The sequence below is a fragment of the Chiloscyllium plagiosum genome, unplaced genomic scaffold (genome assembly GCF_037043375.1).
Source record: "Chiloscyllium plagiosum isolate Xiang-an unplaced genomic scaffold, Cpla_swu_hap1 HiC_scaffold_10, whole genome shotgun sequence".
Taxonomy (NCBI): Eukaryota; Metazoa; Chordata; class Chondrichthyes; order Orectolobiformes; family Hemiscylliidae; genus Chiloscyllium; species Chiloscyllium plagiosum.
This window is the reverse complement of record NW_028270148.1, coordinates 13,887,141-14,031,319: the sequence shown is the minus strand read 5'-3', so window position 1 is coordinate 14,031,319 and position 144,179 is coordinate 13,887,141. Positions and strand designations below refer to the sequence as shown.

The window sequence follows — 144,179 nt, the reverse complement described above, 5'->3', positions numbered from 1 at the left end:
GATTCCACTATCCTTGAGACCTCTATCCAACTCTTTCTTAAATGAGTCCAGAGACTGGGCCTCCACTGCCCTCTGGGGCAGAGCATTCCACACAGCCACCACTCTCTGGGTGAAGAAGTTTCTCCTCATCTCTGTCCTAAATGGCCTACCCCGTATTTTTAAGCTGTGTCCTCTGGTTCGGGACTCACCCATCAGCAGAACATGCTTCCTGCCTCCAGAGTGTCCAATCCTTTAATAATCTTATATGTCTCAATCAGATCCCCTCTCAATCTTCTAAACTCAAGGGTATACAAGTCCAGTCGCTCCAGTCTTTCAGCGTAAGGTAATCCCGCCATTCCAGGAATTGACCTCGTGAACCTACGCTGCACTCCCTCAACAGCCAGAATGTCTTTCCTCAAATTTGGAGATCAGAACTGCACACAGTACTCCAGGTGTGGTCTCACCAGGGCCCTGTACAGCTGCAGAAGAACCTCTTTGCTTCTATACTCAATCCCTCTTGTTATGAAGACCAGCATGCTATTAGCCTTCTTCACTACCTGCTGTACCTGCATGCTTACCTTCATTGACTGGTGTACAAGAACACCCAGATCTCTCTGTACTGCCCCTTTACCTAAATTGATTCCATTTAGGTAGTAATCTGCCTTCCTGTTCTTGCCACCAAAGTGGATAACCATACATTTATCCACATTAAACTGCATCTGCCATGCATCTGACCACTCACCTAACTTGTCATGGTTACCCTGTAACATCCTCCTCACATTTCACCCTACCACCCAGCTTAGTATCATCAGCAAATTTGCTAATGTTATTACTAATACCATCTTCTATATCAATAATATATATTGTAAAAAGCTGCGGTCCCAGCATTGATCCCTGCGGTACCCCACTGGTCACTGCCTGCCATTTCAAAATGGAGCCGTTTATCACTACTCTTTGTTTCTTGTCAGCCAACCAACTTTCAATCCAAGTTAGTACTTTGCCCCCAATACCATGTGCCCTAATTTTGCTCACTAACCTCCTATGTGGGATTTTATCAAACGCTTTCTAAAAGTCCAGGTACACTATATCTACTGGATCTCCCTCGTCCATCTTCAGAATTAAATCCTCAAAAAATTCCAGAAGATTAGTCAAGCATGATTTCCCCTTCATAAATCCATGCTGACTCGACCTATCCTGTTACTACTATCCAGATGTGTTGTAATTTCATCCTTTATAATAGACTCAAGCATCTTTCCCACCACTGAAGTCAGACTAACTGGTCTATAATTTCCTGCTTTCTCTCTCCCACCTTTCTTAAAAAGTGGTACAACATTAGCCACCCTCCAATCCGCAGGAACTGATCCCGAATCTATCGAACTCTGGAAAATAATCACCAACGCATCCACGATTTCTCGAGCCACCTCCTTCAGTACCCTGGGATGTAGACCATCAGGCCCCAGGGACTTATCAACCTAACAGTAGAGTACCACTCAAATGGATTTCTTTACCATGGATGTGTTGAGTTTGAAAGTTGTTGGAGTCGTATTTGTACTTCTCTTTATATGAAAGCAGAATCCATGAATTACCTGAAGGCTAAGGAGGATCAAGTTTTGAAAAAAGGTCAAATCATGAGGACCTGTACAAATTTGCAGAATCAGTTTCTCTGCTTCATTTGCATTTTGAAAGAAAAATCCTTAATGGACTGAGCAAACAAGTTTGTCATCTATAGTTCATTTCATTATTGTATGTATTTGCATGACATTCAAAAGATAATTTGAAGATATTTATGCTGTGAGGACTAAAACTGTTTGTCGTAATTAGGACGACTGAGGTAGTTGACAAAAAGGCAATAAAATCCGTCCAAAGGCTGGGAATTTCATGATAAGTAATCCATTATAACTCAGAATATGGGAGCAACAGTGGGCCATTTGGGTCTGCTCTTGATTTTGTTTTTGCAAGGAGGTAATCTGTTGAAGTGTTCACCATTTCCCCAGACCTCCCCCTCTCTGAGGACAAATATTTAGTCCTCAGCAAAGGCCTCACCTTTATTCCTCTATGCTCCCAGATAAATAAATTTGACACACACTGCGACTTTGAACATTTCTTCCTCCGCCTCCAGGCTGACATTTTCAACCAGGACACCCGCCTGCCCATCCACTGAGGACTCCTTCTCCTGCCTCCAACACACCCTATCCACCTGGACACCCTGTGCTGGCCTGTAACCACTCCTTGACCTCTTAATTTCAAACTGTCGCCGTGACATCGACCAGCTCAACCTTCCACCCACTCCAAACTCTCATCCTCACAAAGCACAGCCCTCCACTCCCTCTGCTGCAACGTCACCCTCACCATCAAACCCGCAAACCAGAGTGGTGCAGTTGTAGTCTGGCTCACTAACCTCTACACCACTGAAGCCAGAGATAAACTTGCAGAACCACCTCCGACTGCCCCCTTGATCACGTCCTCACCTCCCATCACCAAACCATCATCTCCCAGACCAAACACAACCTCATCACCTCTGGGGATCTCCCACCCACAGGCTCCAACTTTATTGTCAGTCAACCTCGCACTGCCTGATTCTACTTCCTTCCTAAGATTCACAAATCTGACTGCCCCAGTCGACCCATTGTCTCAGCCGGTGTCTGTCTCACTGAACCCGTCTCTTCCTACCTCGACACCGTCCTGTCCCCCTTAGTCCAGGAAGTCCCCACCTACGTTTATGACACCACCCAAGCCCTTCTCTTCCTCCAGGATTTTCGTTTCCCTGGCCCCCAACGCCTCATCTTCACCGTGGACATCCAGTCCCTGTATACATCGATCGACTATGACGGTACTCTCCAAGCCCTCCATTTCGTCCTCTCATGCTGTCCCAACTAGTACCCTTCCACCCTCATCCGCCTGCTGAACTGGTCGTCCCCCTCAACAACTTCTCCTTCCAATCCTCCCACTTCCTCCAAACCAAAGGGGTAGCCATGGGCATCCACATGGGACCCAGATATGTCTGCCTGTTTGTCAGATATGTGGAACAGTCCATCTTCCACAATTACACCGGCATCAGGCCCCCCCCCCCCCACCTGTTCCTCCGCTACACTGATGATTGTATTGGCGCTGCCTTGTGCTACCACGAGGAGGTTGAACAGTTCATCAACTTTACCAACACCTTCCACTCCGACCTTAAATTCACCTGGACGATTTTGGTACCTCCCTCCTCTTCCTGGACTCTCCAGCACCATCTCCAGCGACCGACTAACCACAGACATCTACTACAAGCCCACAGCTACCTAGACTACACCACCTTCCGCCCTACCTCCTGTACAATGGCCATCCCTTATTGCCAATTTCTCCACCTCTGCCGCCTATGTTCCCAGGATGACCCATTCCACCATAGAATCCCAATTAGCGTACTACTTCCATGATCGCAACTTCCCTTCCCTTCCCACGTGGTTGACGATGCCCTACAGCACATTGCCTCCAACTTCACGCTCCAGAGCCCTTGAACCCCGCCCCTCCTAACGCAACAAGGACAGAACCCTCCCAGTTCTCACCTGTCACCCACCAACCTCTGCATATGTTGCATTATCTTCCGCCACCAAAGATATATTTCCCTCCCTAACCCTATCAGCGTTCCGGAGAGACCATTCTCTCCACGACTCCCTTGTCTGGTCCATGTCCCCCACCAGTCCACGCCCTACTCCTGGCACCTTTCCCTGCCACCGCAGGAAGTGCAAAACCTGCGCCCATACCACTCCCCTCACCTCTGTTCAAGGCCCCACAGGATCCTTCCACATCCATCAGAAATTCACCTGAACCTCTACCAATGTCATGTACTGCATCCGTTGCACCCGGTGTGGTCGTCTCTACATTGGGGAGACAGGACGCCTTCTTGCGGATCGTCCCAGAGAACATCTCTGAGACACCGGCACCGACAAACCCAACGTCCCGTGGCTGAACGCTTCAACTTCCCCTCCCACTCCATCAAGGACATGAAGGTCCTGGGTCACCTCCACCACCAAATCGTTACCACCTGATGCCTGGAGGAAGAATGCCTTATGTTTCTCCTTGGGACCCTGCAACCACACGGGATAAATATAGATTTCAACAGTTGCCTCATTCCCCCGACCTATCACCTTCATCCACCTATCGCTTTCTCAGTTACCGCCCCCCCCCCCCAATTTATCTCTCAGCCCCTGCCCACAAGCCTCATTCCTGATGAAGAGCATATGCCCGAAATGTCGATCCTCCTTCACCTCGATGCTATGCTTTCCCAGCAGCACACTCGGCAGTAATCTGTTGAAGGTAGCAAGTTTCGGAATAAATGATGACGCTTAATGAAGCGTGGAAGGTCATTGTTCAGGTAATTGTACAAATTAAAATTTATTATGAATTTGTTTTTCAGGATGCACACAACTGTATCCCGGAATTGGATGAAGATACTGCAATGTTTGCAGTTTATGATGGACATGGAGGTAGGAGAACATGAGCGCCGGAAGTCATTTTGCTTACACGTTCATTTATTTAAGAGTGTGCTTATGTGAGCATGGGTATCAGTATTTCTTTTTACTCAAAATGGGTTATAATACACATTTGCAAGCCCTGCTCTCCAGTTTCACCTGAAAATTGCAGTTCGTCTTGATTCCCTATCTGCAAGATCACACTAAGTTGATTTGTTATAGTCTGCATTGGTTGATACAAACTTGAAAATGAGTTGTTACTGTGCTTGATGCATAATGACAAGACACTTGCTATGCCATTCTTCCGCTGATGTAATCTCTTGGGGAGACACGAGAAAAGTATAATTTGGAAAATTCCTTTCTGCCTTGCCCAAGTAATTGAAATATGTCCATATTTGTCTGTATTTTTTTTTCTTTTGTCACTTGCTTGCAGCTCTTCAATCAGTAGTGTACCTGGTTAAATACAGTGCATGTCTTGAGAGTGATTCTTCTACCTTCTTCCATCTTATGAATTGGACTAAACTGCCAATGCACATGAATTTTCTGTGATACATAAGTGGGTGTCTTGCACATTGCAAGACACCATCATTTCAAGTTGTTATGTTACAAACTTTTGCTGACAAGCCAATTGACTACTTTAAGCAGTCGTAATGATTTACTGTTTGCTTTATTGAATGTCTGTGTTTGCAAATAAATTTAAAAAGTAACTCATTTTATAGGTAGTTTAAGTGAAGTGGTTTTGTGCTTGATACTTTGTCTCCTGATTGACTGGAATCTTTATAGTTTCAAGTAACTTTCAAAATGGCTTTCTATGACATAGGTTAATATCGTGGGCTCGCTAATTCAGTGTTGTTGGAAGTGGAAAATGTAATGGTTCAGTTTTTTAACATTCAGGTCTTCTGTACAAATAAAATGTTCAGAACTTAAATGCTGAAACCTGGTGGTTTTGATCTGTTTCTAAGCCCATGCATACTCATATCGCTGGTAATTTCTGTGAACTTATTCATCTATCGTTCTAAAAATTGACTGTTAGCTAATTTTGAATATTTTGTAGCTGTAAACATGGAATTCAAAAACTCAGTTGTTTGAGGAGCACCTTTCTCAAAAAAAGGTGCATTTAAGCACTGAATACTCCATTAGAACATCTGAAAGGGTAATTTTCTTTTTCCTTTAAACCGCTGACAAACCATATGGTATCTTCACACATGTCGCAAATTTAAATTTTTAACAAAAAAAAATTTGCCTGCAATGATGGATTCCCCTCTGTAATTATAATCCCACCTGGCTTCATCCTCGTTTTCACACTGGCAAACAGATATTTCTCTACGAAATCTTTGTCTTCATGATAGTGAGTGAACAATCTAATGAATACTTCCTGCTGCTCAATGTTATCAAGATGTAAGCCATTCTGTTGTGTCCTCCTGAAATTGCACTGTGTGTGTGTGTGTGTGTGTGTGTGTGTGTGTATGTGTGTGTGTGTGTGGTGGGAGGGTGGCGAGGCCAATCCTAAATCAGCTTGAAGATGACAAAGATTGACAGTAAGTATATAAGTGGGCTGGTCAGATGGGCAGATCAGTGGCAGATAGAATTTAACCATGGTAAATATGAGATGATGCTCTTTGGAAGAAGGAATGAGTCAAGGGAAATATCCTCATGAATTGGGTGCCTGTCCACAGATCCCTGAAGGTGTAGCGCAAATTAGTGGGATAATTAAGAAGGCAAAAGGGACAGTTGCCTTTATCAGCTATAGATTACAAAAGTATTGAGTTTTATTGGAGCTGCACAGAACTTTGGTTAAGCTGCAACTGGCATACTGTGTGCAGTCCTGGTCACCACACTGGAGGAAGGATATGATTGTGCTGGAGGGGATGCAAAGGAAATTCACCTGGATTTGGCCTGGGATGGAGTGTTTGAGCTATGAAGACCAGCTGGATAAGCTTGGGTTGTTTTCAGAGCAGAGAAGGATGAGGGGCACCTGATTGAGGTGTATAAGATTTGAGGGACATGTACAGGGCAGATAGAAGACAACTGTTCACTTTCAGTTGAAGTGTCAGTAACAAGGGGGCATAATTGTAAACTGAAAGGCAGGATGTTTCGAGGGGATTTGGGGAAAACCATTTCCCAGAGTGTCGTGCCAGACCCTCCATGCCAGAGATGTTGAGATGGGAAACCTTTCAACCTTTAAAAAGTGCTTGGATGAGCACTTGAAATGTCATATTCATGGCTTTGCATCTAATATGGGAAAGTAGGACAAGTATAGATAGTATATTATCAGCAGTATGGACTTTGGGTAGAAGAGCCTCTTCTGTCTGATTCACAATACTCCTGCTTGTGGACCCCACACATACACAGCTGTTTGACTTTGACTTTGGTGTCCTGCTCAGCCAAGCCTGAATTTCAAACCCTACATTTAAGTCCATATTACTTGCTTGGTTGCCAACATTGTTGAAATGTATAGCCATGGTTTTACCATTGCAACTTGATTACTCTGTAGGCAATGGCTTAGTGGTATTATCACTATTAATCCAGAGACCCCAGCAATGTCCTGGGAACCTAAGTTCAAATTCTGCCATGGCTGATGGTGGAATTTGAATTCAATACAAAACAAATTCTGGAATCAAGTCTTAATGATGACCATGAATACATTGTCAATTGTTGGATAAACCCAACTGGTTCACTAATGTCCTTTTAGGGAAGGAAACTGCCATCCTTACCTGGTAATGTGTACCTGTGATTCCAGACCCAGAGCAATGGAGTTGACTCTTAACTGCCCTCTGGGTAATAAATAGTGGCCTGGCTAGTGACTCCCTCATCCCATGACTGAATTTTAAAAAAACTGACTTCCTTAATAATCCAAAATGTCATGATTTGGAGATGCTGGTGTTGGACTAGGGTGTACAAAGTTAAAAAATCACACAACACCAGGTTATGTCATGTTCTTTTCTTCCAACTCTCAACTACTGTGTATTTCCTCAGTCACTGTTGAATTCATGTTTTCAAGGAATAAATTATAAGTTGGTCTGAATTCATGTCCTGAATTTACTTCTTCCAGGTGAAGAAGTGGCACTGTATTGTGCGAAGTACCTGCCTGATGTTATTAAGAACCAACAGGCCTATCGGAATGGAAAATTGCAGAAGGTATGACTTTTGGAGTTGGAATTTATATGGTTGACAGAGCAAAGCATTCATCGATAGACTAGGTCAGATATAAGATAAACCATCTGGGATGCTTGATTTCTGGAAAGTTGGTTTCTCTCAATTTAACTTGATTTTGATGCCAAATTCTAAAAACACAGGTTTTCCACTGACTCTCAGTAAAAAATGCTGAGAGAGAATAACTTGTGGTGCAGATTCTGGGAAAATGAAGCTGGATTTGATACATCTCTGGAACCTGCACAGATACCCTCCCAGAATCATACAGTGTGGAAACAGACCCTTCAGTCTAACACATCCATGCCAACCATATATGCTAAATTAATCTACTTCCATTTGCCAACACTTGGTCCATATCCATCTAAACCCTTCCTATTCATCTACCTATCCAGGTGTCTTTTAAATATTGTAATTGTACCAGCCTCCACTGCTTCCTCTGGCACTTTGTTCATACACACACCAACCTTTGTGAAAAATTTGTCCCTCAGGTCCTTTTTTAAATCTTTCCCCTATGCTCTCCAATTTTAGACTCCCCTATCCTGGGGGAAAAAAACACCTTGGCTCTTCACCTTATCCATGCCTCTTTGTTTTATAAGCATCTACAAGATCACTGTTCAGCCTCCAAAGCTCCAGGGAAAAAGCCCCATGCTATTCAGTCCTTCTCTACACCTCAAACTCTCAGATCCAGGCAACATCCTTTTTTATTTTTGTAAATACTTTTATTGAGAAAAAGGGATTTTAAATTCTTTACAAAATCACTACAAAGCAGTAACCTTATAACAACAATAACAGTAAACAAACTGCTACTTTACTCTACAAACCACTGAGGAGAGAGAGAAAAAAACCTACAAAAACTACAATTAAATAAATAACTAAAAAAAATCTAAATTAAACAAAGTTAAACCAAAGTAAATTAAATTACATTCAGTTAAGTTAACACACTCAGTGCAATCCAACCAAAGCTCCCCACCACCGGGAACATCAGTAGGCATACCGTATTTGTTCGGGACTCTGCCTGCCGGGCACCCCACACCAGCAGACATAGCCCTCATGACCACACAAAGGCACTGACCAATATAGCTGACATGTCTGTGTCTAAATAATTCAGGAAGAGTCGCCATGTTCTGTAAAACAGTTCCGTTTTCTGGTGCACCATACGCTTAAGGAAATCCAGGGGGATGTGCTCCATAAATAATCTACACCTCCCCAAAAGTCCCGGGGGATTCTCTGATACCCAGCTCACTATAATGTTCTTCCTTGCACAGAATGAAAGAATATTAAACAGTTGCTTCCCATGCTTGTCCAAAGAAGTGAGATTTGGCAAGCCCAAAAGGAGGGATACCAGATCCATCTTAATCTCAGTCCCCAAGACCCATTACAAAACGCACTCTATGACACCCAAATATTTTAGTCATAGAGACGTACAGCACAGAAACAGACCTTTTGGTCAAACCCGTCCATCCTAACCTAATCTAGTCCCATTTGCAACATTCTGCCCATATCCGTCTAAACCCTTTCTCTTCATATACCCATCCAGATACCTTTAAGTGCTACATTTGTACCAGCCTTCACCACTTCCTCTGGCAGCTCATTTGATGCATGCACCACCCCCTGCATGAAAAAGTTGCCCCTTGGGTCTCTTTTAAGTCTTTCCACTCTTCCTAAACCTGTGCTCCCTCTAGTTCAGGACTTTTCTACCGCAGGGAAAATACCATGTCTATTTATCCTATCCATGCCCCTCATAATTTTGTAAACCTCTAAGGTCAGCTTCCAATGCTCCAGGTAAAACAGTGTCAGTCTTTCCCAATAGCTCAAATCCTCCAATCCTGGCAACATGCTTGTAAATCTTTTCTGAACACTTTCAAGTTTCACAATATTCTTCCAATAGCAAGGAGATGAGAATTGCACACAATATTCCAAAAGTGGCCTAACCAATGTCCTGTACAGCCACAACCTGGCCTCCCAACTCCTATACTCAATGCTCTGATCAATACAGGAAAGCATACCAAACGCTGTCTTCACTATGCTATCTACCTGCAACTCCACATTCGAGGAACTATGAACCTGCACTCCAAGGTCTCTTTGTTTAGCAACACTCCCTAGGACTTTACAATTAAGTGTATAAGTCCTGCTCTGATTTGCTTTTCCAAAATGCAGCACCTCGCTTTTATCTAAATTAAACTGCATCTGCCACTTCTCAGCCCTTTGGCCCATCTGGTCAAGATCCCGTTATATTCTGCAGTAATATTCACTGTCCATAACACCTCCAATTTTGGTGTCACCTGCAAACTTATTAACTATACATCTTATGCTCACATCCAAACCATTTGTATAAATGACAAAAAGCAGTCGACCCAGCACCAAGCCTTGTGGCACACCACTGGTCACAGGCCTCCAGTCTGAAAAGCCACCGTCTGTCTTCTACCTCTGAGCCAGTTCTGTATCCAAATGGCTCATTCTCCCTGCATTCCTTGAGATCTAACCTCGCTAAACAGTTGGCTATGAGGAACCTTGTCAAATGCCTTATTGAAGTCCGTAAAGATCACGTCCATCGCTTTGCCCTCATCAATCCTCTTTGTTAGTCCTTCAAAAATGAGACATGATTCCCCACGCACAAAGCCATATTGACTATCCCTAATCAGTCCTTGCCTTTCCAAATATATGTAAATTCTGTCCTTCAGGATTCCTTACAACAACTTGCCCACTACTGATGTCAGGGCTCACCAGTCTATAGTTCCCTGGCTTGTCGTTACCACCTTTCTTAAACAGTGGCACCACGTTAGCCAACCTCCAGTCTTCCGGCACCTCACCTGTGACTATCGATGAGACAAATATCTCAGCAAGGAGCCCAGCAATCACTTCCCTGGCTTCTCAGAATTCTAGGGTACACCTGATCAGGTCCTGGGGATTCATCCACTTTTATGCATTTCAATTCATCCAGCACCACCACCTTTATACTACGGACATGTTTCAAAATATCACCAACTATTTCCCCACATTCTGTCTTCCATGTCCTTCTCCACAGTAAAATAAAACATAGTCAAGAAAGAACCGACTGTACTCACTATTGTAGCAGGGTTACACTTAAAATCTATGCACTTATCTGTTCCTGTACTGTGAGCTCTTCCACACAGATTCCTCCAAGGTCAAATGTGAATTTCACTGTTTGTTAATTTTCCCTATATGCCCTCCGTTGTCCAGAGATACATGGATTCAAACAGCAAAGGCAATAACTGTGCAGATTCACTGCTGTGTCAGTTAGGAATGCGGCAGTGTAGGTTTCTTTGTGTCTCTCTCTCCCTCACTGACCATGTGGTCGCTGCCTATTTTTCTGCCTCCTCCTTTTAAACGTGTTGTTGTTTTGATCTTTTTACCCCAAAGTTCCAAAGCAATGCAACATCATATAAAACAGTACATGTTACTCCCAGAATTCAAAGAAATCACCTCCAACACTGAAAATACCTCAAAAAAAGCAGCAGCTCTTACAGCCGCAAGTTTTTCTCCGTCTTCCATCTTGGATTACCCAGAATCATCTTTTGAATCCATTCAAGTTTAACAACATCTTCCCTGTAGCAGGGAGACCGGAATTGAAGGCAGTATTCTAAAAATGGCCTTACCAGCGTCTGTGGAGTCTTAACACGTTGTCCCAATTCCTATACTAAATGCGTTGACCAATGAAGGCCAGTGTGCCAAGTGCCACCTTCACCAACTCCACTTTCAAAGAACTGTGCATTTGCACACCCATGTCTTTTTGTTCAGCAACACTCCCCAGATGAAAGCATTATGCAGGAAGTATCCAATTGTGTTGCATGTGCATTATGACACTTTTTGTGCAAAGGTGTGGGAAGAAGTGGAGTTATTTAAGGATTGGGAATTGACCTCTACAAATTTCTTAAACTCTCAGTTCATGACAAATATCAGGACCTGATTGTAGTAATCTCCATTTAGTTTGTTGACGATAGTTTTGTTTCCCTCCTAGTTTTTGGGGATGCTCTTTGGGTATTTGTCTCAACTTTGATTATGCTGAATGTTAAGAAGGTGGCTGGGTTTACTATCTTTAGGGATTTGGGTTTGACTTTTGGCAAGTTTTAAGTGTCTAAATGTTTGGACCCAGCGTCAAAATGGAAAACCCTTGCATTCCCTGATGTTGAGGGACCTTGTCTTGAATGCAAAGGTTAACTTAATATCTAGTGTGGGTGATAAAGGAATGGATTACCTGAGCAGTCAACTCTTGTGACACAAAGGAGGGGCAAGAAACCAAACTGGTGCAGGTGGGAGTAGTATGTAGCCAGACAATCTAAAAGGGAGGAAATGATACTTTTGAGCAAATGTGAAGGAGCATGGTTTTTTAAGCCTGTAAAGCCATTTGTCCAACATTTTTCAGTTCTGGCAGCTTCTTATTTCTTCCACCAGGTGATGCTGAAGAGCTACGTAAACTCATTAAGGGTGGCCTCAATATGGTTGTCAATTTAAGAAATCTGAATAATTTGCATGTTTTCCCCCTTACTCAGAGTGAAGCACTGTCGTGTTTCAATCCCAAGACCAGTGTTTTTTCTTTTGTAACTTTTTGTCCGAGCATAATTCGGTAATGCTGTAGGAATGTGACACCATTTCATGTCTTGCTTTATAATGCTGCTGTGAAATGTATTGGGATAGTTTGTCACGTAAATGCACTTATAGTTGTATAGTTGCTCTCATGGCAGTTTCCAAAGAACGGGCACGTTGTTTACAAGGTTTTTGTTTCTAATTATTTGGAAGTCAGATTGCAGCTGTAATATTATCTACTCCCAACTTGGAATTATTTAAGGCCTCTGTCATTTGTGGGGGGAAAAAAATTACCTTTGAAAACATTGCTCCATTTTTTGTTACAAGTGATTTTTTTGAAAAACTGCATTCTTCTAGTTAAGAAGTCAACACAGCATTGAAAGATCTTGGATTTATGTGATGCCTTTTACATAATAGCTGATCATTATTATTGACAAAACAGTGATGACTATTATTTCATGATCTATAACATCATCTGTGGGCACACAAACAGCCAAACAGATGAATAACCAATTTATTGTTTGACTGCTATTGGTCTGAGGGTTGGAGTTGGCCCAGATATGAGGGGACTTCTTTGTTTTCAAAATGAAAGGTCGTTACAGTCCACTTTGAGGGATCTTATGAGGCGAACTGCAAGTGCCAGCTTTTATTTCGCTGTGAAATCTAGAGTTGATCTTGAACATCAGCCTTCTAACACAGTAGCAATTAAATCAAATTGATGCTACTTGCTCACTACTATCCTCTGAGTTAACTGTTAATAGTGCACAGGAGTAGTTTGTGTTGAATTTTAGGTTGTTCTTTTTTAAGTGTAATACTCCAAAGAGGTTGCATGAGAAGCAGTTATGGTTTGAGTACAGGTTTTGTGATTTTCCTCTTCCAGTGCAACCCCATGTCCAATTATATTCGCTATTCTTTTTCTTGTGATTAGTATTCAAAACCCCTAATTTAACATTAAGATGGAGCAGCACAGTGGTTAGCACTGCTGCCTCACAGCATCAGGGTCCCAGGTTCAGTTCCAGCCTCTGGCGACTGTCTGTGTGGAGTTTGCACATTCTCCTCGTGTCTGTTCCGGTTTCCTCCCACAGTCCGAAGATGTGCAGGTCAGGTGAATTGGCCATGCTAAATGGCCCATGGTGTTAGGTGCATTAGTCAGAGGGAAGCGGGTCTGGCTGGGTTACTCTTCGGTGGGTCAGTGTGGACTTGGTGGGCCAAAGAGCCTGTTTCCACACTGTAGAGAATCTAATCTAATCTAATTTTTTCTTTACCTTTTTGAATTCAAGGCACTGGAGGATGCCTTTCTGTCCATAGATAGCAAGCTCACAGAGGAGATGGTAATCAAGGAACTTGCCCAGATCGCAGGCCGACCTCAGGAGGATGATGGCGAGAAAGTTGCTGACGAAGATGATGGTAAGCTGAAAGTAATCTGATTTTAAGTGGAGTGGGACCTGATTACACACAATTTAAATTCCACAAAAAGTGATACCCTGTTGCAGTCATCTGCAGGATCTCTTGCTAGCCACTTGCCGTCCTGACTTGGATATGCGTCACCATTTCTTCATTGTAAGTAATCCTGGAACTCCCTCCGTTAGCAGCCGTCTGAGTGCCACTGTTACCACATAGACTACAGTAGTTAATGAAGGCTACTCACCAACACCATTTCATGCAAATTGGAATCAGCAATAAATGTTGATCAGTGCCCACATCCCATAAAACAGATAAGTGGATTGAATTGAGTTCTGTTTACTGGTTGTCAGGGTCCAGAATGCATGAACAATGTAAAGAATTCAGTTTTGGTTGGGTGCCTTGTTATTTGATTTAAAGCAAACCAGTTATTCCCTAGAAATGTACAACTGATTATAATTGTATTTTTATTCTTGTTTTCTACCATGTCATTAATCCTCCCTCACTACTATGCATCTTGTATGTCCCTGTGCAGCCATCTTTATATCCTATTCACAACTTACTATATTTATCCAAGTTTGTCGTCGGCAAATTTATATGGTATCCTAGTCTCAGTAATTTTGTTTTTATTTCATTTATGGGATTTGGGCATTATTGGCTGTGCCAGCATTTATTGCCCATGCGTGATTGCCTGATGGAGAGCTGGTAAACCCATAATGCCATTCGGGAGGAAATTCCAGGATCTTGTGACCCAGTGACCATGAAGGGACGATGATATATATCCAGTCAGGTTGGTGAGTGCCTTGGAGGTGAACCTGCAGTTTGTGGTGTTCCCATGTACCTGCTGCCCTTGTCCTTCTAGCTGGACGTGGTAATGGATTTGAAAGGTTCTGTCTTAGGATCTTTGACTTTCCACAGTGCATCTTGTACACAGTACACCTTGTTGCGATTGAGCAGTGACTGAATGTTTGTGGATGTGTTGCAAATCAATCGGGTTGCTTCGTCCCAGGTAGTGACAAGCTTCTTCAGTGTTGTTGGAGCTAAACCGCACCCAGCCATGTTGAGTATTCTGTCACATTCCTGACTTGTGCCTTGTTGATGGTGGACAGGCTTTAAGGAGTCAGGAGGTGAATTACTTAAGTATTAATAGACTTCAATCTGTTCTTTCAGTCACTGTGGTTAGATAGTCTCTTATTTGAGATGATCATTGTCTGGCATTTGTGGGTATGATAATTCCCCCATTTCAGCCAAAGCCTGGATATTGTCCAATTCTTTTTGCATTTAGACATGGAATGCTTCAGTTTCTGAGGGATTGCATATGGTGCTGAACATTGTGCAATCATCAACATTCCCACGTCTGACTTTATGGTGGAGGAAAGGCCTAGGATGCCACCTGAGGAATTCCTGCAGCTGTGATGACTGGTCTCCAAACGTATCTGTCTTCCTATATGCCAAGTATGACTCCAACCAATAGTTTGCCCCCCGATTCAGATTGATTCTGGTTTTCCTGCAGCTCCTTGATGCCCTACTTGGTTGATGCCCCACTTGATGTCAGGAGCTGTTACTCACTTCCCTTCTGGAATTCAGGTTTTTTGTGTTTGAATCAAGGCTGTAATGAGGTCAGAAGCTAAATGGCCCTGGCGGAACCCAAACTGGACGTCTGTATGCGGGTGCTTCTTGTTGGCCCTGATAATGACATGTTCTATCACTTTACTGATGATCCTAAGTAAATCAGTAAATTTGTCCAGTTTTTTGAATACAGGACATACCTGGGATATTGCATACATTGTTGAGAAGCTGCCAGTGTTTTAGCTGTACTGGAACAGCTTGTCCACTGCTGCAGCTGTTCTGGGGCATAACTCTTCAGTACTGTTGCTGGAGTATTGTCAGGACTCGCAGCTTTTGCAGTATCCAGTGTCTCCAACCATTTCCTAATAACACGTGGAGTGAATCAAGTTAACTAAATAATCATCTGTGATGATGTGGGCTTTTGGAGGAGGCAAGTTTGATCATCCACTGTACTTTCATCTGAAGATTGTTGCGATTATGTTCAGCCTTATCTTTTGCTCTGATGGGGATATTTGTGGAATCGCTCCTCCAGTAAATTGACTGGATGTGGCAGGAGTGCAGAGTTGGTTGTGAAATTGCTTAACACTGTCTATCAGTTGCTGCTTATGCTCGGAGTCGTCTTATTTTGTAATTTCTCCAGATTGTCCATTCATTTTTATATATGTCTGCTTCTGGCATACCTTTCTGCAGTCATCTTTGAACTAGATTGATCCCTGGCTTGTTGCCAGGCCATGACGATTTAGATGTTGGGGTATGATACTGTACTGATGGTCCACAGCACCTCATGATTACCCAGATTTGAGTTGCTAAATCTGGTCAATGTCTGTCCCATTTAGCCCTATGGTAGTGTCACAGAACATGGTGTAAGATACTCAAAGTTTGTGTAAAGAATTGTCGCTCACTTGCCGTTTGCAGTTGTTGTGGGTATGTTCGCCGAGCTGGGAATTTGGTTTGCAAGTGTTTTGTCTCCTTTCTCAGTGACATCCTCAGAGCTGTGGAGCCTCCTGTGAAGCGCCACTTTACTGGTCAGTTGGAATTTATTTAATTTTGTTCCTGCTGTTTCCAGTTGCCGGTTTCAGTTGTTTGTAGCAGTGGTCAAGTTGGGTCTCGGTCAATGTGTTGATTGATGGAGTCCAATCAATAAAAACATTGCTAACCAAATTCCCAGCTCAGCGAACATACCCACAACAAATGTAAGTTATTATCAATGTGAAGCCAGATTTCATCTCCACAAGAAATATGACAATCACTCTTACCAATATTGTCATAGATGCATCTGTGGCAGGCAGATTGGTGAGCATTAGGTTACATATGTATTTTCCTCACATTAATATAGACTGTGTAAATAACTATCCCTGATCTCTGGCATTTGACTTTTAACTGTGTTGCCAACTTGATCCATTTTATTCCATCTCTTTACTGTTAACAAACCAATTCTCTATCTGTAACAATGTTACTCCTGTACTATGAGTTCTCATTTTGTGTAGTATCTTTGTGGCATCTTTTCAGCTGTCTTCTGGAAATCCACATGGACAGGTTACCTTTTTTATGCAGGTTGTTTATTACTTCTGAAAAGACCTATTTGTCACAACTAAATTTGATAGTGAAAGATATCCTACAAATCCACAACACCGGAGAAACTAAAAGAGGTTTTGAAATAGGTATGAACTCGAAATGGAAAAGAACAGGGAAAATTTTATTCATGGATTCCATCAGGCATGAGAATTTTATTAAATAACTTTGTGTATGAATTGTTGTAAAAACTTTTAGGTTTGATCCTTTAGTTAGGAGATATTTCATATGTGGATCAGGTTATGAGTGTACAGGTCTGGTAAAAGCATTCTTTCCCTTTCCAGTATGTTAGTGATAACTCCCTAAAGCTATTTAGTTGGTAAGATACATCCACCCCATAATAGATCAACAAAATTTTTTTTGTTTATTTTTTTCCAGTTGACCATGAGGAGGCTGCACTTTTACACGAAGAGGCTACAATGACAATTGAAGAGTTACTCACTCGATATGGACAACACCAGAACAGTGCCAAACATTCAAAGAGCAAAACTACCCCCACTGTTAAGAAACCTCTGCCTAAAGATGATGAGACAAATAAAACTGAAAAAGAGATTAATGGAGAGTTGGAGAGCAGTGAAGCAGGCATGGGTGAGAAAAAGAGCAAAAATGGAAAATTGGGGGAGACTGTCGGAATCTCCTCAAGTTCTGATTATGGAAGTGAGGAAGCTGGACTGGCAAGTGGAGATAGCATTACTGGATCTGGGTCAGACAAAGAACCTGCCAAAGCCAGCAAAGGCACCTCTGAAGAGGCTGTTGTGTCATCATCCACAGTTGATGCTGGGCCGTCCTGCTCATCATCTGCCAAATCACAGCGAGCAGCTAAATCTGTCTTCTTTGAGGACAGCGAGGATGAATCTGAAGAAGCAGAAGAGGAAGACAGTGAAGAGGTAGCTATTTCATTACCTTTTACAGTTTATTTTGAAGAAGCTGTCATTCTTTGGACCTCAGAAATAAGTGCAAGTGAGGAAGGTGTGAGCTTGAGTTAGGGGTTGAAGCTGTCTTGACTGCCAGTCTGCTCATGAGTATTTAATCCCTGAGATACTAGCAGGTTTGCTCAATGTTGTCCTCGTGTTTTTGGGTTTAAGGTTATGCTGATATGCTACAGCTGCTTTTCCAAGTTGCTGGAGTGCTCATAATTGATGATCTTTCAAAACAGTAGTTTTCCTGAACATTACTAAGTTGGTGTTATGGATGAATAGGTGTCAATTGAGGTTCAATACACAGATGTTTGAGGTGATGCACTTTGGTCATAATATAAAATAGGGGTACAGTTCTAAATAGGGTGCCGGAGTGGTAGAAACTGGGTGTATATGTTCACAAGGTCACTGAAGTTGGCAGGACAGGTGAAGAGAGCAGCTAATAAAACATACAGCTTTATGAATAGGGGCAAGTGCAGGGAGGTGGTGATGAACTTGTATAAGGTAATTTTTTGGACTTGAGAGCATTTTACACAGTTGTGGATGCCACAAACTGTAAGAAAGATATCAGTGCATTGCAGAGACTGCTGAGCAATATACAAGAATGGCGTCAGGAATGAGAAGTTATGAAGATGGATTGCAGAAGTTGGAACTGTTCTACTTGGTGAGAAGAAGGCTGAGAGAAAATCTGATTGAGGTTTTCAAAATCATGAGTAGGCTGTTCAGAGTAAATAGGGCGAAGCTGTTCCTGCTTGTTAAAGGGAAAAAAAGGTATAGATTTAAAGTGATGTGAAAACAATGTAATAGTGATGTAAGATAAAACCTTTTTCACACTGCTTGTAGGTAGGTTATCATTCGTACTGCCTGGAAATGTGGTGGATGCTTTCAGTTAAGGGATTCAAGAGGGCAGTGAATGATTATTTGATTAGAAATGGTGAGTAGGGATGTGGCAAAAGGCAGGTGATTGACACTAGGTAATAGAACCAGTGCATGTGTGATCAGCCAAAACGTGCCAAAGGAGGCGATAACAATTGTGATAAATGCAGTACCTCATTTTACCTGACTTTCAGATTGAGCTGATTAAAAAATACTGGTCAGATTTCTGTACTTGCCACAAATTATTGATTACAAATAACTAGACTATAGCTGCAGATAAACAGACAAACCATTGGTGTGTAACTCTTTAAAAACTAAAAGTCTTATCCCCTTACAACCTCCTTCTTATACAAGCACGCACTCAGGAAAATAAATACAGAAAATTGATTATTGGTCGAGGTAGAAAAGCTGGAAAATCAGTTCAGTTGTCTTTCATTCCTGATTCCTGTGTTGAAATGGTACTTTAGCTAGTCAAGTTGTAGGTGTTTAGTTGACTTTTCTGAATGCTTTGAATCGTTTGTAAGAGACACACAGTGCATGGTTCATTTGTACAAATGTCTGATTTATCAAATGAAAAGTCACAGCTCCGAATAACTGCTACAGAAAAAGTAACCAGTTTTCTGTGAGGTTAAGTGGAGTTTTTTTAACGGCAGAGAACTGGCACCTTATGCAGGGGAGAACAACTGCACACACTTCTGACTTTTTGTCTCTCCCTCTATGTCTCTGTTTCTGTAACTTATTTCCAGTTTCAACCTGCTCAGTTAGCTCAGAACTAATCAGCATCACTTGTCAACAGCCCCTGGGCTCCTGATCATCTGCATATTGCAGGAGCCCATAGTTACACAAAGAGTTCTTTATAGCTGTCAAATTCTTTACTGTGAAATTATCCAGCCATCATGGTAAATCTCTGTATTATTTTAAACAGTTCTTTCTGATTGCAATTCATTTTTGTTAAGTTTAGAAAAAAGTCACTGAACAACTTATTACAGGGTAGTAACTACTCTGTTTTCTATGCTGAGGTCAGACAACCTGATGAAAATATTAACTCAGGATGTTGTAAGTCAAATGGTGCACTATTAAAATATTGTAATCAGTGTTGTGACTTGAGCATCCTCTTTTGTTTTCTTCCTCAGCCCAAATATAATTGAAAACACTAACCTTTGCCCGATTATGGTTCTACTGATGTTTGTTTTTTGCTACACAATCCGAGGGGCGATTCTGCACATATAAACTGCACATGTGCGGAAGGTTACATGGTTCCTTGTTTGCACACCATAAAAGTTATGGGTCTCTTTTTGAGAAGAAGATATGAAAAAAGTTCTCTCGGTGGGTTATTAGTCTTTAGAATTCTATTCCACAGAATGCGGTTATTTCAATATAGTAAAGGTTGAGTTGCGCAGATTTTTGTTTGGCAAGGGAATTGACATTTATGGGAACAAGCAAGGCAGTGATGTGAAAGCTACAATCAGATCAGCTGTGGTGTTACTAAATGAGGAGCAGGTTCAGTGGCCAAATAGCCTATTCCTCTTGCTTATCTTGAATGATTATTGGATGCCTTTGATGAAGGGTTATGGAGAGGCAGACAGGAAAATGGAAAATTCAGGCCACAGCTTAAGCAACCATGATCTTTATTGAAGGACCAAATGGTCTTGAGTCCTGCGTTCAATGCTTTCTTATATATGAACAAATTGGTGTACAGTTGACTGATACCTTTGCTTAATTTGATATTTTATTTGCCCATTTGGTTGAAAATACAATTCATTGCAACCATCCATTTGTTCTAAAGAAACTGCATGCCTTTTGAAGTTGAGTGCAGAGATCATCACACTAAAGCTATGAGGAATGCTATGGTTTGTGAACTGAAGGAAACCTGTCTGAGTTATTGAGCTATCCAATAAGGATGTGCATTGTGTCATACCCCAGACAGTTGCTTCTTTGGCACCAGCTGTTGTTCAGAAGGAAATGTGTATAATGTCACCTTTTGTTGTAAAACTTTGTTATCTCGAAGGTGACTTAAGTGAAATTCTGGGATTTACATATTAATGAACCGAAGCATTCTAAAAGTTGAAAGACTTAACAACAATCCAGGTTTCTTCAATATATCATTCAGTTAGTAAGTTTGCAAATGACACCAAAATTAGCGGTGCAGTGGCCAGCGAAGAGGGTTACCTCAGATTACAACAGGATCTGGTCCAGATGGGCCAATTGGGCTGAGAAGTGGCAGATGGAGTTTAATTCAGATAAATGCGAGGTGCTGCATTTTGGGAAAGCAAATCTTAGCAGGACTTGTACACTTAATGGTAAGGTCCTAGGGAGTGTGGCTGAACAAAGAGACCTTGGAGTGCAGGTTCATAGCTCCTTGAAAGTGGAGTCGCAGGTAGCTAGAACAGTGAAGGCGGCATTTGGTATGCTTTCCTTTATTAGTCAGAATATTGAGTACAGGAGTTGGGAGGTCATGTTGCGGCTATACAGGACATTGGTTAGGCCACTGTTGGAATATTGCTTGCAATTCTGGTCTCCTTCCTATCAGAAAGACGTTGTGAAACTTGAAAAGGTTCAGAAAGATTTACAAGGATGTTGCCAGGGTTGGAGGATTTGAGCTATAGGGAGAGGCTGAACAGGCTGGGGCTGTTTCCCTAGAGTGTCGGAGGTTGAGGGGTGACCTTTATAGAGGTTTACAAAATTACGAGGGGCTTGGATAGGATAAATAGACAATCTTTTCCCTGGGGTTGGGGAGTCCAGAACTAGAGGGCATAGGTTTAGGGTGAGAGGGGCAAGATATAAAAGAGACCTAAGGGGCAACTTTTTCACGTAGAGGGTGGTACGGGTATGGAATGAGCTGCCAGAGAATGTGGTGGAGGCAGGTACAATTGCAACATTTAAGAGGCATTTGTATGGGTATATGAAAGGAGGGGTTTGGAAGGATATGGGCCGGGTGCTGGCAGGTGGGACTAGATTGGGTTGGGATATCTGGTCGGCATGGACAGGTTGGACATCTCTATGACTCTATGACACTGTAATCTTTTGCTATAAGAGTTGTGTCTTATTCACCACAACTCCCTGATGAAGGAGCAGCATTCCGAAAGCTAGTCCTTCCAAATAAACCTTTTGGACTATAACCTGGTCTTGTGATTTTTAACTATGTCCATCCCACTCCAACATCAGCTCCTCCACATCATGGATAACTCGTTGAAGTTCTGAAATTTCTTTTTTTTTTGTAAAAATGCCCTGTGGAGAAAACAAAAAAAAATACAGCAGCGTTTAAACTGAAAGTTATTGAAGTTGCAGAGAAAACAGCTGTAGCAGCAAGAGAATTGTGTTTCAGAGAAACTTGAGTGACTGGAGAAAGATAGCGAACCAACTTCAGACAATGCTGAAATGAAAGTGTGCCAACAGAAGTAAACCAAGCAAGTGGCCACGATTGGAGAAAAACATTGCTAAGTAGGTACTTGAAAATCATCAAAATGGAAGATGTGTTAGTCATGAAGCCATCCAAATCCATGCACGAAAAAATCAAAGAAGGTGGCATTTCTAATTTTAAGACAAGTACTGGATGGTGCACAAGGATCATGAGAAGACATAACCTAGCACTTCAGAGAACTAAGATTGCATAAAAGCTGAACTAAAAAGTTAAGATTAAAAATCACACTTTAACTTTATCCACCCCCATCCAACACTGACACCTCCAAATCGTAAAAGACAAGGTGTTAGTTTGTAATACGAAATCGGCAGAAGAAAGGCTGCAAGTTATTGCACATTGGAAATCTAGATGAAACTCCTCTGACCCTGGACATGTCGGGGACTGTGAACCAAAAAGGAGAAAAAAATCGTATTGTTGAGAACACTGGCCATGAGAAAAGTAAGTTTACTTTTAGTTCTTTATATGGCTGATGGCACTAAGTTAAAACCGATGCCTGTTTTTAAGAGTGAAACTTTACCAAAGGGGAAATTTCCAAAAGAATTTGTCATCCATATGCATCCAGATGGATGAAGGAAGTTTGGAATTTATGACCCTGTTGGACTACATAAGGAAAAGAGTTTAGTCGTCTGGGACCAGTTTAGTCCCATTTAGTGAAGAATGTTGTTGTTAACGTCCAATCACATAATACTGACATCCTCAGTGAACTTACAAGTGTATTGCAACCAATAGATGTTGGTATCAATATGTCATTTAAGGCCATGAGAACGAAGTAACTGGATGTGTGAAGGAGAAAAAATATATGCGAAAGGAGGCAGTATGCGGGCTCCATCGTTGCCACTGATCTGAGAATGGATTGTTGATTTATGGAAGGAAATGAAAGCTGGCGCTATTTCCAAATCAATCAAGAAATGTGGAATTTCAAATGGATTGGGTGGGACAGAGGAAGATCATCTACGGGATGACATGAAGAAGAAGAAACAGATGATGTTCTACCACTAACTACAGATGATGAAAAGGATCCATACGAAGATATCATTCATCCTGATAGTTATGAAATTTTTATTCAGTGGTGAAGATATTGAACAGTGTGATTTTTGCAGTATTTTAGTACCACCTGTATTTGACATCTTTAATTGAAGATGTAACCTGTACCAGTGATTGTGATTTAAAGCTGTACTATATTTCTACTTCATTTGTATGTATAGATAAAAGCTTACAACTGGTAATACATTTTGTTTCTATTGTCTTTATCCGGTAATTACTGTAATTTGCATTTTTTTCTTTGTTTAGAGATTAACTGGACTTCTGCTAATGATATGGTATGAATTTCAGCTCCTCAAAAGTAGTATCCATGTAATAGTTGACCCCATAAATTAACTTCAAAAAGTAGTCTTTTAAAATTTGATTATTACTTGAGTATATACAGTACAAACCAGTCAGGATGTTATGAAGGTTGTGAAATTTATGCGGAGTGACTTGAGAAGCTAGTTCTTTCTTCATTTAAGATGTGACTAAAGGTGACTTGGTAAATGTTTTGAATTATGGTAAGGTAAGTAATTCATTTAATGATATTGGTTGGTAGTATACAGCTTTAATGTTCTTAGGTTTGTGGAATTGTTAACCATAACCAGTTGAATTTGAAATACTGATCTGTTTTGGGTCCCATATGAAAGGAAGAATGTGCTGCCATTTGAGAGGATCTAGAGGCGGTTTACAAGAATGATCCAGAGGATGAAGGGTTTGTCACCTGAACGGTTTAGAATTCTTGGGTCTGTAGCTGATGGACTTTAGAAGGATGGGGGTGGACCTGATTGAAACCGAGAAGCCTGGATAAAGTGTACATAGAGAAAATATTTTCGCTAATAGGAGAGACTACGATTTGAGGACACAGGTTCTGAGTGAAGGAGTGACCCTTCGGAACTGAGGTGAAGGGGAATTCCTACAGCTGGAGTGGGTAGTCTGTGGAACTCATTACTGCAGAAGTCTGTGGAGGACAGTCATTGAGTGTATTTACGACAGATAAGTTGTTGATTGGTAAGGGAATTAAGGGTCACAGGTGGTTGGAGGAAAAGCAGGAGAATGGGGTTGAGAAGCAGACTTGATGGGCCAAATGGCCTTATTCTGCTCCTATGTTATAACTATTGAATCAGTCTCTATGTCGCTTTTTAAAGAGATTGTAGTTACTTATTAGGTAAGATAAATTATAAGCAGGAAATTGAGATTAGAAAGAATTTACGACATGTTCACACAACATGGAAACAGACACTTCAGTCCAACTAGTCCATGCCAAACATAATCCCAAACTAAACTAGTCCCACCTGCCTGCTCCTGGTCCATGTCCCTCCAAACCTTTCCTGTTCATGTTTTTATCCAAATGTCTTTTAAAAATTGTAATTATGCTCACATCAGAAAGTTCATTCCACATGTGAACTACCCTCTGTGTAAAACAAATTTGCCCCTCATTTCTGTTTTAAATCTCTCCCTTCTCTCACCTTAGTGTGCCCCCAGTCTTGTAATTTCCCATCCTAGGGGAAAAAAACTACCATTAACTATAACCCGCATTGCTTTATAAACTTCTATTAAGTCGCCTCTCAATTTCCTACGCTCCAGTAAAACACGTCCCAGCCTTTCTTTATAACTCTAACCTTCCATACCTGGCAACATCTTGCTTAATCTCTTCTGAACCCTCTCCAGCTTAATATCCTTCCTATAACTGGGCAATCAGAATTGGACATAGTATTCCAGAAGAGGCTTCACCAATGTCCTGTACAGGCTCAACATGACTTCCCATCTTCTATAATCGAAGGACTAAGCAATGAAAGCAAGCATACCAAATGCCTTTTTAACTTCAAGGACTTATCTATCTGTACTCCTAGATCCCTCTGTTCTACAATACAACCCAAGGCTCTACCATTAATTGTATAAGCCCAACTATTCCCTGATGAAGGGCTTATGCCCAAAACGTCGATTCTCCTGTTCCTCGGATGCTGCCTGACCTGCTGTGTTTTTCCAGCACCACACTCTCAGCATCTGCAGTCCTCACTTTTCCCTAAGCCCAACTCTTGTTTGTTGTACCAAAACACAGGACCTCATTTATCCAGATTGAACTCCCATCGGCCATTTTTCAACCCATTGATCCAATTGATCATGATCCCTTTGTCATCTTAGAAAACCTTCTTCACTGTCTACTATGCCACCAATTTTGGTGTCATCTGCAAACTTATTAACCATGTCTTCCATGTTCTCATCCAGATCATTTACATAAATGACAAACCATACAGGACCCAGAACCGATCCCTGTGGAACACCATATATGCTGTTTATTAAGACTTAAAAATATAAGAAATAAGAGTGGGCCATTTGGCCCTTTTGAGACTGCTCTGCCATTCAGTATGATCATGGCTGATCATCTTGTCCCAGCTTTCTTCCTATACCCCTTGTACCCTTTAGCCCTAAGCGCTACATCTAACTCTCCTTTTTGAAAGTTTTCAGTGTTTTGGAATCAATGGCCTACTCCATAATCTTGGTATGTGACTCCTGGTTGTGGACTCCCATGTTATTGGGAACATTGTTCTTGCATTTACTATGTGTAATCCTGTAAGAATATTGTAGGTTTTTGAGTACACCACCAACGCACCCACACCCTCCTCTCAACTGGATATTGTTATTGCTGTTGTTTATATTTATATTGCTTAGTAGTTGCAAACCTCAAATCTTTCTGAAATAATTGAAAATGTGTATACTACAATGATGTCTGACTACTGACTACTTACGGGGAGAAAGCAGGGGAATTAGGTTGAGAAATTTGTCAGCCATATTTGAAGGGCAGAGCAGACTTGAAGGACTATATGGCCTAATTTATGCTCCTTTGTCTTATGGACATTGAGAGCTTTTTTTCCTTTTTTAGTAATGTTACAAACAAACGTTTGTTGCTGTTAGAATAACAGCATGAATTCATAAATACAGTTTAACCTGTCACACGTTTTGAATTCAACTGAACCAAATAAATCAGTTTCAAGCTCCTCTCTTGCAATTGAGCATAGAAATCCATGCCAAAACTCCAGTGCACTACCAAGGGATGACTTGACTATTAAACCAAACCCCCGAGCCCAATCTGCTCTCAGTGGGCTTTAAAAAGATTCCTGAGTACTAATTTGAAGAAGAATAGAGTAGTTAGCTCAGCGTCCTAGTGCATCAATAGCCTCAATCAAAAGTACAAATGTTGATTATCTGGAAGGTATCAAGTTGCTGTTTGTATAATCTTGCTGTGTGCAAATTAGCTGTCGCATTTCCTATATTCTTGCGATTGAAGATTACTTTGTAGGCTGTTAAAGTGTTTTGTGATGCCTGCTGATCATTAAAGGTTCAAGTTATATCAAAGTATTTTCTTTTTTAGTATGTATATCTTTAATTTTTATTTAAACATACACAGCTGGATTATTGGTGAATAATTCCTTTACAACTGAGGACGGGCTTCAACTTACCATGTATCTTGTACTTTGTTAAAATTTTCAATGGCAGGATTGCAGTGAAGAGGACGAATACAGCAGTGATGAGGAGGAGGAGGATGAGGAAGAGGAAGAGCAAGATGACAGTGATGAAGCAGAAGAAGAAGATGATATTATGTTGCCAGGAATGGATGGTAAAGAGGAGGTAGGCATGGTCTTAAAGATGCTTAATGTGCACGTCTGAACTTCAGTAGGCTGACTTTCTAGCATTTAAATATGTATTAATAAATTGTTTTATGTTGTGGTATTGTATGGTGACAAAGTAGGACATTTGTTTCCCTGTCACTTGTCATACATCTTGCTGCTTTAGAAGTCATTGGCCTTGCTGAGCATGACACAGTACTACTGATACTGCTGTCTTCAGTGCCTTTGGCCAATGAGTATTTTTTTGCTTTATTTGGAACTATGTTTAAACAAATGATTTTAGCACCAGGGAGGTAATTTGCATTGAGGGCCTCACTACTGTACCAAACCTAATACTAACCTAGCTACATGTTGTGCACTTGCACTTCAGGCAAATCATATGAAATGTATTAAAATGTATTAAATTATTTAATTAACTTATGACGCTGTACAAACATGAAATGTTTTCCTGTCATGAAATGCTGTTGTGCCAAAAGACAAAGAACTGTTGAAAACTCTTTCGTATTTCATTTAAGTGGACCATTCCTAAGTAACATCAAGTTCAGGGCCAGTCATAGAGTCATAGTGCATTTTCATTTGAGATTATTTTCTCATCATGCCCTTGTCATGTTAGTGCAGTAGTATGTGACATTGTAGCATGACATAACTAATTTGGTTGGAGAGTAAAGGACCTTTGTTAAGTACTCTTTACACATGTAAAGCTGCTAACTTAATTGTTTGAAATACTATATCTTCCATCAGATCACACGTTAAGGGCAAGTATACACCAAAACAGGTCTGCCCAGAACATAAGTGCCACTTAATTTACTGTGCAAAGGCAGTTGAAAACTTTGTTTATTGAATCACTTTTGATTCCTAGCCTGGCTCTGACAGCGGCACAACGGCTGTTGTGGCCCTGATCCGTGGGAAGCAACTGATAGTGGCGAATGCTGGAGACTCCCGGTGTGTTGTTTCGGAGAATGGCAAGGCAATTGACATGTCCTATGACCACAAACCAGAAGATGAAGTAGAACTGGCCAGAATCAAGAATGCTGGCGGAAAGGTTACTTTGGATGGGAGAGTCAATGGAGGGTTGAACCTTTCTCGAGCAATAGGTAATCAACTTTGTTTCTCCTGACAGATTTGTTGTTCCAAGCTTTATATTGACTCAAACATTGACTTACTATATAATATCTTGAAAGCCTCTTAGGTTAAACGTACAAACTTAAATTTCTCTTTCTTGTTTCTGTATATCTCCTTGGAATGGAAATTAATTTTTCTGTGCCAGGTTACAGATTTGGAAATAAGGATTTTACTTGCTGCCTGTTGAGCAGTTGACCATTATAATTTTTAACCCACTTTTAAAGCTTTGACTTGAAAGGCAGGCCATCCCATCAAAGATAAAAATTGTCTCAGTCTGTTGAATCATGGCTAACCTTCCATGCATATGAGTAGTTGTGGTTGAGATCCCCAAATATTGGGGCTGGGCAAATGCATCACAAAAGAGGGAAGAACCTTATCAAAATCTCAAACATTAAAAAGCACAACAAAACTCAATGTAACTTGAAATTTCCTGTTCATTTTTTAATTATTTTGCATTATTAGCCCCCCCCCCCAACGCTGCCAGTCTAAAATGGAGTTGAAAGTTATTCTCTTGCTTATGGTATTTTTAAAATTGCGTGCCCTATTTAATAAACTAGGTGCTGAAATGACTCTGTGATCACCTGAATTGATGCATGGCTTTGAGTTTGTTCATTAAAGAAACACTGATTTTTTCTAATCAGCATGGAGAATTTGCCTCTTGGCTGTCAATCTTTATTTCTGGAACTTGTGCATTAGAGACCTGTATTTCCAGCATGTTAAAATCTTTCTAATTCAAGGCTTGTTAGATGGTTTGTAATTAGTGACACTGATGCTTGTGAGAAAGTGTCTCCTCCTAATAGGAACATCAAGTGATTTTAATGTATGCTGGGCCTGAAATCCTGTCTCCAAAATTAACAAGTGTTGTTTACTGAAGTGTTGCTTTGTGACTGTTGTTACAGGTGATCATTTCTACAAGAGGAATAAGAACCTTCCTCCAGAGGAACAGATGATCTCGGCCCTACCTGACCTCAAAGTGTTGACATTAAATGAAGACCATGATTTCATGGTAATTGCATGTGACGGTATATGGTAAGTAATTATTAGATTTGAGTTTATGAAGTTCTCTCATTTGTTGGAACTAATGAGAGGAGCTGAAGTGTAAAATCCTCTAAAGCAGACTTTGACAAAGCTTTTGGTCACTCCTAGTATATCTTCTGTCTCAAAAGCTTTGAATGTCTTGGGGCATTCTGCTATAGTAAAGATGCTTTATAATTGCATTTTGCTGAGATTTACTCAGCATATTCTCATCACCAAATTACTTCCTTCTACTGATGTGGCATTGCCCAACTTCACTCCAGTGCAAACTTAGTGCCTGTAATCCTTTACACACTTTTGCCACTCAAGTCTTTACAATAACTCATCTTCTGTCTTCACAAGCCTTCACTAGATCTCTTTCTTCATATTTAAGTTTAAAATATTTATCTTGGACTAAATTCCTCCATGACCACCTAGGTCATTCTACACTATCAACTCTATGACCTTGTTCAAATTTATTTATTTTTATTGGCAGTAGAGCCTTCAGTCAGATCTCTTAGTTGTTGGTATACGCTTCTCTTGACCTCTTCACCTCTCCATAGTTGTTTGTTTTAAGTTTTGAATGAACAACTGAAAGAAGATACAAGCAGAGAATGCTGGAGAAACTCAACAGGTGTGGCAGCATCTGTGGAAAGAGAAATAGTTAACGTTTCAAGTCTAGTACATTGTCTTTCTCTTCACAAATGCTGCCAGACCTCCTGAGTTTCTCCAGTATTCTGTTTAAAATTTCCAGCATCTACAGTGTTTTGCCTTTAATTGAAATATAATGCCACTACTACAGATCACAATTCTGTTATGTGCAATGAGGCTATGCCTACCTCGAGATTATTGAATTGCTACGTCCCTTGCTGGCAGAAACAAAAATTTACCTAATTCTTCTGTCTGCATGATAAATAAAGTTAGCATTATTCAATGCATTATATATTGGAATGTTCCACCAACTTCCACAGACATCCCACACCTCTGATGAATAAGTGCTTCCAGCCTGTGGCTGTATCAAAGTTCAATGTTATTTGAACACTGTCATGGCTATCGATGAGATTTAGTTGGCCAATGACTAGCTTAGGGCCATCACACCTGAAGGCAGCTAATGCTTTTGATCTATAGTCACTTCTTGAGCTATTGTGGGGTGATGGTAATATCTGTACATCTGAACCAGAAGACCCACATTCAAGTCCTGCTTGCTCCAGAGCTGTGTAATAACATGCCTGAACAGGTCTGATTAGAAAAATCTATAACAGTATACAAGATTGGATCTTCTGGTGCAGTGGTAGTGATTTGGCAAGTCTGTTCAAGTTCTACATGCTCCAGCAGTGTGTAAGACAACAGCTTTGCATGGGATGATTAGAAAATATCTGTGATTTTTTTTTTAGTGATTCTTATTCAACTGTATGTTTTTTGTTTGAAATTTACTTTGGTAGTTATTCCAATTAATTACTGACAGCACTCAACTGTCCAAGTCAATATTGCTTCCATTAAGTAGTGTATGTGCTGGATAACAATATTTATTGCATTTCAATACTTTGCTTTTTCTAAACTTGCAATAATAACGATGTCATTACTAATTGTTATTAGGAGCAAGGCTGTGATCCAACGGGTAATCGCAATAGCTATTAGTAGCACATAAATGGATTTAATCATAAATCAGTTCTGATCAACCAGTGGGTAGAGTCATATTGATCTTAATCTCCTTTGATTCAACAAAGTCCATACTGAATTAATTGATTTGGGTTTGTGTCACAATTAACTCCATACGGAAAAGAGCAGAAGTTTTAAGATTCTTGGCTGCTGTCCAATGGCCCTGCTGCAAAATGAAAATTGAATGAACCTATTATTTGCTTTGACCCTGTTCATGATCGGATTTCCGCTTTGCTTAATTATTTGTGGAAGTTAGACCCTTTAAAATTAAGCACAAATCTTGGCCAACACTCCAGTACAATATGGCAAGGAAAGATGGTCCGTGACTTACAAATATCCAACTTATGAAAGCTCATACTTGTGAATGAGATATGCTACTATTTTAGGGATCCGGCACGCGAACGTTTGATCGTACTTACAAACTGATATTTTATACAATGCTGCACTGTGTACTGACATGCATACAGATCGATTTGCGAATATACTTGGGAACAGAGTTCATAACCCATGGACTGCCTGTACCATGTTAACATTAGTGCCAGTCGTCAAGTGAGAGTTTCGATCTTAACTGTCTGTTAAGTTGGACTTTCAAGTTCTTCTACATCTTTTTTGCTAAATAGAAGGAAAAGTAATTCTGGTATCCTGTCAAACTCCATTCCTGCTACCAACACTCTGAGCTTCCATTTGCTAAATTCTATATGCCACAGCCAAAATAATGCACCTAAAGAAATAATCAATGAGAGTCTACACGTGCAGCTAAATTCTGATAGCTTCTGGTCCTCTTGGATCTGAGGACCAATCTTTATAAAGATTATGTTGCATATGAGCTTATGTTAGAGTCTTATCAATTTTTGAGAATTTTTTTGTCAGCCTAAAAAATGTCTTTCATGTAGTTTACTGTGAATAAGAAGACATACCAGGTGATCCAGAGCAAGTTTTTACTTGAAAGTTTGTATTTACTGAGTCAGTGAAAACAGACCTTTCCTGTTTTACTTGACGAGCAAATCTGACTTCTTCATTTGGGGTTTCTACATTACTGAGTTACTGATGTAAAATTAGTCAATGTTTTAACTCGTGGATGAACAACTGAAAGCAATGTGCTCTAATCATTTCAACCAGCAACGTTGGGCCCTCTTGTGATACAGTGGTAGTGTACCCACCTCTTGACCAGAGACCTGAGTTCAAGTCCCACTTGCTCCAGAAATGTATAACATCATCTCTGAACAGGTTGATTAGAAAAATAAGTTCACTTTTAAAAAATAGCAATGTTCAATTGATCAGATTTCTGCTAATTTATTAATATTTTCTCACCAAGTTTTGAACCCCAGTTTGGTGTTGAGATATTTCCAGGCACTGAGAGAAAGGGAAATGTTTGCAAAGCTACTTTGAATGCTGCTCATTATATGGAAGTGCACCACACACCAGGCTGTCAAAGTGAAAGATTAGATTGGAGATTAGATTCTTTACTGTGTGGAAGCAGGCCCTTCGGCCTAACAAGTCCACACTGACCCTCCGAAGAGTAACCCACCCAGACCCATTTCACTCTGCCTAATGCACCTAACACTATGAGCAAACTCCACACAGACAGTTGCCAGAGACTGGAATTGATCCTGGGACCCTGGTACTATGAGGCAGCAGTGCTAACCGTGCCGCTGATATTAGTATTTGAGTACCAAATAACACATTCAACTGTGAAACAAGATTGCTATTTTGACTTTAGAATAAAGAAATGTTGTGTGATTCTCACTACCAAATTTACCAGCAGATACTGGTCTGCACAGGATTTTGTTTGAATTTTTAAAATCTAAAGTGGAGCTGAGGCGAATCACCCAAGTCAGACTTTTCTACAGCTTCAGCATGCTGTACTATATTTTCTTCCCGTCTTCCCATTTGCTGGCTTCCAACATTCCTTGAAGCAGAGCAAGCATACTCTTGAAATCTCAAAATGATTTACACAAACAGAAGGGTCAAACAAACCCATTCTCTTCTCCTTACTTTTAGGAAACCTGGTTGACTTGGAACACTTTTCTAATGACTCCTCTTGAATCAGTATTTCTCAAAAGAAAGCAAGACTGACTATCTTAATCTATCTTCTATTTAACATTCAGCCACCCAGAATTATTGTACAGTGTTTTGCTTTCCAAACAATGGTTACCTGATTTGGGAGGGATTCTAGAAATGGGTCTTGCATCTTCAGTCATTCGTCTTTCTTTTCAGGAATGTAATGAGCAGCCAGGAAGTAGTAGATTTCATCAGTGAACGCATCAACAAAACAGATGAGAATGGAGACTTGAGGTTGCTGTCTTCCATATCTGAAGAGGTAGGTACAGCTGTCATGATTGTGAAGGAAAAGGGCATTCAACAAATCTTGCCAGGGGGAATATCATTCACTCTTGCTCTTGCTCACTCTCTGCACCCCCAGAATCCTTTTCCCCTGAGCTGTTTAAAATGATCTATTATTTGTCACAAGGAAACAGTAAGTCCTGGCAAAGTTGAGCTTCACGTATGCATTTAATAAAGGAACTTGAAATTCAAAAAGATTGCTCTTCTTGTAGAGAAGTGTACGTGTGAACCAGACTCTCAACAGGAGACTAATTAATTCCTTTTGTAGAAAAGCTGAACACATATTTGATCATAGGATTTAAGGTTAGTTAAATAATTCAAAATGAGCAATTATTCCATGAAGTATGGTTTCTGAATTGCTATGTTTGAAGGGTGTCTGGAAGGCAACAGCTGAGGATAGAACGTAGGGCATTGAATATTTTTGAGTCCACAGTTTTCCAAGGAATTTGTTTTCTGCTTGATCCTCTGTCTCTCAACTTGTGTTATTATGGACTAGGCCAGACCACTCAAAATATTCTTAAGCAGGCAGCCCAGACTAAAACTTTGCAATTTGTTTTGGTAAGTGTACAGTGAAAATTACCCAGATTAAGTTAGTGAGGTTGACTACTAGGTTTAAAACAGACAAAAAAGAATTATTCACACAATTACACAATGAAACATGAAAAACATAATAAAGAACCCCTACAGATCTCAGTCTATCCAAACTAGACTTAAGTATGCTGTTCCGAATATACGCAACTGTCCCATTAAGCAAACCCACTTAGAAACCAGTATAAAGGGTCAGATGCTTACAAGTTGAAGTTAGAAGGGCAGAAGAGACTGTTTGTTTCCACACAGCTCACTGTTGAACTCCCTTACAGTTCTGGACTGAAATAAACTGCTCAGTGCAGCTAGAGAGCTGACCACTCCCCTTTGTTTATACAGGTCACTTCTGAAACATGACCACTTTAGCCTGAAGTCTCATCTGCTTTACATATAAACAAAAAGGCCTCTCCATCCCTTTAATCTCTGTACCAAACCAGACTAATCGGAACTGAGAGTGGTTTATTATCCTTCTGAAAGAAAACCAAGGTCATAGTAACCTTGAAAAAAGGAACAAGCTTTGTGACACTGTTTTCCTCCTTTTGAGATGCTCCTTAAACTCTGCTGCTTTAACCAAGTCTTTTGACTTTATTGTAATGTTCCCTTTGTCATTTGAAGTCAAATTTTGTTTTAACTTGTTCTTGGGGTAAATTACTATGCTTGAGACACAATTTAAATGCAGGCTGTCCTTGCACCAAACCAATATGAAGAGCCAAACATTCTTTGTTTTTTAAATAGCATGGGTTGATGGTAGGATATGTATTCAAAACTAGGAGCCATAAATATAGCTTCACTAATCATAGATCCAGCAAGAAATTCAATAGAAATATCCTTACACAGAATGTGGCATATTATGTAGAATGTTCAACATTTTGATTAAATTTCATTCTAATTGCTGATCTCTTTAGCTGCTTTGAGCTTAGGACATGACAGGAAGAGCGAAGGGTGATATGACCACTCAAGCATACTCTGCCTTCAATTAAATTAGGCTTGATCTTTGACTTTAGATCCACTTTTTTACTAAGTTTCCCAAATTCTATTGCTATGAATCTTGAATCTACTCAAAAATTGAACATTGACTGCTTTGGGTTGAGATTGCTAAAAATTCTCAATCCTTAAAGTAACTTCTTAATCCACTCCTAAGGGCAGCTCCCCTATGCTGAGACTATGGCCTTTTAGTTCTAGACTTTTCAATCACAGGTATCACAAGCTTGTAATCTATCTAGCCCCTCCTCCTCCTCCTCCTCTAAGAGTTTTATGTATTTCAATGCAATCTCCGCTCGTTCAAATGAGCATTAAAATGCATTAAAAGTTAAAAAGGATTCATGACTAAAGATGAAGATAGTGATGTAGTAGGATAATTACAGTTTTGTTCTCTGTAGGAGATCTTTAATTTTGGTTTTCTATATACCGTCTTCGTGTACTGTAGCCATTCTTTACCTTTTTTTTTTGTTTATAGCTCTTAGATCAGTGTTTGGCACCTGACACATCAGGAGATGGTACTGGATGTGACAATATGACTTGTATTATCATCTCTTTTAAACCACGGCCCGTGAAAATCCAGGCTGACTGCAGCAAGCGAAAACGTCCTGACTCAACAGATGATGAAAAAGAAAATGGGAAGAAGGCGAGAAACGAATAACATGGCACACCCAAGGAAATGGTTGGGGAAGGGGTTGTTTGGAATCAACTGAGGCCTGACATTATTGTGTAATTAATGAACCTTGAGATCTTTTTTTTAAAAAAAATACAGCAAACAATTGCTGGAAATTATATAAAAATAAATCTGAAGTATTGTACAATGTAGCCTTAGTTTACACCCTAGGTTACCATGTGTGTGAAGCACACGTCCTTTAGCAGCAGTCAATCCAGGAAACCTACATTGTAGCACGCCGGCACTTGGAGACTAAAAGAAGTGGCTATCTATTGAGTTTGTTGTTGTAAGGGGATTTTGATGTCTGGAAAGATCCATTCCTTTTTTCTCATGGGGGTTTTTGATACAGGAAGTACTTTGTTTCACTCCACAAAGAAACCAAATTAAATAATTCTTAAATTTTGCAGGAATCAGAAATGAGGACATTTTTCAAAAATAACTTTTTTTTTAAAAAGAAAGGAGTTTGGGGTGATTAAATATGCAGCAACACTGAGGTTTACTTCAAAAGTGAGCTGTTACATTGAATGCCATTTGTCTCTGCTTGAAGATGGAAAATATCATTTTTGTTCCAGCAATCCTTTTGTGTTGAGATGAGGTGGAAAAATATTTGGGGCTTTGGAATTTTCTTCGATGTTTCAATTTTTAAAAGCAAAAATCAAGAGAACATTAACATTTTTGAGCGATATGTATTTGTAAACATTACGGCAATGTTGGACTTCAAAGGGATTTCGGTTTCCTTTTCAATTCCTTTGTATACCGGCATTCACTCGAAATGACTCAGTATCGCCATAGATATCAAAAAGATGAAGTCGAGAAGCTGCACTGCCCTGTGAATGCTACATCAGAGAGGAACTTTCAACCACTTTTATATATTAAAAGAAAACAATTTTTAATTTTTTTACAGCCTTTTTTTTTTGTTGCACTGGACATATCATGTAAACAAAGTGACCTTCTTTGAGAATCATGCCATCCTTTTGGTGTTTCACCATTTGATTTTGTCGACTGCATTTCACATATGTAAATAATACCTGCCTTGTTAGCATGGGTCTCTTTCAATTCATTGGGTTTGTGTGGAATGTGTTTTGAAATATTATTTGCTCATACGTATTTCACGCCTTAAAGACAATGTGAAAATCCAGATGGGACATCATTTCCCTTTTTAAAAGATCATGGGAATCATTTCTCCCTCTCTTAAAAGGTCGTGAATGTGCAAACTTGCTTCATCTTGATCATGTTGGCGAGCCACTGAAGTTGAGTTGAAGCATGAACTGATCCCAATTTCAACTACCATGGCTATTTTTGCGGAGTAGTTCTGTCTGTGACACATTCACAGTAGGGACCCACCCTTTGACTTGACTTGTTTAATTAATGTTGACGTACCCTTTGGCTAAAGAGAAATCTAGCATCCCCATAAATTATTTGTAATATAAAGCAGTCTATTGGTAACATCATTTTCATGGAAAAATATTTTTATCCAAGTAAAGCTTTGTGATTCATAAATTGACTATAATTTTGCTTTATGAATGATCTTGGCACAGACAGTTCTGCTCAGTTAGATGCAAGATCCAGAATGTGATATCCTAATGTGTTAAGTACTATGTTACTTCAGTAATCCCTCTTGACAAGAATTTGATCTGTTTTTGCCTGAAAGATCCATTGCACTATTCGCAAATGAACAAATATTTTCTTTGGTCTTGACCAACATCTAAATCACTGCTAACATCTTTGATACCTTGTTTATCTCATCACAGTTTGTGGGATCTTGCTGTGCATAACTGACCTCATTTGGCCTACATTCTAACAGTGAACAACTTTATTGAAGCAGTTTGCCATGGCCTGAGGTTTGTAACAAGCAGAATAATTGAACGATCTTTAGAATGAACACTTGTGATGTGACTTAAATTCAGTCCAATTTCAGTAAAAGTGCACTTTCCAATCTAAAACCAATGCTAGATATGTCAAGGTTGTTTAAGGAACCTGGAAATTCTTTTTTCTCAGATTTAAGACCTTCCTAGTTTTTAGTTACAAATAACATCATTACATCTTTGGGTGAGTTTTTTGTTGTTTGTGCGAAATGAGTTTTACAACAAGGCTAGAATTTGTCTCCTATCCCTAATGGCCTTGAGAGGGTGTAAGTGACCTATGTCCTTGAACCACTGCCGTCTATGTGATATATATGTACGCTCAGTGCTATTACAAAGGGTTTGGCCCAGTGGCAGTTAAGGAATGGCAATAAGGTTCAAAGTCAGCATAGTTTGAGGCTTTGAATGCAACTTGAAGGTGCTAATGCTTCTGAAAATGGGCCCTTGATCATGAGTTTGGAGGCATTGTGAGTTGCTGCAGTGCATTTTTTAAATGAATTCTCAATGAATTCACTGGTTCTCTAGTATGGGTGAATGTTTTAAGGTGGAACAATCAAGTGGGATGCCTTAACATTGATGGTGTTCAGGTCTTCAGTAGTGATTGAATCAGTGTCATGCTCTTGACGCATCTTGTAAGTGATGCATAGGCTTTGGTGAGACAGGAGGCAATTTATTGCAGATTTCCCAGGTCTGAATTGCTCTTGGCTCAATCCAACTCAGTTTCTGGTTAATCGTGCCACCCCCCATCCCCCAATAGTATTTGGTCATGAATGTTACTTGTAACTTAATATAAGTTTGAATAATAACCACATGCAGAAAGGCTTGGACATGGACTGTCTGGAGTTTGAAGATTTGGGATAATTCTGAACATTGTGCAATTATTAGTGAACAGCCTTACAATGGACAGAAAGTCATTGAAACTACTTCAGATACTTGGACCTAGCTCACTATTCTAAGAAACTTCAACAATATCATAATTAGATTTTTTTGGTTACTTTTTGTGGGATGCAGATATCACTGACAAGGCAATTTATGACCCCTCTAAGATGCTGGTGAGCTGCCTCGTTGAGCCACTGCCTTCCATATGATGTGGGCATGTACATTCATAAGGCTTGTTCGGACTTTAACCTAGTGACATTATAAATTCAAGTTCACATAACACTATTTAAATATGTGTCTAGGAAACGGGAATCTAAAAGTCAGAGTCCTAAATACACTGAGGTTCAACTTAAATGATGTCATTTATTTATTTGTTCATTCATTACGTGTTGCTGACTGGCCGGCATTTATTACTCATTCCTAATTGCCCTTGAGAATGTAGTGATGAACTGCTAAATTCCATTTCCTGTAGTTCGACCTAAAATGTCCTTAAGATAATTTCAGGATTTTGACCCAGTGACCATAAGGAACAAGAATATATTTTCAGGTTAGAATGGTGAGTGACTTGGAGGGGAACTAGTAGTGTTCCCAATTTTCTGCTGCCATTGTCCCAAAATCTTTGCCAAGACTTGGAGGTGCAGGTGTTGGACCGGGGTGGACAAAGTTAAAAATCTCACAACACCAGGTAATAGTCCAACAGGTTTATTTGAAAGCACTAGCTTTTGGAGCGCTGCTCCTTCAGGTGGCTACAAAAACCACCTGATGAAGGAGCAGCGCTCAAAAAGCTAGTGCTTCCAAATAAACCTGTTGGACTATAACCTGGTGTTGTGTGATTTTTAGTGTTTGCCAAATATCTGCAGTACAACTTGTAAATATTACACACTGCTGTTACTGAGTGTTGGTGGTGGACGGAGTGGATGCTTGTGGATATGGTGCCCATAAAACAGACTTTGTCTTTGAGTGTTGGAACTACACTCCATCCAGGCAAGCTGGGAGTATTCCATCACACTTCTAACTTGTGCCTTGTAGATATTGGACAGATTATGGGAAGTTAGGATGTGACCTGCCACATTATTCCTAATCTCTGGCCTGCTTTAGGAGCCTCTGTGTTCATATGGTAAGTCCAGTTGAGCTTCTGGTTAATGGTAAACTCTCCCACATGTTAGCAGGGCATTCATAGGTGGCAACACAATGGGATGTCAAGGGGTTGCAGTTACATTGTCTTGCCAGGAAATAACCATTACCCAAACATTTTGTGCAGCATGAATGTTACTTGCCACTTGTCAGCTCAAGCCTGGATGTTGTCTAGATCTTGTTGCATTTGAACATGGTTTTTTTTAGATAACTTAGTGTGGAAACAGGCCCTTCGGCCCAACAAGTCCACACCGACCCTCTGAAGAGCAACCCAACTAGACTCATTCCCCTACACCTAACACTACGGGCAATTTAGCATGGCCAATTCACCTAACCTGCACATTTTTGGACTGTGGGAGGAAACCCACGCGGACACTGGGAGAATGTGCAAACTTCACGCAAAGCACCTGAGGCAGGAATTGAACCCGGGTCTCTGGCGCTGTGAGGCAGCAGTGCTAACCACTGTGCCACCGTGCTGCCCAGACCTTCCATGTCTGAGGAGTCACTAATGTTGTTGAACTTCTGACCTTGTGATGGAGGGCAGGTCATTGATGAAGCAGCTGAAGCTGGTTGGTCCTAGTACTAGTTGGTAAAGGTATTTACCGTCATGCCAATTTTTTTCAGTTGCCTGAGGAAGAAGAGACGTTGGGCCTTAGTAACCAGTGCCTCCCCATGAAGAGTCCAAGAAAACTTGTGGATGACCACTCCCAGGAATTTGACATTCTCCAGTCGTTCCACCTCTGTGCTGTTAATTTATAGAGGGGCATGAGTAACATCCTGCCAAAAGTCAATAATGAGTTTCTTGGTTTTGCTGGCATTTAGAACTAGGTTGTTCTCAGTGCATCATTTTTCCAGGTCTTCTACTTCCTGTCTGTAGTCTGTTTCATTGCCAACATCTAGGCTTGGCAAGTACCATTTGCACTATGTAAGTACTATGATCTGACCATTGCAAAAAGAGACAATCTAACCAATGCCCATTGCCAGTCAATGGTTTTACCAGCACTCAATTCACCACTATCAACATCCTGGGGTTATCATTGACCAGACGCTCAGCTAGACTCACCACGTAAACACAGTGACTGCAAGAGGCTAGGAATACTGTGGCCAGTAATTCACTACTTGACTCCCTGTAGCTTATCCACCATCTACAAGACACACGTCAAGAGAGTGATGGAAGACTCCTCACGTGCCTGGATGACTGTGGCCCTGATAACACTCAAGAAGCTTGATGTTATTTCAGGAAAAGCACCCCGCTTGATTCGCACTACATCCACAAGCATTCACTCACCACCACCAACATTCAGCAGCAGTAAGTGTGTGGTTTCCACAAGATGCAACTTTCAAGCCCATGATGACTTCCATCTCTAAGGACAACGGATATATGGAAATGCCACCATCTTTAAGTTCCTCTCTAAGCCATTCACCATTGTGTGTTGGAAACATATTGTCACTCCTTCACTGTTGCCAGGTCAAAATCCTGGAATTTCCTCCCTAAGCTCACTATTCCACCTTCAGAGCAACTAGGCATAGGCAATAAATGCTAACAATCCAGCAATGCCCACACCCCTCAAATGAATATATAAAAAAATAGCTCTACCACTTGCTGCTTATGCTGTTTGGCATATAAGAGGTCCTGTTTGGTAGCTTAATCAGGTTGACACCTCATTTTTAGATATGCACAGAGCTGGTCCTGGCATGCCTTTCTGCACTGAACTGGGGTTGATCCCTTAGCTTGATGGTAATGGTTGGATGGGGGTATGTCATGAAATGAGGTTGCAGATTGTGCATGAACACAATTCTGTTGCATTTGATGGTCTCCAGCTCCTCATGAATGCCCAGTCTTGAGTTGCTAGAAGTCTGCGTCAGTTGGCACAGTGATAGTGCAACACAACATGATGAGATTCTCAATGTAAACCGGGACTTGGTCTCCATAAGGACCGTGCGGTGATTGCTCTTACCAATACTGACATGGACAGGTGCACCTGCAGCTATCAGATTGGTAAAGGTGAGGCTGAGTATGTCTTTCCCTCTTGCTCATTCCCTCAACCCGTGCTACAAATCAAGTCTAGCTGTTATATCCTTTGGGACCTGACCAGCTCCATCAGTCGATCTGTTGCTGAGCTACCCTTGGTGGTGGATACTGAAATCTCCCACCCAGAGTACATTTAACACCTTTGTCGCCCTCAGAGTTACCTCCAAGTATTTTCAATGTGATGGGGTACTGATTCATCAACCAATAGAGGACAGTGTGTGGCAATCATTAGGAGGTTTCCTTGCCCATGTTTAACCTGAAGCCATGAGACTTCATGGGGTCCAGAGCTGATGTTAAGGACTCCCAACGCAACTCCCTCTGATGGGTTTGTCCTACCAGTTACTAACTCAAAACCAGAATCCCAAATTCTCAGCAAATAAAATGATAAATCCCAGTTTACGTCACAACTTCAGAATACTATCTTTCCAAGGTAAGTAGTGCACGTTTCTAAGATGGAATGCTAAATGTCACCAATGATTAGTACTTTGATGGAATGGAATCTTTTTCTGTGTATGAAAGAAATTGCATCATATTATGGCTCTCTCAGCATGCTGTGTGTATAGGCTACATCATCCTACACAAGGGGGAAGTGTGTTGACAAAGTTTATTGTCCAAGAAGCAGCACTCTCCTAGTCAGGGAAAAAAAAACAAGACGAAGCAGTGTGATCCAGTGACAGCGTTGATACATTGTGAGATCCCTCACAGGTCCCAGTGGATCCTTAGAGGCAGCAACACCAAGAGACTCTGGATCTCCTGCAAGTCGCCTTGTTTCAGATCCAGCGATTACTCCTCGGGTAGACCATTAAGATAAAATGGATCAATTTCCCAGATCCTTCAACCTCACTGATAGGAAATCTCCTTTCTGGATAGCACTTGCGGGGATTACTGAATTCCTTAAAACTGCAAGAAGGCAGCTCACAATCTTAAGAAACATTCGGGGTTGGATAATACCTGACGTCGAACTCCTCCGATTGGGTTGTTCAGAAATGCAAGGAAGTTCGAAACTGAAAACTGTGGTCTGCAAACTGAGCTTTTCATTATCGCAGAGGCAGTAAATGGCCGAACATGTATTGGATTATGAGATGGTGCAGTTTGGTTCTGCTCTCGACTCTCATCATCCCGTGGGCAACGGAGGGGAAAGTTGTAAACTCTTTTCACGAATGCAGCCAGTTTTTCTGTAACGGCGAGGAACCCTTCCTATTTAAGATCATTAAGCCCAAAAGAATCTGCCAGTATTATCGTTCCCAGTTCCACTTCGCCACAGCGTACAGCACAGACCTGCGCATTCCGCTATATTCGGCTTATAGGGCTAAAACAATAAGCTGTGAGAAGGACAGAAGGCCGAATTTTTTTTTCATTGAACCGCAGGTAAGGTGTACTGTCACCACTGAATGTTTCTTCCATAAATCCGGTCGCTAATGGTACACCTTGAGGATGAGGAATGGATCCTCTCGGTATGACGGTCGGTAAGGATTTGCAAAGATAATTTTGGGCTGGGGTCCAAATCCCATCAAGGCTCTTTGGGAATTCAAACTGCTCCTTGTAAAATTCCCAACATTGCCAGAGTGGGATTTTCACAGCTACTTCTCCAAGAAGCAATTTGGGATTTTTATTTTGATGGGGAAAAGGGGGCTTGTTTTAAATTCTTAAATTGCTTTTGTGGGGTTTGTTAGATATGTTATGGTACAAGAGGAGGCCAGTCAGCCCATCTTGCCTGCACTAGCTCCTCAAACGGGTATCATTAGCTGGTGCCAATTTCCCGCCTTTTCTCCATCCCCTTGCACACTTTATTTTATCCAAATAACCACTTCACGTTTGATTTTAAATCCATGCCCTCTGGCTTACAAGCGGAAACAAGTTTCTCCTTACCTACAGTGTCAAGGTTCTGGATCTCCTCTTAGCTTTTTTCTGTCCAAGGAGAGAAGTTCCAACTTCATTAGTCTGTTCCCAAAACTGAAGTTTCTCATCCCTGAAATCATTCTGGTAAATCATTTCTGCACTCTCTCCAACCTGTTTCCATCTACCTATAATGTGACGCCCAGAATTGTACCCCAGCACAATTGTACACAATACCCTAGCTAAAGTCTAACAATTGGCTTCTTTACATTCAACGTCAATGCTCTTGAAATTCTATGCTCCAATTAATGAGGATGGTCTCATCTGGATTACTGTTTTACTGCACATCTCTAGATTACTTAGTTGAAGCACAGCCAATAAATGGGGGTTGATGAAGGGTATGAAGTGGGAATTAACAGGGATTAAGATTCTGATTGTGTCTGTGAGTTTTTTTTTTGTAACAAATGAGGATTGAATTAATGAAGAAAGTCAGGATTGGAACTGACTATTTTCATTGTCCTTTTCAGTTGGATCGACCTGATGGTTCAGATGAGATGAGCATGGAGCAAGGAGTTGAGAACAACCAAGCCCTCAACAGTGATTACAGAAATAAGTCATATGAACGGGGTCACTTGTTTCCATTCTCATTTAACCCTGGCAGTGGTAAGGCCTCATGCACCCTCACCAATGTCGTGCCTATGACACGGCAGTGGAACACCAAATGGTTTCATTTTGCTGAGAAAATAATAAAAAATATGATGTGTCCACCACTTACAACACTGTTTGTGATCACTGGAGCCATCCCATCAGACAAATTCCTTAACGAGCGGGTTAACATACCCAGAGGAGTTTACAGCTATTTCAGCTGCTGCTCAAATGATTCTGATCACAGAAATAAGCCTAAAAAGAAATCACTCAAATCTGGTGGTTACATTCTACAAGAGACAGGAATGACCCTGATTACTCTGAATGAATTGGAAAAACTGTTTGATGAATCCATTGAAGTCAACCCGAAATGGTCTGAAGCTGGAAGAGCTTGAAGAGTTTCTAAAGCCAAAATGGTATGAAAGACTATACAGCCTGGAGCTCAGTAACATCTCAATGACCTTGTTTCATGCTGTGAGCTTTATTATAATGGGTGTCTATCATTGTGTGGCTTTGGTTATTTATGGGGTGTTTGGAGTCATGTGTGGTCTGGGGAATGTTGTTTTGAGAATCATAAGTATGGTTGTGGCTCTCGTCAATCTATTTCTGGCTGTTGCCGTTGGGGTTCTATTGGCAATCCTCGGATTGATTGGTAACATTTGCTCACAAATCGCATTCCTGGTGATCAAGGGGTTCCTGTTCATTGCCAATAGTCTTCTGAGCCTCATCACCAGTGTAGTTGAGTTCCTTCTGATGTCCATCGCCAGCATCCCCACTCACATCATTAATGCACTCAGTCACCTATTCGTATTGCTTTCCTGGGCGAGTTTTAGTCTCCTGAATTTGGCAAGCTTTGTGCTGCCTGTCTTCAGCTCATTGCTCACCTTCCTCATCTCCTTAGTTGGTTTGCTTTCTGGAGCCATTCTTCTGACTGCTCTTTCAACAAACCAGCTCCCAAACATACCTCTCAAAATCATTGAGCACATTAGGACAGCAAACGATAACCATCCTTCTCATAGCAACAAATTCAGATGGCTTTTCCATGCCCTTTCTAGTCTCTGGAATCTGGTATCCAAGTATTGGCCAGCCATCACCAGAATTCCTGTGTTCTGGAAAGTCCTCGTGTCTGGTGTGTTATTTCTCCCTAGCCTGCTTCTAGGAGGTTGGACAATTGCTGTGACGGTCTTGGGGGGCTCGATCTCACTAGTAGTTACGATTATCTTGGGGACCTATGGGACAATATCGACTGTTGTTATGGGACTTAAGTTCTCCATAGCCTTGGGGCTACAGATAATTTGCAACATCGTCCATTTATGTATTACAAGCATAACTTGGATCTTTAGCCTTCTTAACCCCACACATTATTTCTACCTGCTCACCAGCTTTGGAAAGTACAAAACTATTCCACTCGTATATTCTACTCTCACTTTTTTTGGGATAATAATAATTTTATTGGGAATTTTCTCAATTTTGAAGTATTTTCTTCCTAACAGGTTTAGTACAAATAACCCCAACCAATGCAACCAAACTCCCTCAAGCTCTACCGGGTTTTCAAATCTCAATCTCTTCAGTCAAGCTCCTGTCTGGTTTAACACCTCACGGACCATTCTCAATGACCATTTCAGATTTGCTGAGGAATTTTGCAGTCTGCATGTCACTCCCACTCTTTCCAATGTCTGTACCGTTTTCATTGATAATGCCAGGACTCCCATAACCCTCTTAAGAACAGCCTTCTTAAACACTGCCACAGATATCAGAGAAACTAATATGAATAGGTCATTGATCAGGATTAGTTTATTGATTATTATTTTCATCTTAATTATACTGAACTGTGATTCCCTTAAAAATATTGTTACAAACTTTCTTCAAGTAATTTTTTTCACAGGAATTCTCATTATCATTTCTGTAGTGGTAAGGGATATAATTAATCCCACAGAAGGACTAAGATAATTAGTCCAATAATGTAACATTTAATTATACAAGTCTAAATTACAGAGTTTTCATGAATTTCATAGATATAGAAAAACATCGAACATCGAAGAATACAGTGCAGAATTTGGCCCTCGATGTTGCGCCGATCCAAGCCTACACTAGCCCACTATCCTCCATATGCCTATCCAATGCCCGCTTAAATGCCCATAAAGAGGGAGAGTCCACCACTGCTACTGGCAGGGCATTCAATGAACTCACGACTCGCTGAGTAAAGAACCTACGCCTAACATCTGTCCTATACCTACCACCCCTTAATTTAAAGCTATGCCCCCTCGTAATAGCTGACTCCATACGTGGAAAAAGGTTCTCACGCTCAACCCTATCTAAACCCCTAATCATCTTGTACATCTCTATCAAGTCACCCCTAAACCTTCTTTTCTCCAATGAAAACAGCCACAAGTGCCTCAGCCTTTCCTCATACGATCTTCCTACCATACCAGGCAACATCCTGGTAAACCTCCTCTGCACCCGTTCCAGTGCCTCCACATCCTTCCTATAGTATGGCGACCAAAACTGCACACAATATTCCAGATGCGGTCGCACCAGAGTCTTATACAACTGCAACATGACCTCAGGACTCCGGAACTCAATTCCTCTACCAATAAAAGCCAGTATGCCATATGCCTTCTTCACTGCACTATTTACTTGGGTGGCAATTTTCAAAGATCTGTGTACATGGACACCAAGATCCCTCTGCTCATCCACACTACCAAGTATCCAACCATTAGCCCAGTACCCCATCTTTTTGTTACTCTTACCAAAGTGAATCACCTCACACTTAGCTACATTGAACTCCATTTGCCACCTTTCTGCCCAGCTCTGCAGCTTATCTATATCCCGCTGTAACCTGCCACATCCTTCCTCACTGTCAACAACTCCTCCGACTTTCGTATCATCCACAAACTTGCTCACCCAACCTTCTAGACCTTCCTCCAGGTCTTTATAAAAATGACAAACAGCAATGGTCCCAAAACATATCCTTGCGGAACACCGCTAGTAACGGCACTCCAAGATGAATCTTTACCATCAACTACTAGCCTCTGTCTTCTTCCAGCCAGCCAATTCCTAATCCAAATTTCTAACTCACCCTCAATGCCATACCTCCGTATTTTTTGAAGTAGCCTACCATGGGGAACCTTATCAAATGCCTTACTAAAATCCATATACACCACATCTACTGCTTTCCCCTCGTCCACCTCCTTAGTCACCTTCTCAAAGAATTCAATAAGGTTTGTGAGGCACGACCTGCCCTTCACAAAACCATGCTGACTATCCTTGATCACATTATTCCTATCCAGGTGTTCATAAATCCTATCCCTTACAATTCTCTCTAAGACTTTGCCCACAACAGAAGTGAGACTCACCGGCCTATAGTTACTAGGGTTATCCCTACTCCCTTTCTTGAACAAGGGAACCACATTTGCTAGCCTCCAGTCTTCTGGCACTACTCCTGTAGACAGCGAGGACATAAAAATCAAGGCCAATGGCTCTGCAATCTCCTCCCTTGCTTCCCAGAGAATCCTAGGATAAATGCCATCAGGCCCAGGGGACTTATCTATTTTCACCCTTTCCAGAATTTCCAACACCTCTTCCCTACATACCTCAAAGCCATTCATTCTACTTAATGGTGACTCAGTATTCACATCGGCAACAATGTCATGTTCCTGAGTGAATACTGACGAAAAGTATTCATTCAGTGTCTCCCCAATCTCTTCAGCCTCCACATGCAACTTCCCACTACTATCCTTGACTGGACCTATTCCTACCCTAGTCATTCTTTTATTCCTGACATACCTATAGAAAGCCTTAGTGTTTTCCCTAATCCTACCAACTAAGGACCTTTCATGTCCCCTCCTTGCTGCTCTTAGCTCTCTCTTCAGGTCCTTCCTGGCTACCTTATAACTCTCAATCGCCCCAATTGAACCTTCACGCCTCATCTTTACATAGGCCGCCCTCTTCCATTTAACAAGGGATTCCAATTCCTTATTAAACCATGGCTCCCTCACACGGCCCTTTCGTCCCTGCCTGACAGGTACATACTTATCAAGGACACTCAATAGTTGCTCCCTGAACAAGCTCCACATATCAATTACGCCCTTGCCTTGAAGCTACTTTTCCAAGCCACGCATCCTAAGTCATGTCTCACCGCATCATAATTTCCCTGCCCCCAGCTATAACTCTTGCCCTGCAGTGCACACTTATCCCTCTCCATCACTAGAGTAAAAGTCACCGAATTGTGGTCACTGTCTCCAAAGTGCTCACCTATCTCTAATTCTAACACCTGGCCTGGTTCATTACCCAGAACCAAATCCAGTATGGCCTCACCTCTTGTTGGCCTATCTACATATTGTGTCAGGAAACCCTCCTGCACACATTGTACAAACACCGACCCATCTAACGAACTTGAGCTATAGCGTTCCCAATCAATATCAGGAAAGTTAAAGTCCCCCATAACAACCACCCTATTACTTTCACTTTTCTCCTGAATCATCCTCACAATCCTTTCTTCTATGTTTCTAGGACTATTAGAAGGCCTGTAAAAAACTCCTAACAGGGTGACCTCACCTTTCCTGTTCCTAACCTCAGCCCAAACTACCTCAGATGGAGAGTCTTCATCCATCGTAATATGATCTTTGACAAGCAATGCCACACCTCCCCCTCTTTTACCCCCACCTCTGACCCTACTAAAACATTTAAACCCTGGAACCTGCAACAGCCAATCCTGTCCCTGTTCTACCCATGTCTCCGTAATAGCCACAACATCGAAGTCCCAGGTACCAACCCACGCTGCAAGTTCACCTACCTTATTTCGTATACTTCTTGCATTGAAGTATACACACTTCAAGCCACTTTCCTGTATACAGGCACCCTCCTTTGAGATTGATGCCATGTTCCTAACCTCCCTACACTCCAGGTCCTGCACCCTAACGCTGCCATTTGGACCAGTGTGACGTTGGAAAAACTCTCCTCCCTCGAGTTTACCAGCTGAACTGACTTTGTCTCTTTTCTTGTCTATGTTGTGATAAATTAAAGTATTGCAGTGCTTTGAGGGCTGAGATTGAACTGAAAGATTTGTCCTTATATTAGTTGTGCAATGTATAGCTTTTTGACAACTACAATTTCTGTAATAAACTTTAAGATGTACCATGCATGGACCAGAAGCAACTGTTTGATTCAAGCTGCCCTGCTTGGTTAGATGTAGCATTGAAACATGCTAAGCTGGATCTGCATGTATTGAATGCATTTTATTTACATAGAAGGCAAAGCTTGTTTTAATAAAGATTTAATCTTTGGAACCATATGTGGTACAATATTCTACTTTCTTTTAAGAAGCTCATTTTATTTTATCAAATCATGCAAATATTCTTGGAAACTTGATGCATAAAGTAGCACCAAGAGCTTGTTAGTGCGTTTTGAGAAGATATGTAGCTCAAGTTGAGGTCACCCACAAACGAAGCTGCATTAGAACGTTTTTCAATGAGCCACCACACACTGCAGCACAGAGGAACTACACAGAGCAGAGGAAAATCACCTATACAGTGTATTCAAAAAGAATGGGTACCCAATGAACACAGTCTGCCGATTTCTCAGCAACAAACCCCAACAAGCAGACAAAACACATCCAGAAACCCTAGCCACTCTCCTCTACATCAAAGACATCTTAGAAATGACTGCCAGACTACTCAGACCTCTTAGCATTATAGTAGCCCACAAACCCACCAAAAGACTAAAACAGCAACTAATGAACTTGAAAGACCCTATACAGACAACAAACAAAACTAACGTCATTTACAAAATACCTTGCAAGAACTGTGACAAATACTATATTGGACAAACAGGCAGAAACCTAGCCACCAGGATACATGAATATCAACTAGCCTCAAATCAATATGACCCATTCTCACTAGTATCCTTACATACAGATAAGGAAGAATACCACTTAGACTGGGAAATACATTCTTCCTAGGACAAGCCAAGTGGAGACATAGATGAGAATTCCTAGAAGCATGGCATTCCAATGGGAACTCTATCAAAAAACCATTGACTAGGATCCCATTTAACACCCCCTGAGAAAAAGAACAGGAAATGACATCACCAACCCAAGGAATCCTAAACACATAAATAGAAAGTGGGCAATACCATCAATGCTTCATCTGGAGGCTCGCTGATGATGTTACCTGGTATGGTGACGAAACGTCTGAAAATGAACCTTCCAGCTCAGTGAGCAAACCTGCATCCACCAAGAGCTTGTATTTATATTATACCTTTCTCATTCCAAAGCATTCTAAAGTGCTGCATATGAGTACTATCAAACAAATTGATGTAAATCCACATCAAAAGATATTAGGTTAAATGGCCAAAGGCTTGGACAAGGGGGGTAGATTTTAACATGTGCCTTCATAGGTAGGAACAGAGACTGAGATGACAGGGAGAGAATCTGAGCTTAGAGCCCTGGAGCAATTGGAATAGGGAATGTGCAAGAGGCCAGAATTGGAGGAACATAGAGATCTCAGAGACATAGCACTGGAGATGGCTATATGTCTGTGGGAATACCACTACCTGCAAGATCCCCTCTGGGTTGGAGCTCATCCTGACTTGGAAGTATACTTGGCTGTCACTGGGTCCAAATCCTGGAACTCATTCTCTGTAGCACTCAGTCCTTACCCCTATGTGGACTGCAGCAGTACAAGAAAGCAGTTCTCTGCCATCCTCTCATGGATATTTCCCATTACTCAATAAGTGATGAACTTGTAGTGATGCCCAGTTCCTACAAAAGAATTTTTAAAAGGTTAGGGAAGGAAGAAGCCATGGAGGAATTGGGAAACATGGATGAGGATCTAGTGTGCAAGGAATCCTGGCTCCCATTGAAAATGTACAAAAGTGGGAACAGAATATTATCAAAGAATCTCATAAAACCATAAGAAATAGAAACAGGAATAGGCCATTCAGCCCCTCGAGCCCGCTCCGCCATTCAAGAGGATCATGGCTGATCCAACATTCTTCACTGCAGTTCCTTCAATGGTCTCTGTGTTTACTTCAGTTTTCCAGCATCTGCAGTTTGTTGCTGTTGAATTATGATGTCAGTTTTGAATGTTTCAGTTGTCCTCAGCACTTTGGACAAAAGTGAGTCTCAGACATCTACCATCCCTTGTGTGAAACAAATGCTTCCTGATTTGCTGCAGAATTGGCTGACACTAATTTTAAGATCAGACTCCCTTGTTTTGCAAGCTCCCACCCAAGGAAATAGTTTGGCAACCTACCATTCTTTGAAATGACACTTAGATGAGGAACAAAGATCAAGGAAAGAACAAAGAAAATTTACAGCCCAGGAAGAGGCCCTTCGGCCCTCCAAGCCTGAGCCGATCCAAATGTACTGACTAAACCTGTCAGTCAATTCCTAAGCATCTGTATCCCTCTGCTCCCCACCTACTCATGCATCTGTCCAGACGCATCTTAAGTGAACCTACCATGCCTGCCTCTACCACCTCTGCTGGCAATGTGTTCCAACTGCCCACCACCCTCTGTGTGAAGTACTTACCGCGTGTATCCCCCTTAAACTTTCCACCTCTCACCTTGAAAGCATGACCTCTCATTATTGAATCATTCACCCTGGGAAAAAGCTTGTCTCTATCTACCCTGTCTATACCCTTCATGATTTTGTAAACCTCAATCAGGTCCCCCCTCAATCTCCTTTTTTCTAATGAAAATAAACCTAACCTACTCAACCTCTCTTCATAGCTAGCACCTTCCATACCAGGCAACATCCTCGTAAACCTTCTCTGCACCCTCTCCAAAGCGTCCATATCCTTTTGGTAATGTGGCACCCAGAACTGTACACAGTATTCTAAATGCGGCCGAACCAATGTCTTGTACAATTTTACCATGACTTGCCAGCTCTTATACTCAATACCCCATCCAATAAAGGCAAGCTTACTCTATGCCTTTTTGACCACTCTATCCACCTGTGCAGCAATCTTCAGGGTACAATGGACCTGCATTCCCACATCTCTCTGCCCATCAACTTTTCCCAAGGCTCTTCCATTCATTGTATAATTCGCTCTAGAATTAGACTTGCCTAAATGCAACACCTTACATTTGTCTGGATTGAAAGCCATCTGCCACTTTTCTGCCCAACTCTCCAGTCTATGTATATCCTCCTGTATTCTCTGACAGTCCCTTATGCTTTCTGCCACTCCACCAATCTTTGTGTCATCTGCAAACTTGCTGATCATACCAACAGTCCCCTCTTTTAGATCATTTCAGTATATTACAAACAATAGTGGCCCCAATACTGACCCCTGTGGAACACCACCGGTTACCTTTCTCCATTTTGAGAAACTCCCTTCAACTACTACTCTCTGTCTCCTGTTGCTCAACCAGTTCTTTATGCACCTAGCTCGAACACCCTGCACACCATGTGACTTCACTTTCTCCATTAGTCGAACAATGGGGAACCTTATTAAACGCCTTACTAAAGTCCATATATATGACATAGTCCATGTATATGAAGAGGTGAGTTCTTCGCCTGATGTGCCTCAGGTTGTGGCAGTCTCTGTGTCACTTTTGCTGCAGAGAAGGTTTGTTCAGAAACTGCATGATTCACTGGCCTCTGTTTTTCTACCTGTTTTACCTATATGTCCTATCAAATCCTTTCAATATTTTAAACATCTCAATTAGACAAACCTAACTTCCCTGGCTCCAGCAAGTGCATTCTCAGTGAATTCTGGAAGCAGTTATTTGAGAGGCTGCCCCAATGAACCAAATGTTTCATTCCATATTTTTGGGACAAACCTTGAGGTCAGACATATTTTTTATTTCCATTGTTATGGGATGACAACATCACCAGCAAAAATAGCATTTGCTGCCAAGCCCTGATTGACCTCAAACCAAGGGCAGTTAAAGTCAACCCAATTGTTGTGGGACTGGAATCATGTGTAGGCCAGACCAGGTAAGGATGGCAGATTTTCTTCCCTAAAGGATATTGGCAAACCAAGTGGGTTTTGACAACAAACGTTGGTGACAGCCTTCATGGTCAACATTATCAAGCCTAGCTTTCAATTCCAGATTTAGGGGCGCCAATTAAGACTGAGATGAGGAGGAATTTTCTTTCTCTCAAGGGGTTGTAAGTCTTTGAAAGTTCCTGCTGCAGGAGTCCTTCTGTATATTTAAGTCTGAGATAGAAAGATTCTTGAGCAGTCAGAGAATCAAGGGTTATGTGGAAAGGGCAGGATAGTGGATGTGAGGGATGTCAGATCAGTGTGATCCTATTTGAATGGCAGAGTAGCCTTAAGAGGCTGAACAGCCTCCTCCTGTTCCTATTTCTTATTGTCTTATTTATCAACGGAACTGCTGTGATGGGATGTTAAGCTCTTGTTCCTCAGAAGCTTGCATTTCTGAATTACTATTACAGCAGCATTCCTATTATGCCACCATCTCCCCGCTATTTGTAGTTCTGTGGTTTTACTTTAAACTCCCTTTAGTTGCACAGCTATAAATACACCAAGAAAAATGCGATGTCACTTAGCCTGGTGTGAATTAAGGTCCTGCGTCTGTTTTTCTCTGCTGTTCCTGATGTGATTAGCATTCTGGACCCTAGAACACAGGCATGTCTATTTTAAGAATTCCACTCATTCAGCACTTTATATTCCTGACATATTAATTGCCCTGCTAATGGTGTGCAATTATGGCCCAGACAATGATTGCAGACTTTGGGTAAGAGTGGAAAACAGGTGACAATGAGTCAGTAGCCTGCTATGCATTTACTTGAAATAAAAATGGAAATATGTCACAGGCTGACAATTCATTATCATACCTTGCCATTACAACAACTTAGAGTGCCTTTAAAGTGTTAAAATATCTTCATGGGGCTTCACAGGAACCTAATTAAACCAAATTTGCTACTAACTCAGAGGTTAGAAAAGGTGTTTAGAGGTGGTTTTTGGGTGTGAGGAGGACAGCAGGACAGAGAGGTTTAAGGAAGCAAGTTCAAAGCCTAGGGTCAGACAGAACGCTTGGTCACCAGTGACACAGTGATAAAAATCAGGGATACATAAGACATCAGAATTGGATGAATGTAGAGATTTTAGAGAGCTTCAGGACCCGAGGAATGGAGGGGTGGAGACGATGAAATGGAGCGATTTAAACACAAGGATGAGAATTCCAAAATATGATGCCTTTGTTGAAGATGTCGCCAATATCAGGCGTCAGTGTTAAAATGTTCTGTTTCATTTTAGATATTCGTCATTGGCATGTTTCACTTTTTAATCAAATATGGTATGGAGACATCTATTCTTTTATACCCACTGACTACTTGTGCTGCCATTTGAAAAGGAAAAAATATTAGCCCTTCAATCCCTCAAAGATCAAATGAGACTTGGGTGTCTTTATATGTGTTCATTCATGCATGCGTGGGAGATGCACCCATCAAAAATAGGGCAGTCCTTTCCGATTTGCTCCACCACAATGGCATTATATTAATTTTACTAATAACAATTCCAATAAAAGGGTTACACATTTACACACCCTTATCCCTAACCAACAGTGTATTCCGAGTCAGAAGTCACAAACACAGCAGGTTTAGTCCACAACAGGTTTTTTGGAATGCACATGCTTCCAGAGGGTAGCCCCTGCGTCATCTGATGATAGTAATAGTGTAAATATTGGCCAGGACATCAGGAGAACTGCCCTTCTTTTCTTCAAAATTGTCTTGAACATCCAACCTGAGGGAGTCTTGGACTAAAGTCTCAATCAAAAAGGCAGAAGCTCTGATATTGTATACACTCTCTGCTGCCCTAGACTTTGTTCTCAAATCTCTGCAGTGGAACACAAAGGAGGCACAAGTGCTACCAACTGAATTACATTTACTATAAGCTGTGGGAAAGTGTTGAAATTGAGCTCAATGGGTAATGTAAGGTGTCCTTGTGTTTAATTAAGGCTGAGATAGATTCTTGATCAGTAGGGGAATCAAGGGTTATGGGGAGAGGACATGAAAGTAGACATGAAGAATATTGTAGGAATCCAGCAGGTCTGACAGTATCTGTAGAGAGAGAAAATCAAAGGTTAATGTTTCAAGCCCAATCTGACTCATCTTTGGAACTGGTGAGGTGAAAAAGTGATGGGTCTTATGTTGTAGAAAAGGGTGAGGAAGAGCAAGTGGAAAATCAAGAAAGGTTAGATGGTAAGACTATAAGACATAGGAGTGGAAGTAAGGCCATTCAGCCCATCGAGTCCACTCTGCCATTCAATCATAGCTGATGGGCATTTCAACGCCACTTACCCGCACTCTCCCCATATCCCTTAATTCCTTGCAAGATTAAGAATTTGTCAATCTCTGCCTCGAAGACATTTAATGTCCCGGCCTCCACTGCACTCCACGGCAATGAATTCTATCAGCCCACCACTCTTTGGCTGACAAAATGTCTCCTCATTTCCGTTTTAAATTGACCCCCTCTAATTCTAAGGCTGTGCCCACAGGTCCTAGTAACTTCGCCTGATGGAAACAAATTCCCAGCATCCACCCTTTTTAAGCCATGCATTATCTTGTAAGTTTCTTTTAGATCTCCCTTCAACCTTCTAAACTCTAGTGAATACAATCCCAAGATCCTCAGCTGTTCACCGTATGTTAGGCCTACCATTGCAGGGATCATCCATGTGAATTTTTGCTGGACACACTCCAGTGCCAATATGTCCTTCCTGAGGTGTGGGGCCCAAAATTGGACACAATATTTTAAATGTGGCCTAACCAGAGCTTTATAAAGTCTCAGTAGCACATCGCTGCTTTTAAATTCCAACCCTCTTGAGATAAATGCCAACATTACGTTTACTTTCTTAACCATGGACTCAATCTGCAAGTTAATCTTTAGAGAATACTGAACCAGCATCCCCAGACCCCTTTGTACTTTGGCTTAATGAATTTTCAAACCTTTAGAAAATAGTCCATGCCTGTGTTCTTTTTCCCAAAGTGCAAGACCTTGCATTTGCTCACATTTAATTTCATCAGCCATTTCTTGGACCACTCTCCGAAACTGTCTAACTTCATATCATCGGTGAACTTTGCCAGGCTGCCCCCAGTCCCTTCATCCAGATCATTAATATATAAAGTGAACAGCTGTGGCCCCAACACTGAACCCTGCGGGACACCACTTGTCACTAGCTGCCATTCCGAAAAAGAACATTTTATCCCAACTCTCTGCCTTCTGTCAGACAGCCAATTCCGAATCCATGCCAGTAGCTCACCTCGAACACCATGGGCCCTCACCTTACTCAGCAGCCTCCCGTGAGGCACCTTATCAAAGACCTTTTGGAAGTCTAGATAGATAACATCCACAGGGTTTGCCTGGTCTAACCAATTGTTACCTCTTCAATGAATTTTAACAGGTTTGTCAAACATGACCTCCCCTTACTAAATCCATGCTGACTTATTCAAATCTGAGCCTGCACTTCAAAGAATTTAGCAATCTCATCCTTAACAATGGACTGTAGAATGTTACCTACAACTGAGGTCAGGCTAATTGGCCTATAATTTTCCAACTTTTGTCTTGATCCTTTCTTGAACAACGGAATTACAACAGCAATTTTCCAATCATCTGGGACTTTCCCTGACTCCAGTGAGTTTTGAAAGATTACAACCAACGCTTCTGCTATTTCCTCAGCCACCTCCCTCAGAACTCTAGGATGTAGCCCATCCGGGCCAGGAGATTTATCAACTTTTAGACCTTTTAGCTCTTCTAGCACTTTCTCTTTTGTAATGGCTACCATACTCAACTCTGCCCCCTGACTCTCCTAAATTGTTGGGATATTACTCATGTCTTCCACTGTGAAGACTGACACAAAGTATTTCTTAAGTTCTTCAGCTATTTCTTTATCTCTCATCACTAGCCTTCCTGCATCAATTTGGAGCGGCCCAATTTCTACTTTTGACTCTTATTTGTTTCTTGTGTATTGAAAGAATCTTTTGCTATCATTTCTAATATTACTGGTGAACTAACTTTCATATTTGATCCTCTCTATCCTTTTTTCTCTCTCTGTTATTCTCTGATTCTCTGTTTGTTTTTGTAGTCTTCCCGATCTTCTGATTTCCCAGTGCTCTTAGCCACTTTATAGACTCTCTTTTTTTCTATGAAACATTTCCTGACTTTCTTTGTCAGCCATGGCTGTCTAAATCCCTCCCCCCCCCCCCCCCCCAGCCCAGATAATCTTCCTTTTCTTTGGGATGAACCTCTGTACTTCAATTACACCCAGAAACCCCTGCCATTGTTGCTCTACTGTCTTCCCCACTAGGCGCTGCTTTTGGTAAGTGAAGTTAAAGATCACAAAATCAGAGGCAGAAGGAATGGTGATGGTTGCAGAGAAAATACATTATTAGCAATTCGTTAGATAAGCATAACAAGAGATAAGTTCAAATTTGGTTGAGTTACAGATTAGTTATGGTCTTGTTGAATGGCGGAACTAGTTTAAGGGGACAATTGAGCTGTCCTTTGAGCCTATGTTTCACAGTACAGTAGGTGTATGTGCTTACTTGAATCCTTTAAGATGGTCCTGCATTGGTCTCCTCATATGATCTGGTCCAAATTTCATCTCCTCTATTTCCCAAAACATTTGCTCTGGAGCTTTGATTCTCATAGACTTTCAATTTTAATCTCACTGACAGTTAGAAAGCAGGGCCAACTCAGCTCTTGCACTGTCACTTTGTTATTTTATTCTTAGCCTCAAATCTCATGGGCAACACACAAATACTGTCACATTTCCCAAAAATGCTTTTACTGCTCAATGTGCTGTGTGGCTAAACACAAAACTTAATGGTTTATTTACCCTAGGTGTTAAGAAGCAATCCCGGATTACCACTTAGAAATTTCTTATGCTTTTGGTCATCACCTTGCATTCTATGTACTGCTTGTCCATTGAAAGCCCTCTGTAACATGAGTCTATTTTTACCTGTTTTTGTAATGGGTGGAGGGTGCTGCCAAGTTCCACTGGGTCCTGGTGCAGCCAGTGCCAGCCCTGAAAATAAACTTGCTAAATAACAATGTGTTTTAAAACTGTTCACTGCTATGTGGGTAACCTGGTTACCAAGCTTAATTAATCTGGCTGGATTGTTTCTGATTTTTCTGTTGACGGCATAGCATGAGCAGAAGGACATCAACTGACCCCTCAAAAAATTGCCCCATACAATAATGAACGTAATCTTGCAATTAATGATCTTCTCACATTAAAAGCTTTGATGGAAGCTTCTTGTGGCTCAGAGGTTGAGTTCCTACCCCTGAACTGAGACCTAGGTACAAGCCACCTGTTTCCACACATAGAATCCCCACAGTGTGGGGACAAGCCATTTGGCTCAACAAGTCCTCCTGAAAAGTATCCCACCCAGACCCATTCCCCTCTCTTCCATTTTGCATTTCGCCTGACTAATGCACCTAGCCGACACATCCCTGAACACTCTGGGAAACTTAGCATGGTCAATTCTCCTAACCTGCACATCTTTGGACTGTGGGAGGAAACCAGAGCACCCGGAGGAAACCCACACAGACACGGGGAGAACACCCAAACTCCAAACAGTCACCCTGAGGCTGGAATCGAACCCAGGTCCCTGGCACTATGAGACAGCAATGCTAACCACTGAGCCACTGTGCCACCCACTGTAGGGATTCCAGGATAAGGCTTGAGGGGCCAAATAGCCTATTCCTGTTCTTATTTCTTAGCGCCTTATTGCACTGATTTTCCTTGAATAGGACAAAGAGTGGCAGAGGGGGATTGGGCATCCAGGATAGTGGATAGACCCTTCAAGCTGGGGGGAGAATAGTTTGCCCTCCAGAGCAAAGAAGTGGGAGCGTGCAGTTTAAGTGAGAAGGAGGATGCCTCTGATTCCCACTGGAGCGCTGGCTCCTTGGTCTGCATCCAAGGAGGATACTTCCAGGCAGCTAGCCTCAGTCCTGATGCCTCAAGAGCTGGAGGGAACACTCATATACTGACTGGAAAAACAGCCTTTGACAATTGGCTTTAACAGTCCATTGACTCACCTCATTTGGGCTACCAATAACTTAGGAGATGGCTAACCCTTTCACCCTCACATCCTTCCTCTGGGTAAATAGTTCAGGGGACGGGGTGGTGTTGGCGCAAAATGGTTAAACACTTAATATTTTGGATCGATTACCTTTTGTTGGAACTAGAAGATGTGAGAGGTTGACAACTTCTGAGCAAGTATAGAGGAAAGTTAACAACAGGAAGGGTGGAGGGTGACAGTGTTTGTAAGACCTTATGGAAAGTGTGCATTTAATTTGTTGAGTTGAAAATTGTCTCTCATTTTCTCCATTTTATATAGGTTAAAGCAAAACTTCAGTCCAACACATTGAGATCTGGTCCCAAAACTGACTGACCGCGCCCTAACCTGGATTCTCTCTTACACTTCCTACACATTTCAGTGGCTGGAATAAGCAGTTATAATATATGAACCAGCAGTAAACACTATCAGTTTCATTTTGTAAAAGAAATCTGCAGAAAGTCTAGCTTCAGTTTCAATTTTACTCAAGACATCATTTAGGGGAAAAGATTTGGCTCCTATCTTTGTTTCACTTGTTCAGTTTCCAGGAAATGAATGCCCTGCCCCCTCTCAAACTCTCTGTCTTGACTGCACTCTTTTTAAAAAGATCTTTCATGGGATTTGGGCCGAACTGAGACCAGCAGTTATTGCCAATCATAGCCTTTGAGAAGGTGCAGGAGGTAAATTGCCTGATTGAATACTATCAAGTGGTTTTCCATGTCTTTCAGAGGGCAGTTAAGAATCAATCACATTGCTGAGGGCCTGGAGTCACATATAGATCATGGAGTCTGTCAGAGCAGAAAAAGGCCCTTTAGCCCATCAAGTCTGTGCCAGTTTAAAACAAGCACCTAACCATGCGAAGGCCTGATGATCAGTTTTCCTTCCATCAAGAACTTTAATTTTTTTTAAATTAACTGACCTTTCTAAGCAACCTACTCAGGGATATAACTACATACCTTTGGAGCAGGCTGATGTGGGCAGTTAGGAGTTGTGGGATATAGGTGAAGTAATGTTATTTCTGCAAATTATAAGTTCTGATACAGAGTAAATGAATTCACATTAGTCTGTGATTGTTTTCTCAGCTAGGAGCTGAGTTAGCAAAAATGGGAACTACATAGAGGAAGGACTTAGCATGAGATGTGAATACAGAACAATGGTAGAAATACAGGCGCTAGATAAAATGCTGTGAAAAGAGGCCTTTATAAACATCTGTTTCCCACTTGTACAGAGACACAGGAACAAACCCCAATTAAAAAGGCTTAGTGATAAGATGCTGTGAGGGGCAGCGCAGATGGAGGGAGTAGATAATGGTAAGCAAAGGATGGGATGACGTCAAACAACCTTATGGGGGGGGCCAGAGAAAGGCATTTGTCACGGACAAGGCCGGATAAACAGAAGTTGTGAGATCAGTCTTAAGGAAATGAATGATGTAAGCGGAGGATGGGGGCAAACAATGGAATAAGGAAAAAATATGGGGATTCAAACTGTATAAGTTTCGAGAGTTTGTTGGATTTGGTGTGCATTTGTCATTGCCTTACCTGGCATTAGACATGGCACCCACTTGCAAGTGTACAAATAAACGACACTGTTTCAGATTTTTGGTCTCGGGCTGAAATTATTAAAGTGAGTGAGCTTTTGTTTCTCACAGGAGTCAATCACATTGTTGTGGATCTGGAGTCACATGTTGGCCAGACAGTTTCCTTCTCAAAAGGGGATTAGTGAACAAGATGGGTTTTTCCAACAGTTGACAATGGTTTCATGGTCTTCATTAGACTCTAAATTCCAGATTTCATTGAATTCATAATTCCACCATCTGCCATAGCGGGACTCAAACCCGGAACATTGCCTGGGTTTCTAGTCTCGCCATAATATCACTAGGCCATCACTTACCCAATGCAATGTTTCTCAAGAGAAAATACTGGCAGGGAGAGAGGACTCAAAACATTTTGCTATAGCAGGGAGAGATGTAGGCAGCTTCAAAATCCCAACAACTACAGAAAGCTAAGCTAAAACCCTGGTTCTGTGGGAGCCTGACTCGACCCATTCAAGCTGCGTCTATTGTTCCAACTTTTAAAGTAAAACACCCTAAGGCTTCAAAAGCTGTTTACTTTATTGGCTTTGAATAAATAGTTCATAACCTCTGTCTTAAAACCTCCCTTAACAAAAAACCAAGACTAAATACACCTCTTAAAGATATAGAATCATCACATAACCATATTTCCATAATGGCTATGAGATAATATTAATTTACCTTGATTTGTGGTGTCAGTTTGTCTACCTAATCTCAAATGCTTTGCGCATTAAAATACAACGCTTTTAAGTTTGTTCTATTAGTGAGTTTCCCTGCACTATTATGGTGCCATGGTACAATATGATATTCACGTATTTGGTCCCTTCTTGTATTTTCTGGTAACAATCAACCTTATCACTAACCAGCAATCCACTACCTTCATCTTTAACTTTGATATCCTAATTTTCCATGCAACAGGAACTGCCCCACATTTAAAGCCCTATCTATAGCGCTAGTTATGCAATTCACTAGGACTCTGGTCTCAGCATGATTCAAGTGGAGCCCATACCATTGGTACAGCTCCCTCCTACCCTAAAGCTGGTCCCAATGTCCCATGAATTGGAACCTATTTCTCTCACACCAATCTTTGCATCCTAAATTTACGTCTTTAATCTTGACCTATTTGCCTTGATAGGTGCAGCTCCAGCAATGCTCAAGAAGATCCTGGCAGAGTCCAGGACAAAATAACCTGCTTGATTGGAACAACATCCACAATCATCTACATATTAAAGTATCTATTCGAGACAGCACAGGGAATCTCTAATGGACTTGACCTGTAAGCCTCTCTTGGTTCGTCCCGGAGATCATACTCTGTGGTAGTCTGGAATATAAAACTCTTGCAGACAGTTTATTTTAAATTATTACCTTTATTTACCAAAGGCATCAATGTTACACTCTAACATAGATACTGACAAGCCAGACTTGAGCTAAGGTTCTAAAACCATTAGCAGAGTAGCAGCGCCGGCTCTTAACCCGAAGACCTCTCTCAAACTACTCTCCTTATTGTTGCAAACCAGCTGTCTTTATACAGAAATTGGTATTAAAGTTACAAAAACACCACATGTCCTTAATCAGATAAGCAGCAATAAAATGGCAAAAGTTTGCAGAGGAAGAGAAACTCATTGACAGGTCTGAGTATGTTTGACTAATTAAGCTGCATACACATCAAAGTGGGAACCTTGATCAAGCCAGACCAAATGGCCAATTTCATTGGCTAGATAACCTTCCCTTTTAACAGTACATCATAATGAGGGACTAGTCTAAACTATGTGGAAAAGGTCATGAGGTAACCTCACTCAGCTAACATGCAGAGTATCATTGTCCTACAAAAGGCCTTTTTCTTTTAAAATGATCTTGGATTCCCAAAATGCAAATTAAATTCATGACACTCCCAGATCTCGAGCTCGAGGGTACAACACGCAAACATTCAATCCATGATAAACAAGTGTACGCTCAAATCAGACCACAAAGAGTAAACCTTTCCACCAGCTTCTGTCTTCTCTCTCTCTCTCTCTCTTTCTCTTTCTCTCTCTCTCTCACCCTCACCTTCTCTCAGTGTCCCTTGAACCCTTAGGTCCGTGAATGTAATTTACAGAAGAAGGTTTTCTCTCTCTCTCTCACACACACACAAGAACATCTTCCAACTTTCTTACAATGTCTAGCTAGCAATGAAGAAAGGTTGAGTAGGTTAGATTTATTTCCATTAGAAAAAAGAAAATTGAGGGGGGACCTGATTGTGGTTTATAAAATCATGAAGGGTATAGACAGGGTGGATAGGGACAAGTTTTTTTCCCAGGGTGAAGGATTCAATAACGAGGGGTCATGCTTTCAAGGTGAGAGGTGGAAAGTTTAAGGGGGATACACGCAGCAAGTACTTCACACAGAGGGTGGTGGGTGTTTGGAACGCGTTTTGCCAGCAGAGGTGGTTGAGGCAGCCATGGTAGATTCATTTAAGATGCATCTGGATAAATGAATGAGTCGGTGGGGAGTAGAGGGATACAGATGCTTAGGAATTGACCGACAGGTTTAGTCAGTACATTTGGATCAGCTCAGGCTTGGAGGGCTGAAGGGCCTCTTCCTGGGCTGTAACTTTTCTATGTTCTTTGTTCTTTGTATGTCAGCTTTAGCCTTTGTGTTTTCCTAACCTGTAGGGTAATGAGACATTCATCTTCCAGAACAGTCAAGATGAGGGAGCTGAGCCTTATAAATTAAAATCTGCTCAGGATGGTATACATGAAAATGTATCAGAATTGTTCTATTACGTGCATATTCCAATCAGTTTATTAAATTACAAGTTCTTTTCCTATTGAGTATGAGTTTTGTGAAGAGTCTTCAATATAAACCAGAAATATAGTTATCCAACATTCCACTGTGAAATACGTGAGCCTCCAACCCCTGGGGTGAGAAGGAAGTACTGCCACACATTCCACAAGTGAACAAATGTTATGACCTTATTTACATCAATCCATTGACACTAAGAACAGATGTCCTTAACTCTGCTGAACAAATGGGCCCCTCTCCTGGGGTCAAACGCTTTCCAGTATCTCCTTAGCAGATGTGTACGGCTACCAGCTTTCTCATCTGACTGATGCTCAGTGTCAGCAATATGCACTATTAGATTACTTACAGTGTGAAAACAGGCCCTTCGGCCCAACAAGTCCACACCGACCCGCCGAAGCACAACCCACCCATACCCCTATATTTACCCCTTCACCTAACACTACGGGCAATTTAGCATGGCCAATTCACCTGACCTGCACATCTTTGGACTGTGGGAGGAAACCGGAGCACCCGGAGGAAACCCACGCAGACACGGCGAGAATGTGCAAACTCCACACAGTCAGTCACCTGAGGCGGGAATTGAACCCGGGTCTCTGGCGCTGTGAGGCAGCAGTGCTAACCACTGTGCCACCGTGCCGCCTATCTGCAAGATGCATAGTAGAAATTCATCAAAACTCCTCAGACAGCTCCTTCCAAACTCACATCCACTTCCATCTAGAAGGACAAGAGCAGCAGATATATGGGAACACTACCACCTGTAAGTCCCCTTCCAAGCTGCTCACCATCCTGACTTGGAAATATATCACCATTCCTTCACTGTCACTGGGTCAAAATCCTGGAATTCCCTCCCTAAGGGCATTGGGGGGCAACCCTCAGCAGGTGGACTGCAGCAGTTCAAGAAGGCAGCTCATCACCACTTTCTCAAGGGTCAACTAAGGATGGGCAATAAATGCTAACCCAGCCAGCGATGCACTCATTCCCATGAATGAATAAAGAAAAACCCTCCACAAATCAGCTCATGCCTCAGGCAGTACTCTGGATACAGAATCTTAAAGTCATACAGTTATACAGCTTGGAAACATACACTTTGGTCCAAGTCTATCCATACCAACCAAGTTTCCCAACGAGTTTCACTTGCCTGAGTTTGTCTCATATCTCTCCAAACCTTTCCTCTTCATGTACCTGTCCAAATGCCTTTAAAATGTTGTAACTATATCTGCATCTACCACTTCCTCTAGCAGCTCATTCCACGTACAAACCACCCCCTGTGTGAAAAGGTTGCCCCTCAGGTCCCTTTTAAATCTTTCTCCTCTCACCTTAAAGATTTGCCCTCTAGCGTTGAATTCCCCTACCCCGGAGAGAAGACCTTTGCTATTCACCTTGTCTATGTCCCTCATGATTTTATAAATCTCTATAAGGTCAGCCCTCAATCTCCTATGCTCCAGTGAAAGTAGTCCCAGCCTATCCAGCCCATTGTTTTAATTCAAACCCTCCAGACCCAGCAATCTCCTTGTAAATCTTTTCTGAACCCCTTGTAATTTAATAATATCTTTCCTATAGCAGGGCAACCAGAATTGTACACAATATTTTAGAAGAGGCCTCACCAATGTCCTGTACAATTGCAACATGGCGTCCCAACTCCTATACTCAATAGTCTGAGCAATGAAGGCAATAACACTAAATATCTTCTTAATCACTCTGTCTACCTGTAACACAACTTTCAAAGAATTAACTACCTGAACCCCTAAATCTCTCTGTTTGACAACACTACCCAGGGCCCTACTATTAACGGTATAAGTCCTGTCCTTGTTTGTTTTACCAAAATGCAATACCAGGTCTGCCTTTTAATTTAGCCCCCATTTTCTCAGCAGAGCCCCTTTCTACCTATATCGTTGGTACCTATTCATGAACATCAAATGTTCAAAAGATCAATCAATGAGAAACCCAAAAACTTTAGAAAACAATTGGCATTTCATCTAAACTTCTGTGACCTTCTGAGCTGAGCAAATAATAAATGTTAGACTCACTGAGTGCAGTCCCGTTTCCCTATCCTTGTATCAGTCAAAGCAAACGCTCAAGAGACACAGTGTGGCTCTACCTTCCTTACCTTTATTCCGGGCCATGGAGAGAGAGCGATTGTCCATGTACGCAAAGACATGAGTTCTTGATCTTCTCTCGAACAGCAGATTCTCAAGGACTTACAGGGAGCAGCATCCAAATAAGGCAATGTCTATCTTGATTGGGTGACCGTTACAATAGCGAGCATCAACAGTAAAGATTAAGCCATCACAATGGATGTTCCTCACCTCATTAACTGGTATTACACAATGGATGTTCTTTACCTTGTTAACTGGCATTACACAATGGATGCTTTTTACTTCATTAACCCACTACCCTTGCCTTCCAGCACCTGATTGTTTACTGCATGTTCTTATCTGGCCAAAGTCATGCTAGCTGAGCCTTTGTCAAGCAACCCTAAACTTAATTCTTTCCCTATCTGCTTATACCTTCTCATTCCCTCCTTTTATCATTTCATGATAACCACCTGGATGGCACTACAGCTTTCATAAGACTCTGACAGCCAGTATTTAAGCAAGTTATTGACACATAACATACAATAATTATAACATCAACATTACTAATTCATGCAGGAGACAGAATCCCCAGGATCCTCCAATGTGGAAAAAAGTTCACCAGTAAGTTCTTAAATACGCAGTCCTTAGTGAGCACTCCACCCCCTCCAAATCAAATGGAAACGAACCAGTTATGCAAAATCTCCTTCAGTAAAATCCAACCTGAAAACAAAATCCAGTCAGTCTTTCTGCATCACTACATGGAGAAATCTGAATTCTTGGAGAAGGACAGTTAAATACTTAACAAAACTGATGAGACTTCCATCGTTGTGGAGATGCTTCAGATGGAGGATACCAGCACATCTGAGTGTGCAGTGCAGCAGCGGCAGCAGCAGGCTCGCTGAACGCAGCATTCTTTGCTACTTCTGCTCCATCTCTGCGTCAAATTTAACAAAGTCAACTGGCTATTTTGATGTTAGCTTGATCAATGAACTATCATATCTCTTAAATGGTCAAAAGACAAGGTAAAGCTCACATGGTTTAATATCCATAGGAAGCCCACTGACAAAAAGCATGTTCTCTTCATGCTTGTTAGCTCCTTCACTTTTTATGCTCTGACTGGTGAGATGATTGAATCCATTGGATCAGGTTGTGGAAGGGTGGACAGTGGTCCGAAGGTGTGCTTTACCTGTGAATGGAGAAACTCAAGAGAAGATGTTAGCTGCTGAAAGTATCTTTGCACTTCCTCTCTCATTCCTTCCTTGCCAAGATGGGTATCAGTATGAAGACAGTCACACATTTCACGACACTAAATTGTGTCTGCCTATTTCAACATTCTCAGTCGTCTTGAAGTCTGTTCACTATTTATGACATTATTAAGTTTCATACAATCCATAAACTTCTAAATTGTACTGCCTAAACAGTTCAGTCAATTACAAACAACAATCAGTGGTCCTAAAATCAAACCCTCAGGTACCCCATTCAGGTTATTCAAAAATGTTATCCTTTAACAAATTGATATTTGGCTAATGTGAAAGCTGTCAGGAAAAGTATTTTAAAAATCTGGAACAGCAAGAAAACAACAAAATGTTTCCTGTTCTTAAGCCATTTAAGATGTAGTTTCAGTTCAGATTTAAATATTTGTGGGAAACAAATGCAGAATATATTAAAGTATGTTCTCCAAATGAAACTTCCAAAATAAAACAGTCAGAATTACAGTGGCAACTTTGGTAGAGATCAACATGCTCTGAATGTGCAATATGAAGGGGGCCAATGAAGTCTTAACAACAATTGAAAGATCTTAAACAGCTCAGCCTCAAGTTCTAATATTCTCTAAAATCTTAACAAAATATCAAACTTAAAATGCACTCTTTGTGAACACTCTGCATTAAAACACACAGCAGCAGCAAAGATATTAAAATACAATACACTCATCTGGCTAAAGCGTGACCACTGACACAATTGTTTTGTGAAACAGGCATCGTAGAACTTCAAAGAAATCAGGAGCTCGAGGCCCTCAATCAATTTGTTTTATGGTTACATGTTTGATAATTTTAAAAAGGACCTAATGTTCAATATTAATGTAAAAGCAAAACCCGCCCTATTACATTGCCCACAAACTAGATTGAGTTGAGATCCTGATTCAAATAAGGCAAAACAGTTACTTAAAAGGATTTTCTGAACCAGTATTTTAACAAACCAACATATTTAAATATCAAACAGCCTCAGCATGGCACAATTTATATTGAAACTTCCTTTCTCGACCCAAGTATTAGTACAACTTTAATTTCAGCGTTTCTTGCTTTTTTATTGCATCCTCTCGACGAAATTACACTTATCAAAAGAGAAAATCCTTGCAGTGAAACACAAGGTGCCGCAGTCCAATCCATTCTTCCCCCAGAAGAAAGACTTGCCAATGGAGTCCACAGCCCAGAAACCGAGACTCCCACAACAAAACCCCAGATAAAGCTGCCCCGGCAGTCAATGCATTTCACTGTCAGAATCTGAGCCGACCGGCTCCACCTTCTCCCCACTTAAGACCCAGGGGACTTGAACCCCAATTACAACCCTAATTAAGCCCAGGGGACTTGAGCCCCTGTTTGCCAGCACGTTCACAAAACTGTGTCTCTCGACTGAACTAATTACCGTTCAAAGGGAACAGAGAATAGAAAGTACTTGAACGAGGGGACCGTTTCGATACACAGAAATATCTAGAGGCACCAAGGTTTAAAATCTTATTTTGTGGGCCCATCCTCTTGAGATACCGGTATTCCAGGTGATCGCTGACACCATCCAATCATAACTATTCATTTGAACTCCTACCTGGCTTGCCATATACTCGTCTCGGTTTCCCTATCCCCGTTTCAGTCGAAGCAAACACTCAGAGACACAGTATGGCTCTACCTTCATTACCTTTATTCCGAGCCCTAGAAAGAGAGCGATTGCCCTTGAACACTAAAGGCATGAGTTCTTGGTCTTCTCTTGATTCTTAGGGAATTATATTGTCACTTATAGGGAGCAGCATCCAAATAAAGCAACAAGTATATTGATTGGGTGACTGTTACACTCAGTGAGTATCAACAGTAAAGATTAGGCCATCAGGCATTTCTCAATGGATGTCCCTCAGCTCATTAACTGGCATTATACAATGGATGGTCTTTATCTAGTTAACTCACTGTCCTTGCCTCCAGCACCTCATTGTTTACTGTAAGTTCTTATCTTGTCAAAGTCATGCTAACTCAGCCTTTGTCACGCAACCCAAAACTTAACTCTTTCCCTAACTGCTCATAACTTATACACTTTCTCACAGGCAGGATTGAAATGAATTTGTTTCCCTAATAATAAGGGAAGCCTGGTGTCTTCAAGATCGGCAGAAATCCAATGTGAGTTTTCCAAAACATTAGTACAAGAGTTTAAAAAAAAAGCAGCTAAAGCTCAGTTAAAGAATACTTCCCTGACTGTTTCTTTTAAGTAGCAAACTTTAAAAGTTGAAAATTGATTTGAGGGAGTAAGAAAGAATAAATATGATTACATAGGAAAGTTAATTTAAAAATTTATAACAGAAACATGATGCTGTTGCATGTGCAACATTTTCCATTCCCTGCAAACAAGCAGCAGTGTTAACCCTTTCTTCCGACAGTTTGATTGTATTATAAAATCACAACTGTATTCATAAGATTAAAGTATTCAGGGCACTATTAAATTGTTAAGTTATCAAAGTTACATCTATATTGGGATATGTTAACCTCACAATATCAGAAGAAAGTGAAGATTGCAGATGCTGGAGAGTCGAGAGTCATAGAGTCATAGAGTCATAGAGATGTACAGCATGGAAACAGACTCTTCGGTCCGACTTGTCCATGCCGACCAGATATCCCAACCCAATCTAATCCCACCTGCCAGCACCCGGCCCATATCCCTCCAAACCCTTCCTATTCATATACCTATCCAAATGCCTCTTAAATGTTGCAATTGTACCAGCCTCCACCACATCCTCTAGCAGCTCATTCCATACACGTACCACCCTCTGCATGAAAAAGTTGCCACTTTGGTCTCTTTTATATCTTTCCCCTCTCACCCTAAACCTATTCCCTCTAGTTCTGGACTCCCTAACACCAGGGAAAAGACTTTGTCTATTTATCCTATCCATGCCCCTCATAATTTTGTAAACCTCTATAAGGTTGCCCCTCAGCCTCCAACGCTCCAGTGAAACAGCCCCAGCCTGTTCAGCCTCTCCTAATAGCTCAGATCCTCCAACCCTGGCAACATCCTTGTAAATCTTCTCTGAACCCTTTCAAGTTTCACAACGTCTTTCTGATAGGAAGAAGACCAGAATTGCACACAATATTCCAACAGTGGCCTAACCAATGTCCTGTACAGCCGCAACATGACATTCCAATTCCTGTACTCAATACTCTGACCAATAAGGAAAGCATACCAAACGCCTTCTTCACTATCCTATCTACCTGCGACTCCACTTTCAAGGAGCTATGAACCTGCACTCCAAGGTCTCTTTGTTCAGCAACACTCCCTAGGACCTTACCATTAAGTGTATAAGTCCTGCTAAGATTTGCTTTCCCAAAATGCAGCACCTCGCATTTATCTGAATTAAACTCCATCTGCCACTTCTCAGCCCATTGGCCCATCTGGTCCAGATCCTGTTATAATCTGAGGTAACCCTCTTCGCTGTCCACTACACCTCCAATTTTGGTGTCATCTGAAAACTTACAAACTGTACCCCTTATGCTCGCATCCGAATCATTTATGTAAATGACAAAAAGTAGAGGGCCCAGCACTGATCCTTATGGTACTCCACTGGTCACAGGCCTCCAGTCTGAAAAACAATCCTGCACCACCACCCTCTGTCTTTTACCTTTGAGCCAGTTCTGTATCCAAATGGCTAGTTCTCCCTGTATTCCATGAGATCTAACCTTGCTAATCAGTCTCCCATGGGGAACCTTGTCGAACGCCTTACTGAAGTCCATATAGATTGTGCTGGAAAAGCACAGCAGGTCAGGCAGTATCCAAGGAGCAGGAAAATCAACGTTTTTGGCAAAAGCCCTTCATCCGGAATAGAGCAGGTAATTTGTTACATTCTGCAGCAAAGTGCTTCAGAACATGAGATATAGAGGTCATCTTTAACCTGATTGATGTCACTTCTGTTTCTATTATGAAAGCACAATTTAAACCATGAACACTTGTCATTATTGTTTGCAGTATTGGAATTTATATAAAAAATGGATGTGTTGCAATCTCAAGCATTCAAAGAAAAAGGGGTAAACAGATTTTAATTCTCAAAAAGAAAATAGAATAAAAACCTTGTTGGATTCTGTAAATGAAAAAAGAAATTTTGTTTTATGAAGAAATAAATGGAACATTAACAAACAGAATTAAGTCATTAGCATTCAGCCTGAACTTTCAATGTTTTGGAGACATTGTATAAAAGGTCAGCCACAAATTATGAGGCTAATTTTGAGAAAATGACATGTCACCTGAAATGAAGATCAAAACAAATGAAACTTGATAATGAAACAAAGAACTGTGGCTACTGGAAATCTGAAACAAAACCAGGAATTTCTGGAGAAACTCAACAGGTCTGGCAACATCCACAGAGACAAAGCAGAGGTAATGTTTCACGTCCAGTGACACTTCTTCAGAACTAATTGACAATAGTAATAATGATGGTGAATAAGAAGAAAGAAGAAGTCAAAAACGTATGGCATGTTGTTGAACCACCAATGTAAGTTTGTATATGTGAGCTGTGTCACATGAACATATAGAAATGCATTGTTTAATGCGCAGAAAAGCAGGTCTCAGACAGCGCAACTATTTAAAGGACAGTTTGACAGAAACTGATTAATTTGGCCACTAGAATGAGACCACATTTTAAGATCATCAATGGATGCCAACTTCATAGATAAACTGAAATATCGGATGCAATAAGAGTAAAGAGGGATATAGAGTTTGCATACTGTAAGTTGATATATAGGTGAATTAAAGCCCATGCATGAGCTTTTCTTTGAACTATATGTGTTGACAACATGCCAGTAATGTAGAATTTTGTGGGATGATCTTTAGATGGAGAGGGTAAATGATCACATTTTACTGGAAAGGTTTTTACAATTATTCTTGCCACTTGTATAGATAATGCTGATAATTCTAGCAGCTTTACCTGCAATATGTCATCAAGAAACTGAGGAACCCAGCTTGTAATTTGGAAATAACTAGGTTACTGAGCAATAGAATCATGAAGGTCTAACTCGCAGGAAAAGGCCCTTTAGCCCATCAAGTCTATGTTAGTCAATAGCAACCACCTAACTATTCTAATCACATTTTCCAGCCTATAGCCTTGGCACCATAAGTGGATATCTAAATGCATCTTAAACATTTCTGAGGGTTTCTGTTTCTCCCACCCTTACAGGCAGTGAGTTCCAGATTCCCACCACCCCCTAGGTGAAATAGATTTTCCTCACATACCCTTGAAACCTCCCGTCTCTTGCGTTGAATGTATGCCCTTTTTCACTGATCGCTCCACCAAGCTATCATGTCTACACTGCTCATAATTTTATACCTCTCAATCATGGTCCCCCTCAGTCTGCTCTGTCCCCAAGGTTTCCAGCATCTACAGTCATTGTTTTTACCCCAAGGAAACAACCCTAGTCTGTCCAATCTCATTTCATAACTGAAACCCTCCAGGCCAGCCAACATCTTGCTAAAGCTCCTCTGGACCCTCTCCAGTGCTATCATATTCCTCCTATAATCTGGATTCCAGAATTATACACACTACTCTAGCTGTGACCTGACCAACCTTGTGTACCAGTATAACCTCCCTGCTCTTAAACATCATGTCTCAGCTGATAAAGGCAAGTATCCTATATACTTTCTTAATCAATTTATCGACTTGTCCCATGTACACCAAGATCCCCCGATCCTAGAGCTTACCAGGGTTCTTTCATGAGATGTATAAAGTTTCCTTCTTAAGGGGGCAATCTGTAAGTAATCATGTAACTTTATAAATTACCAAGAAATGTAGTGAGTATTATAAAATTAGGTTCTTTTTTCAGCCGTCGAAAGTGAAGCCCTGAGCAGGCAAACAGTGAAGGTCAAAGAGACATGTCTCGAGCACAAACAGACTGAAACAGGACACTGCTCATCTTATTGTGGGGGGAGGGAAGTGCGAGAAGTTTATACCATGAGTCATATGTGAAGCAGCTGTCTAACGGTTGAACAGAATGTGGGAGCAAGCAATGGGCCATAAGATAATTACATAAGCTTTCAACAGAAATAGGAGAGATTACTTGGAATATGTCTTTTGTTAGTGGGCAATTGAATAAGTGATTTGCAAAGCTGCCCAGAAATAAGGCAAATAAATCAATGAGAGAGAGAGAAAGAAAGCAAAACTTTGGAAGGAACAGAGATTCTTGAAGTGGATCAATGTTAAATCTGACCCAACACCTTTGGTTACTCAACAAGACTGAAGGAAACATGAGGAGCTGTCTCTTTTGCTGTGGAGATTGGCCCTGCCCCGAAACGTTGATTCTCCTGCTCCTCGGATGCTGCCTGACCTGCCGTGCTTTTCCAGCACCACACTCCTCGACTCTAATCTCCAGCATCTGTAGTCCTCGCTTTCCCCTAATGGATTTATCTTGCCTGGGATCAATAATCCATTCAGAGGACACTATCACTGTCAGCTTTGGAGATCCTCATCCATTTCTCTAAATTTTATTCTTACAGCAGGGGTTGGTAAGACCAGCATTTGTTGCCTGCCCCTGGAACTCAATGGCTGGCTTGGCCATTTCAGAGGGCAGCTAAAAGTCAATGATCCCGCTGTGGGTCTGGAGTCACGTGTAGGCCAGGCCAGATAAGGATATCAATTTGCTTCCCTAAAGGGCATTTGTGAACCAGGCGGGTTTTTATAACAAACAATGATAGTTTCATGGTTACCAATCACTGGGACTTGCATTATGCTTCAAACGTTGAATTTAGGTGATGCCATATATTTCATGGTTTTATTATGGGGCTCTGGATTATGAGTCCTATGACATTAGCGTTGTACAACCATCTCCCCACAAAAATATGGCTTTGGTTCTCGTTAACCATTTTCACCTGTTTCGGTTTCTATGTCCTCTCTACCTGTAAAGATTATACACCATTTGAAACCTTGCTTCAAAATAAACTCACCACACCATCTTTAAGTCATTCACATTCTCAACCACAAAGTTTGGGTAATCCTTGGTATCCTACATCCTGCAAGTGTCAATATTTAACCACATATACTTGTCAACCAAAAATGTTGTTTTCTCTTTACTTTGAGATTCTTATGAATTGTCCAGTTGCATGCAAAGATGAAGAGCTTCAACATTATTAGTAATTCTACCAAATGATCATTCTTCTTTCACAATTGGAACTTAAGAGCTGGAGCAGGAGCAGGCAATTCAGCCCCTCCAGCCTATTCCCCCATTCAATACAATCATGACTGATCTCATCTCAGCCTGAACTCCACTTTTTGCCCATTCTCCAAAAACCTGCAACCCATTACTAATTAAAAATCTGTTTATATCCTCCTTAAATTAACTCACTGTCCTGGCATCCACCACACTCTGGAGTAATTGACTCCACAGATTCATGAAAGAAGTATTTTCTCCTCATCTCTGTTTTAAATCTGTGACCTTTTATCTTTAAACTATGACCTCTCATTCTAGATTATGCCACATGAGGAAATATCCTTTTGATGTTTACTTTGTCAATGTTAAAAACCACACAACACCAGGTTATAGTCCAACAGGTTTGTTTGGAAGCACCAGCTTTTGGAGCGCTGCTTCTTCGTCAGGTGGTTGTGGAGTACTCCACAATTCCACAACCACCGAATGAAGGAGCAGTGCTCTGAAACCTAGTGCTTCCAAATAAACCTGTTGGACTATAACCTGGTATTGTGTGATTTTTAACGTTGTACACCCCAGTCCAAAACCGGCACCTCCAAATCATGGACTACTTTGTCAATCACCTTTGGCATTACTGGCTGAGAAAACAGAATTGAACACAATGACTAACAAGTCTTAAACTGTCATTGAGTTTCCTGCCTCAGTAAAGTTCTGTTGTGTTCTGTCTCAGGTTATTAAAACTGGATATTGTGCTTTGCAGCAGTGATTGTGACTGTTGCTGCATTTGTGAGTTCCTGGAGCTCAGTTTCATAGTCCCAAAAGATGATAACTACAGATCAGAGATTTGTTACACTCACATTAGATAAATCACAGCTTTCATCTCGAAAAAGCCAAGCAGGAGGTAAGGGGGGAGGTTACTGTATTTTTCATTCTTGAATTTTGCTGAACAAGACCAAATCACAGTGCAATTCCTGCTAAACATTCCAGTCCAGTAGTGTTCATTACTTGCAGAAGGCCTCGAGTGAATCATTTGGCTTATCTTGAATCCTCTCTGGTGACACTTTAACATGGCCAAGACCATGAAGAAGATGTAGACATCTAGAACATCCACCATCCCTCCATCAACTGGCCAGTGAACACTGAAGGTACAATTACTGAGGTTAGCTTTAGTAAAAAGGAAATGTAGAGAGGGTTTGGCTTATTTTTAACATGCAATAGCAAATATTGGTTTCAAGGTTCTGTCTCCCAAGATGAATGTTTGAGACACAAATGACCCAACGTGCTGCAAAATAATCACAGTCAACAGATACCACTGTGTGGTGACAGTTGTCATTCAGTCTGTGCAAACATCAAGGATTTAACACAGCACATTTTGTACTATTAAGAACCTGTTTATTTAACTACATCTGTAATATATCAGGAGGATAGAGTTATCAATACAATTGCCACAAATTTAACAATCATTTCAGAATTAAAATTTTATTAGAGATGTACAACTTATTCATAAAGTTCCGTTGACTCTCTTTACACCAAGCACAATAAATATTGCTCCAAAGAATAATCACATCATACTCAAAACATTAACTCTTGGTACTCTCTCCACAGATGCTGCCAGAAATGTTGAGTTTCCCCATAATTTTCCATTTTATTTCAGATTTTAAGAATTTGCAGTAATTTGCTTTTATTACAGTAATATTTTCCCTCTATATTAGCTGTTAGGCGACTGTCTATCTTTTCTGGAACACTCGAATGTTTAACAAAGATTCTACATCATTCTAATATCTGTACTTTCACTTAAAGACTTGCCTTAATTGCTATCAATTCCTCCACAACATCTTCAGTCTTTTTGTCCATCAATTAAGAATCATTTAAAATTAAAATGTTCTTGAGGTAAACCTGTCTTAATCTCATTACTTATGGGATCATAGAGTGTTTTGACACAGAAGGAGGACATTGAGGACAATGCACTTGTGACACCTTTTGGTAAAAAGGTCTATCCACTTAGTCCCATTTCATGTCTTTCCCCAATATCCTTTATTTTTATGATTACTTTCTTTCAAGAGATACTTTGGATTCTGCTCCAACCATTGATTCTGATGAGAACTGCTTGACCTAACAGGCTTCTGTATATAGAAAACTATTCCTTTATTCTATCTCTTGGATGGTCTGTTGCCCCACTTTATCCTAATAAAAACTCCAGTTTCCCTTAACATTCTATATAATAGCAGCTTCTCATCTCCAGTCTCTCTGTTACCCTCTTCAGAACTCTAACATTCTTCTGGATGCATGGCACCAAAGCTGTTTGGTGGACTTTTAAAAAAATACATTCACAGGATGTGGCCATTGCTGGCTCAACCAGCATTTATTGCCCATTCCTAATAAAGAGTCAATGCCATTGCTGTGGGCTTGGAGTCATATGTTGGCCAGACCAGGTAAGGACGGCAGATTTCCTTTTCTCAAGAGCATCAGTAAACCAAATGGGTTTCTCCTGACAATCGATAATGGTTTCATTGTCATCATTAAACTCACAATTCTATAGTTTTATTCAATATTAAGAACTTGATTTCAAATTCCACATCTGCCAGGGTCTCAGAATATTACATGGGTCTCTGGGTTAATAGTCGAGTGATAATATCACTAGGCCATCAACACTTTGCTTTGTGCTTTCTGTGTTCCCAGTTATAACACTGAGAATCCCTTTGTCTTAGCAATTTCATTATAAATATGTTTTGAAATTCCCTAACTCTCTAATCTCTTCCATCCCTACGTGCCACCATGTCTGTGCTTCTCTAACTCTGCTCTCCTGAGCGTCCCAATCTTAATTATTCCAACATCATAATCAAACCTTCATTAATTGACCTGATGTTATGGAATAGCCTTTCTATTGAACTCTCTCTGTCTATCAGGCTTTCCATCTTTAAGAGATTCAACAAAACTGGCCTGCTTGAGAAGTATTTGGTCATCTATCATAATAGCACCTATCGGTGTCCTATTTTGCTCTTGTGAAGTGCCCTGGGATGTTCTATTATGCTAAACGTGCTATGTAAATATTGGGTGCTTTTGTTGTTTACAATTTTTAATGAACTGGCTTAGCCTCGTTCATTGGATGGAATTTGGTTGGAGGAAACTCTCTGTGGTGGACTGGCCTCTAGATCACAAAATCCAAGTGGTCAAACGCCTTCACTACAAGGATGACTCCAAAAGAGACGTGAAAACTGCGGACGTTGACAGTGACCTTGGAGACAGTTACTGATGGGTGTGATCCCTGGGAGAGAGAGGGGGTGTGTGGGGCGACTGTAAAGGCACTGGAAAAGCTGCAACGAAAAGGCCAAGAGAAGGGCCAGGAGAAGACAGAGACTGAGCAAGCCCAGTCTTCCTCCGCAGCTAAAGTGACAGAGACTGCCATAACAGAACGTGGTTCCTGATCCACACCAGGAGAGGTTTAACACAGAATTGGCCATCACCTTGCAAGTCATCGTCTTATGAGATGGAAGGTTGCCACAGCTACCAATTTGCGGATCTGTTGGAATGAAGGCCATTCACTACTGCATTCCTTTTAAACTTTGATTAGTTATTTCGCTCTCTCTCTAAGGTAACACCTCACATTTATCTGCATTAAGTTTAATTTAATACCCATCTGTCAACTCATTAGCCTCCTTGACAGCATTTTTATTTTTGTGTCAAATGCAGCAAACAAGATTGCTTAGTTCAGTTGACTAAATGTCTGGTTTCCAATGCAGAGTGGATACTGCCAGTGTGGATTCATTTCCTGCACTGGCTGAGGTGAGTGTGCAGGTAACCATGTGTGTGGTGTGGTAGCCCTCAGGCTAAACCACTAATGCCCTCCCTCTCTCACCTGGGATTATGGTGATTTTATTCACTTATAATAACTGGGAATATCAGTGGCTTGACACTGATTGGCGGGGGGGGAGACCATTTCAAAATGAAATACAATACCTCAGTTTTCAATCCTTTAATCAGCTTTTTACTCATACTGTTAATTCCTTTCAATGTCAGCAACATTCAGATTATTTCTCTTTTTTCACCATTTTTCCACCTAAATAATTTGTTCAAAATGTTCTAAAGCAAGGTTCACTTGTGTGGCTTTGGAGTTAGGATATGCACCCAAGTGAAAGGAAAACATTCCATGAATGTATCCATGGAATTATTGAGCCTGTCTTAAGCTGCTAAATTTCTCATCCCTTTAGATTGAACCAAATATGATAAGAAAAACAGAGGGAGAGGCACTAGCAGATCAGATACAGTAAGGCTGAAGATTAATGCATACATAGCAGACCTGTTGGACTATGATCCAGTGTCATTGATTTTTGACTCTGAGGTCGAGTTACCGTTGTCATGTTGGAAACACAATGGACAATTTGTGAATCTCACAAACACCAATGTCATAGTGTCTTAGAGTCATAGAGATGTAAAACATGGAAACCCTTCGGTCCAACTCATCCTAACCTAATCTAGTCCCATTTGCCAGCATTTGGCCCATATCCCTCCAAACCCTTCCTATTCATATACCCATCCAGATGCCTTTTAAATGTTGCAATTGTACTAGCCTCCACCACTTCCTCTGGCAATTCATTCCACACATGCACCACCCTCAGGTCCCTTTTATATCTTTCCCTTCTCACCCTAAACCTTTATAAAACTCAAACAAGTTCCTGAGACATGATATCCCACACACAAAGCCATGTTGACTATCCCTAATCAGTCTTTGCCTTTCGAAATACTTGTAAATCCTGTCCCTCAGGATTCCCTCCAACAACTTGCCCAAAACTGATGTCAGGCTCACCAGTCTATAGTTCCCTGGCTTTTCCTTACTACCTTTCTTAAATAGTGGCACCACATTTGCCAACCTCCAGTCTTCTGGCACCTCACCTGTGACTATCAATGAGACAAATATCTCTGTAAGGGGCCCAGCAATCACTTCCCTAGCTTCCCACAGAGTTCTTGGGTACACTTGACCAGATCACTTTTTCTTTTGTGATGCTGATAAGCACTGGCCAGAACAACGGGTACCTCTGCTCCTTATTTCCCCAATAAATAATGCAATGAAATCTTTTATTTCTATCCAACAAAGTAAACAGTGTCTTGTTTAAAATCCTTTCTGAAAATCACCACCTCCAGCAATGCAGCAGCCCCTCAGTACTACCACTGGAACATCAATCTGGAATTTTGGGCAAAAGATCTGGGCTGGGATATAAAACCAGAACCTTCCCACTGAACTATGGCACAGTCGGTTTTGCTAAAGGGAAGGCAGTTTGATTCAGGATAATTTGAAGTTACTTATTTAAGGCAAGGAAATATTAAACGCGAGCTGGTGTAATGTGTTCCTTATCACAAATGTACAAATTATTTTGTTTGAGTTATGTCAGTTGAGGCATAGATATTGCTGTAATCAAACATTTACACAGCGATTTATAAAAGCAGGAAATTGGAGCTGAAGTGGACCATTTGGCCTGCCTTGAAGAAGTTTTCCTCCTCTCTCTACAAGAATCTCAGGGAGTCCCTCTCCCATTGCAACTCCCAGGTACTCTATGCTACTCTCTCCCCACCCCCACCCTCCTCTAGCTTATCTCTCCACGCTTCAGGCTCTCTGCCTTTATTCCTGATGAAGGGCTTTTGCCCGAAATGTCGATTTTGCTGCTGCTCCTCAGATGCTGCCTGAACTGCTGTGCTCTTCCAGCACCATTGATCCAGCATTTGGCCTGTCAGGTCTGCCCCATCATTCAATATCATCTTGACTGAGCTAGGGCCTCCACTCTATGTTCCTGTCTGCTTTCAACATGCCCTGATTCCATGAGAAACCAAAACTCTTTCTGCCTCAGCTTTAAATGCATCAAATGATGCAGACACTAGAATCATCTGTGTGATCAGGTTACTCACCATCGTGAGTCCCAAACGATGGACTCCTTCCCCTGAGACTGTGCCCCTATTTAATCGAACCCTCGACCAGCAGAAACAATCTCTCACTGGTTATCCTGTCAAGCACCTTCAGAATCTTGTACATTTCAATGAGATCACCTCTCATTCTTCTAAACTCCGGGGAAAATCAACCCAACCTACATAGCCTCTCACCATAGCTCAACCCCCTCATCTCTGAGACCATTCTAGTGGACCTTTGCAGGACCACAGTATGTAAGTGCATCTCTTCTTAAATATGGAGGACAAAACTGCACAAAGCATCCCAGGTGTAGTCTCACCAGTGCTATGTACAATTGTAATGAGTTGTGACATGGCTTCTGACAGAATGACTTCTGACAATTCATATACACAACATCCACCGAACAGCCTTCATCACCACACACATGTAATTTCTGGCAGGAATTCAGTCACTGCAAGTAATTACAATGAAAAAAGATAGCTCCAAAACTAAGCATGTCTTCTAAATATCTACTACTCCTACGTGTTTGATGATACTATGTACAAAAATAAAGTGGTGAAGAATTCACCAACATGACCCCAGTACAGTCACCAAAAAACCCATTTCCTGTATAAATATATACATAGAGAGTGATCACATAGGACAAAGAATCATTTAAAGGCCAAAGATCAGGAAAGTTCATGGTCATCCATTTGGCTAGTCCCTACCTCCAATAAACCCCAGACGCCACTCTGACACATTTCAACCTCCTTTTCTGTAAACATGTAGCCACTTGCATTTGCGACATTATCCCCCCCCCCTCCAGGCACCCTGCTCCAAACAGCCTTTGCCTCGTGTTTGTGATTGCTAATAGTTTGTAACAACAATGCTTGACTCGATTCGTAATCATTTGAGTTAGAATGCTTCATGCGTGTAAGCGCTTACACTTGGTCAATCAAGTTCCTGACATGCGTTAAAATCCATAACTCTGTTTCTGGCTAAAGCTGCTGAAGCCTTGACCCATAGTGATTTTGTTAGTTTGATAATGAAGTGCACAGACAAATGTCCTAATATTTATTTTTGGATGCTGAGTGTTGTCAGCAAGGCCAACATTTATTGCCCAACCCTGCTCTTGGGAAGGTGTGTGTGAGCCTTTAGTTTACAGTCTGTATGGTCAAGCTGCTAGACAGTGCTGTCAGGGAGGGAGTTCTGGGATTTTAATTCAGCGAGGACAAAGGAACTGCATGATGCATATCCAAGAGGGACTTGCAGTGGTCCTTGGATGTGATGGTGTTGCTATGCAATTGCTGCCCCTACTCTTTGCAGCTGCTGGAGATCGTGGGTTCAAGGAGAGCTCAGCTGCCATTTGGAAGACTCAAGCTCCAGGTTGTCCCACTCACATACAGGTAGTGTTTGAATAGTTGGAGCTACTGCACTGGCAGTGCAAATCACAGGATATTAAAACAGATTCTCCAACCGAGATAGTTTTACCTGTTAGAGCACTTGGAAATGTTTGAAAACTTTCTGCACAGGTCTAATCTTACTGAAGCCTATTAATGATCCAAGGTAGATTGTGAGCCTTGAGTCCTTGGTGACAATATTCTGGAATACTGTCAGATCTACCTGGCTCACTATCAGACTGCCAAGCCTCCTACTACTGGTTAGTTCAGCTTCAACTATCCAGCACCAGATGTATCTGACCCAACAGACCCTCGTAGCTTCAGAGCCCCCACTACTCAAACACTATCACAATAGGACAGAAACTAAACATTAATTGGACAACTGACAAGCTGAGATTTTACAAATCATGTTGAAAAGGAAACCACAATATCATAGCACTTTTCAAGAACTTGTGGTTATAAGGGACTTGTTTAGTTCCATTTTCTCCATGCATTGTCCAAATACAGTATCCAACAGTCACTTATTTATAAATCCAATTTCCACAAGTATACTGCCTGAAGAACAAACGATGGTCAAACAGGAAGGACTTCTTCATTTATATTACTAAACTCCCAATAATCTTAATGCCCTAATCAGAGGAATTAGCATCTGAAATACTGAAACATACAGGAACTTTCATGTTTTTAAGATGTTCCAAAGTACTTTTCAGCCAATGAGTGAGTGAATGAGTGAATGAGCGAATGAATGAGTGAATGAATGAATGAATGAATGAATGAATGAATGAGTGAATGAATGAATGAATGAGTGAATGAATGAATGAGCGAATGAATAATGAGTGAATGAATGAGTGAATGAGTGAATGAATGAATGAATGAATGAGCGTGTGTGCTCAATATTGTAATATACATAATGCACTGCAAACGTCCCTAAGTAAGCAAACCAGGCATTATTCAGAAAAAAATTCACTTCTGAGATGTTAGTTAAGCAATAAATATTGACCAGGCAGATTTCTCTTGGGTTTGAGAACTTAGTGAGGGCATGCTTATAGAGATGTTGGAAAGGTTATGAGTTTTAGGAGGACATGTTTGAATAGTTGGGGGTAGAGGGTGGACTGGTTGTAAATGGTGACTCCTGGAAGTTGGGATTGTTGATAAAGAGTGTCTCAATTTGGTATTATGTGAAGATCTAACCTTTCAAACAGCAAAGATTACAGAACTCTGACAAGATATTTGATCATCCTGGCGGACCATGCAATGACACCTGCAGTGTCCGATATAATGCTGGCCACGATACCCAAGAGGTCTTGGGGAACCGTGGCCACTGTGACAATCAGATGCTTGACCATGATGGTCAGGCAGCCGGCACAGTCATGGATAATCCCGAAGGGAACTCTCAAAATGGCCACCATCAGAATTCGGGCAATGTTGATAACAGTTGTGATGAGTCTGGCAAAGGCTGATACCCCATTGGTGACCAAGGAGATCATCCTTCCAATTGGAGCCAAGGCGTTGATGATGGTGGACTCACAGACTTCATCAACCTCTTTGCTGGCTGGTTCCAATGGTGTATCAGCTTGCTGTGTTGCCAGATCATCACCATCAGCTGCTGGGTTCTCTTCAGCTGGTATCGGGAGAGAAATGTCCTCTTGATCTTCTGTGCTAATTGCCAGTTTGGATATCAATGCTTCCACCTCTTTGAAGGTCTCTGCTTCATCATCTTTGGTTGTTCCCCTGCACCTGTCAAAGATCTTGCCCACTCCCAGGATTTTCTGTAACTCCCTCACCATTAGGTGCTCAGCATTTGCTTCTGGCTCCATGTTTTTCATGAATGCAAAAGAAAAGTCGTTATCATATGTTGGTATGTCCATTTCCTCTGATACCACATTGCCACTTAGACAAGGATCATTATTCAGGTCCTGTGCAGAGGTGCAGCAAAGAGCTGACCAGACCAGACCGGGCACTGACACTCTGTTGTTCATTTTATTTTGTGTGGGATTGTCAGCACCTGTCACCACGTACATTGTCCGTTTGGACCGGTGGCATATCTGTGCCAGCCTCCGGACAAAGGATTCAACCTGGTGAAGCCACCTGACATTGGCACCATGACGTTCGGGTACTGCGTTAGTGAGGGTGCATGTACTTGTGGCACTCGTCTTGTCATTCAGTTTGAATGGGTACAGATGGCCTCGGTCATAGTTGTTATCCCGGTAATCGGACTCAACTGCCTGAAAGCGACTGGAAGGCACATTGCATGTCTGCATCTCATTTCCACTAGCAGGGTTGTCGATCTGAAAGCAAGACAAATGCAAGCGTGAGAAACGATCGAGCTTTAGTACAGGTATTTATTTCTTTGATCGACCTTCATCTACCTTTTCAGGTCCACAGCAGTGACTAAACATAGGCAATGCCCTGAAACTCCACCACACCAGGAACCTGGGAGCAATGCGATTCACCTCCAGTTCACATCCTTGTAATTCTTTTCCCCAACAACAAAAGTGTAAGATGTAGGTGCAAAAGTAGGCCATTTAGACCTCCCCTTCTGCTCTGCCAATCAGATCATGCCTGATCTGATAATCCTCAACTCCACGTTCCTGACTTGTCCCTATAACATTTAATTCCCATACAGATTAAAAATCTTGCTATCGCAAACCTGAAGATGCAGACTTGGAAGTCCTCTGCAGTAAAGAATTCCACCAATTCCTATGAATAAAATCAAGCCATTTCTTCAATTTATCTGATTTCTAATTAATTTTTCTACCAATAAAGTATTATTATTAAATGTCTTCATTTATTTTAATTCATTTGCTATTTAAGGCAACACTTTACAATAATAGAGTCACAAAGCATTGAAAAATAGTTAAAGAACAAATTCACATAGTAATAGGCCATTGCTGTTGTTTGCTAAAGGAACACCCTCCGATTTTATTCTCTTCCCTGTTTGTCTCAGTCCTTTTGAAAGCTACAGTTGAATCTACCTTTTACCATTGTCTTATTCCACTTCCTAATCACCCGTTTTTCCTCCTGTCGTCTGTGTCCTCTGGTTCTCAACCTTTCTGCCAATGGGAACAGTATCCCTCTGACTGAACCCCTCATCATTTTAAACATCTCTCTAAAAACACCTCTCAACCTTCTCTTCTTCAAGGAGATCAGCAACAGGGTATCCAACATATCCACATAACTGCAGTACCTTATTCCTTGAATAATTCTTCGAGTCACAGAGTCATAGAGAAGTGCAGCATGGAAACAGACCCTTCGGTCCAACTCATCCATGCCGACCAGAACCCATTTGCCACCATTTTGTCCATATCCCTCTAAACCCTTCCTATTCATATAGGCGGAAGTGGGTACTGCAGATGCTGGAGATCACAGTTAAGATTAGAGTAGTGCTGGAAAAGCACAGCAGGTCAGGCAGCATCTGAGGAGCAGGAAAATCGATGTTTCGGGCAAAAGTCCTTCATCAGGAATGAGAGTGGAAGCCTGGGGGTGTGTGGGGGGGGGGGGGGGGGGGGGGGTGGGTGGAGAGATAAATAGGAGGGGGGGTGGGACTGGGGAGAAGATAGCTGAGAGTGCAATAGTGGATGGAGGTGGGTGTAAAGGTGATAGGCCAGAGAGGAGGGTGGGAAGGAAGATTGACAGATGGGACAGGTTATGAGGATGGTCCTGAGCTGGAAGGTTGGAACTGGGGTAAGGTGGGGGGAGGGGAAATGAGGAAACTGGTGAAATCCACATTGATCTCCTGAGGTTGAAGAGTCCCGAGGCGGAAGATGAGGCTTTCTTCCTCCAGGCATCGGGTGGTGAGGGAGTGGCAGTGGTGGAGGCTCAGGACTTGCATGTTCTCAGCCGAGTGGGAGGGAGAGGTGAAATGACTGGCCATGGGGCAGTGGGGTTGATTGGTGAGGGTGTCCCGGAGATGTTCTCTGAAGCGCTCTGCAAGTAGGTGTCCTGTCTCCCCAGTGTAGAGGAGACTGCATTGGGAGCAACAGATACAATAAATGATATTGGTGGATGTGCAGGTGAAACTTTGATGGATGTGGAAGGCTCCTTTGGAGCCTTAGATGGAGGTGAGGGGGGAGGTGTGGATGCAGGTTTTGCAAATCCTGCTGTGTCAGGGGAAGGTTCCGGGAGGGGAGGGTGGGTTGTTGGGGGGCAGGGACCTGACGAGATAGTCAAGGAGGGAACAGTCTTTGCGGAAAGTGGATAGGGGGTGGGGAGGGAAATATATCCCTGGTGGTGGGGTCCGATTGTTGGTGGCGGAAATGTCGATAGACATTCCAATTCATATACCCATCCAGACGGGTTTTAAATGCTGTAATTGTACCAGCCTCCACCACTTCCTCTGGCAGCTCATTCCATATATACACCACCCTCTGCATAAACAAGTTGCCTTTTAGGTCCCTTCAATATTTTTCCCCTCTCACCTTAAGTCTATGCCCTCTAGTTCTGGTCTCCCCCACCCCAGGGAAAAGACCTTGGCTGTTTATCCTATCCATGCCCCTCGTGATTTTATAAATCTCAAAAAGATCACTCCTCAGCCTCCAATGCTCCAGGGAAAATAGCCACAGCCTATTCAACATCTCCCTATAGCTCAAACCCTCCAACCCTAGCAACATCTTTGTATATCTTCTCTGCACCTTTCCTATATCAGGGAGACCAGAATTGAATGCAGTATTCCAAAAGTGACCCAACCGTAAATCTTTTCAGCACACTTTCTAACGCCTTAATTACCTTTCCTAAATTGTTGTGCCGAGAATTAGATACAATCCTCCAGATGACAGCTAACCAGTGAGTGTTTTAGAAATCTCTTCCCTAATGTCCTAGCTGTTATAATCTACACTTGTATTTTTAAAGCTCAGGATCCTGAATGCCTTCTTATCAGCTTTTTCAACTGGCCTTACCACCTTCAACTGTTTGTACACCTATCTTCCCCAAGTCTCTCTGTTGCTGCACCCCATTAGAATTTTCCATTATCTCTCCTTATTCTTCTGATCACCTCACACTTCTCTGCTTTGGGCTTTGTCTGTCTGGTTCTCTTATTCAACCAATCCATTTGCCTCCTCTCAAAATCTACCGCTAGTAATTTTAAGTTTTTAACCCTGCACAAACTTGGAAATTTACCAGCTATAAACCTAAATTCTGGCCATTAATATAGATGAAGCTGGAATATTTTGGACAGTTGCGGGCCCCTTATCTAAGGAAAGACATAGTGACATCGGAGGCAGTACAGAGAAAGTTCACTTGGCTGATATCAGGCATGGAGTAGGGAGAGGTTGAATGGATCAAATTTTACTCGTTGGAATACAGGGGGATGTAGAGGACTTGACAGGGTAGACGTGGAGAGATTGTGGGAGAGTCTGGGACCACAGGTCATAATCTCAGTGCAAGGGGTCACACATTTAAGACAGAGATGAGGAAGAATTTCTTCTCTCAGAGGGGAGCGAATCTGTGGAATTCTTTATCACAGTGAGCTGCCGAGGCTGAGTCATTATGTATATTCAAGGTCGAGAGAGAGATTATTAATCAGTAAAAGAAACAAGGGTTATAGGAGAAAGGATTTACAGTTACATTTACAGCTAAGGATTATCAGGTCAACCATGATCTCACTGAATGAGGAGCAAACCCGATGGGCTGAATGGCCTACTTCTGCTCCTATGTTGTATAGTCTTAAGAAAAATGGTGGCCTGAGCATCTGGTGCCAAACATCTTAAATCTGATCACCATTTTCCGCTGTCACTGTAAATGATTAAGCTGTATTTACTTCATCTTCATTCATTGTTTTGAACTTTTAAAAAGAAATCTGAACCTATTCGTGTCCTAGAGACCCTGTTTGACCACACTTTTGGATTGAATCAGACTGAAACCTCATACGTGTCTAAATTTTTAATCTGTTTTGAGTACAGTATGAGCAATGCAGCCAAGTGATCAATTGGACCAATTTATGAGGGCGAACAACAAAATATGATATTTGTAATTCAGCCCTCAGCTAATCAGCAATCCCTACACGACTTCATTATTACTCTTGTTTTGTAATGAGCAGGTCACTGAATCAAAACTTAACAACTCGTAGCAGGAGGCTATTCAGCCCCTCCAGCCTGTCCTGCTATTTAATACAATCATGGCTGACTTAATCTCTGCCTCTTTCCTGCACTTTCCACATAACCTTTCAATTCACACCATGGACATCCAGGCCCTATACACCTCCATCCTCCATGGCAATGGCCTCCAAGGCCTCCATTTCTTCCTCTCCCGTGGTCCCCACCAATACCCCTCCACTAACACTCTCATTCGTTTGGCTGAACTGGTCCTCACCCTCAATAATTTCTCCTTTGAATCCTCCCACTTCCTCCAGACAAAATGGGTACCATGGCCACCTACATGGGCCCCAGCTATGCCTGTCTCTTTGTCGGTTTCGTGAAACAGTCCATCTTTCGCAGTTACACCTGCACCACTCCCCACCTATTCCTCCGCTACATTGATGACTGTATCGGCGTCATCTCGTGCTCCCACCAGGAGGTTGAACAGTTCATCAACTTCACCTACACATTCCACCTCGACCTTAAGTTCACCTGGACCATCTCAGTCACCTCCATCTCCTTCCTGGACCTCTCCATCTCTAACAATGGTGACCAACTCAACACTGACATCTTTTACAAACCCACTGACTCCCACAGCTACCTGGATTACACCCCCTCCCACTCTGCCTTCTGTAAAAATGCTATCCCTTATTCCCAATTCCTCCGTCTCCACCACATCTGTTCCCAGGAGGACCAGTTCCACCACAGAACACACCAGATGGTCTCCTCCTTTAAAGACCGCAATTCCTCACCTCCCATGTGGTTGATGATGCCCTCCAGTGTATCTCCTCCACTTTCCACAACTCCGGCCTCAAACCCCACCCCTCCAACCCCAACAAGGACAGAAGCCCCCCCCCCCCGTGTCACCTTCCACCCCACCGACCTCCGCATAAACTGCATCATCCTCCGCCATTTCTGCCACCTACAAAAGGATCCCACCACCAGGGATTTATTTCCCTCCCGCTTTCCATAAGGACCATCCCACCTGCGTCTCCCAGCACCTTCCCCTGCTACTGCAGGAATTGTGAAACCTCTCCCTCACCTCCATCCAAGGCCCCAAAGGAACCTTCCACATCCATCAGAATTTTACTTGCACTTCCACACGTGTCATTTACTGACTCTGTTGCTCCCGATGTGGTCTCCTCTACATTGGGGAGACAGGACGCCTACTTGCACAGCACTTCAGAGAACATGTCTGGGACACTCGCACCAACCAACCCCACTGCCCCATGGCCGAACACTTCAATTCCCCCTCCCAATCCACCAAGGACATGCAGGTCCTGGGCCTCCCCCATTGCCACTCCCTTACCACCCAACACCTGGAAGAAAAACGTCTCATCTTCCACCTCAGGACCCTCCATCCCCATGGTATCAATGTGGATTTCACCAGTTTCCTCATTTCCCCTCCCTCAGCTTACCCCAGTTCCAACCTTCCAATTTGGCACCGCCCTCGTGACCTGTCCCACCTGTCCATCTTCCTTCCCACCTATCTGCTCCACCCTCCCCTCTGACCTATCACCTTTATCCCCCACCTCCATCCACCTATTGCACTGTAGCTTCCTTCCCCCCACCCCCTCCCATTTAGCCACTCTGTGGGCCGCCAGTCTCATTCCTGATGGAAGTGCTTTTGCCTGAAACGTCGATTCTCCTGCTCCTCAGATGCTGCCTGACCTGCTGTGCTTTTCCAGCACCAGTTTCTGGACTCTAATCTCAGCATCTGCAGCCCTCACTTTTGACTAATTAAAAACCTATCTATTTCCTCCTTAAATTTATTCGGTGTCCGGGTATCTACCTCACCCTGGGGGAGTGAGTCCGACCTAAACTGCTCAACCTCTCCTCATAAGACAAGCTCAAAATCGCTGAAATTAAGTAAGTGAACCTTCTCTGAGCTGTCTCCAATGCAATTCCTCAAGTAAGGGGGTCAAAGCTGTACTCTAGACGCGGATGCACTTTAGTCCCCAGAGCTCTTTTACCTGCGGTTCGTAAAACCAGGGGCTGGGTCTGTAGCCCGCACTCTGGCCCATACTGCAGGGGTATCTGTAGGCGGAGTAGACTGGGATCCGCAGCCCGCTGTTGTACAGAGTGGCAAAGTGGTAATGGTTCTTATACCGCTGGCAGATTCTAAACCAGTTTTGACTCTCGGATAGGCGAGGAGGCACCCCACCCTGGAAGAACCAACTGCACTTGTCAAAATCCTGGACCACTTCCCCCTGCACCATCCGAGGCAACAGCAGCAGGAATAAGACCAGGCTCCCTGTCCCCATGGTCAGGCTCCACACAGTTAGACTTCCCTTGTTCTCTCCACCAAGAGCGATGGGTTCGGGTTTCTGCTGAAATCTCAGCAGGAGAGAGAGAGAGAGACACACACGCCCACAAGCTTGTACAGAGGTTTCCTGATCCTTCCTCCTTCCCTGTTGTTACATGCCTCAACCGGTCTCCCTGAGGCAGCTGGACTCGGTAGCCAGGAGCACTCTGCACCACTTCCACCAACTGGTCCTTACTGAATTCCCAACAGGCACGGTCACTGCTGACCCGGCCAGTGCTGTCAACATTTAGTTCAGCTCCTCCCACGAGGAAGCCGCCGAATGCATCACGCGTCCCCCTGCAATTCTGCGATCCCTCTGCGCCTGGTCTCACATTTGGACAGCTCCCACCTCTGCACTGTCAGATGCAGTTAGCCCGGCCTGACGCCCAACTGTGTGTGCACTGCATGTAAAAACTCTGCAATGCGCCGGATGTTATATCATTCAGTGTAACTAGACGCTTGTCAGGGAGAAGCTGTTTGTACTCCAAGGTTCCCTGGGACATGTAGTTTCCTTTTTAAACAATTGTCTTAACACTCATCCATTAAAGCCAACAAAAACAGGAATTGTTGGAAAAACTCAGCAGGTCTGGCATCATCTGTTGAGCGAGAGAGAGAGAGAGAGAGAGAGCAGAGTTAATGTTTCGGGTCGAGTGACCCTTCCTCAGAAGTTGACCCTTCCTCTTTCGGCTTTTATAGAGCTGTTTCTCCTGCCAGCCGCACTGACCTGCATTTACATAGCGCCTTTTGCAGGTGTCAAATGGAGTCTCATTGAAGAAATTCGGCACCCACGAAGCGAACTCTCCCAATTGGCCCTGGGTACTCTCGAGGCTTTATTGTCCGACAAACCCAGCTGCCCAGGAGCATATTTTTAAATTTTTTTTAAAAATCACGCGCTTTTTGAGGCGGCCTCGCTTGTAACTTACTAAAGTGTTGGAGATGGGAGGGAAGAGAATCAGCTGTTTGACTGTGTGGGACTGCTGGAAGCAAGGATTACATCCAAACAGAGTTGGGATCTTCAAGTCACATAATAAAGATGGGTGATCAAGGTCATGGTCAAGGAGGGAGGCTTTTCAGAGGCAGGAGCTCAATGGGTGCTAGAGAAATGGAGAGATTTAGCGTGAGACTCCCAGGATCTTAGGGTTGAGAGAACTTAAGGCACAGTCACCCACTGGGACACCGTGTTTCTGGGCCTGATAGGATGAAGAGTTTTAATGAGGGTGAAAGGAGGACAGGAAAATGGAGAGATGTAAGGGTTAGAGAGGGAAATTCAGAGTGTGAGATCTTGATGATCGAAAGATTGGCAACTGGTAGTGGAATGAAGGGTGTGGAAATGCACAAAGGGTCTGTTTATCCAATGAGCAACCAGAACATTCAGAAAGAGCTGTCTGGGCTGAATCTACAAGAGGCAGTGTGATCTGCACGAAGATGCGTCTGATTCTTTAACTGACAACCCAGGATTCCCTTCCAACACCAACACCCCAAAAACACACAATCAATAGGTAAAGGGCTGTAACAAATCCCACGGTCAACAGCATTGATACAAATCTTATTAATGAATGATGCCCTGTTGGTTGATACAAGAGGGAGTGACTGGGGGTTAAAGAACTCCAGCAGGAAAGGCTGGAAAAAAATAGGCCAGACTGGAGAAAACTAATGCTCTTAATAAACTCCCTCTGTGAGTTTAAATCGACAGATAAACAGTCAGCTAGATAGATAGACAGATAGATATATAGATAGATAGATAGATAGATAGATAGATAGATAGATAGATAGATAGATAGATAGATAGATAGATAGATAGATAGATAGATAGATAGACAGACAGACAGATAGATAGATACATAGATACATAGATAGATACATAGACAGACACAGAGATAGACTGGTATATATTTTAGTTCCCTTCCCTGTATTTGATCTTGTTGCCCAGCTCCTGATGGGTATCACTTGATAATTATTCTTCTAATTAGTAATACAGGTGATTCATAATATAGTTATATATATTGAAACACAAATATAAATAGAATTGCATAGTTACGAACTTTTCAGTACATAAATAATCGCGCATAATACAAACAGTGACTCAGTGGTTAGTGCTGCTGCCTCACAGCACCAGGGTCCTGGGTTCGATTCCCGACTGTCTGGGTGGAGTTTGCACAGTCTCCCAGTGTCTGCGTGGGTTTCCTCTGGGTGCTCCGGTTTCCTCCCACAGTCCAAAGATGTGCAGGTTAGGTGAATTGGCCATGCTAAATTACCTACAGTGGTCGTTGTGTTAGTCAGGGGTAAATATAGGGTAGGGGAATGGGTTTCTCTTCATAGGGGTGGTGTGGACTTGTTGGGCTGAAGGGCCTGTTTCCACATTGTAGGAAATCTAATCAAATCCCACTCCAGCGCAATAACTGCGGCTGACACTCTTGCGTTGTCCTGGGGGAGGTCTGCACCAACAGTGAAGCCACCTTTTGGGGTGCCACAGTGGCTCAGTGGTTAGCACGGCTGCCTCACAGCACCAAAGACCCGGGTCCGATTCCTTGGGCAACTGTCTGTGTGGAGTTTGCACATTCTCCCTGTGTCTACATGGGTTTATTCCGGTTTCCTCCCATAGTCACAAAGATGTGCAGGTCAGGTTACTTGGTCATGCTAAATTGTCAATAGTGTTAGGTGCATTAGTTTAGGGGAATGGGTCTGGGTGGGTTACTCTTCGGAGGGTCGGTATGGACTAGATGGGCCGAAGGGCCTGTTTCCACACTGTTGGGAATCTAATCATCAAATATCAGTCTATTAAATACATGAGATAAAAATGAAAGGTCTACAGTTCTGTACATTTCATGTTAAAGTCTGTGGATGTACGAGTTTAATATAGCAGGAAGTTGAGTTGTCTCATTTTCAGAATGTTGACTTTCCAGTCTAATGCCATCTAGGATTTTCTCCCATGTCATTTTCTGCTGTGCACTGAGGAAATATGTTTTCAATTGCTTTTCTTTCATGAGGTTTGGACAATGCCGGCACTTTTCGCCCATCCCTCATTGTCCCTTTAACTGAATAAGCTTGCTCAGCCATTCCAAAGATGGAAATGTGTTGCTGGAAAAGCGCAGCAGGTCAGGCAGCATCTAGGGAACAGGAGAATCGCCGTTTCGGGCATTAGCCCTTCTTCAGGAAGAGGGCTGAAGAAGGGCTAATGCCCGAAACGTCGATTCTCCTGTTCCCTAGATGCTGCCTGACCTGCTGCGCTTTTCCAGCAACACATTTCCATCTCTGATCTCCAGCATCTGCAGACCTCACTTTCTCCTCAGCCATTCCAAAGGCTAGTGAAGAATGACATTTTGCTATGCGTCTGGAGTCACATGTAGGCCAAACCAGATAAGGAGAGCAGACTTACTTTTCTAAAGGACATGAGACAGCGAGATCTTTTAAAATAACGATGAATGATAATTTTACAGTCACCATGCCTGGCTTGTAGTTCCACATTTATTTACTGAATTCAAATTTCACCAGCGATCACAGTGGCATTTGAACCCATTCTCCCACAACTTTAACCTAGGTCCCGGGATAACTCGCACACTGACATTACCACTATGTCACCAACACATTCAATCCATGATTCAGAGATGCCGGTGTTGGACTGGGGTGTACAAAGTTAAAAATCACACCACACCAGGTTATAGTCCAACGGGTTTAATTGGAAGCACTAGCTTTCAGAGCGACACTCCTTCATCAGGTGATTGTGGAGGGCTCGATCGTAACACACAATTTATAGCAAAAATTTGCAGTGTGATGTAACTGAAATTATACATTGAAAAATTGATTGTCTGTTAAGCCTTTCATCTGTTAGAATACAGTGATAGTTTCACTTCTTTCATGTGTAAATCACAAAACCCTTCGTTGTTCAGTACTTCCGAGGAGCAGAAAAATTATGCTATATTCTTCGTGACCTGCAACACATTCTCAATGAGGATGAGCACCTCACCAAGACCTTCCCCACACCTCCACTACTTGCCTTTAAACAACCGCCAAACCTCAAACAGATCATTGTTCGTAGCAAACTGCCCGACTCTCAGGACAACTCCATACAACCCTGTCATGGTGTACAGTGCAAGACATGTCAGATTGTGGACATAGATACCACTTTTACACATGGGAACACCTCCCACTTTGTACATGGCAGGTACTCATGTGACTCAGCCAACGTTGTCTATCTTATACGTTGCAGACAAGGATGCCCGGAGGCATGGTACATTGGGGAAACCGAGCAAAGGCTATGACAACGGATGAATGGGCACCGCACAACAATCAACAGACAGGAGGGTTCCCTCCCAGTTGGGGAACACTTCAGTGGTCCAGGACATTCAGCCTCGGACCTTCGGGTGACCATCCTCCAAGGTGGACTTCAGGACAGGCAGCAGAGGAAAGTGGCCGAGCAGAGGCTGATAGCTAAGTTCAGTACCCATCAGGAGGGCCTCAACCAGGACCTTGGGTTCATGTCACATTGCAGGTGATCACCATTGCACTACACACACACACACACACACACACACACTCTCACATACACACGGACACAGGTACACACAGACGCGCACACAGATACCCACACACACCCTTATAGATACACACACTCCCACACTCACACATGCACCCCCTCACAGACTTAAGACACTCTGCACTCACTACACACACACACACTTTCTCACACTCACAACCCCCACCCCAGACAGACACACACACACACAGACAGACAAAGACCCACATGCACACATATATTTTGTGGGGTGAATTTGTACTTGCAGAGTTACATTGCACTTTGCTCAAAAACTGAATGCATTCATGTAGAACTCTGAGCTCAAAAACTGCATGAATTTATGTAAAACTCTGTTATCTCACTTTTTAGATTAGAATCAATCTAAACAGAGAACACAGGGGGCTAACACCTTCAACATATTGTCTAGCTATCACCATTGTTAACAGCTAACCCGAGAATGCAACTGTAAAAAAAGGGTTTTGTGATTTACACATGAAAGAAGTGAAACTATCACTGTATTCTAACAGATGAAAGGCTTAACAGACAATCAATTTTTCAATGTATAATTTCAGTTACATCACACTGCAAATTTTTGCTATAAATTGTGTGTTACGATCGAGCCCTCCACTATCACCTGATGAAGGAGCGTCGCTCTGAAAGCTAGTGTGCTTCCAATTAAACCCGTTGGACTATAACCTGGTGTTGTGTGATTTTTAACATTCAATCCAGTTGAGTTTAAGGACACTTCAGAGAAAGGAGAATAATTACTGGCCTTGCCAATTAAAAAAAAATGTAAAAATCAATTTTCACACAGTAATCTGACACAAACAGCAAATGATCACCGAGACAATCTTGATGTTTGTGCCCAAATACTTTGAATAAAAAAAAATCAACCTGCAATCTTCTGACTCTGAACTGGGACTACCACCTACTGAGTCCTGGCTAACAGTTTTGTTTCCGAAAGTACTTCCCACTTTCGTAATCGTCTACAAGGTTTTTGAATATTGTCTCAAAAAGAGAAATGTCTCTGTGAAATGTCTCGCTAAGATTTATGCAAATGTATGTCCAGTTGCTCAAGAAGGTTCAGAACATTGCAAAAGCACTTTACCCAATTACTTTTCACCGTTTCTGAGACCTGCCTCATTCATTCCTCAGAAGTTCATGTCAGGGTATTTCGGGACAAATTGCTCTTGGTTCTAGCGCACTCCAGTGGTGGAATTATGAATTCTCACCCTGAACTGTGGAAAGCAGTTTGGGTCCAAAGCGACCTTCAATTTCTCAGGACTGGCAAATTAGAAAGGAAGGGCTTGCTTTTCTACAGCACCCTTCGTGACTTCAGCATGCTTCACAGAAAAGTGCAGTCACTGTCGCAACTGTGTGAATTGAGGGTTCAAATCCCACTCCAGCGCAATAACCCTCTTGGATTGTCCCGGGGGGAGGTCTGCACCAACAGTGAAGCCACCTTTTGGATGAGATTCGAAACTCAGTTGGATACAAAAGATCCTGTGCCATTGTTTAAAGAAGAGTAGAGGAATTGCCCTGGTATCCCAGTCAACCTTTATCCTTTAAACCATGAGATATGGAGTGTAGTGATAATCCCACAGGGCTAGCAATCCAGAACCCCAGGCTGATTAATGTCTGGATCATAGATCCAATTTCCAGCGTGATTATGTGGTGAGATTTGAATCCTATAACATCTGGAATAAAGAGCTGGCCACATGGTGATCATGTGACCACTGTCAAATGTTGTAAAGATCCATCTGGTTCATTAATGCACTTTCATAGAACAGAGAACATTACAGCGCAGTACAGACCCTTTGGCCCTCGATGTTGGGCCAACCTGTGGAAAAGATCTGAAGTCCAACTGTCCTACAGTATTCCAATAAAGTTGGTGAGTCTATTGCTGTTGCAGGCAGTGCGTTCCACACCCCTACTACTCTCTGAGTAAAGAAATTACCTCTGACATTTGCCCTATATCTATCAGCCCTCAATTTAAAGTGGTGTTCTCTCGTGCTAGCCATCACCATCCAAAGAAAAAGGCGCTCATTGTCCACCCAATCTTGTATGTCTCAATTAAGTCACCTCTCAGCCTTCTTCACTCTAACGAAAACAGCCTCAAGTCCCTCAGCCTTTCCTCATAAGATGTTCCCTCCATACCAGGCACCATCCTGGTAAATCTCCTCTGAACCCTCTCCAAAGCTTCCACATCCTTCCTATAAATGCGATGACCTGAACTGTATGCAATACTCCAAGTGCGGCTGCACCAGAGTTTTGTACAGCTGGAGTATGATCTTGTGGTTCTGGAAGTCAATTCCACTACCAATAAAAGCTAACACATTGTGTGCCTTCTTAACAACCCTATCAACCTGGGTGGCAACTTTAAGGGATCTATGTACATGCACACCGAGATCTCTCTGCTCATCTACACTGCCAAGAATCTTACCATTACTCTTAATTCCCATTGCACCTTCCAAAGTGAATCACCTCACACTTTTCTGCATTAAACTCCATTTGCCATCTTTCAACCCAGCTCTGCAGTTATCTATGTTCCTCTGTAACCTGCAACATTCATCAGCACTATCCACAACTCCACCAACCTTAGTGTCATCCGTAAAATTACTAACCCATCCTTCTATGCCTTCATCTCGGTCATTTATAAAAAAGACAAACAGCAGTAGCCCCAAAACAGATCCTTTCAGTACACCACTAGCAACTGAACTCTGGATGAATGTTTCCCATTAACCATCACCCTCTGTCTTCTTTCAGCTAGCCAACATCTGATCCAAATTGCAAAATCACCCTCAATCCTATGCCTCAGTATTTTGTGCATTAGCCTACCATAAGAACCTTTTCAAACACCTTACTGAAATCCATATACACTACATCAACCACTTTGCCCTCATCCACTTATTTGGTCACCTTCTCAAAGACCTCGATAAGGTTTGTGAGGCATGACCTAGCCTTCACAAAACCACGTTGACTATCCCTAATCAACTTATTCTGCTCTAGATGATTATAAATCCTATCTCTTATAACCTTTTCCAACACATTCAGGTTTTCATGCTGTCATGCCAACAGTCAGCGAAACTAGAGAGCTGATCATCAACTTTAGGAAGCAAGGAGGCAGCCACATCTCTATCTGTATCAATGGAGCTGAGGTGGAGATGGTGGAGAGAGTCAAGGTCCCAGAAGTGACTATCACCAACAGTCTGTCCTTGACGACCTACGTCGATGCAATGGTCAAGAAAACACAACAACGCCTCTTCTTCCTCAGGACATTAAGAAAATTCAGCTTGTCCCTAAGGGTCCTCACCAACTTTTACAGATGCACTGTAGAAAGCATTCTATCTGGATACATCATGGCTTGGTACAGTAACTGCTCTGCCCAGGACTGTATGAAACTACAGGGAGTTGTGAACGCAGTCCAGTTCATCAAGCAAACCAACCTTCCATCCACTGACTCCATCTACACTTCTTTTTGCCATAGAAAAGTAGCCAACATGATCAAAGACCCCTCCCACCCCGGTTATAATCTCCTCCAATTTCTTCCATCGAGGGCATAAGATACAAAGCATGTGCACCAACAGGTTCAAGATTAGTTCTTCCCCGCTGTTCTGAACAGACCTCTCAAAGTTCAAATCTAATGTCAATCTTGCTTTTTGTGCACTGTCTTTGCAGCTGTAACTTTGTATTTCTTGCTCTGTTCAATCACCTTATGGTTGTTGCATGTTATGATCTGTCTGTGCTGCATGCAAAACAAAACTTTCCACTGTACCTAGGTACATGTGACAAGAATAAATCAAATTAGATCAACAGTGTGGGTTCAATTCCTGCACCAGCTGAGGTTACCATGAAGGTAACTCACTGGTCTAGAAACACTAACTTTCTAAAATCTCTCTACATATGGGTCCTGGAGAGTGTTGCTGAACAAAAATACTTTGGAGTGCAGGTTCGTAGTTCCTTAAAAGTAGAGTTGCAGGTAGATAGGATAGAGAAGAAGGCGTTTGGTATGCTTTTCTCTTATTGGTCAGAGAATTGAATATAGGAGTTGAGAGGTCATGTTGCTGCTGAACAGGACATTGGTTAGGCCACTTTTGGAATATTGCATGCAATTCTGGTCTCCTTCCTATAAGAAAGATGTTGTGAAACTTGAAAGGGTTCAGAAAAGATTTACAAGGATGTTGGACGATTTGAGCTACAGGGAGAGGCTGAATAGGCTGGGGATATTTTCCCTGGGCACTGGAGGCTGGTGACTTTACAGAGGTTTTTAAAATCATGAGGGGTGTGGATAGGATAAATAGACAAGGTCTTTTCCCTGGGGTGGAGAATTCCAGAACTAGAGGGCATAGGTTTAAGGTGAGAGGGGAAAGATATAAAGGGGGCCTAAGGGGCATTTGTTCACACAGAGGGTGGTACGTGTATGGAATGAGCTGCCAGAGGAAGTGGTGGAGGCTGGTACAATTACAGTATTTAAAAGGCATCTGGGTGTGTCAATGAGTAGGAAGGATTTAGAGGGATATGGGTCAAATGCTGGCAAATGGGACTAGGTTAGGTCAGGACGAGTTGGACTGAAGGGTCTGTTTAAATGCTGTGCATCTTGATGACTATGACTCTATGTTGCCAGACCAGCCGAGTTTCTCCAGCACCCTGCGTTTTAGCTGGAGCAGGGATGGCTATTGCTTGCTTGGCAGTAATTGAAGGTGAAGTTTAGAGGTGGGTGTTGGGCGGGTTGGGGCAGGGGGGAGTGGTTCTCAGCGTAAGGGAGCGCTGTCACGGGCTTGTTATTTGAGGGCTGGGAAATGGTGAATGAACTGTCAGCGCTTCTCAAAAGCTGGCGAGCTCTGGGGACCTTACGGAAGTAACAGGAGAGGGAAGGGAAGTTTTACTCGGTGCCCCAGAGCAGCCGGAAGCGTCAAAACTCAGCCGCTTTACCAGCGGGGAGAGAGACATCCCATCCTACCGGACCATGGAGATGGGAAGCCTGCTGTTACTGCTGCTCTGGGCACTGCCTCAATCCGGGACGGTGAAGGGGGAAGTGGTCCGGGATTTTAAGGAATGCAGCTGGTTCTTCCAGAACAAGAAACCTCCGCAGGGATTCCCAGTGCGGGGCCGGTTCAGAATCTGCCAGCGGTATAAGAACCATTACCACTTTGCCACTCTGTACAACAGCGGGCTGCGGGTCCCAGTCTACTCCGCCTACAGATACCCCTGCAGTATGGGCCAGAGTGCGGGCTACAGACCCAGCCCCTGGTTCTACGAGCCGCAGGTAAAAGAGCTCCGGGGATGGTCGGTGTCGACTGACTGGCAATAAGTGGGGGAAACTTTAGGACACACAAGTGTCGCTGCACCATTCTGGTTCTGTGTCTGTCTGCTTGTGGCTCCCAAAGTAATCTAACAGGAGCTCAGTTCATGGCTGTGAGCCAAGACTGCAGCCAGACATTCCGATCCGTATCTATGTACATACAGGCTGAGGGAACAACTTCCTGACTCTATATTAAGATTAAGCTGTATAGGGTACTGTGCACAGTTTTGGTCTCCATACTTGAGAGGGGATGTCCTGGCACTGGAGGGGGTGCAGAGGAGGTTCACCAGGTTGATTCCGGGGTTGAGAGGGTTGGCTTATGAGGAGAGATTATACCCATTGGAATTTTAAGAAGAGAGGGGATTTTATAGAAACATGTAGAATCGTGAAGGATGGAAACAGCAAGGTTGTTTCCACTCGGAGAAAGTGAGGACTACAGATGCTGGAGATCAGAGTAGAGAGTGTGTTGCTGGGAAAGCGCAGCAGGTCAGGCAGCATCCGAGGAGCAGGAGAATCGACGTTTCGGGCATAAGTCCTTCATCAGGAAAGTTGTTTCCACTGGCGGGTGAAACTACAACTAGGGAGCATAGCCACAAGAGTTGTGAATCCGTGGAATTCGCTGCCCAGTGGAGCAGTTGAGGCTACCTTGTTGAATGTTTTTAAGGCAAAGATAGATTTTGAACAGTAAAGGAAGTAAGGGTTATGGTGAGCAGGCGGGTAAGTGGAGCTGAGTCCATGTAAAGATCAGCCATGATCTGATTGAATGGTATTGTCCATCTGGTGTTTGAACAAAAGTACTTTACACAGAGGGTGGTAGGTGTATGGAACATGTTGCCAGCAGAGGTAGTAGAGGCAGGCATAGTAGATTCATTTAAGGTGCGGCTGGACAAATACATGAGTATGTGGGAGCAGAGGGATACAGATCCTTTGGAATTGGATTGATAGATTTAGACAGCGCAGGCTTGGACGACCGAAGGGCCTGTTCCTGGGCTGTAAATTTTCTTTGTTCTTTGGTTCAGCAGGCTTGATGGGCCATGTAGCCTACTCCTATTTCTTATGGTAAATACTTTCATCTTCAGGGAATCCCCACAGTGTGGAAACAGGCCATTTGGCCCAACCAGTCCACACTGAAGAGTATCCCACCCAGATCCATTCCCTATTACTTTATATTTCCCCTGACTAATGCACCTAGCCTACACATCCCTGAACACTATGGTCAATTTAGCATGACCAATTCACCTAACCTGCACATCTTTGGATTGTGAGAGAAAACCGGAGCACCCGGAGGAAACTCACACAGACTCAGGGAGAATGTGCAAACTTCACACAGACAGTTACCCAAGTCAAAATCGAACCCGGGTCCCTAGCACTGTGAGGCAGCAGTGCTAACCACTAAGCCACCACGTCGCCTAAATATCTTATGAATATTCTTCATTTTCTTCACTCCTTCTACTGGAAGCTCTGCCTTCAGTGACACTGGCCCTAGACTCTAATTTTGTCACTAAACCTCCCCACCCCCACCTTTAATGCCCCTGCACTCTAAATGTGTCTGCACGCTTAATACTCCTGGTAAACCATCTGGTCTGCACTTCAGGTCTCAGTTTAAAGATAAAGAGTCGATTTTCCTGCTCCTTGGATGCTGCCTGACCTGCTGTGCTTTTCCAGCGCCAATTTAATCTAGATTCTGACCTCCAATATCTGCAGGCCTCACATTTGCTGAGTTGATTTTAACCTTACTGCGAATCCTCTTGCAAGGATGCCGACCTTGAAGAAGTTCTCCTCCTCTCTCTCTACAAGAATCTCAGTGAGTCTCTCTCACACTGCAACTCCCAGGTAATCTCCTCTGCCCTGAAGCTACACTTGGCTACCTTCTCTCCAGCCCCACCCACCTCCCATTTATATCTCCACCCCGGAGGCTCCCTGTCTTCATTCCTTCTGAAGGACTTTTGCCCGAAACATCGATTTTCCTGCTCCTCGGATGCTGCCGGACCTGCTGTGCTTTTCCAGCACCATTCTAATCTTGACTCTGATCTCCAGCATCTGCAGTCCTCACTTTTGCCTAGCACCCATGTAAAACAGATGAGGAAATGTATTTTCATCTCAGGGAGATGAGAGTCTTTGGAATTCCCTTGCTCAACAAAGCAATAGACGCAAAATCACTGAATTGTTTTTAAAGCAGAGCTCGATAGATTCTTGGTTACCAAGGCGATGAAAGATTATCGGAGGTATGCAGGAATGTAGAATTGGGATTGATATCAGACCAGCCATGATCTTACTGAATGGCGAAGCAGGCTAGAAGGGCCGAATGGCCTACCCTTGTTCCTTGTTGGATATTCATATCCTTATTTGGCTTGGTGTCGATCTTTTGGCTGTTAGACCTCCAACAAACACCCATGCTTCAGCTGGTATTCTGTAAATGCAGGTTGTTTTTGTGGTTGCGAGTGGTGGTATTGTCCATCTGGTGCTGTGGGGTGAGAGTGTAGCAGGGAATCCCAAGCCACTGTCCATAGTTGTCGGCTCTGAGACAGAGGGGCTTGAGCAGCATTGGCTATTGCAAGAAACCTGAAAGGGTCATGTGAGAAATGAGATGGGGTCAATCTTGACTTCGAGACCACAGAATCATAGAATTGTTATAGTGCAGAAGGTGGCCACTTGGCCCATCATGCCTGCACTGGTTTTATTAACTAGTGCCAATACCTACCTGTTCCCCACCATACCTCTACATGCCAGATTCCTGTAGTGGGGAGGTAATGGTCTAGTGGCTTTATTGCTAAACTATTAACATAGAGACCCAGGTAAAGTTCTAGATTATCTGGTTTTGAATCCTTCCATGGTAGATGGAGGAATTTGAATTCAACAAAAATCTAGAATGAAGAGTCTTAACGATGACTGTGAAACTGTTGCCGATTGTCAGAAAGACCCATCCAATACACTAACGTCCCTAAGGGAGGGATACCTGCATCCTTATCTGGTCTGCCACAGCAATGCAGTTGACCCTTAACTGCCCTCTGGACAAAAAAAATGCTGACATCCCGTGATTGAATAAAACATGCTACTATCCAAATACTCATCTTGTTGCATTTTCAAACATTGCGATGAGATTCTTGATGAGAGTCTGTGAGCTGCCTATAAATGTGGCCCCATCCCAATTAATATGCTGTTTCCTATCCTACTGCCCACCACTTGGCTTGGCTTGGGCATGATTAGTCAGCTAGTTAGGACAGTCAGGGTTATTATCCTTTCCTCATATTGGAGAGGGGGAGCTTAATCACACAATCTCTACAATGTGGAAGCAGGCCATTCAGCACATTGAGTGAATGCTGATCCTCTGAAGAACATCCCACCTTATCTGCTCCACAACTACCTGATGAAGGAGCAGTGCTGCAAAAGCTAGTGCTTCCAAATTAACCTGTTGGATTATAACATGGTGTTGTGTGATTTTTAACATTGTCCACCCCAGTCCAACACCAGCACCTTCAACTCACCTTATCCCTGTAACTTTGCATTTCCCATGGCTAATCCATCTACCCTGGACACCCATAGCTGGAATCGGACCTGCGTCCCAGGCACTGTGAGGCAACAGTGCTAATCACTGAGTCACCGTGCCACCCACCACTCTCCTGGAATTAGGGAATGATTATGGGAGAGGAAAGTGGCTGAAACATCAGCTATTGCTGTTGCAGGTGGGGAACGATGGTGTATTGTTGTGAGGGAATGAGTAGGCAGTACAGAGGCAGGTTGAGAGTTAGTGGAGTGGGAGAACTGGGTGCATGAGAGCAAGTAAGGGAAGCTTCTGTGTGCAATAGTGAGAGGGGTAAAGCACGAGCCTTGTGAAAAGAGGGTGCAGTAGCAGAGATAGTCAGTAAGATTGCAGAGACGATGGTAGCACTGACCCTGGCAGAACAAAGGCAGGCATTGACCTTATCCTTACACTGCTGGACACTCCTCCAGATAGCTGAGACCACACTGACCAAGGTGGCAACCTCAGACTAGGTTGGCAAGACCTGGTGCCACGGTCTCCTTTGGCCATCCCTGGGGAAGAGGATGTTCCTCGTCTGCATCACCCTATCCACTAGATCTTCCAGGTGCCTGTCTGCAAATTGATACACCAAGTGCCCCTCATCTGTCACATCTGGGGGACCATTCAGGGCATCTGTTTTCAAAGACAGCATTGTCAGGGATCTTGGGTTATCCTGGGGTGGCATGGTGGCTCAGTGGTTAGCACTGCTGCCTCATAGTATCAGGGGCCTGGGTTCGATTCCAGCCTCCAGTGACTGTTTGTGTGGAGTTTACATATTCTCCCTGTGGTTATGTGAATTGGTCATGCTAAATTGCCCGTGGTGTTCAGGGATGTGTAGATTAGGGGTAAGTGTTGGGAATGGGTCTGGGTAGATTGCTTTTTGGAGGGTCAGTGTGGACTTGTTGGGCCAAAGGGCCTGTTTCCACACTGTAGGGATTCTATGATCTGGGCAGTGGCGAATTCTTCTGCTGTGGTAAGTGGGAGACTCAGGGCAGCATCAGCAAGATGTGCACCATTGGGATAAGGTAGTTTGTTAAAGTGGCGGGTTTGGTAAAACAGGGTAAGAAAACCTGCTATGGCTCACAAAGAGAAACTTAAGGAAATCAATGCAATGTGAGAAGATTTAGTCCAGAGTCTGGATTCACATCTCCTCGAGTCACTCTATCCTGACACGAAACCTATGGTGTGTTCCATTTTTCAATTGGTTATGGGATATGAATATAGTATAGGGTTACATTTAACTGCAGGATATGTTACAAAGACACAGGATGCATTATTGCAGTGTTATATGATCTGTCCAACTCTTGCAACATTGTCAGATGAGACCACAATGAGAGGTTTCTTGAATATAATATTTTCTTTACCTTTGCAGTCTGTTAGTATTTTTTATCAGCAATATTCTTTAGCACAATGAGACCAAAAATATTTGAGTGAGCATGGCTGGTAAGGCCTAGATTTATTATCCATTCCAAAGTGCCCTTGAGAAGCCACTGGTTAGCTGCTTTCCTGAACCCCACTGCAGCCTATGAGCTTTAGGTAGACCCATAATGAGGTTAGGGAGGGATTTTGATCTAGCAAAACGAAAGGAACAGCGATATATTTCCATGTCGAGATAGTGTGTGGCTTGGAGGGGAAATTGCAGATGGTGGAATCCGCAAGTATCCGCTGTCCTTGTCCTTTTAGTTGGCAGAGGTCATGGGTTTGGGAAATGCTGTTGAATATTTTGGTCTAAAGCTGAGTTTCCAGTACCATTCGATGTTCCTTGAACAGGGGCAGTCTCAAGGGATCATTTGGTGAATTTGCAATCTTGGATCAGAGATCTGCCTGCAAATTACACTAATTAGGAATTGGGTGTGATTAACAGGTGTTTGGAACAGAAATTATGAATGCAGAGTGGATTAATTTCCTGGACAGCATTCCCAGCAAATGAGAAAGTGTGCAAAGCCACAGCCTGAGATTGAACAGACGATGCAGTGGTTCAGTAGTTAGCATTGCTGCCTCACAGTGCCAGGAACTTGGGTTCGATTCCAGCCTTGGTGTGACTGCCTGTGTGGAGTTTGCACATTCTCTCTGTGTCAGTGTGGGTTTCCTTCAGATGCTGTGGTTTCCTCCTACAGTTCAACAAAATGCAGATTAGGTGGATTGGTCATGCTAAATTGTCCATACTGTCCAAGGATGTTCAGGCTGGTTGGGCTGGCCATTGTAAAAATGTGGGGTGTCAGGGATAGAGTTGTGATTTGGGTGAGATGCTCTTTGGTGGGTTGGTGTGTATTTGCTGGGCTGAATGGCCTCTTTCCACATTGTAGGGATTCTATGTTAAATTGAAACCCTGTCTGTTCTCAATGGCAGACATAAAAGACCACATGCCACTCTTCAAAACAAAAACACTAGGAAGTTATCCTTGATACTTGGGTTGGGAATGGGCTGAACGGCCTACTTCCACACTGTAGGGATTCTGTGATTCAATAAAATGAGTAGAGTTCTTAATCTGTTGTATAAGAACCCGAAGTTGCTGGAAAGGCTCAGTAGGTCTGGCTGCATCTGTGGAGAGAAATCAGAGTTAATGTTTCCAGTTCAGTGCCCCTTCCTCAAAACAGAATGTCCTTTTTCACAAAATTAATTCACAGGATGAGGGCTTCACTGGTTGGGCCAGTATTTATTACTGAAGAAGGGCGCATGCCCGAAACGTCGATTCTCTTGCTCCTTGGATGCTGCCTGACCTGCTGCGCTTTTCCAGCAACACATTTTCAGCCCAGTATTTATTGCCCCATACCTTATTACCCAGGGAGTATGGGTAAGAGTCAATCACACTGCTGGGGGTCACATGTAGGCCAGACCAGGTAAGGATGGCAATTTGTCTCCCTAAAGGGCATTAGTAAAAGCAGATGGTTTTCCCAGGCAAATGAGAATGGATTCATGGTGACAATAGACTTTTAATTCTGGATTCCTTTCTTTAATTGAGTTCAAGCTCCACTAGTAGCCGCAGTGGGATTCATACCCAGGTCCTCAGAACATTATCTGGGTCTGTGCATTAATAGTCCAGTGATACTACCACTCAGCCATCAGTCTCCTGGGAAGTTACTCAGTTTAAATCTCATTAAGACCATGTTGTATTCACCCTGAAGTGAGCTGTTGAGTCACTAAGTTATAACAGCAATCATTCAGGAAGCTGTTTCACCACCAGCTTCTAAGGGTGATGTCCACATTAGTTATATCCCATAAATGCAAATAATATAATACGTTGTCAATGTGTGCACTGGGGCTTAAATAGAAGGACCTTGGGTTAGGCCAACTGACCTTCCTCCATTCTATTAGGTCAACCTTTTCTATTTATTTTGTTATATTATTTTATGGGATATGGATGTCACTGGCAAGGCCAGCATTGTTTATCCTGTGTCCAGTTGAACTTGAGAGCAATTCAGATCAGTATAGTTGTTGACTGCTCAGCTGTGTTGATTCCTGGGGAGGTCAGATCACAGTGAGTGTACAGTAATGTTTTCATTTTTCTAACATGTTGATTTGCATTCATTAAAGATTGATGATCAAAACGCCCCTGGCACGATGAGGAGTAGTAGTGCAGATTTCAGTGAGAGACAGGCGGTGGATGAGGATTACCAGGACTCTGGCTATGACAGGGGTCACCTCTACCCCTTTGCACTGAATGAGAAGGAGAGTGCCACAGCTACCTGTACCCTCACCAACGCAGTCCCTGAGGAACATGCAGCCAATGTTAACTGGTACCAGGAAGCAGAGTCCGTTGCCGAGAAGTTGGCATGGATATGCCACAAGTCTGGCCGGTCAATGTATCTCATGACAGGCGCTGCTAACCCCACAAAGACCAAAATGAAAAACAGGGTGTCAGTCCCTGGCCTGGTCTGGACAGCTCTTTGCTGCACCTACTCACGGGACCAGAATAACGATCCCTGTCTCTACAATAATGCAGGATTAGAGGGGCAGAATGTGCTAAGATACAACAGAGACTTTTCCTTTGCCTTCATGAAGCAAATGAAACCAGAACGGAAAACAACACACGTGACTGTGAGGCAACTGCAGAAGAAACTGCGAGTCAGCCAGCTGTTTGATAACTGCAGGGGGATGAACAAAAATGAGGAAGAGGAAATCTTCAGAGAGGTGGAAGGGTTGATTCAGGGTAAAATCATCAATCCTGCAAACAGAGGAAGTTCCCCGTTGCGACCACTGGGTTATGAAGTATGTGTGGGAATCTTCCAATTCATCCACCACAAGCTCCTGGCTCCTGGCCAATCCGTGGTTCGAGTGGTGTTGGAGATCACAATGGAGATTGCCACAACCATCGCTCCCATCTTCCATGGCATCCTTACCATTGTAGGAGTTCTTGCCATCAATGTGTTTGGCATCCTCATCAACAATAATTCTGGTTACTCTGCCAACCTTAATTGACAATAGGCTTGCCTACCTCTGCCTCACTAAGACATTGCACCTCCTTTAGCAAAGCTGCTGTCGGTGGGGCGCTAATAATGACCAGAAACCTCAGGAATATGATTTTTCTCAGGTGGCACTAATTATTACGTGGTCAGCAAGCCTTTATAGGCCCTCTGAATTTTTAATGCCTTCAAGGGGCAAAACCCTTTGTTAATTCAGAAGGACCAAGTGATGCCAGTGGTGTAAACCACCAGAGTTCCTTTTCACAGTAATACTATAGTTTGATCTTCAGCTAACTACTGACTCAGGGATTTCTGTTCTTGGGCAAACTTTCAAGGAAATTAAAATCCCAGTCCTCCCAACCAGTCCAGGACTCGAGGGTTTTGAGTTGACAAAACTACCAAATTCTAAGGGAATCTTTAGACAATTTGTTTGCTAGCCTTTGTAAGGTGTGAAGAGGTAAGTTTGCCACAGTCCCACTCCCTTATTAAAGAGAGACAACTGATGGTGAGTTTAACCAGGCCAGAGGCAAGGTTGAGAAGATAGAACGTTCATGGTGACTTCAGCCAGTACAATAATTGAACAGACGCTGTTAGCTTTATTACAAACCAACCATCCAGCCAACTGAGCTAACCAAACAGGGTTGGGTGAGGGAATCCAGCTGTCAGGCCAATGAACATCTGATCAAAGGATCGCCACCTTTACCTTCAGTATTAGATTTTTCGCTGTGGACAGATTGCCAGTTTCTATGGAGGGCTTTAGAACATAGAACATAGAACATAGAAAAATACAGCGCAGTACAGGCCCTTTGGCCCTCGATGTTGCGCCGATCCAAGCCCACCTAACCTACACTAGCCCACTATTCTCCATATGCATATCCAATGCCCGTTTAAATGCCCATAAAGAGGGAGAGTCCACCACTTGCTACTGGCATTCCATGAACTCACGACTCGCTGAGTAAAGAATCTACCCCTAACGTCTGTCCTATACCTACCACCCCTTAATTTAAAGCTATGCCCCCTCATAATAGCTGACTCCATACGTGGAAAAAGGTTCTCATGGTCAACCCTATCTAAACCCCTAATCATCTTGTACACCTCTATCAAGTCACCCCTAAATCTTCTTTTCTCCAATGAAAACAGCCCCAAGTGCCTCAGCCTTTCCTCATACAATCTTCCTACCATACCATGCAACATCCTGGTAAACCTCCTCTGCACCCGTTCCAGTGCCTCCACATCCTTCCTATAGTATGGCGACCAAAACTGCACACAATACTCCAGATGCGGCCGCACCAGAGTCTTATACAACTGCAACAAGACCTCAGGACTCCGGAACTCAATTCCCCTACCAATAAAAGCCAGTACGCCATATGCCTTCTTCACCGCACTATTTACCTGAGTGGCAACTTTCAGAGATCTGTGTACATGGACACCAAGATCCCTCTGCTCATCCACACTACCAAGTATCCGACCATTAGCCCAGTACTCCATCTTTTTGTTACTCTTACCAAAGTGAATCACCTCACACTTAGCTACATTGAACTCCATTTGCCACCTTTCTGCCCAGCTCTGCAGCTTATCTATATCCTGCTGTAACCTGACACATCCTTCCTCACTGTCAACAACTCCACCGTATCATCCGCAGACTTGCTCACCCAACCTTCTAGCCCCTCCTCCAGGTCTTTATAAAAATGACAAACAGCAATGGTCCCAAAACAGATCCTTGCGGAACACCACTAGTAACTGCACTCCAAGATGAACCTTTACCATCAACTACTACCCTCTGTCTTCTTCCAGCCAGCCAATTCCTAATCCGAACCTCCAACTCACCCTCAATGTCATACCTCCGTATTTTTTGCAGTAGCCTACCATGGGGAACCTTATCAAACGCCTTACTAAAATCCATATACACCACATCTACCACTATACCCTCATCTACCTCCTTAGTCACCTTCTCAAAGAATTCAATAAGGTTTGTGAGGCACGACCTGCCCTTCACAAAACCATGCTGACTATCCTTGATCACATTATTCCTATCCAGATGTTCATAAATCCTATCCCTTACAATTCTCTCTAAGACTTTGCCCACAACAGAAGTGAGACTCACCAGCCTATAGTTACTAGGGTTATCCCTACTCCCCTTCTTGAACAAGGGAACCACATTTGCTATCCTCAAGTCTTCTGGCACTACTCCTGTAAACAGCGAGGACATAAAAATCAAGGCCAATGGCTCTGCAATCTCCTCCCTTGCTTCCCAGAGAATCCTAGGATAAATGCCATCAGGCCCAGGGGACTTATCTATTTTCACCCTTTCCAGAATTTCCAACACCTCTTCCCTACATACCTCAAAGCCATCCATTCTAATTAATTGTGACTCAGTATTCACATCGGCAACAATGTCCTGTTCCTGAGTGAATACTGACGAAAAGTATTCATTCAGTGTCTCCCCAATCTCTTCAGCCTCCACACGCAACTTCCCACTACTATCCTTGACCTCTTTCCCAATTTAACACCAGGATTGCCATAACTTCTTGTGGCAAGTATTATTGGTAGTGACTATCTGTAAATGTTGAACAAACACCTCTGGACTGAAGTGAATGGTGGTTTTGGCATCTTTGAAGGTACAGCACTGACCCAGTTGTATAGCAATCATTTAGATCTCCTCAGAGGTAATGTTTGACGCGGGCATGTGTTCACTTGCTGTCGTCACTTCTTTCCCACATTTGAGGGATTTCTGTTCTCTGCCAATCTATCTCAGAGATATTCAGTGCTTTGACATTCATCAATGTATTTGTGATGAGAATCATAATTATAGTGGTTTCTCCCAGTTTAACTGTATAGAATGCTGGTATTGTCATGAATATTAAAATGGGAAAGCACCACTTCCTCCAAGCCACTCACTATCCTAACTTGGAAATGTAATACTGTTTCTTCAGTGTCTTTGGGTCAAAACCCCAGAACACTGTCCCAAGCAGAAATATGGATGTTCCTATACCTTAATGACTTCAGCAGTTCAAAAAAAAGAGATTTATCACCTGCTCCAGGGCAAATAGGAGCAACAAATGGGTAACACATCCTTTAAAAGAGCCAAAACAATTGTGTATCGCTAGTGGGAGTAGAGATCTTTAGGTCTTTTAAGGGGAGGTGTTGGTCCTGTGATATTATCTCTGGACTATTAATCCAGAGACCCAGGTAATGTTCTGGTGACCTGGGTTTGAAACCCACCATGGAAAATGATGGAGTTTGAATTCAATAATCTGGAATCAAATCTCTAATGATGACCATGAACCCATTGTCAAGAAAAACTCATCTGGTTCACTAATGCCCTTTAGGGAAGAAACTGCCATCCTTACCTGATCTGACCTACATGTGACTCCAGACTCACACCAAAGTCGTAGACTTTTAACTATCCTCTAGGCAATTAGGGATGGGCATTAAATGCTGGCCTAGTCAGTGACGCCTACATCCTGTGACTGAATGGAAGGAAAAAACCTATCTTGGAAGAATAATCAGAATGGGGCTCATTGCTAGAAAAGATTAAAGGGTGGCCTGATGGAGATCTATAAGAAAGTATTGGACAGTGTCGACACAGAGGTGTTCCCACTTACAGGTGAGACCAGAATTAGGGAGATAATCAGTTTTAAATCCAATAGGGAATTCAGGAAATGTCCTTCGCCCAATGAATGGTCACAGTTTAAGATTCCCAAAGAAAAACTAGAAAAGGTATAGGAAGGAGAAAGGAATACAAAGACATCCACATACAATTGGATGAAGAGGGTGAGAAAGGGCACATGTGAAACATAAACACTAGCATAGACCTAATTGGCCAAATGGCCTAATTATGTGAAGCATTTATTTTACTACATTGGCAACACATGGGTAACACATCCTTTAAAAGAGCCAAAACAATTGTGTATCGCTCGTGGGAGTAGAGATATTGATCTGGATATTGATGGAATCAGCATTTGTTGCCTATATCTGATTGCTTTTGAAAAAGTGGTGGTGAGCTACCCATCTTGAATTGACACAATTCACATGGCACAGGGACACCCACAGTGCTGTTCATGAGGAGGTTCTAGATGACAGTGAATATTGCTTTAAGTCAGCATGGTTTGTGGCTTGGAGGGAACCTGGTGACATTCCCATGCAAGTACTGCCCTTGTCCTTCTTGTAGTCTCCATCTGTGTTCTAATACAAGGAATACAAGGAAATTGCAAGTTCAAATCAGGCCACTTGGCCCATTCAGTTGATACTAGAATTTATTCTTCATGTGAGCTAATCACGCCTCCTCTCCCCATTCCTATATTCCGTCAGCCCAGTCTATGTCACAGAGTTGTAGATGTATACAGCACAGAAACAGGCCCTTCAGCCCAACTCCTCCATGTTGACTTGGTTTCCTAAACTGAACTAGTCCTATTTGCCTGCATTTGGCCCATATCTCTCTAAACCCTTTCTATTCATTACGTGTCTAAATGTCTTTTAAATATTGTAATTGTACCCACCTCTACCATTTCCTCTGGCACCTTATTCCATGTACCTTCAGTGTTGCCCTTTAAATCTCGTCCCTCTCGCCTTACGCCAATACTCTCTAGTTTTAGATTCCCCTACCCTGGGAAAAGATCTTATTATAACCTCCACCTCTTAGGCTCCCAGGAAAAAAATCCCAGAGTATCCAGACTCAGAGACTTATAGCTTCTTTCCTAAACCACAAACACTAGAAATGAATTTTGTATTTGCCGTATTAAAAGTTTTCTGAAGCCCGCTTTGTGGTTGCAGTAGTGTCTCTACTCTGGACCAGGAGGCCTGGGTTCAAGTCCCACCCACTCCAACAGTGTGTAATAACATCTCTGAACAGGTTGGTTAGAAAAATAGATTAAATTTTAAAAAAGTTTCTCTTGCCCTCTCGTCTAAATTTGAAGGCTTTGGAGAGGGTGCAGGGGACATTTACTGAACTGACTCCTGGGATGAGGATTTAGCTGCAGTGTATGCGGTCTACAAAAGTATGAGAGGCATAGGTAAGGTGGATAGTCAGAGGTTTTTTTCCCAGGGTGGAAAGGTCAACTACAAGAGGGCACAGGTTCAAGGTGAGAGGGGGAAGTTTAGGGAAAATGTTCCATCCAGAGTGTGGTTGGGTGTCCGGAACGCACTGCCAGTGGAGGTGGTGGAAGCAGAGATTCAGAAGGAAGAGTTTTGTATCTATAGAGTGAGTAGAATTTAGAATGAGCAGCCTGATAGACCAATGGGTAGCAGATTCCATTTAACCCCCCGAAAGAAAATTAGATAAATACTTGTTGGAGAAATACATTGCAGGGAATTTGGGGCTAACTGGACTGCTTTTTAAAAGGACTGACATGGATCTGATGGGCCAAATGACCTCCTCATGCAGTATTACCCTATGTTTCCATGAAATTTCTAGTCTTCTATTGAAGGACCTTCAATCTAGCTCATCGACTCTCAAGAACAGTCTGTTTATATACCCTGTCATATTCTTTTGCAATGTTAATCAATCTGCCTTTATTGTACCATATGGCGTGTTGTTTTAATGTAAAAAGCTCCAACTTTAGTATCCTTATTTGTATTTTCTCATCATGGACACAACTCTAGTGACATCTCTAAAGTCTCAATATCTTTGTAAAATAGCATGACATCCAAAACCGAACACAACACATTAAATGGAATCTTCATGAGTTTTAATGCAGGCTGCTCACCACCTCTATGTTTTCCTTACTCATTCATTGGGTCTGGGCATCATGGGATAGCAACATTTATTACCCGTCGTAAATGCCCTTCAGAAGGTGGTGGTGTGCTATCTTTCTTGAAATTTTCCAGCCGTGTGATGTATGAATCCCATTTGTTAGATTCATAGAAATGTACAGCAGGGAAACAGACTCTTCAGTGCAACTCGTCCATGCTGACCAGATCATCTGCATTAATCTAGACCCATATCCCTCGAAACTCATCCCATTCATATACCCATCAAGACACCTTTTAAATGTTGTAATTGTGCCAGCCTCCACCACTTCCTCTGGCAGCTCATTCCATACATTCATCACCCTCTGCATGAGGTCTCTTTTATATCTTTCCTCTCTCACCTTAAACCTATGCCCTCCAGTTTTGAACTCCCCTGCCCCAGGGAAAAGATCTTGACTATTCACTCTATCCATGCCCTTTCACAGATTTTACTTCTGTAAGATCACCCCTCAGCCTCCAACACTCCAGGGAAAACAGCCCCAGCCTATTCAGCCTCTCTCTATAGCTCAAACCCTCCGAACCTGGCTAAATCCTTGTAAATCTTTTCTGAACCCTTTCAATTTTCACAACATCCTTCCGATAGGAGCCAGACCAGAATTGCACACAGTATTCCAAAAGTGGCCTAACCAATATCCTGTACAGCCACAACTCCTATACTCAATGCACTGACCAATAAAGGCAAGCGTACCAAACATCTTCTCCAATACCCTATCTACCTACGACACTGCTTTCAAGGAACTGTGAACCTGCACTCCAAGGTCTCTTTGTTTGGTAACACTGTGCAGGACCTTAGTATTAAGTATATAGAAGGGAAGGGTTTTATGCTATAACTTTAGAATTCCATGAACTTCCCTTCCTAACAGCCTTGCATTTCTGACATGTTTCCTGTGGTGTCTTGTGAACCAATAACTCTGAAACTCCCAAATTTCTACGAAGTCCCATGTCTCTGAGCCTGGTTCCATTCTAAGCATCTTTGCTGCTGTTATTTTTTACCAAAATGTATTAATTGGAAATAGGAGCAGGTGTAGACAAAACTGCCCATCACTCCTGCCCCATACAGCAGATCATGGCTGACCTTCTACCTCAATGCCGTATTCCCACATGATTCCCATATCCCTTGGTATCTTTAATCTCTAGAAACGTATTAATCTCTGTCTTCAAGAGCCTCAATGATGGAGTGTCCACAGCTCTCGGGAGTCAAAAATTCCAAACATTCAGTACCCACTGAGTGAAGAAATTCCTTCCTATATTAGCTCTAAATGGTCTGACCCTTATACTGAGACTGTGTCCCCTCAGCCAGATCCTTCAGCCACAGAAACAACCTTTCTGCAAATGAATTTATATCTGCTTCAGTGAGATCAACTCTCATTCTTCTAAACTGTAGTAAATATAATGTTATATTGAATTACTATAGAATACAATTCCATATTATCTATACAATTAATATGATCTACATAGCACACTATGTTATACATGTATGTTATTGAATTCCACCTGCTGCCTTATGGCCAATTTCCCTCATGTGGTATATATGAGGTTGGTCACAAGGCCTGGGCAGATGTTATACCTGCTTCTCGGATGCTGCCTGACTGGCTGTGCTTTTCTAGCACCACACTCTCGACCCTAATCTCCAGCATCTGCAGTCCTCACTTTCACCTAGATGTTACACCTCCTCAACTTAATTGGAACTGTTTCTGCTGGAATTATGCCATTGATGATTCTTTCTTTGGCAGTCTCTCAGAATCAAGGATGACTTGCTTTAAATTGATTTCAATGTGATGCAGTTGGCTCACAATGAACTTATTTCACAAACAGTGTGAAGAGCCGTGTGAACAGAACATCTTGAAAGTGCCAAACATGTCAAAACAAAGCAGCTCATGACAAGGATGTAATGAATCCATCTGTAGCCAGAGCAATGTATTATTGGAAGATTACATTCAAAAGAAATGGATCACAGCTTGAAAAGGACCAAGTCAAAGGTCATAGTGTGATGGTGAAGAGATGTAAGGCCAGCAACACTTGATGGAACCCAATAAAGGTTGTTTAGAACAACTCTTTTCATAACTCTTCTCTGTGTTTAATGTTTTACCTCAAAGACTTTTCTCCAGTCGCCAATTTTTTAACATGTTAAATGGACTCAAGTAGAGTTTATGATTGCGATTAATTGAGTGTGTAAGTGTGTGAGGATGAGTCTGAGGATATGAGAGTGTATGTGTGTGAGGATATGTGCATGTAAATGAGCTGCTGTGGGAATATCATACTCCAATGGTTTTATCTCAAAGGTTTTGAGGAAGAATCTTCCTTGTGAAAAGTTGCTTGAGGAGATTTGATCCACTCAATTAATTACTGCTAATAGTCAAGACTGATCATGTCAAATTTTGTTTCTTGGGATATTGAGCAATATATTAATTTACATTTGCAAGCTCATCTTTATTGAAATATTCCACTGTCAAACAGAATAAGGTTCTTAACTAACTTTAATACTAACATATAAATTAATTTATTTTTCATTGTGATTAAAGTGTACAACAACCAAAAATAAATGCAATAATTTTTGTTCTGATGTCTGTTTCCTGACTTTTGAGTTCTATCTGGATCCTATTCATCATTCGGAATTCTTGGAGGATGTTCCCAATGGCCAGAAAGAGTCCAGAACCAAGGGTTACAGTCCAAGGACATGGGGTAGGCTATTGAGGACTGAGATGAGGAATAATGTCTCCACCTAGAGATGGGTGAGCCTGTGGACCTCTCGGCCACAGAAAACTGTTGAGGCTAAAACATCAAATATTTTCAAGAAGGAGACGGATATAATTCTTTGGGTATAATTCTAAAGGCATCAGGAGGCATGGTGAGAAATCACAAACAGGGGACTGAGTTGGATGATCAGCCATGATCATATTGAATGGTGGAGCAGGTTCGAAGGACTGAATGGCCAACTCCTGCTCCTATTTTCTGTATTTCAACGTTTTTCATTTTATTGTTTTTATTTTCCCTTTTTCAATTGGCATTCCAAAATCCTCACCATTGTAAACTTCACTTCCAGGAATGCTGTTGTCTTTTCTGTTAAACAACAGCTTACATTTCTATGTTGTCCTTCATAGGACTATCATAAAGCAAAGAGTGAAACTGAGCTTCATGAAGAGATATTGGGTCAGGCAACTTGGTCAAGATGTTGATTTTAAGAAACATCTTAAAGGAGGAACATGAGTTGGAGAGCTGGAGAGGTTATAGAGTTGTACAGATGTACAGCATGATAACAGACCCTTCGGTCCAACTCACCCATGCCGACCAGATATCCTAACCTAATCTAGTCCCATTTGCCAGCAATTGGCCCATTTCTGTCTAAATCCTTCCTATTCATATACCCATTCAGACACCTTTTAAATGTTGTAATCATGTGGGAACAGGAGTAGGCCATTCAGCTCCTTGAGCCTGTTCTGCCACTCATTATGATCATGGCTGATCTTTATCCTAACTCCATACACCTGCCTTTGGCCCACATTCCTGATGAAGGGCTTTTGATCAAAATGTCGACTCTTCTGCTCCTCGGATGCTGCCTGACAGGCTGTGCTTTTCCAATATCATACTTTTTAACTCTGATTTCCAGCAACTGCTGTCCTCACTTTCTCCATATGCCTTAATGCCTTTGCTTAACAAAAAATGCATCTATCTCAGATTAAAATTAATAACTGATCCAGAAAATGTTGCCATTTGTGGGAGAGAATTCCAAACCTCTATAACCCTTTGCGTGTAGAAGTTCTTCCTAACATCACTCCTGAACAGTCTGGCCTGAATTTTCAGACTGTGCCCCTAGCTCTAGAGTCCCCAACCAGTGAGAATAGCTTATCTACCCTGTGTTTTCTTATTAATATCTTGAAGACTTCAATCAGCTCACCCCTTAACTTTCCACATTCTAGAGAAAACCGGCCTAATTTGTATAATCTCGCCTCATAACTCTTGACGTCAAGATATTTTTCTTGTAAACTTGCTTTGTCCTTCCTACAAGGCCTTTATAATATTTATAAGTGAATAAATAGCACCTAGGGCCAGGCAACTGAAGACACGGCCACCAATGGTGGAGCAAATAAAGTTAGAGATGTTGGAGAGGTCAAAATTTGAGGAGCACTGAGGTGTTGGAGAATTGTTGTCTAGGAGTAAAAGTTAGTTAGGCCACGAAGGGATTTTGAGACAATCATAGATAGAAGTCTATTCCTACAGTGTGGAAACAGGCCATTTGGCCCATCGAGTCCACATCGACCATCTGACGAGCATCCCAGCCAGACCCACCCTATCCCTGTAACCCTGCATTTCCCATGGCCAATCTACCTAACTTACACATCTTTGGACAAAGATGAAAATTTTAAAATTAAGATGTTGCTTGACCTGGAGCCATTGCAGATCAGTGAGCACAGGGTTAGTAGGGGATATGAACATACAAATCAAGAGCAGGAGTATGCCACTCAGCCACATTGAGTCTGCTCTGCCACTCAATAAGATCGTGACTGATCTGAATTCTCCATGTTCCAGTCTAGGCAAAAGTGAGGACTGCAGATGCTGGAAACCAGAGTTTAGATTAGAGTGGTGCTGGAAAAGCACAGCAGGTCAGGGAGCATTCGAGGAGCAGGAAAATCGACGTTTCGGGCAAAAGCCCTTCATCATGTTCCAGTCTAACCTTGTTAACCTTTCCCCTCTTTTGCTTACTATATTCCACCTCTCCCTTAAAAATCTTTCATAGACTCTGCTGCCACTCCCTTTTCAGGAAGATTTGAGACAAACTGCATGCAATAATTATTTTTCTTATCTCTGCCTTACGGGGTGACACCTTATTTTTAAGTAATACCTGAAATGCTAGGTTCTCCTACATAAACAAACATCCTTTCCACATGTGCTCTGTCAAGACCCCTCAGGATCTTATATGTTTCACTCAATTTATCTCTCCCTCTGCTAAGCTCCAGCTCATGCAAGCTTTTCCTGGCCAACCCTTTCCTTTAAGACAAACTACCCATTCTGGGTAAACTTTCTATGAACTGTTCACAAAATATTTACATCATTCCTTCAATATGGAGACCAATATTGTACACAATGCTTCAGATATTATTTCACCCATGTTGTACAAACTGTAGGATAACCAACAATTGGGAAAAAGTTGTACACTCATTTTCGTTGAGATATAAAAACCCTCTTTATCCCTTGCAGTTGCAGTCCAGATTGTGGGAAGACTTTTGTGTTCCAGTCTGTAGGACAATACAATACTTTTCCAATCCCCTTGCAATAAACAATAATATCTCAGCGATGATCAATGTAAGATTTTGGTTATCAAACATTTTAGGATTTTATGTTCATTAGGACAAAAACTTTGGGATCTCATACTGATCAAACTGTAAGTAAATGTTGCTTGCCTGCTGAGATCAAATGGTTAAATCAATCAGGCTGCTGGAATTTGCAGCTCTCTAAACAGTTCAGGCTTGTCAGTATTGAAAGTATTGACTTAACAGCAAGAGTCAGCTTGCCTGCTTGTACCACACCCTCGTCTCAAAGTCACATGCAAGGCTTATCATTGTTCTCTCCCCAAAATAATAAATGTTAGCACCAGCATATGCAACAAATATACCATTTAATTGAATAGTTTTCTAATAGATTGATTATTTAATCAATAGAGTAAGACAATAAAGAAATAAAATCAGAAATTGCTGGAGAAACTTAGTAAATCTGGTAGCATTTACGAAGAGAGAAGCTGTGTTAATGGATTAAGTCCAGTATGATTCTCCTTTGGAATTGTTTTGAAGATTCTCATACCAACTCTGCTTCTGTCTGCATAGATGCTGCCAGATCTAGTGAGTTTCTCCAGCGCTTTCTGTTTTCTAGCACCTGCCATATTTTCTTTCTATAATATATTTAAGATCTTGCTTGTTCTTTTCGCTAACGTACAAATGAGAAACAACAGTAGGCTACGTGAGCCTTAGAGCTTGCTCTGACATTAAGTAAAATAATGATTTTAATCCTGCATAGCCCTGATAATCTTTCACCCCTGTGGTAATCAAAACTAACTCTTGTTTTAGCATGATGAACACCACTTTGCCCTGGTAGAGATTGAGAAGGCTAATTAGAATTGATAATAAGAATGAGCAGGTTAATGGGAAGATCATATGTACTTCTAATTCATTTATCATCTGGAGATAAAATTAAGTTATAAAATGAATGTGTTTTTCAGTGAGTGAGTTTGCAGATGGGGAGAGAAAGTTAATGACCTCACCCTGACCAATTGATTTAAAAATCACACAAGACCAGACACAGAATTTGTCAGTTGTGCCCTCCACAACCACTTGATGAAGGAGCGGCGCTCCGAAAGCTAGTGCTTCCAATTAAACCTGTTGGACTATAATGTGGTGTTGTGTGATTTTTAACTTTGTGCACCCCGGTCCAACACCGGCACCTCCGAATCCTGACCAATTGAACAATTAATATAAGCCATGTCCAAATTTGGCATAAGGACATTGAGAATGTTGGATAAGTATCGAAAGTCTCAGGAATATCAGGGCATTGCCGTATCATCTATGGTGACATCTCTCCTGAAGACATGGTGCAATCCAGGATGAAGAGAAAGTCTTCAACTGTACAGTTAACACTCAGAGGATCTGTGGACATTGAGGACTGATCCATGCACTGACTTTGATTAAGTATAATTCCCGTTCTTGTTTCATAAATTCCACTTTGATTCACTACAGTTAATAAGTATCTTGAAAGTCAGTTCATTGGGACTTGTGTAAAATGTGAAGTTTGGCTGCAAAGTGATATTGACTAAAGACTTTAGCGGAAGTAAAGTTTACTCGGATTCAAATTCTTATGATAATTCTTGATGTAAGATATGAACCGCAGAGTTTTGGATCAAGTTTACAAAGAACAGAATGGGAAACCAGACAGAGGTGCACTATGGTAATCAAGAAGTAACAAAGCTATGAATTCAATATCAGATGAGCTGAGACAGTGATCAGCCTGAATTGCAATAACAGTATTAGTGCTGGTGTTAACCTAATGTCAGAAATTCAATTTTTGGATCAAATAATGACACGAGAATTACAAATATAATTTACTCTTCATTTTGTTAAAATACCTAAATTCATCCAAGATTTAAATATTGCTTCCAAATCAGGGAGAGATTTGACATATAAGACCATGACTTGCAGGAAAAGAATGGATGGTCACAACACAGCTTCTTAGCTGATACACAGATTTCCTCCTATCTGCTGAATCCTCCCTGTGTGAAGGACAAAGATCGGTGCACCATCTCCTTTCCTACTCATTCGCAACATCTCAGGAATTGTACAGGACAAATTCAATCATGGAATGCTAATGACTATTTTATGTTTGTTTGCATTGAGGAATGGTTAGCTAACAGGAAGCAGAGAGTAGGGATAAATGGACCATTTTTGACTTGCAAGCTGTAACTAGTGGACCAGCACAGTAGCGGGTCCTTAACTATTTGCAACCTATATCAGTGACTTGGAGGAAGGGATCAAATGTATGTACATTTTCAGATAATACAAAGTCAAGTAGGAAAGGCATGTTTTCCAGAAGGCATCTATTCCCCTAATAAGAATAGAAATAAAGTAGCAGGAATAGAAAAACAATTTATCACTTTAATGAAGACAGACTGTGAACTCTATAAAGGATATCCTGGGACATGTTACAAAAGTTCTTACATAGATTTAAGGTGAGGGGGGTAAGTTCAAAGGTGGTGTGAGGGTCATGTTTTTAACACAGAGCATGGTAGGAATGTGGAATGCACTGTCAGGTTGGTGGTGAAGGCAGGTATGACAGGGGTGTTTAAAGGACTTCTGAATAAGCGCATGAATATACTAGGGATGGAAGGATATGGACCAAGTGCAGACAAAAGTGATTTGTTTAGCTTGGCATCACGTTCAGCACAGCATCGTGGGCCAAAGGGCCTGTTCCTGTGCTGTACTAGTTTTATGTTCTATGTATGTTCAAAAAAGTTAGTATGCTGGTGCAGCAAATGATTAAGAAAGTAGATCGAATACTGCAATCCCATGAGGGAATGAAGGGAATGAGGGAATCACAACACTGACAATAATATGTCTTTAGTTCCATAAACTTCAATTTTAGTTCATAACTTTGGCATGTCATTTTAATTTCAGCTGACAGCCTCCTATATGGAACCTTACCCACCTTAGGGAGGTCCATATAAATTATGTTTTAAATTCTTTCTTGGAATGTGGGCATTGCTGGCTGAATGATCATTTATTGCCCATTGATCTGAGGGGCTTGTGAGGCCATTTAAGAGGCATCCATATTGTGGTGGGTCTGTGGTCACATGTAGGCCAGACAAGGTAAGAAAGGCAGATTTCCTTCCCAAAAGGACATGAGTAAGTCAGTTGGTTGTTTTAATAATCAACAATATCATCATAGAATCCCTACAGTGTGGAAACATGCCCTTCGGCCCAACAAGTCCACACCGACCCTCCGAACAGTAATCCATCCAAACCCATTCCCCTACATCTACCCCTGACTAATGTACCTAATCTACTCATCCCCATGGGACAATTTAGCATGGCCAATTCACCTAACCTTTGGCCTGTGGGAGGAAAGCAGAGCATCCAGAGGAAACTCATGCAGACATGCAGATAATGTGCAAACTCCACACAGACAGTCGCCTGTAGTTGGAATTGAACCTGGGTCCCTGGCACTGTGAGGCAGCAGTGTTAACCACTGAGCCACCGTGGCACCCTTATATAGTTGCGATTAAACCAGTTTTTAATTCCAGATTTTTATTGAATTCAAATTTCATCATGGCGGAATTCAAACCCAAGTCCCTAGAATATTAGTCTGGGACTCTAGATTACACAGGCTCCCCTCTCACTGGACCATTTCTATTTTAAAAAAAGATGCCTAATATTTTTGTCACTTTTAAAAAAGATTCAATAAGGTGCATTAAACACAACCTACCCGTCACATCCACATCGCTCTCTAATCAGTGCTCATTTCTTTAAGTGTTCTGTTGTCCTGTTCTTACGATAAACTTCCTCAAAACCAACATTAAACTAACAGAGATATAAGTTCTGTCCTCTCTTTTTTGATGGATTTAAATTTGCAATTTTCTGAACTAAGTGGGCTGTTCCTGAAACAGAATGATATGGAAGGTAGTGACGGAAGTCTGTACTATGTCCTCACCTATATTTTTTATAAAGAAAATTGCTGTGTAGAACCGCTTGAAACCAGAAGGAGAAGAGGGTTTAAAAGTTCATGGTTTTCAAAGGAAAGGCCTATTTTGCAATGGGGTTTAAATAGCATGTTTGTTTCTGCGAACCAGTTTCAGTAACTGAAATTTGGGAAAAGATAAGTTCCGTCTTACACGAAAACCCATCTAAAGTGCAAAAATCAAAATTCTTTGAAAATAAAAGGCGGAAGTGCTGAGAACACATCTGACAGTATCTGTGGAGAGAGTAAAGAGCTCAATTTCCCAGCACAATGCCAATGGAATAGCACACCAAAAGATGTTGCACCTGCCATCTTCCTATCCTCATGTGTATGAGTGACTGGCATCACAGAATTCTTACTGTGCAGAAGGAGGCCATTCAGCCCAGTGTGGTGGACAATTTCCTGCTCAAAGATGGCAGTAAGTTAATTAATTATGCAAACCAGGCAATTTGTTTGAAAGCCACCATAGTCTTAACAAACTATAGGACTGTTGTCCCATTACAGAGAGAGAGAGAACAGGTGGTGGTTTAACCTGAGGGTCACCATTCCTCAGGCAAGAGGAGAGATTGAGAAGGAGAGTCCTTCATGCTAACTTCAGCGGGTGTGGGAATTGAACCCGCATCGTTGGTATCACTTGCCAGCCATTCAGCCAACTGAGCTAACCAACCTCCAGCAATCAGCTCCTTTTTAAGCGGGGTTTCCAAAGAGTGCACAGGACCCCTGGAGTTTTGTGGCCTGTCCAAGGATAAGGAAGCAGTGCATTGGCAGGTGTTCTGGCTCTGAATGAGTGAACAATGGATGAGTTTGCTTGCAACAATAAAGGCTTGGCATTGGCTCTCAGTAACAGCGAAGAAGGTGCCAATATGTTGGAGAATGCCAAGTGGGATGAGGCACTTACATGAATAAAAGTGGAGCTAAATGGCATCACTCTAGCATTATTCCACCTGCCACAATTACCCCTGCCATTTGCTTTCTTCTCTTCACAATGAGTGCCACCCAGAGCCAGCAGTGAGGGTGACCTCTGCCATTGCATCTAAGTGTGGGGACACTGGCAGAGGAGCTGAAGTATGCCCCAACAACTCTCTTCCCCAACCCCTCATCACACCATGAGAGACCTAAGAAGTACTAACAGGCTGGACTTGACCCTCACAGCTCAGCGGAGAAGTTCAAGAGTCTGCAGGTAGTCCATCCCCACATCATCCTCGCACCCACACATGGCTGGCATCCACTGAGTGGTCTGCTGGATCTACTTCTCCATGAAGGTTGTCAGTCTCTCAGTGGACTAAGCCGGGAGGATGTACACCAGAGACACAACCCAGCTGCCCTCCTGCATCTTCCATTCCCTGCTGCATGCCAGCTCCGCCAAATGTTCCCCCACCTCTCACTGCATCCCCTTACAACTCCCCTAGTCTCATGTTACTGAAAACACCAGAGGCCCGTCATCAACCTGGGGCTCAGCTAGGTCTAGACAGCCACAGTGTGAATGGCCTCAGCTGCTATAGCCCCTCTGTTAGCTGTCCAGGCATGTCTGCTCTGTGCCCACTCAGTTATCACCTCAAATCTCCATCAAACAGGTACCGACTGAATATGAATCATAGAATTTCTATAGTATGGAAACAGGCCTTTCGGCCCAACAAGTCCACACTGACCGTCCGAAGAGTAATCCACCCAGATCCATTCTACCTACACTATACTTACTGCTGACAAATGTACTTAATCTAAACATCTCTGGACACTATGGGCAATTTAGCACAGCCAATTTATGCTAACCTGCACATCTTTGGACTGTGGGAGGAAACCCGAGCATCTGGAGGAAACCCATGCAGACACAGGGAGAATGTGCAAACTCCACACAGACCATTGCCTGTGGCTGGACTTGAACACGGGTCCCTGGCGCTGTGACGCAGCAGTGTTAACCATTGAGCCACTGTGCCATCCTCAAATCTGTGATGATGGAGGGTACTAGAGAGGGCAGGTCATGATATGACTGTGCTCCGTCTGCAGTTCCAGCTTCTATCTGTAAGTAGTTACCCTGAATTTGTTGAGTCAGCTGAAATGAGAAGTAACATATGCAACTTGGTGTTTGGAAAGGTCAATCAGTGATGACTTAAGTCTTTTCTGAAGAGATATTTGTGTTTAAGTTCCTTTTCAACTCATCAGAAGATGGACTGAACTGGTGACCATTTGTCAGCAAAACAAAGCACTGTTGATCACAGGGTTATGTTGTGTAGTATTAGTTGATTGGAGGATACCGAAGCTAAAAGGAGCGAGCTAATTTAGCATGCTGGTCTGGAGTCAAGGTTCATTAAAACCAGGAGATAAGCCTCCTTCCAGGGAAAACAAAAAGATGTCCTCATGGGTGAAAGGTCAACTGAGAGTGACACACTTGTGACATTAGCCAGAGTTCAACTGATAGATCACTGAAGACTGGACAGTATTAAGGATTGATCACGCAGGCTGTTTGTATGAAAAATGAGATGTAACTCAGTTTGACAATTAGCTAACTTCTGAACAGAGTCATCTCATCAATGACTGGAGGTCAGGATACACCAGGATGGTCACCTGTTCTGGTCTGATCTTTGGACAAATCCAAGTAAAACAGGTCACTCATGAGTGTAAGCATTTTATGGATAAGATCTTGATATATTACAATTATTGCAGTATTCTTTAGTGTACCTTGCTTCAACAAAGAACAACTGAGTATATTCCATTGTTGGGACTCCTTTGAGATATGGATACCCAGAATAAACCCAACAGACCAGGGAGGTAGGAATAAAAGCCCACACACATCAAAGGCAAAGGGTTTACTGGGACGAGCTGCTCTTGTTTTGACCTGTGTGTAAAGGAAGAGTGATTAGATGTTAATCTGCATTCCATCACATTGTGACTCCTCATGTGGAGACCCATGTGACCAGTGGTGAAGCACCATGCTTTGAGTTCACCAGAGGTTCTTTGTGTCTAACCATGAAGCAAACTCTCTCTCCCAGGGCTTACATTGGCAATGCAATGACTTCCACCTCACAAAGTGAGCTAGGGGGTGCCATCCTCTCTATTGGCACTTTCTTCTGCATTTTGCAGTGTTTTCTTAGAAGCACATTGTTGATTATCAGCTGCAATAAAACACTGTCAGGCATCAGAATTTGGCAATTGAATGCAGCCGTAAGCTGACGTGTGGCCCTGAAGCTGAGGAACAAAGCCAGAACTATTGAACTCCGCAGAGTTATATATGAGGTCCATAATTTCTGAAGTTGAGAAGAGTGAGAGGTGAAACATACATGAAACTTACATGATTCTGAAGGTTCTTGAGATACTGAGAGTTCATTTCTATTGGATGGGGAACCTCTAACATGGGGCATAATTTCAAGCTAGGAGGCTGGTCTACTCCATAAGGTTGTGGATGCTCCATTGTTGAACATATTTAAGATGGGGGAAGACAGATTTTTCTCTCAGGAATCACTAAGAAATAGGATGATTGTGAAATCTTCCTTATATACCTTTGCTGCAAAGGTTTCCCACCATTGGGTATTAAGACGTGGGAGGTGCGATTTCAGTATGATTCCCAGCAGCGTGACCTCCCATCACCATGTGATTGGATACCCATTAATTAATTGGCTGGCTGATCCAGAATGATCTTCTCTGGAATCTTTCCCATGCCTCCTGCGACTCACCCATCGCATTGGCATTGCTCCTGCATCCAATCTCAGTGACTGTCCCAGAAAACCCAATGCCAACGTTTCGGGTCAAAGGCAGTCTGTCAGAGTGTGAGTGAAAGGGGAAAGGAAAGGTTGATGGCACGCTTGAAGCCAGGGGGCATTAGATGATAAAAAATGAAGGGGTGTATTTCTTGAGCTTACACTGAGCTTCAGTGGGGGAACTGGCCTAGGACAGAGAGGTCAGCAAAAGAGCAGGATGTAGAATCAAAATGGCAACTCAATGGAAGCAGTCACCCAGTCTGCAATGGATTTTCACATTGGAATGAAGTATTTCCCTCACCAGGTGAAGGACAAAGGGAATTCTCCTGTAGTTTGGGAGAGAGGGAGAACAAGGGGTAAGAGTAGAAATGTGAGAAATGGGATCCATAAGGTTGACATGATGAGGAAGAGTCCTTTGTTCAAGAAAAACAGACATTTCAGAAACATTGGGTTAGAGGTGGCACTATTTGAGCCATATAAAAAAAGTGGAAAAACCAGAAGAATGGAATGTAGTCCTTACAGGAAACAGTGTGAGGGAATATCATGGAGATCAATGTGCACATCAGTAGGATTTTTAAAGCAATGGACTTACAAAAGAACATTTCACTGCATCATGCCTAGATTAATTGTGAGCAGTTAACAGTTCTTGCACTGAGCAGTAGCACTTTTTGTGTTTTGATAACTTTGAAGTCCTACACTGTCCAGTCAGCTTAAATCTGGGGCAATAATACAGATATTGCAGCTACAAGAGCAGCCAAAGATGAGGAATTCTGTAGCAGGTAACTAGCCTCCTGACTCCCAGATCCTGTCCACCATCTACATGTCAGAAGTGTGATGGAATACTCCTTGCTTGGCTGGATACATGCAGCTCCAACAACATTCAAGGAACTTGACAACATTATGCATCCTCTTTAATGGCATTCCATCCACCACCTTACGTATTTGCTCCCTGCACCACTGACACAGAGTAACAGCAATGTTCACCAACTATAAGAGGTGCTGCAGTAACTCACCAGAATGCTCTCTCTTTCAAACCACTGATCTTCACTGCCTAGAAGGACAGATATATAGGAACACAATGACTTGCAAATTCCCTTTCAAGTTGTCCATCCTCCTGACTTAAGACCATGAGATGGGGAACGAAAGTAGGCCAGTCAGCCAATTGAGTCCGCTCCACCATTCAGCAAGATCGTGCTTAATTAGATAACCCTCAACTCCAGTTTCCTGCCTTTCCCAATAATGTTTGGTTCCCTGACTGATTAAAAAAATCTCTCTCAGCCTCAAATATACTTAATGACCAAGCCTTGACAGCTCTCTGTCGTAAAGAATTCCACAGACCCCTTCCCTTCTGAGAGAAGAAACTCCTCTTCATCTCTCTCTTCAATGTACAACTCTGCTCTGAGATTGTACACTCTGGTTCTAGGTGCTCTTTAGACTTCAAACTACATTGCCATTCCTTCACTGTTACTTGGTCAAAATTATGGAACTCTTCCCAATAGCACTGTGAGATATCCACATTATACTTGCTGCAGTGGTTGAAGAAGGTAGTTCACCCCCAACTTTTCAAGGGCAGTTAGAAGTGGTCAACAAATGTTGGTCTAGCCAGTAACAATCAATACAAGAATTAACTTTTGAATAAGAAAATTTCCAATTTGCTTTGTTAATTAGCTTATCCATTTCCAAATGATGATTTTCCTTGAAATGAGACTTAGGAGTCACAGAGTCATAGAGTTGTACAGCATGGAAACAAACCCTTTGGTCCAACTCGTCCATGCCAACCAGATATCCTAAACTCATCTAGTCCCATCTGCCAGCACTTGGGTCATATCCCTCTAAAACCTTCCTATTCATATACCCATCCAGATGCCTTTTAAATGTTGTAATTGTACCAGCCTCCACCATTTCCTCTGGCAACTTGTTCCATACATGTACAACCCACTGTGTGAAAAGGTTTCCCTATAGGTCCCTTTTATATCTTTCCCCTCTCACCCTATACCTATGCCCTCTAGTTCTGGATTCCCCCACCCCAGGGAAAAGACCTTGTATTTTCGGCTTATCCATGCCCCTCATGATTGTATAAACCTTCATAAGGTCACCCCACAGCCTCTGATGCTCCAGGGAAAACAGCCCCAGCCTATTCAGCCTTTCCCTACCATTCAAATCCTCCAACCTTGGCAACATCCTTGTAAACCTTTTCTGAATCATTTGTTATAGACTAGGCCAGACCAATCAAAACATTCTTAAGCAGGCAAGATTAGATTAGATTACAGTGTGGAAACAGGCCTTTCGGCCCAACAAGTCCACACCGACCCGCCGAAGCGAAACCCACCCATACCCCTACATTTACCCCTTACCTAACACTATGGGCAATTTAGCATGGCCAATTCACCTGACCCTGCACATCTTTTGGATGGTGGGATGAAACCGGAGCACCCGGAGGAAACCCACGCAGACACGGGGAGAACGTGCAAACTCCACACAGTCAGTCGCCTGAGGCGGGAATTGAACCCGGGTCTCTGGCGCTGTTGAGGCAGCAGTGCTAACCACTGTGCCACCGTGCCGCCCGTGCAACCCAGACCATAACTTTGCAATTTGTTTCGCTAAGTGTACCGTGAAAATTACCTGGATTAAGTTAGCTAGGTTGACTACTAGACTTTAAAACAGACAAAAACTAATTCACAAAAATTACACAAAGAACAGAATAAAGAACCCCTACCAAACTCAGTCTATCCAAACTAGACTTAAATATACTGTTCTGAATATACACAACAGTCCCAATAAGCAAACTCCCTTTAAAAACCAGTCTAAATGGAACACATTCTTACAGGCTGAAGTTGAAGGGCAGAAAGAGAGAGAGAATTTCTATACTGCTCACTGTTGAACTCCCAACCAGTTCTGGATTGAACTAAACGGCTCAGCTAGGGAGCTGACCACTCCCCTTTCATTCTACAGGTCATTTCTAAAGCATGACCACTTTGGCCTGAAGTCTCATCTGTTTATATACAAATAAAAGGCCTCTCAAAATCCTTTTCATCTCTGTATTAGACTGATCAGAGCCCGGCCTGGTTTATTACCCCTCTGAATAAAATCAAGGACAGAGTCTCCTTGAGCCAAGGAACAGCTTTTAGGAAAGAAGGATTAGCTTTGTGACACCTGCCCCCTTAAAAAGAGATGAACCATTAATACCAAAAGATGGCTTCATTTTTAACCGTTCAAAACCCGGTTAGTAGTCTAAACACGCTTATACACTACACTAACGATAAACATGCAAACATGTACAACCACATGCAAATTCAGGCCACGGTACACCCACCACCAAACATCTCCGTATCTCATTCAAGTCTTAATAACGTATCGGCAATCACGTTTTCACGACCTGCCTCATGCACAATTGTCAAATTGAATGGCTGCAACAATAAGCTCTATCTAAACAGGCTGGCATTTTTGTCCTTAACTTTTTCCACAAATGTCAATGGGTTATGATCAGTGTAGATGATTGTCTCAGATGCATTGCTGGTAATACAAACACTGAAATGTTGTAAGGCCAACACCAAGCTTAAAGTCTCTTTCTCCACCACTGAATATTTCTGTTGATCAATGTTCAACTTCCTGGAAAAATACCCAATGGGTCTTTCTATTCCCTCATCATCCTCCTGCAGAAGCACCTCACCGACACCTGCATCACTGGCATCGATAGCCACCTTGAAAGACTTTGCGTAATCCAGTGTGGTTAATACTGGGGCAATGGTTAACACAAGTATTAGGCTGTCAAATGCCTTTTGACAGTCCACTGTCCACTGAAACTTCTTGTCCTTTTTTTGACAATTTGGTGAGTGGAGCAGCTACACTGCTAAATATCGGCATAAACTTTCGGTAAAATTCACTCAATCCCAGGATCCGTAGTACTGCTTTGTTTGTCGATGGTGTGGGAAATTCCCCAATTACTTTTGTTTTTGCATCTCACGGGACCATTTGTCCATGTCCAATAACATGGTCCAGGAAAGTGATTTGGGCTTTGGCAAATTCACTTTTAGCTAGGTTTACCACCAAGCCTGCCTTCCGAAGTCGATCAAACAAGTCCGATAAATGCTGTAAATGTTCCTTCCATGAGTGACTAAAAATCACCGGGTCATTAATATACACCACACAGTTGGGTAAACCGGCAATAACCGTATTGGTCAGTCTCTGACATACGGCTGGAACGTTTTCATACCAAATGGCATGACTTTGAACTGATATAGTCCATTTGGCATTACGAAAGCCAAAATTGCCTTCGCGCTCTCCGACAGAGGTACTTGCCAGTATCCTCTGAGCAAGTCCAACTTAGAAATGTAAGTTGGTAAAAATAATGACTGCAGATGCTGGAAACCAGAGTCTAGATTAGAGTGGTGCTGGAGAAGCACAGCAGTTCAGGCAGCATCCGAGGAGCAGTAAAATCGACGTTTCAGGCAAAAGCCCTTCATCAGGAATACAGGCAGAGAGCCTGAAGGGTGGAGAGATAAGTGAGAGGAGGGTGGGGGTGGGGAGAAAGTAACATAGAGTACAGTAGGTGAGTGGGGAAGGAGATGAAGGTGATAGATTAGGGGGAGGGTGGAGTGGATAGGTGGAAAAGAAGATGTAAGTTGCTTGTCCCATTTTCTCGACATAGTCCTCCAACCCTGGAATTGGATATGCATCAGTCTTTGTAATGGCGTTGATTTTGTGATAGTCCACACATAACCATTGGGTACCATCTGACTTTGGCACCATGACTGTGGGTGAGCTCCAGTCACTTCGATTATGTCAACAAGGAGCATGCACTCTAACTCTTTCTGAACCTGTGCCAACTTTAGAGGGTTATGCCTATAAGGATGTTGCTTAATTGGAACATGCACAATTAGGTTAGACCATAAGACGTAGGAGTGGAAGTAAGGCCATTCAGCCCATTGAATCCACTCTGCCATTAAATCATGGCTGATGGACATTTCAACGCCACTTACCCACAATCTCCCCACATCCCTTAATTCCTTGCGAGATGTGTTGGCACATTCATTTAACGTCCCGGCCTCCACTGCACTCCGTGACAATGAATTCCACAGGCCCACCACTCTATGGCTGAAGAAATGTCTCCTCATTTCGGTTTTAAATTGACCCCCTGTAATTCTAAGGCTGTGCCCACGAGTCCTCATATTCCTGGCTGACGGAAACAAATTCCCAGCGTCCACCCTTTCTAAGCCATGGGTTAGTACTTCTCAGTTTATTTCCCATATCTCCCCATGTGATAGTAATAACTCTTTCAGGTCATTTTGATTTTCTTGTGGAAGATAACTCAATAATTTATCACAATTTTTGACAACTTCCTCATTGTCCAATTTGATTTGAGGAATGTCCAATTCAGAATCCTCTGAACTTGGTTCTCCCTTCTGTGCTATAATCATTAATACCTCTCCTCTTGCTTTCCTTCCCTATCAAAATACCTTTTGAGCATGTTCACATGACACACTCTGTGAGATTTCTTCCTGTCTGGGGCACTTATCAAGTAGTTCACCTCATTCAGTTTCATCTCAATTTGATAAGGTCCACTAAACCTTGCTTTTAAAGGCTCATCTGTTACTGGAAGTAACACCAATACCTTATCCCCAATTGCAAAATTGCGAATTTGTGATTCCTTATCCACCTCTTGTTTCATTGTATGCTGTGATACTTCTAAATGCTGTCTAACCAACTCTCCAGCTCTATTTAATCGTTTTCTAAAATTTGACACATAGTCCAAACGGGTGGTCTCTGAATTCTAACTTATTAATTTCTCCTTAATCAGTTTTAACAGTCCTCTTACTTAGAGTCATAGTCATAGAGATGTACTGCATAGAGACAGACCCTTCGGTCCAACCCGTCCATGCCGACCAGATATCCCAACCCAATCTAGTTCCACCTGCCAACTTCATGCCCACAAATTAATTCAAATGGACTGAATTTGGTTGATTTATTCGGAGTATTTCTTATTGCAAAAAGTACAAACAGAACTCCCATATCCCAGTCATCGAGATAATCCTGATCATAAGCCCTCAACATGGTCTTTAGTGTTTGATCCCATCTCTCTCGTGCTCCCAGCGATTCCAGATGGTAAGGAGATTTGAATTGCTTTATTCCCAAGTTATCCATCATCTCCTTGAATAGTTTGGATGTGAAGTTTGACCCTTGATCTAACCGCATCTTTACTGGCAGTCCACATCTAGTAAAATGTTTAAGTAGTTATAGAGTCATAGAGATGTACAGCACAGAAACAAACTTGTCGGTCCAACCCGTCCATGCCGCCGAGATATCCCAACCCAATCTAGACCCACCTGCCAGCATCTGGCCCATATTCTTCCAAACCCTTCCTATTCATAAACCCATCCAGATGCATTTTAAATGATACAATTGTACTAGTCTCCACTACTTCCTCCAGCAGGTCATTCCATACACGTACCACCCTCTGCGTGAAAATGTTGCCCCTTAGGCCTTTTTTATATCTTTTCCCCCTCTCCCTAAACCTATGCCCTCTAGTTCTGGACTCTCTGACCCCAGGAAAAAGACTTTGTCTATTTATCCTATCCATTCCCCTTGTGATTTTATAAACCTCTATAAGGTCACCCCTCAGCCTCCAACGCTCTGAGGAAAACAGCCCCAGCCTATTCAACCTCTCCCTATAGATCAAATCCTTCAACCCTGGCAACATCCTTGTAAATCTTTTCTGAACCCTTTCAAGTTTCACAACATCTTTCCAACAGTGGCCTAACCAATGTCCTGTACAGCCACACCATGACCTCCCAACTCCTGTACTCAATACTCTGATCAATAAAGGAAAGCATACCAAACACCTTCTTCACTATCCTATCTACCTGCAACTCCACTTTGAAGGAATTATGAACCTGCACTCCAAGGTCTCTTTGTTCAGCAACACTCCCTAGGACCTTACCATTAAATGTATAAGCCCTGCTAAGTTTTGCTTTCCCACAATGCAGTACCTCACATTTATCTAAATTAAACTCCATCTGCCACTTCTCAGCCCATTGGCCCATCTGATCAAGACCCCGTTGTAATCTGAGGTAACTTTCTTTCGCTGTCCACTACACCTCCAATTTTGGTGTCATCTGCAAACTTACTAACTATACCTCTTATGCTCACATCCAAATCATTTATATAAATGTTGAAAAATAGTGGACCCAGCACCGATCCTTGTAGCACTCCACTGTGATACTGTGTAATGGTCACAGGCCACCAGTCTGAAAAATAACCCTCCACTACCACCCTCTGTCTTCCACCTTTGAGCCAGTTCTGTATCCAAATGGCTAGTTCTCCCTGTATTCCGTGAGATCTAACTTTGCTAACCAGTGTCTTTTGGGGAACCTTGTCGAATGCCTTACTGACGTCCATGTAAATCATGTCCACCGCTCTGCCCTCATCAATCCCCTTTGTTACTTCCTCAAAAAGCTCAATCAAGATTGTGAGATATGATTTCCAAAACATAAAGTCATGTTGACTATCCCTAATCAGTCCTTGCTTTTCCAAATACACGGACGTCCTGTCCCTCAGGATTCCCTCTAACAACTTGCCCATTACCGATATCAGGCTCACTGGTCTATAGTTCGCTGGCTTGTCTTTACCACCTTTCTTAAACAGTGGCACTATGTTAGCGAACCTCCAGTCTTCCCGGCACCTCACCTGTGACTATCGATGATATAAATATTCTTCTACAACCCTTTTAGCTGTGATGTTGTGTAATGGGATTGCTTCTGAAAATCTAGTCGACTCATCCACTATTGTTAATAAATGCTTATTCCCAATTTGTATTTGAAGTAGGGGATCTACGCAGTCAAACAAGACTCTTGTGAAAGTTCCTCAAATGCATTAAAGGTGCAGGTTTTATTACTGCCTGTGGTTTTCTGATTAGCTGACAAGTATGTCCATCTGGCAAAATTCAACTATGTCCTTGTGTAGTTCAGGCCAGTAAAAATGTCTTTGTATCTTAGCCTGTCTTTTCTTCACCCCTAAACAACTTCCAAGTGGTAGCTCATGTGCTACTTGTAGCACCTCCTTTCTATACCCTACTGGCAAAACAATTTGATGAATCTCTGCTCACTTCTCATCTGCTTAAATGTGTGATGGTCTTCATTTCCTCATTAAGACATCACTTATTAAGTAATAAGACACAGGAATGCATTCACTTTCCTTCTCTATAAATGCCTTTTGATATAACTATTTTAAGTTCTCATCTTTCTGCTGTAATTCAATCAGCTTAGCAGAGCTAAAGATACTTGAATGTTTATCTATTTGCTCTTTCTCTGTTCCACTTATCTGATTGAAAAAAAAGTCTTGGATAAAGTTATGTCAGCTTCCTTATTTGTGCCTTTTGATTCCTCCTGCATCAGCTTGTGCCTCTATGATCTTGTGATCACACAATCAGGGAAAATTACTGGATAAACATTCTTCATATCTTCAGTTGCCTGCGTCCCCACTGGCATTTCAACTAGAGTAGGCAGCACGCCTACTGGTGTATCAGTTATATCATTTGCAAGGACAAATTGTATTCCAGGAGCTGAGAGTTTGTCCAGTACTCCTACCATAAATTCTCCACTTTTCTCGGGACTCTGTGGCCTCACTTTACATTACTGAGCACTTTTTGTCTCACCATGAATTCCTGTTACCAGTACCTTTTTTGGCAATAGTTCCTCAGGAGTGTATATCTCCTCATCCTTCAGCACTATAGACTGAGAAGATCAATATTGTAATCTTCTTACCTATTACTCCTGGTCTATGTGAATAAATTTTACCCTTACATGTATATTTTTTAAGGAGATCTGGCACTTCCTCCTTAAACAACCTCTGATCATCTTGTACACTCTGAGGTAGTTTTAGATTGGATTAGATTCCCCACAGTGTGGAAACAGGCCCTTCGGCCCAACCAGTCCATACCAACTCTCCAAAGAGTAACCCACCCAGACCCAGTTCCCTCTGACTAATCCACCTAACACTATAGGCAATTTAGCATGGCCAATTCACCTGACCTGCACATCTTTGGAGTGTGGGAGGAAACCGGAGCACCCGGAGGAAACCCACGCAGACACGGGGAGAATGTGCAAACTCCACACAGACAGTCACCCAAGGCTGGAATCGAACCTGGGACTGTGAGGCAGCAGTGCTAACCACTGAACCACCGTGCTGTCTAACATCCTTTGTGCTGTTTGTTAATAGTCCAACAAAACTTCCAGGTTTGTCTGGTTTTCCTACATCTAGCTTTCTCCTAGCCCACCAACACTGTGATAACGTGTGGCCCACATTATTAAATGTGAAAACACCGGCGTTTTTTAACTTCTTTGTCCCCCTCAAGATTTCGTTTTTACTCTGCAGTAAGTTATCCTTATGATCTTCACTGAGATTAGATTAGATTAGATTAAATTAGATTAGATTAAATTCCCTACAGTGTGGAAACAGGCCCATCGGCCCAACCAGTCCACACCGGCCCTCCGAAGAGTAACCCACCCAGACCCATTTCCCTCTGACTAATGCACCTAACACTATGGGCAATTTAGATTAGATTAGATTAGATTAGATTACAGTGTGGAAACAGGCCCTTCGGCCCAACAAGTCCACACCGACCCGCCGAAGCGAAACCCACCCATACCCCTACATTTACCCCTTACCTAACACTACGGGCAATTTAGTATGGCCAATTCACCTGACCCTGCACATCTTTGTGATTGTGGGAGGAAACCGGAGCACCCGGAGGAAACCCACGCAGACACGGGGAGAACGTGCAAACTCCACACAGTCAGTCGCCCAAGGCTGGAATCAAACCTGGGACTCTGGTGCTGCGAGGCAGCAGTGCTAACCACTGAGCCACCTTGCCGCCAAACCTGTTAAAGATCAAAATTTCACTGTTTAAACTTCAAATGTCATCTACAAATTGTTCTTTAAACTATGCAGCCCACCATAAATATTGTAATTAAGAGAGGCTATCTGCATATCAGAGAAGCTTGTTTCATTTTCTGTTCTGCCACTAATTCAGAATTGTTTGCAAATAGCTTAGTTTGGGAAGAACAGCTATATAATGAAGATCCCAGAATGGCTCAAGTCCGAGTATATTCCCAGAGCTGTTTAAATTTGCCTCCCCATTAAAATGACGAGAAATGGCACACCGAGACAGAGTGTTGGAAGTTAAGGCATTGATACTAGTTTACATTAAGATTGAAAATCTGATTTTAAATGTCTGGAACTATCTCTCTACACTTTTTAAAAAATTCCATCATGAAATGTGGGCAGTGCTGGCTGGGCCAATGTTAATGCCTATCCAGAGATGCCCAAGATGGTGCTGCCTTGTTTAACCACTGCAATCCACTTTGTTCTACAAAAGAAAACTCTCAAACTTCGGCTCAAGAAGGCTGATGATACTTTTGTACCAAAATAAATATGGAAATTTTGTAAGCAGGATACATATTGTTTAAATAATAACATCTCCTTTATCAGATGTATGAGGAGGAGAATAGAATGCAAGAATAATTTCTCACCACATCCTCAGCCATGTACTTTAAGACTCTATAAAAAGAATTGCATTCAATCAAATTAAGCCTGCCATTAAAAATACAAAATTAATTTCAATCTATTTTACCAAATGTTAATTGTCATTCATATTACATTCCAGAGAAGGACAAAAGCAGAATACATAAAAATTTGAGAATCATGTATTTATCTTAAACGATCTGGCTTTGGTTTCCTTAAAATCTTCTTCTAACACAACACCTGCACATACTACAGAATTAAATAAGACTATACATCATGAGAACTCATTTGTTTCAAGTGGATTTTCTCCTTAGAAACAGATTTGAGCTTTCAAAGCAGTTATCAAAAGGTAAAATCACCACATTAATAACTGAATAAGTTGAGGCTGAGCAGAAAAAAATTTCACACAACAAGGCACATCATGCAGAGAAATCCAAATTCAGGCTCTTTCAGGAACTGATGCATTGCCCTTTGAGGCAATTCTCAGTAAAATGTAATTTCAAATTGGTGGATCTCAATGTTTTCATCGAGAGGTAATGCAGTTAATGGCCCAAACAAAGTTAACAAGGAGATTTTGAGTTATCCATTAATTGCAGTCCATTGCAGATGTATCAGTTAGTAACATCGTAAGATTAAAACCAAATATTGAAATATTAGTTTAATCCAAATTAAAAATCAGAAGATGAACAAAGACAAAGACAATGCTGGTCTTATTTCTGGCCAGCTGTTTAAATGTTAAGTCCTCTCTCCAATGGCAGTCAACACTGGGTCATCTTGAATCTTCATCCGAAAAGCAATATTGAAAATTGGATGTGGGCATCGCAGGCTGAGATAGTATTTATTGTCCATCCTCAACTGCTGTTGATGAGATAGCGAAATGCCTTATTGAACCACTATAGTCCCATATCCACAGTGCCGCTAGAGAGTTCCAGAATTTTAACCCAGCGAATGTAGATTCAGCAATATACAGTCATTCTAAGTCAGGATGGTAGAGGGTATTGAAGGAACTTGAAGATGATGGTGTTCCATGTACCTTATGCTCTCATCTTTCTGGGTGGTACAGGTCATGGGTTTGAAAGATCCTTTCGAAGGAGCCTTTGGTAAATTTCTGCAAAACATTTGCCCAGTATCGTAATGTTGTTAGTCCTGCACTGATTCTGGCAAGTGATTAGCATTCCAACACACGCCTCGCTTATGCCTTGTACAAGCTAGACAGGCTTTGTGGAGCCATGAGGCGAGTTATTGGTTGCTACTGAATTTCCAGCCTCTGACCTTCTTGTAGTTTGTGGTCAGCAGAGATCTTCAGGATGTTGATGAGCCAGTGATCAGAATGCTTTTCATTGACATTGAAATAGCATTTGGAATCGCTAGAAGGTGAAACAAAATGAAATAATGAAAGAAGGTGTTCCCAATGGTAGGGAGAATTCTAATTTACTGCTTCCATCAGGTTCGTCTGCATTACTACCCAGAACCGAACAACATGATATGTTCACTGCTCAACTGTAGTCATTCAAAAATAAAAGCAGCTGCATGATTTTCAAAGCCAAACCAATTTTCATTGTGACGTATGATATTGCCTGTATGTCTTTGAGATCTTTATTGGCCCATGTCAATCTATTGAGAGTTCACTCTTAGTTAATTTGCTCATTATTACCTTCTTTATTTATTACAGGAGCAGCGAGTATGTATACGTGAACCTTGCAATGATCACAACAGGAGAATCCTTCTACTTCAAACTGGAGTCCTCAACTTGAACTGGCAGTAATCAATTATGATATTAGTTCAGGTAACATCATTAAATCAGAGCTTGATAGCAGCCAAAATAAAGAATGCTACAAGAAGTCAACTACAAAGTTAATATATTGCAGGGCTTGATAGATGAGAGCTGTTTATTTCAAATTAGAAGCCGACTGACCTCTTGCTTGGCGCTATTGCATGAGTTGACTTAACGTCCGCTCTGCCATTACAAAATGATGATATAATGCGACTAGCCAGTCGTAGTTAAAAACACATTTGAACACAGCCGAAGTCCTAAACGATGGTGTGTTGATGAGTTCAAGTTCTGACGGAAGTGGTAGAATTTATTCTCAAGAATCATTGTATATCCAACAGCAAAACAGTAGTACAGCACAAATAGTTTTCAGAAAGATACTGCCCATCCAATGCAAATTCGCTCTTTTGACTCCTTGTTAAAGACGTGTTATTTGTTGTTTGTAAAATATTATCTTTGTGGGGTACAAATCATTGTAACATAAGGTATAATCTTGCTGCCTCAGCAGTTTCATCTTGTGCTCCCTTCGGAATCCTCACGCTAATTTAGTCTGAGGCCTGGGAGCTAGCATTGTTTTGACTCTGGTGCCAATAATTCTGTTTACTTTCACTTTGGCTTTCCTCCTTGTTGAATATTTCAATTAGTCACCTAACTCACTGCAGAACTTCTGAAAAGTGGCACTTGAACCATTATTATAGAAATGTCTGTCACTGCTGAATGATGTCGGATTCCTCTTTGTCCATTTGAACTACTCGCAATCTTTGAAAAGGCATTTTGACAAGACCTTTCGCCCAGCAAAATGTTTCCACAGTACAAACAGGGTTTGCAGAAAAATACAGTCTATCCAATATACTGCTTTAGTTGAAAGGGTGAGCACTCGGGCGTTACCTTTATTAATACAAGACCTTACTTCAGGATGACTGCACTCTTTTCACTTAATTTTCCAATCATTGGCTCAAGCTCTTCACAATAAAAACATAGTCATCAACAACTTTCCAGAACCAAAACTAGAAAGAACCTCCTGATGTCCACAAACTCTTCATGTGGGAACTTCTCTTAATTTAATGTTTTTTCTACCATGATTTCTCGTAAATAACCAGATCAACCAGAACTTCTGTTCCATCTGCAGTCTTTCTTCTTTGCTACTTGATTCTATTAAAGAACAGATTAAATTCCTGGTACTTCAGAATGCAATTGCCTTTGCTTTCTGGCTCGTGATGCAATTCTTCTTTCTGCACTTCTCCTTTCATGAGGAACTGCAGCATTTGTAGAAAGGCTAGGAATCAACAAGGAAAATGATGATCGAGAATAAAAACTGGATAAACTGTAAACCATAGCATCAGAGGGACAGGTAATTCAGTATTGCTGTAGCTCCAAGTTGAAGGCAGAGCTCCCCAATGCAGTGGATTGCAAACTGGAATTTGGAGTCACAAGTTCTGAGGCATACCACAGAGTTCCAAATTGACTGAACAGTTCTGGGACAACGTTAAATTTCAAATTTTTCCAAACAGTGGCTGTGCCCAAAATGTCTGACCCTGAAGACAAACAATCATATATGCTTTTTGGGACAGAATAAAATCACAATTTTCTCAATGCTGCAGCCACACCTGCACCCACAAACCTCACACAGCTCCTACAGATCTCACTGAGGAGTCATGCAATTTGAGCCATGAAATGGGGTCTTGGGGGAAAAAAAATTGGGGAACCTCTGGTCTAAGGGAACCTTAATTGCAAAACTACTTTCTTTAAGAAAGCTAGGGTATCACTATCTAAACCTTTTATTATACACTAATAATTGCATGAAATTTCTTTAGCCAGCCTCATATCACCAAAGAATCAAGGACAATACCTGCACTTTTTGAGTTTTCTTCATATCTATTCTGATGGTAAGAGACTCCGTCGTTCTGTTTCGCTCACTCTTTGTACCATGGCGTGACTTTTCCATATCACTAGATTGATGGCTCGATCGCTTGCGAGTGCTGCCACGGTGCTCTTCAGAAGATCTGGAGCGCTTTCTTAATTCCTTTCCTGTTTCTGAACAGTCTCTGGTCACTGACGGTTGAGATCTTGAGCTTACTTCTTTCTTGCATCCATGCTGCAACCTGCTAGAGAAATGCTTAGAAACGGAATATTTTCCTGACACAGAGTGACGCCCCTCTCTTCTGTTCACATCAGTACCTGATTTCCTACTGCTACTGTGAAAACGACTCACCTCTTTGTTACTTGAAGAGCTGTTTGTAAACTCTCTACCTTTGCCTGAATATGCTGGCTCTTTTCCACTGGAAAATATCTTGCGATGTTCAGAAGAAGTATGCATCTCAGGATACCTTGGTGAATGTGCAAACCCACTTTTTACCTGCACAAACTCCTCGCAGTGGCTGCCATCATTATATCGGTCTCTTGGTATCTCTTTAACATGACTGCCTTCTGTGAGGATTTCTCTTTGCCCCAATTTCTATCCCTCATGGACTGAAATTGATTCTGAAAGTAAAAGATGTTTTATGGACCAGCTCATAATCATCAGCCCCTTCAGCTACTAAACTTGCTGTTTTAACTCTCTGCTATTCCACATGAGTTCACACTACTTCAGGCAGTGAATTTTTGAATTCCTCTAAAATAATTACCTCTCTAAGGGCATTGTAGATTTGCTCAATCTTTAAAGCTCTTATTCATCTATCCAAATTACTCTGTTTGATCCTTTCAAACTCAATATAGGTTTGACCAGGGTCCCTCCTTAGATTCCTGAAACGATGTCTATAGGCTTCTGGTACAAGCTCATATGCACTTAAAATGTTTTTCAACTTCCTCATACTCCCCCAGATACTCTGATAGTGGTGCAAATAACTCATTAGCCCTACCTACAAGTTTCATTTGGATCAACAAAACCCATATAGTCACTGGCCACTGCATTTGTTTAGCCGCCTTTTCAAATGAGATGAAAAGGCTTCCACATCCTTCTCATCAAATTTAGGCAATGCTTGAACATACTTAAACAGTTTCTCACTAGGCTTCTGACTACCAGGGGCTTGCTCATCCTCACTCTCTTCCTCACTAATGTTACCTTCAGCCTGTATCTCCAGCCTTTTAAGCTGCCTTTCCATTTTAAGTGTCAGTTTTTAAATTTCAAAAGCTCTCTTTTTTTTCTGTGCTCTCTCTTTCTCTCTCTCTTCTGCTTTCAATCATAACTTAAATTGTTTCATTTCTGCTGCCCTTTCCTTATCTCTTGCCTCTAAATCAAATTGCTTCATTTGCAATTGAATTCTTGCCATCTCTATATATTCTGATGGTTTCTCCAGCAAGTTTAATTGCTGAGCTATTGCTGTAATTATCTCTCCTTTCCTCACAGAAGCAGGCAGTTCCAATCGCAGCCAGTCTGCTAATTCCTGCAACTTGGTCTTATTCATGTTTTGCCAAACTTACAAAGTCACTGCATGCACATCCAGAAAACTTTTGGATACATTGCTATCCCAAGCTTTGTCAACCCAACCAAACCAATACCCGAAATACCGACACTGGCACCTACAACTCGCTGTTTAAAATCCCACAAAGAGCTCCCAATCTGTTACGGACTAGGCCAGACCCTCAAAACATTCTTAAGCAGGCAGCCCAGACCATAACTTTGCAATTTATTTTGCTAAGTGTATAGTGAAAATTACCCAGATTAAGTTTGCTAGGTTGACTACTAGATTTTAAAACAGACGAAAATTTATTCACAAAATTACACAAAGAAACACGAAGAACAGAATAAAGAATCCCAACAGAATTTAATCTCTCCAAACTAGACTTAATTATGCTTTTTCAAATATACACAACAGTCTCAATAAGCAAACTTCCTTTAAAAACCAACATAAACAGAATACGTGCTTACAGGTTGAAGTTGAAGGGCAAAAAGAGAGAGGGGGAGAGAGCTCACTGCTGAACTCCTCACCAGTTCAGGACTGAACTAAACTGTTCAGCTAGAGAGCTGACCACTCCCCTTTCATTATACCGGTCACTTCTAAAACATGACCACTTTGGCCTGAAGTCTCATCCATTTACATATAAACAAAAGGCCTCTCAAAATCCTTTTCACTTCTGTGTAAAATCAGACCGATCGGAGCTCTGGTTTATTGCCCCGCTGAAAAAAATCAAGGACAAAGTATCCTTGAGTCAAACAACAGCTTTTAGAAAAAAAAGGGACTAGCTTTGTGACACCTTTCAAATGTCACAACATCTTGCAAAAGCAAGGAGACCAGAATTGCACACAATATTCCAACAGTGGCTTAATCAATGTCCTGTACAGTTGCATCATGACTTGCCAAAATAGTTTTCTTCTAAGATTCAATCATGAGAAAATAACCAGGTTCCTGTTCCTGGTAGAACACTGGTTTACTGAAACTGACTCTATCACATTTGAATCCAATTATAAATATCCTCAGTTGGATTGAATTGAATGGAATAACCTTTATAGTCATGTGCACTTGAATGCGTGCAGTTAAAAGCCTGTAATGTTGCCAATTTGACACCATGTTAGGTACAGGGTATAGATACTTTTAATGTTTGTTACAGAATTGAAACAGTAAAAAAATCTAGCAAAGGAATACAAATTTTTAATAAGAGCTCAAATTATAGTCCTTCTTGACCGAGCCTGTGCCCACTCGGCTTCATAACATGAGGCCTCGCTGTCTCCACACTCCATGCTCTGGGCGCGGCTTGCCTCCGGGACCCATCTCCCAGGCTGGCCTGGGCTCGGACTGCCTCCCACTCCATGCTCTGGCCAGCGACTCACCTCAGGGACCCATCTCCCAGGCTGGCCTGGGCTCGGACTGCCTCCCACTCCGTGCTCTGGCCAGCGACTCACCTCAGGGACCGGTCTCTCAGGCCAGCCTAGGCTCAGATTGCCTCCTACCCCATTCTCTGGCCAGCGACTCACCTCAGGGACCCATCTCCCAGGCTGGTCTGGGCTCGGATTGCCTCCCGCAGCATGCTCCGGCCAGCAACTCGCCTCCGGGACCCATCTCCCAGGCTGGCCTGGGCTCAGACTGCCTCCCACTCCATGCTCTGGCCAGCGACTCACCTCAGGGACCCGTCTCTCAGGCCAGTCTGGGCTTGGACTGACTCCTGTTTCATTGCTCTGGCCCACGACTCACCTCAGGGACTCATCTCCTGCAACAGCTGGACTTGGACTGACTCGCCTACCGCTCCATGCTCTGGCTAGCCACTCATCTCCATGACACATCTCCCAGGCCAGCCTGGGCTTGGACTTGCCCCCTTCCTCCATTCCCTCCTGATAAATTTAAGAAGTTAAAAGGTGGAGAGGAGGGGAAAGAAAAACTGCAGAAAAGAAAAGAAAAAAGCAAGAAATTGGAAAAGGAACTAGTGAAGCAGAGGAACTGCGGCTAGAACATCCTACTCTGCCGCCATCTTGGACTCTGTTAAGCATCCAAATCTTGGATTTCCCAAGTTACTTTCTGTATCGATTTCAAAACATTAACATTGCAAGAACTGTAATAACTGTGTTTAATTATATGGGAGTGGTGAAGATTAATTGGAGTTTCACGAGCACATTTACTGAAACTGTGTTGTGCCTTCTTAGTAGAGGCTAAAGGTTTTTATGTTAAAAAGGTGTCATGTGTTGGTGCAACCTTGATGAGCTGCAGGGCATGTTACTGTGCAGTACTGTTTTTTGTTCCGTGTGCGTAGCGTTTAACTCTATGAATACAAATGAAAAACTAAGTAAATATGGGTTTTAACACTACCCTTCATTGTTTGACTTTCCGAAGAATGAAACCCCAGTATGACTCCATTCCCTATATTCCCCCTAGGCTTGCTAGCTGAAAATAGAATGTGATTTTATCAATTTTGCCAATTATGTCTTAATCTTGTTGTGCTATTCAACTTATCATAAGGAAATTATCACAAAAAAATGATTACTTATCAGTTACCCTCCTGACCTTACACATTAGAGAAACTTCATGAAGTCAGCACTAGTTAGTAAGTAACCAGCATTTTCAACAGCCAGTCTTAATGATTGGCAAGCAGTGGATAATATTCAGCAAGAGAAACAATGACTAATCCAGTGTCTGAGGGGCTGTTTTCAAGGAGAAATCTTAATCAAAAGAAGGTGCAATGAGGTCTAACTTCGGGCCAGCGGATGTCAGTCTGAACGTGTCTTGTGCTGTGCGTGAGTGAAGTGATGGGGGCAGCACAGAGCAGACATTACTTGCTATGAACTTGCTCTGTACATCCAATGGCCAGTTGTACAGTGGTGTACCCCTCAATGCAGCCCCTGTGCTCTCCAACACTGGCCCGATGCCGCCTTAACCCTGTTTAACTGAGCAAAACTCTAACTGAAATAATTGGCATGAGTAGAGGTCAATATCAAGAACTTGCATTTGTAAGCACCTATCATGCCATCAGGATATCTCAAATCTTTTCACAATGAGTCAGGGTTATGATGTTGGAAGGGCAGAATAGGATTTGTGCACAGCAAGCTCCCATGACCAGAGATAAATTCTCAGTTAATTTGTGCTTCAATATTGATTGAGGGACAAATATTCGCCATGACACCAGAGAGAACGTTTCCTCCGGTCTTTGAATAGTACCATAGGATCTTTTACACACACCTAGGAGAGGCACAGGGGCCTCAGTTTAACCTCTGATCTGAAAGACAGCACCCTGGACAGTGCAGTACTCCCTCATTGTCAGCTTGCTTCAGATACTCAAGCCTCTAGAG

At 42.2% G+C, this 144,179-nt stretch overlaps 4 protein-coding genes across 4 annotated transcripts in view; 3 read left to right on the top strand and 1 right to left on the bottom strand.

The window, feature by feature from the left end:
- ppm1g (protein phosphatase, Mg2+/Mn2+ dependent, 1G) overlaps positions 1 to 35,807 on the top strand; it is a 45,686-nt gene extending 9,879 nt beyond the window's left edge. Inside the window, exons 2-10 of the mRNA XM_043695359.2 lie at positions 4,376 to 4,445; positions 7,483 to 7,568; positions 13,409 to 13,535; positions 17,049 to 17,557; positions 26,406 to 26,537; positions 27,396 to 27,630; positions 28,558 to 28,687; positions 32,549 to 32,651; positions 34,716 to 35,807. Of these exons, the coding sequence (XP_043551294.1) occupies positions 4,376 to 4,445; positions 7,483 to 7,568; positions 13,409 to 13,535; positions 17,049 to 17,557; positions 26,406 to 26,537; positions 27,396 to 27,630; positions 28,558 to 28,687; positions 32,549 to 32,651; positions 34,716 to 34,898 (1,575 nt within the window). The 3' untranslated portion in view covers positions 34,899 to 35,807. The remainder of the gene's footprint in view (positions 1 to 4,375; positions 4,446 to 7,482; positions 7,569 to 13,408; positions 13,536 to 17,048; positions 17,558 to 26,405; positions 26,538 to 27,395; positions 27,631 to 28,557; positions 28,688 to 32,548; positions 32,652 to 34,715) is intronic.
- A 5,892-nt stretch (positions 35,808 to 41,699) lies between these two features.
- Positions 41,700 to 43,775, top strand: LOC122553203 (endonuclease domain-containing 1 protein-like). Its single transcript, XM_043696800.2, has 2 exons — positions 41,700 to 42,185; positions 43,181 to 43,775. Exons 1-2 carry the CDS (start codon positions 41,883 to 41,885, stop codon positions 43,691 to 43,693), a joined length of 816 nt encoding a protein of 271 aa, XP_043552735.2. The 5' UTR covers positions 41,700 to 41,882; the 3' UTR covers positions 43,694 to 43,775.
- Positions 43,776 to 74,500: 30,725 nt separating this feature from the next.
- On the bottom strand, positions 74,501 to 89,122 carry LOC122552608 (endonuclease domain-containing 1 protein-like). Its single transcript, XM_043695358.2, has 2 exons — positions 88,450 to 89,122; positions 74,501 to 82,693 (listed from the first exon to the last, which is right to left on the bottom strand). The coding sequence occupies exons 1-2, from the start codon at positions 88,738 to 88,740 to the stop codon at positions 81,614 to 81,616; spliced, it is 1,371 nt and encodes a 456-aa protein (XP_043551293.2). The 5' UTR covers positions 88,741 to 89,122; the 3' UTR covers positions 74,501 to 81,613.
- An 8,996-nt stretch (positions 89,123 to 98,118) lies between these two features.
- LOC122552607 (endonuclease domain-containing 1 protein-like) lies at positions 98,119 to 114,830 on the top strand. Its single transcript, XM_043695356.2, has 2 exons — positions 98,119 to 98,560; positions 105,651 to 114,830. The coding sequence occupies exons 1-2, from the start codon at positions 98,261 to 98,263 to the stop codon at positions 106,533 to 106,535; spliced, it is 1,185 nt and encodes a 394-aa protein (XP_043551291.1). The 5' UTR covers positions 98,119 to 98,260; the 3' UTR covers positions 106,536 to 114,830.
- Positions 114,831 to 144,179: the final 29,349 nt, after the last annotated feature.

Bases quoted from the DNA above. Each gene is read 5' to 3' on its own strand.
- LOC122552607 (XM_043695356.2), top strand. From the start codon at position 98,261: ATGGAGATGGGAAGCCTGCTGTTACTGCTGCTCTGGGCACTGCCTCAA. The intron at 98,561-105,650 runs GTAAAAGAGCTC...CATTCATTAAAG, and splicing joins CCTGGTTCTACGAGCCGCAG to ATTGATGATCAAAACGCCCC.
- LOC122552608 (XM_043695358.2), bottom strand. From the start codon at position 88,740: ATGGGGACAGGGAGCCTGGTCTTATTCCTGCTGCTGTTGCCTCGGATG. The intron at 82,694-88,449 runs GTAAAAGAGCTC...TCTTGCTTTCAG, and splicing joins CCTGGTTTTACGAACCGCAG to ATCGACAACCCTGCTAGTGG.
- LOC122553203 (XM_043696800.2), top strand. From the start codon at position 41,883: ATGTATTGGATTATGAGATGGTGCAGTTTGGTTCTGCTCTCGACTCTC. The intron at 42,186-43,180 runs GTAAGGTGTACT...TGTCCTTTTCAG, and splicing joins TTTTTTTCATTGAACCGCAG to TTGGATCGACCTGATGGTTC.